Source organism: Clinocottus analis, unplaced genomic scaffold, assembly GCF_023055335.1.
Source record: "Clinocottus analis isolate CAN_PGR_092001 unplaced genomic scaffold, fCliAna1.0.p SCAF_16, whole genome shotgun sequence".
Lineage (NCBI taxonomy): Eukaryota > Metazoa > Chordata > Actinopteri > Perciformes > Cottidae > Clinocottus > Clinocottus analis.
The window spans coordinates 1,150-145,328 of NW_027175887.1; the positions used below are offsets into that span (position 1 = coordinate 1,150).

The 144,179-nt window shown below is 42.2% G+C and overlaps 4 protein-coding genes and 1 pseudogene across 4 annotated transcripts; 4 read left to right on the forward strand and 1 right to left on the reverse strand.

Moving 5' to 3' along the window:
• Positions 1 to 4,269: 4,269 nt before the first annotated feature.
• On the forward strand, positions 4,270 to 28,823 carry abat (4-aminobutyrate aminotransferase). The gene is made up of 18 exons (XM_068578193.1): positions 4,270 to 4,366; positions 4,867 to 4,899; positions 5,472 to 5,522; positions 10,091 to 10,233; positions 12,323 to 12,420; positions 12,536 to 12,565; positions 12,939 to 13,056; positions 16,247 to 16,296; positions 16,695 to 16,775; positions 16,926 to 17,018; positions 17,912 to 17,974; positions 18,711 to 18,774; positions 19,394 to 19,542; positions 20,097 to 20,234; positions 23,131 to 23,298; positions 23,875 to 24,021; positions 25,319 to 25,430; positions 26,793 to 28,823. The coding sequence occupies exons 4-18, from the start codon at positions 10,164 to 10,166 to the stop codon at positions 26,912 to 26,914; spliced, it is 1,503 nt and encodes a 500-aa protein (XP_068434294.1). The 5' UTR covers positions 4,270 to 4,366; positions 4,867 to 4,899; positions 5,472 to 5,522; positions 10,091 to 10,163; the 3' UTR covers positions 26,915 to 28,823.
• A 2,441-nt stretch (positions 28,824 to 31,264) lies between these two features.
• On the forward strand, positions 31,265 to 37,700 carry rcn3 (reticulocalbin 3, EF-hand calcium binding domain). The gene is made up of 8 exons (XM_068578185.1): positions 31,265 to 31,394; positions 32,303 to 32,528; positions 33,286 to 33,479; positions 33,986 to 34,158; positions 34,535 to 34,595; positions 34,739 to 34,830; positions 35,100 to 35,207; positions 36,485 to 37,700. Exons 2-8 carry the CDS (start codon positions 32,308 to 32,310, stop codon positions 36,590 to 36,592), a joined length of 957 nt encoding a protein of 318 aa, XP_068434286.1. The 5' UTR covers positions 31,265 to 31,394; positions 32,303 to 32,307; the 3' UTR covers positions 36,593 to 37,700.
• A 707-nt stretch (positions 37,701 to 38,407) lies between these two features.
• Positions 38,408 to 45,629, reverse strand: nosip (nitric oxide synthase interacting protein). The gene is made up of 10 exons (XM_068578186.1): positions 45,469 to 45,629; positions 45,194 to 45,290; positions 44,517 to 44,622; positions 44,345 to 44,426; positions 43,565 to 43,700; positions 40,919 to 41,070; positions 40,015 to 40,131; positions 39,608 to 39,678; positions 39,408 to 39,516; positions 38,408 to 39,226 (listed from the first exon to the last, which is right to left on the reverse strand). Exons 2-10 carry the CDS (start codon positions 45,261 to 45,263, stop codon positions 39,155 to 39,157), a joined length of 915 nt encoding a protein of 304 aa, XP_068434287.1. The 5' UTR covers positions 45,264 to 45,290; positions 45,469 to 45,629; the 3' UTR covers positions 38,408 to 39,154.
• A 15,156-nt stretch (positions 45,630 to 60,785) lies between these two features.
• bcl2l12 (BCL2 like 12) lies at positions 60,786 to 94,328 on the forward strand. The gene is made up of 8 exons (XM_068579307.1): positions 60,786 to 60,936; positions 64,902 to 65,082; positions 66,009 to 66,207; positions 66,775 to 66,991; positions 67,244 to 67,348; positions 69,761 to 69,837; positions 70,327 to 70,590; positions 93,550 to 94,328. Exons 2-8 carry the CDS (start codon positions 64,904 to 64,906, stop codon positions 93,586 to 93,588), a joined length of 1,080 nt encoding a protein of 359 aa, XP_068435408.1. The 5' UTR covers positions 60,786 to 60,936; positions 64,902 to 64,903; the 3' UTR covers positions 93,589 to 94,328.
• Positions 94,329 to 100,190: 5,862 nt separating this feature from the next.
• Positions 100,191 to 110,000, forward strand: LOC137786404 (piggyBac transposable element-derived protein 4-like; annotated as a pseudogene).
• Positions 110,001 to 144,179: the final 34,179 nt, after the last annotated feature.

Below are 144,179 nucleotides of genomic sequence, written 5' to 3' on the forward strand. Positions count from 1 at the left end.
AAAAGGACCTTAAGTAACGTGAGGCCGGAAGCCTCAGATGCTTGTTGTTCTGACTGCTTTATTCTCTCTGACGAAAAGTCATAGAAATTACTTGGGGCAAGGATCAAATGAAAAGTGACTGAATATATTTAGCAGATGATTAGATCCTCACAATTGAGTAACATGGGCTGCATTTGACTTAAAAACCCAAGCAAAACAGCAGCAGTTAAATCCACCTCTGAACCGCAAAGCAGCCCAGAGACCTTAACATTCCATTATCCAAACCGCTTATTCTATTTAGAGTCGCAGTCAGACGTAAGGCAAAGGCAGAGTACACCCTGGACATGTCGCCAATATATCTCGCTACATGTCTTTATGGACTGTTGGGGGATGCCAGAGGGGTCCACGCTGACACACATTAATGCCCGATAGAGACAGGGAAAACATGCAAACTCCACATAGAAAGACTACCCAGACCGAGCTGGCCCCTTTTGCTGTCAGTTGCCCGCAGTTCTTCCGACCACTCAAAGCGCTTCAACACTACATGACATCATTCACCCATTCACACACTGAAAGGAGAAGCCACATCAGTATTATCAACCATTCATACACATTCACAAAAACAATCACACACAAACACACATATGTACTACTACATGCACTTGTATAACAAGTATAAACTTAAAAAAAAGGTCATATTTGTTGAGCTTCAGGGGGATGACGTCATGGATGACCAATAGCCATTATGGCTCCATCATCATGGCGTGTGCATGATAATGCCCGATAGACAGGCGTACGTACTTCACACATAAATCATTGAATTGTATTGGTGCTTTCTATCACGATAGACTTTTCAACACACTTGTGTCGATCGATCCTCTCCTTTTATCTGCGAAACAGATCTGCAGTAACCTGATGAGCATGTATTTATAGATAATTATGGATTAAGTTTAAGGACGTCGCAGTCACAAGAGCAGAAAGTCCCGACACTGACCAGCGGATTCTGCTGAGTCGGCTGTTTAATTAAGCTCAACACTCATCTTGTTTCAAACCAAACTAATATACAGCTACAAGAGATTTTAGAAAATAAAAACGTGCCTCACCTGCCAAATAACATCGCTGGAAAGCACACGTACACAACAACACACCCCCTCAGGCGCAGAATGTTGAAGTTGAAAATAGGTCTAGTGCACCCTTTAAGTGGTCCGGACTGAAAATTTACAATCATGGCTTCCGTTCCGCCAGAAAAAAACGGTGGAGCTGTCGTTCATAATAATAATAATAATAATAATAATAATAATAATAATAATAATAATAACAATAATAATAACAATAATAATAACAATAATAACAATAATTGAACGAACAAACAAAGAAATACTGATAAAAAAAAATGCTTAGGAATGCTGTTTAGAGAAAAACGAGTACATATTGATAATTTGACAGTGGCCTATGTTGTACTGACAATGTTTTTTTTTATTTTTTTAACTTCACTCCTATGAGGTTTTAACTTCAGCTTTGAGGTACAGATCAGTCTTTGAGGTACAGATCGTGTCCAGCGACACAGAGATGAGTCCAAGTTTAAGGAATAATCTGACTGCACATATGGGTGATTTAAATGTGTCAACAACTCTGGTGGTGAGTTGTGTTTTCTTCCTTGAAAATATATTTATTTTCAACTTAAAAATTGAGCAATGCAATACTCATGATTGTATAGTAAAAACAAATTGCCCACACTAGACAGTATCACACATGCAGCTGGGGAAAGACTTGGCAGAGTCGGGTGGTGCTTTTCTTTTCTCAACAATATATTTGAATTATTTAGGGACTCCTTTTGGATTAGAATAGTTAGAGAAGGGGGAATTTAAGGAAAGATCATTGCATATATGTCTTCCAATGAGTACACTTTACACAGTAAAGCTTTTAATAAAAGACACCGCTCTGTACCCCTCCAAGCTTGTATGAATCTAATAAGGTATGATTGTGGGTTATTTTTCAGGTACTAATGTACCTGAAAAATCCAAGTGATGCCGGTCTGGTTTGTTTTTTTCCCTATTTCTTTGACTTTGGGGACTGCGACAGCTTCCATGGTAGGGGGATGTTTCTTTGAACGTGTCACATGTCTTAAGCAGAAATGTATGCAAATTGTAATACCCAGCATGCCCCAATCCAAGCATGTTCAGGCATAAAGGTTATAACTTTTACATTGTTTAACCGAACAACACAGTTTTTTGACTAAAACTCCTTGGTAACAGGCTACGGCTTTGTTTTATTGTGTGTTTTTTGCTGATTCTGATTCTTTTGATCATTATGTTTACATAGAGGGTTCTTACAACTCTGTAGGTTGTTGTTCAGGCCTTAAATCATAGAGTGGTAAAACCCGTGGGTTACTCGAAAAGGCATTTTAGGGAAATCTTGCTCAGATTATGCTGGGGATGTTCATAGTTATGATCAAAATATGGTATGGTTTATAAAAAAAATAATATTTGAAATTTTTTGACAAATAAATTCTGAAAAAATCATATAAAATAACACAATTATTAGAACTCATGTGGGGTTTATATAACTTGAACAGACCTCGAAGTGCTCTACTTCCCTGGACTCGGGGCTCAATAAGATAACAGAACTGCCGGACAGGGTATGCATTTTTTCTCAATCTTCATTTAATATTGTGTTCTTCTGTTTTAAGTGCATGACTTATTGATTTCACATTTTGTAATATTTGCATAAAAACCCTGTCCTCACACTCAAATAGCTCCTGCTTGCATTCAGATTTCTTCAACCCTTCCCCTCACACTCAGGCTGCTTCTGCACCAGGGAAACGTCTGCTCTCCCAAGTCTCCTCTGTCCTGAAGCAAATTCATTCTAGCATCAGAGATGGGCAAAATTACATCAAAATGTATTTTGATACAAAATACCCCTTAAATAAATGGATCAAAATAAAATACAAAATACTAGTACCAGAAAATGTAACAAAATACAATACATGTATTTTGTATTTAAAATACAGGAAATACTTTTTTATCACAGAGCATTTAGGTTTAGGCTATATGATGTACAAAAAGCTCGGGTGAACCCCACAAAAAAAGTAAGAACAGTCACAGAATGTTGGTGTAACTAAGCAAAGCTTATTAAAAGACAACAGCTTGATTGATTATGTTTTTTTAATTTTTAACTAATGGACATCTACTGTATAGAAATTATCTGCCAGTAATTAATATGGCATTTTGACATTCACATTGAAAAGATACAGCATAACTTGAAATACAGTGATATTACAAGATAGATTAAATGTTTAGACGTCTCTTGAGAAGGTTATCATGAACATACAAGCTCCCAATCTCCCTCTTCTTATAGCTAGCTACTCGACTGGTAAATTAACTTGCTAAACACTTGCTATGCATTCGCCGAGACAGCAAGCTAGCGTCATTAGCATGTTAGCATTGATCGCTAGCTTGCCATCACTGTATAACCATCACCATGTGTAGTGGCCGATCTACGTGTCTGCCACTCTGCTTGGTGCGGGATAAGATCCTGTTTTTCACACACTGATTCAGTAAAAGAGTTCAGCCGTTGGTATATCTTTGGGTGTTATTTCCCGTTTAATTATAAACTGACGGCAGTTACATGTTGTTATTTTGTCTTCTCGATCTCTTTACGAAGCACTTTAGTTTAGCGGTAAAAAACGTCTGATCTCCCCGTCACCCAAGCATCGTCAATCCCTCTTGCTCGTACCGGTGCCCCGGTATTTAAACTATCACAATAAAACACACATTACCACAATAAAATACACACCCGTGACTAATGGCTCCTACACCATGTATATAATACATGATGTATTATATACATGCCTGGGTCTGGCTATGTAACCAGACCCAGACATAAATTATTTATCAAGCTAGTTGACATCTGTCACACTCAGATACATCAGCATGCACAATATTTACCTTGACAGACAATACGTTGTTGTTGTTGTTTTTAAATTATTCCTGGAAAAAGTATTTTGAGTATTTTAAATACAAAATTACTCCACTCTTAAGTATTTTGTTGCAAATTACAATGGTTTTTTTTGTTGGCCCTATAAAATGAAAATTACAGGAATGCTGCCTAGCTTTGTGTAGCATCACTAGCCTAACCAAAGACAGCTTTTAGAAAAGTGTAATGTGTACTCTATTACAAAAGAGTACACGACACAAACTTCGTCACACGTATTTAAAATGCAGCTAGTGCTGTACGACAAGTTTCCCAGCAGAGAACCAATGGGGGCGGGCCAGTAACGTTTGACGCAATCTGCACTTTCTCCAGCTGCTGAACGTGACGTTGTTTTCGTGTCTATACTCCAGCGGTAGGGGCAACAGAGGGAGGCCAGTACATCTCTGATAAGCAGGTAACCTTCTCGACTCCCCTCGGCATTGTTTTTGGATCCCTCCGGTATGTGTTACTCATGACTGTTAAACTATCAGGACACTTTCATCACAATGTGCCGTTTACCACTCAGCCGTGATTATAATTGTCTGACATAAGTGACTATTTGGATGTACGTGTATGTTAATACTTTTAAGCCGGATTCTGCTTCTTGCAGTTGTTGTATTACCACAAAGCCACCGAATGCAAAGAGCTAATGTGAAACTTCATAACGTGTTTATATCACGTGTTTTGTGTCGAAATGCAAATAAAGCTTTGTTGAAAAAAATCCACTAAAGGCCAGCAAGCGAATCAGAATTAAGCCCCTCCTCTTGTAGAGTGAGTGGGGCTGGAGCACCAGACACACACACACACACACACACACCCACACACACACACACACACACACACACACACACACACACACACACACACACACACACACGGTCATTCGCTCACGTTTTCTCTCTTGCCGTCCAACAGTCGTCCCTCGGTGCTGCCGTCTGCGGATCCTCGGTAAGTGTAAGACCTCATCGCACCACGGCTCATGAACCACCGTGTCCGCAGAAAAGACTTGTCCGGATCAAACCGCTGCCGTGTCGCATTGACGCTCAATCATACCCGGCGCAGGTGCTCGTGTTGTTGAACCGTCAGAACGTCGGGATGCGCGCTGTTCGACAGCGTCCATGTCAGGGAAGCAGTGGAAGACGCATCGGCGTTGACATCACAATCGCAAAGTGATGCGACTTTATGACTGTGATGTGAGCTCACTGATAGACTCCATAACTCTGATTAAACATGATGTCTAGAGTGAGCCGGCCGGATCTAGTCGGAACCAGATTTGACAGCAGACCAGATAGGCATCCTTCTAAACAAATGAACTCGTTTGAATGCAAATCATGGGCATTGCTTCTCAAATTCACCACTCAGCATATTTCACCTTCTGCTTAAGAGCAGTGTTTGTTAACTCAACAGTCAGCAGTAATAACCACAGTATATACATATTTATACATAATCAGAAGTGTATTTCTTTTATACTTTATCAGTAAAAGCTGGTTTAAGAGTAGATGTTGTTCTTTTTGTTCCAGGGCCCGTGCAACTCTGTTTTGGACCCCTTGTTGGACAACAGACATCAGCAGGTAAGTTGTTGAATGCTTTCTTTTTACTCCAGCCGACTGGATGATGTTTCAGGTCCTTGACTCTCCCAATATTCTTAAAGCCTCCACATTCTTCTACTACACATATGCACTGCCTACTGGCCAGGTCTGCTTCGTACTTAAGGGTACAGTAACTTGCGCTACGTTTCCCCTGGACACGATACAGCAATTTTGTGATACTCATTAAATAACATTAAACGACAATAATATATGATACATCAGGATATCTGTGTAACTGAAGAATAATACATACCCCATATAAGGAAAAAAAGCATGAATTATTGAATTATGAATTAATTATTTATTTACAGCGTTGGTGTGTCCTTTTCACAGAATATCCCAACAAAGATGATTAACAATGAACAACAGAGTGGTATCCATGAGTGCCCCTATCACCCCGATAAAAGATGGGAAATTTTCATTAATAAAAATACATGACTTGAAGTCATCTTGAAAGAATGGTTTGAATCACCTTGTGGTTTCGAGCCAAAGTGCGACAACTTCAATTAAATACATTTTGTTTAGCCCAAAATCACACATTACAAATTTGCCTCGGAGGGCTTTTCAATCTGCACACATACATTCTGACCCAGGACACATCGGTTCAACTTAAAAAGTTTAAAAAAAAAACTTTTACTGGCAGAAAAAGGGGAGAACCCTCAGAAAGAGTGACAGAGGAGGATCCCTCTATCAGAATGGACAGATGTACAATAGATGTACAGAATGAACAACATAACAGAGATGATTTCTTTGGGATGGGCACGATGGTGGTGGACTTGGAACAGGTGGGCACACAAGATTGTGTTAGTGACAGGTTGTAAATGTAGGCAAGCACATCAGCGAGCTCCGATGAGCAAACTCTGAGGGCACGCCCGGAGACGTTAACTGGGCCAGCTGCCTTCCGTGGGTTGATTTTCCTCAGAACCGTACAAATCTCTGTTATTGTCACAGTGAGTGGTGAGTCCTGTGTGTGCTTCATCGTCAAGAGCCCTCTCTGTGGGTTGGTGTTGAGGGCCTCCAAGCGGGCATATTCACATGAGCATATTCAGCTCATCTGGCAGTGAAGTTTGGCTGGTCGTGACCCCCCTGCTGGTAGCCTGATGTGTTGCAGGCCCTGCCACATACGTAGGGAATCTGCGGTGGACTAGAATCCCTCGAGCTTGCTTGAGGTGTTGTCTGTACGCTGGGTAGTGAAATGCTAGGATGTGATCAGACTGTCATGTAAACAGCCAGTATAAACACGAAATAAATAAATATATTTTGTTCTATTCAGGATTGTATAAAAAAAGCCCCAAACTGATAATATGGGAATGTTGGTGTATGTAAAGCATTTTTAACACAAATTGATTCGGCTCTCTCAATGTTTTAGTAAATATCAATGTGTCAGAAACACAACTCCATCAACACATCAGGCTCGACCCTAACTTGAGAAACTCTAAAGCAGTCTCAGTTAATTCAGTTTGTTCTCAGTTCTCCTCCCATGTTTCTAAACTGTAACCCGGTCTCCTGGGAAAGTCCTTTGTTCTTTGTTCTAGATACATGTCTTTATCTCTATCAGTGTGTCCTAGGAGAAGCATCTGTCACAAGTGATGTTATGTCAATCAAATGCTGGCTGTGGTTTGATAGGGTCACACTGCTGCCGTGGTTACACAACGCTCTTTTTGTCGATGCAATTTCAGGTCACTGGTGGACGGACGGCAGAGTTTACCGTCCCAGACTGGTATCAAGCAGAAAGACAGCAGGCAGGACAGGTTATGTCATGCATTCGGCTTTATTCTTTACTATTAAAGCCTTGTATTCATGCCTATGGGTTTTCCAATTTGAATTATATTCAGTAATGTCCCAGAAAGGATTGATTGCATTTTCCATATTGGATGATTTTGAAAGCCCATGGAACTGTTGACCATGTCCATTTTACCAGGAGGTATAGCTGACATTATTCCTGTCATTATGATTATTTGTTTTTGTTGTTCTCTTTTTTAATTTTCTCTTTTTTTGTCACCCATTAATATTTGAGCATTGTTGAAAGGAAACAGGGAAGCTGAATGAATTGTTTGGCTGTTGATAATTAATCTAGTAGTACAAAGTCAAAGGTGAGAGAAAAGCTGGTCAATCCCCAGCAGCTCTCAGCACTCTCAGTCTGTGTTTGTGTCTATGCATGCATGCGTGCGTGTGTGCGTGTGTGCAATGCCTATGCATTTTTCTTCTCCAGAATGATGTATAGGCTTGTAAAGCCTTGATTTCTAAAAATCCTTTCATTCCAACACACGCACATACTGTATGTGGGATGTGTTTCGATTGTTTCTGTGACGAGGTCTTCTGGGTTAATATATCTATAGTTGTCTGATGTTTTGCCACCGCTTTTTTCTCCGTAGTATAAGGATATTTCATTCTTTCTTTTTAATTTAGGCGAATCATGTGAAACGGAATTTACAGCAAGATAATCAATGATCAGCTAAGTCGGTCAACAGTGCTAGTTGAAGCCCATCAATGTACAGATTGTAAAGCCCTCTGAGGCTAATTGGTAATTTGTGATTTTGGGCTATACAAAATAAATTGAAATAAATCAGTCTGGGTCAGGCTGTCCATGCTGGCGACAGCTATGGTGTTCAGGTCGTCCATCTGTCCGGTGCTGGTTGAGTAACTGAAAAGGCTGTGCAATCCTTTAGTGGTGCTGTTTATCAACTGCAGATGTAAACATCTGACTCTTTTGACTGCAAAATGAAGGGGATGTTGCTTCTGACCTCAGACGTGTGTGTGTGTGTGTGTGTGTGTGTGTGTGTGTGTGTGTGTGTGTGTGTGTGTGTGTGTGTGTGTGTGTGTGTGTGAACACTGTCATCGCACAGTCTGTCCTATGCTGTGGTTAGAGTGGTGAATGGTTCTCTTAATAAGAGTCATCCATTAACAGCTAGAAATCTTTTTACCCGGGGCTGTTTTCATCCGCTGAAGCGCTTCAACTGAACATCTTGCCTGTAGGTTAAACAGCTTTGGAGCAAAGCAGCTTGGCCTTCATACAGACCACCGATCATGGACGATGGCGATCTCTGGGGTTGATGGCTCAGTAATCTGAGCCAACACCTCCCCAACCCATTCTAACTGCATCTTCCAATTTTTGTTACTCCCCGAAACCGACATTCATGTTCACCGACAGTGAAGGTGTGTGGGGGTGAAAACATATGCAGGGTTTGAACGTCTCTCGAGCTCTATCGTTTCATTTTTTACTTAACTGTCTCTGTACTTATTATATGTGCAAATGAGTGCAACACTTTTAAAACCTTCCTGGAGAAACAGCTTGAACTTGTGCCCCTTTATTTTCATATCAAACAGATATTTTCCCTCCACCTTTTAGAATTACTAAACACACTTATATGAAACAATGAAACTTATTAACTAGTTATTTTCTATCATTAGTCAGTATTTAGTGTCAATAGTCAGGTAAGATACATCTTCCCATCGTCACTTTAAATCAGAACTTGAATGATGCATGTTATTCAATTTCATTGGTACTTTAATAATCAATAAGTAAAATCCTGTTCTTCTGAATAAAGTCTTTCTCATGTCAAGGTATCTATGGTTACGACCACTGTATTACAGCAGACATTATTGCTGTTGTCGTCCCTTTGTGCTCCGATTCCAGCTCACCCCAGTTCAAACTCACTGCGTCCCTTCAGCCGTCCTCCATCACTTACTAACCCCCCACCCTCCCCTTTACAGGCATATGAAGATGCAGTCTTGTGTAACTCTCACTCTCCAAACCAGTTTCATCCAGTTCACGAGGTGTTGCCAAGAAACAGCTCCGTGCTTGTGTGCAGGCATGTGTTTGTTTGTGTTTGTTTGTGTGCGTTTGTGTGTTTGTGCGTCCTTGTGAGTGTGTGTGTGTGTGTGTGTGTGTGTGTGTGTGTGTGTGTGTGTGTGTGTGTGTGTGTGTGTGTGCATGGGTGCGTGTATGTGCAGGGTCAGGGTCTCCTTTACTGTGTAAAAGCAGATATCTGGAATGATCCGGTTTCTACTGCCAGTATTGCATAAGAGCTTGGAAAAGGGAGAGCAGACAGACCCTATTTTGCCTGCACTCCGCAAATAATAGTAATTGTTATTAATTAATTAAATGGATTACATATGATTTGTTTTAAGAAAACATTATACTTGCAAGCATAAAGCTTTTATTGTTTTTTATTTTTATTTATTTTACTGATATATTTTTATTGTTTCATCTGTTGTACTGTTTTATCTGTGTTTGAATTTGACCTTAGTTTATCTTACACTGGCCATAAAACTTCATTACCTTACTTTTATGTTTATTTGCTTTGTCTGTCAAAGCCCTTTGAAAACTCTGCTTTGAAAGAGGTTATATAAATATAGTTCTTCACGAACTCACGACCATACTAACGTTGATAGACAATCAGCTGTGATACATTATGACATGACATGAAGACTGAAAAAATCTCCCTAAAAAGGCAAAGTGCTGTATCATTGCTGTTTGTGTCAATTTAAAACCGAGATGAAACAATGAACAACTGTAATCTTTAACACCCCCACCCTTCTCTTCTTAGGTGACCTGGTGAAGATATACCCTGAGAGTTCTCACTGCCTCTCCCTCACACTTCATCACACTTCAGCTTTGTCATGGCGTCCTCCTTGATCAGCCGTCAGTTTGCTCTTTCCCTGCAGAAAAATCTATGGCTCAGTGCTCCAGGTAAATCCAAGACTTTAATTTAAATGAAATCCTTTGGAATGCATTCTGTAAGTACTGTTTCACCAATGTGAAACTTTGCTCTAATGTCGTCTTGTAGCTTTACCTCAATGTGTTCCTAGAGTTGTGTGCATAGCTGTCCATTAATAAATGCTTTGTAGCTTTGCTTCCATTGTAAATAATTTTCTTTTTTCTTTTTTTTTTTTGCTGCTTTAGCCGTTTTTAAGTTTTATATCTTTAAAAAAATGATTTACTCTCAAATGGGCTGTGTCCTTTTGTCCCTGGATTGGTCTTAAAGTCTTAATTTAAAGAGTGTCTGAGAAAACAGATCATCAGTAAATTATACCAATGTTTTTGGTACATACTGTATGCCTCGCTTGAATGTATTCTCGCCCTGCATCCTCTGCATCTCACCGATTTCAAACTTCATTTTTAAATGAATTTAAGTATTTGTCCTTTTTGATAACTTTTACTTGTATATTGTGTGTATATATATATATATATATATATATATATATATATATATATATATATATATATATATATATATATATATATATATATATATATGTTAAAAAAATGTAACTAATTAATCGCATAATTTTTCTGAGATTATTCGCATTATGTACCAAATTCAATAATGAAGTAAAAACTAGTGTATTGCACGCTTTTATTTTAAAGAAATGTTATCAGAACAATATAACAGTACTCTGGAGCAACAGCAAGTTAACATGCATACATGTATAGTTTATGAATCTGTTTCCTTTTTTTTACCAGGTACCAGAAAAAACATTTGTATTTTATCAGGGAACAACAGTGTGTTGAGTAGTAGGGGTCCCTGCTTGGGAGAAACCACTGCTTCTTTTGTTCATGTCCAGCTTGTTGCTTACCTTAAAGATGTATGTTAAAGACCAGAAATTATTTACCTTTTACAAAAGCAATAAGTGCTTTTCATGTTTTCAGTTCAGTTCAGTTTTTCTTCCTTAGTGAGAAAAGTCCAGTCTGTGTTAGCTGGTGCTCTGCCATACTGTATCTGACCGCGGGGTCAGGAGCTTTGCGCATGCGCGATTAACTTTCAATCTGGACTTGGAGCCTGCAAGGCTCCTGAGGGACTGACCGCCTATAAGCGCTTTGTGAGTTGAGAAACTACATAACAATACGTGCGTTCACATCAGACTTAAGTCGTCAACACTGCCTGTCGGTGAGGCTACAGAAGCGCGTGCGCACGTACATAAATCACCTTCACAGTAAAAGCAGCGTTGTTGTATTGCATTTCTGGTGTGCATCTTATTTATTTATTTATTCTTTTTTGACTGACCTCACGCGGGCCGGACTGGGAGAGTCGTAAGACGCCCAGTTCTGAACGTTGCCGTCTGGAAGAGATTTAAAGTGCAGCACCTGTGTGCGGCAATGATTAGCCCCTCCCAATGCAAAAAAATAAAAAATGCAGTTAGCGCATGATCAAATAGTTAGCGCATGATCAAATAGTTAACGCCGTTAGTGGATTGCAGATTAACGCTGCGTTAACGCGTTCATCTGCCTATCCCCAATAAAAATGTTTTTAAAAGCGTGTGTGTGTGTGTGTGTGTGTGTGTGTGTGTGTGTGTGTGTGTGTGTGTGTGTGTGTGTGTGCGTGTGTCGGTGTGTGTGTGTGTGTGTGTGTGTGTGTGTGTTGTGGAGATTATCAGCATGTTGTATTTAGATCAGTGGACTGATTTAGATCAGTGGACTGATCTAAATCCGGAAGCTGTTTTCAATGTTTTGCCAGAACATTGAAAACAGCTTCCAGATTTACCTTTTGAGACGTCATTCAGTCAGCGACCTCTGAGCAGCCAGCTCAGAAATCGCTGGAAAGGTTGAAAGGTTATCTCTCCTGTTAATCATCAATAGACCAAGTTTATGAGACCTAGAGGTTGTAGACGTTGTTCCAACCCTATAAACCAATATATAATAACTTGCGCAAGCACATAACCAAAACCCTGATCATAACTGGGTTAGTGGGATCTTGTACAGTAAACACACTCACTTTCTCCGTCTGTAAGTGTGTGTGCTGAGATGTAGATCAATATTGTTTCTCTGTTTTCCCCACCAGGTTGTCGATATGTCAGTAAGGCAGCACCAAAGACCCAGGTGGAGTTTGACTATGATGGACCCTCCATGAAGACTTCAGTTCCTGGACCACGATCACAGGTAACACACACACACACACACACACACACACACACACACACACACACACACACACACACGTGCAAATCAGCACTCTGTCCTTTCTTCAGGTATAACTGAGTCATTTTTTCTGTAGGCGCTGACGAAGCAGCTGGGAGATATTCAGGTGAGTGTGTTTGTGTGTGTGTGTGTGTGTGTGCGTGTGTGTGTGTGTGTGTGTGTGTGTGTGTGTGTGTGTGTGTGTGTGTGTCTGATCTGCTCCGCTCTGAAAGGCACAATGTCTTGTTTTAACGTATTTCTCTGGAGTTGTTGACTGAGACAACTCAGTCAACAACTCTGTGTCACTCTTTTAGCAAAGCTCAGCAAACCATGATCCTGAAACACAGTTTGTAACATTCTTGAAAATGTTGGTTTGTTTATTCCCATAGTGTGTCCCATGGTAGGTGTATGTGTTTGAGTGTCTGCTGAAAAGTTGAGGAAGAGTGGATGACTGAATTCTTCTGAATAATGTGCTTAACACAGAACATGTCTATTTTCAGAATGTTGCTGCAATCAACTTCTTCTGTAACTATGACGAGAGCAGGGGGAACTACCTGGTGGACGTGGATGGCAACCGCATGCTAGATATTTATACTCAGATCTCCTCCATCCCAATCGGTTAGTAGCAAATGACCTATCTATGGATACAATCTTTTTTACACCACATGTGCCATTTTACTTCACGATATCAATACATATTGTGAATTCGGTACTAGTGTTTGTAGTTTACTTAAAAGTGTTACTTAAAGGCAAGATATTATGAAGGCGAAAGCAGCCAAACTTGAGATGGTGTAGCAGTGCTGGACCGCATTCTGCTAGCAAACATCAGTCCAGTTGTTCTTCTATTTCACCTGGACACAGTAGTGTTGTACATTAAGTTTACCCAACAAACCAATTTCTGAAACCAGTGGATTTTGTTATATTTGCATAGAGAAAGAAGACACATTTTCAAAATGTCTCGGGGCAACGCTAAGGGTCAGTATCAGGCAGTGGCGGCCCATGGGTTTTAGACCTAGGCCTTCAATGAGTGCCGTGTAGTCTACATCGCAGGCAGGCAGGAGAAAAAAGTGTCTCGGGAGTTACTGTTCCAGACCGACCCAGGGAATACACGGCGGGTTCATACAGCGTTCATATATGTGTGTGAACACCCGACCTGCGGAGCCTCTTCACCAGACACGAAAAAAAGGAGACTAAGCCGTTGAGCAATGCGCGGGGCCCGTGGACCGACCCACAAAGCCACTTCATCCACCAGTGGACTCCGCCGTTGAGCAACGCACAATTATGCAGCGCATCTCGGTCGGCTGAGCCCGGTGCCCGCGCGCAAACCCCCAAGCCCTGTCTGGCCCTGATGGCCCTGATGGCCCAGCACTGGTATCTGGCCTAATCCAGGTGTAGCTGCACCTATCTTCATGTGTTTTCTTCACCTCCTGTAGCAGCGCGTCGATCATTTACCATGGCGGATTCTACGTTGCAGCATTGTATGTACATACATTGCTCTATATACAGCACTGTATATAGAAGTGTCACTCAAAGTGACTAAGGTCAAAGAGCAACACATTCAAAGAGCAACACATTTAGCTCCGAGCCGCCAGCTCTGGTGTGCCTAAATTGAAAGGCATTGAGAGGCATTTATTATAAATCTTTAAAAATGTGGCCAAACCGAACAAAAAGCGATCACACACATTGCAAACTTCCAGATGTGGTCTTGCCTGGTCTTGATCCAGGTCAGAGGCAGATGTTAATACAAGCAAGAGATGTTTGATTGTCTTAATTCAGTTGTTCTGTCTATGAAAAGAACTGCCAACCTGGTGGTGGTTGCAGATTCTATCTACTTTACTCATATTTTGGTTGTTGGCTTGGGGCTTTCCTTTTTGTTTTTGGATCATTAACCAGCATATTTTACAGGAAGTCTACAATTGAAATACTGTTGAATAGAAAAAGGGAAGTTCCTATATCTTTACTTATTCTTTCGTGATCAAAAAATTTAAATACAAACTTCCAGATGGTTTGGAATATGCTCTCCTGCTATCATTGAAATGGACCTTTGTCCAAAGACTACTCCAGTTGGGATGCAGTATTCTAGTCTGATTAACATTATTTGTGGTTTCAGCTCCAGGCCTCAGGGGGACAGAAGGGTTTCTGTTTGAGCCAAGAACTCACATACTTAATTAATTCAGTAGTTGAAATGGCCGGACCACAGGAGCTTGTAACAATTGCTTGCATTTTCAGAATACATAGGAATAAGTAGAATTGTTTTAGACATACCAGGTGTAACTAGGATACAATGATTTAAATGGAAGGGGCAATATTAAGAAAGAATGGATGTGTTGGGCCTGTTTGTCACTGGTAAATCTCTGCCATCACGACATGTCCTCTGTCTGTAAAGACAATTTATTTTAGTTTTTGGACTCCATCATTCATAGCGGCCCTTGTTTCCTGTTCCTGTCCGGTGTCCGTCTGGAGCTCAGTGAATGAAGCTGAGGAAAAGATTACTGGCTGTCAAACAGTGTTTGCTTAATTTCAGTAGTCACATTTTTTTATGTGTGCGTTTGAGCTCATAAAGGCAAACTGTGTTTCAGTTCAGCTGACAAGGAATGGTTTGCTGTGATTTTTCTGTGTCTGGAACTGAGCTGGATTCCAATGGATTGAAGGATTTTGAGTTACACAACAAGTCTGAAAGTAATGGGAAATAATTCAGGTTAATCAAATTATAGAGAAAATACAAGGTAGAGACTGAGAACATGCAGAAAGTGGAGCACCTTATTGTGCCTCACTGCACTCTACTGGTTGGAAGTGGAACAGTTTATGTAAGGCAGCCACATTTGTTTAGGTAAGATTCCAGGCTTTGTTGGCACAGAAAACAGGACAGCCTTTAGCACTGATATTCTTTTCTTCATACTAACCGGTGTAACTCAACATGTCATCACTCAAACATGTCACTCAACACAAATGACACTCAAACACTCAAATGTACTGTATTTCTTGGAATGTTAATTGAATTGGTAGTCAGGCAGAAAGAGAATTTAAGTACCACCCAAAAGATCTCCATGCTGATCAGTGCTTACTCGAAATAACTAATCTTTCAAATTTTCTTGCCTTCAAGTTACAACACTTAACAAGATAGTTTATGTTACAATTTGTACAAATGTTTTATTGACTTATAATACTATTATTTCACATCCCGAGGAAGTTTTATAACTATATCAATGACATTTCAATAACCATCTGAAACATCCAAACACTGACAGTCCACCTTTCTGCCATAATTGTAATTATGATATTGCATTAAACATCATAATGGACAGTGATTGGAACCGTCAATGGATCAAACCACCAACTCAGGTAACACACATATTGGTAATCCACTGAAACACTCAAAAAGTTTAATAATTTTGGAAAAAAAATTAAATACTTAGGAAATGTACAAAAAAAATAGACTGACATTGACAACATAAATTACATAAATTATCTTTTAACAAAATGTTTTTATTTAACAGACATTAAATTTCATGCAAGCATGTAGACATCTTCAACTTTAACTAAACACAATGAGTGGTTCTTATTAAAGAGGGTTATGAAATTATCTAATAAATTTCTTCACTACTTTTTAGTATCTTCAAACATGTGATCTTTGTACTTTGTACCTATACTCTATTTTCATGCCAGTGTAAATGTGTCATACCACCTGTTAAAGGCACCAGAATAGAGGAAATTACATCTACTCTGAGCCTCAGACCAGTGTAAGATTGTCCCATCTACATTTCCAAAGCTTCCTACGCCCATGCCCACTCACTCTGTCCTCCCTCAGGTTACAACCACCCCGCTCTCCTCAAACTGATGTCCAATCCCAACAATCTGGTAGGTCCTCCATATTCAAGATCATTTGTATCATCAACTACAGTGAGATTATGAATTGGTGCTGTTGTGTATTGAGTTGTTATAATGTACACTTGTCCAGCTTTTACATTAAGACAACCACAGTTATGACATTCATCTTTTTTTTTTAATTAAGATTTTTGTCATTTCCACTACTGTCGTAGTAAAGATACTACTACTTAAGATGTAGTAAATGATGTCTGTGACCAATGACTGGATTTTACAGTTATTTACCCTACTTAGAATTAGCAACCACGTCAAAGTCATGTTGGCAAGAACAGTCAAATTGAATGGTTTGCTGAATGTCTCTCAATATCTTTCTTGGTTGTGCTTGTTCAGTGTTTTCTGAAATATGTCGGTTATTTGTGTCTGTCTTTCAGAGCACACTTGTAAACCGACCCGCCCTGGGAATCCTGCCGCCGGAGAGCTTTCCAGACAATCTCACTGAAAGTCTTCTCTCAGTAAGTAACATACACAGTCAAAGTTCAACATATTGAACAGTTTAGAGACAATGGTGTTGATATGTAATACACGTGTATATCATTACATGCATATTTTACGAATAAAGATAGTTATACAACAGTACTACAATAACTCTTTCCTCCTGTCAGGTGGCTCCCAGTGGAATGACTCGTGTTCAGACGATGGCCTGCGGCTCTTGCTCCAATGAGAATGCTTACAAAGCAATGTTTATCTGGTACAGGGTGAGTACTAATACTATTAATTCTGTTATTATTAGGGTTTCTAAACTGGGGCAAGACATTGACCACCGAGTTGCTCCTCGGTCGGTTCACTGCTCTAACAAATGCTTAGGTTGGGTTAAAAGGCCATGTTCCATTTATTGACCTGCATGTCAAGTCTCAAGTTACTAATCGTGCTTATCAAAATGATCCTTCGCACAGAACAGGAAGTCTTGGCCTGGGGATCCATTATCTTTTCTCTGGATATCTGGTGGCTTCACCAGAACAACTGGGATAGTGTTTGTTGTTCCCAGAGGCTAAATCACCATCATCAGACAGATGTTAGTGAGATTGTCAACCATCTCAATCTTCCTCTCGTTGGTCACTAAAGAAAAATCATCACGTTGTCTGACAGTTTAGCTTCTCCTCTAGGTCTGAACATGGACAATGAACCAGCCTTTGAATGTGGAGCGAGTTGAGTTTATAAAGAGTACTGGATTCTAACTGTTGTACTGCTGCAGAGCAGGGGCACTGTGTGTGTGAACAAGTTAACAGAGTCTTTTCCACTAACCTCACAGTAAACAGATCAACACGGCATTGCAACCGTATACAAGAAAGATGGTTACAGGCCTCCAGAGTTACAGGCTCGTTGTACTCCCTATGATAAGGAAACAGACTTTTCTGTGAGCAGCTTTAAACACCGACTGAGCTGATGAATTCTTTAAAAAGTGCCGTATAAATTGAATTTGATATTGCTTCAACAAACAAATACATTTTATTTTCCAATTGATTACTTTCATATTGTATACCATTGTATTTCTTAAATATGTTTATTGTTCTGTTCTCAAGATAAGAAGCTGATGAAATAGGAACTTAAATATAATCTCCACAACCAAATGTATGTATGTTTGCTGTAGAACAAGGAGCGGGGCCACAAAGCACCGTCTGCTGAAGACCTCAGCAGCTGTATGGTAAACCAGGTGGGTGAAAAAGAAGTAGCAGTAGTAGAAATTCAACCTGCTAAAGACAACAAGGGTGCACTCCTACACTGCCATCATTGAGTCCATCCTCTGCTCCTCAATCACTGTCTGGCATTCTGCAGCCACTGCCCAGGACAAGCTATGCAACCGCCACACACACACACACACACAAGAAAGAAAGAAAGAGACTGTGATTTACTGATCAGATCGGTTGAAAGCAGGGTGCATCGGGTAATTACCGACGGTAATTATCTCTCACTGGAAATCATCCCGATTTTGTGATAAGCTATCAAACCGTTTTCATTCCTCATCTTAGTTTCCGGTTTTACGCACTCGCTAATTAGTCTGCTCGATCAGAGCGTTATCTGCTCTCTTCTCCCCTTACCCCCATTATTCACAGTCTGCTGCCATTCTCATCATAAGTCATTCCCCCCAAAATATCAATGTTTACATGAAACATGTTTGTTTTTAAATAACAACTAACGGTCGTGCAAAAACAACCTGTTATTTTGAGTGCGCACTGATATGCGTAAATGTAAACGTACAGGACATTATGGCTCAATACACTACACCCATGACTCAAACTCAACCCAATCAGAATGCTTGATTTCATATACCCGTATTATAATAAATGTTATTCACCTCCCGCGAGGACAAATTCCTTGTATGTGAAAACATACATGGGAATAAATGGTTCTGATTTTGATTCTGATTTGCCTTTGTTTTTCCATCTCAGGTGCCAGGTTGTCCAGAACTCAGTATTTTATCTTTCACAGGAGCTTTTCATGGAAGAACCATGGGTATGTTATCGATTGCTTCTATTTAAAATATTTATTTATAAAATAAAATATTTTTAGAATTTCATTTTGACTATTGATTCTGAATATTTATCTTGAATTCAGTATCTGACGTAGCTTTGAAAAAATCTAAACGTTAGGCTTTCTCCAAGTAACAACTACACATTTAGAGAAGAGTGTATACATTTTACATAAAAAATGATGATTCCATTTTTAAAAGTCTGTGTCTGTGCTTGGTGCGACTGTATCACAGCATTGAGTCCAGTTTAACAGGTTAAGTTCAAATTGCCTTAATACCAAAGTAGGAAAACCTTTAGTCACAGGGAGCCAAGTTCTGATCTGATGAATCCGAGCATAACCACGCATAATTAACTTATGTCATACTCACCGTTCTGATAATACTCTTCATGAATGAAAAGTGTTTTCATTCACTTGATTCCAGTCACTTCTTTTTTATTGGTCGTAAACTACTGTCAATACAACACAACACTTCAACCACACTAGATATACACCTGAAGATACCAGAAATACTACATGGTGGACAGCTATTGAACTTTAATGGCTGAGGTATTGTTGCAACATCATAGATTTATGACTAACATAATGTTTTTGCCTTGTTAAGGTTGCTTGTCAACAACACACTCTAAAGCAATCCACAAGCTGGATGTGCCATCATTTGATTGGCCGATTGCTCCGTTTCCCAAACTGCAGTACCCGCTGGAGGAATTTACCAGAGAGAATGCACAGGAGGAGGCTCGCTGTCTGGAGGAGGTAGGCTGTGTGTGTAGAGGAGAAACAAGAAGGAGTGCACTGTGCCTATGTAATTATGTCCAATTGTGTGAAATTCATTTCGCCATTAGTTAAGTGCTGACAGAAACTTGTGTTTGATCAAAGAATTAATTTGTGTGTACTTGTTGATTCAAAAACGTCCATGGTTGTGCCAATTATGATGAAGCTTTGATAGACAGTAAACATAGATTTTGTATTTTATAATCTGTTAATTTTTGAAGCCATAAACAAATAAATGACTATTTCAAGTTCAGAATCCAAAATGATGTATGCCAAGTGTTTGGTTAATCTGGCCACGCAGGAAGTATTGAGAGTGAAAGCGTCCATGACACTCAAAACTCAAATATATTAATACACGGCATATAGGATGTGTATGCTGTGTATTAATATATTTGAGTTTTGAGTGTCTACACATAAGTTATATTCATATTATATTATAGAGGGATGAAAATTGCATGTGTTTGTTTGTGTGTGTGTGTGTGTGTGTGTGTGTGTGTGTTGTGTGTGTGTGTGTGTGTGCGTGTGCATGTGTCCAGGTTGAGGACCTGATTGTGAAATGGAGGCAGAAGGGGAAGCCTGTAGCTGGGATTGTAATTGAACCAATTCAGGCTGAAGGTGGAGATAACCACGCCTCCCCGGACTTCTTCAGAAGTCTCCGCAATGTTGCGCGCAAGGTAAAAAACGTCAACATTGATATTGTAAACATATTGTAGGGTTGATTAATAAATATAGTAATGTGGATATAATGACTAAGTAGGTAAAGACAAATAAAAGAACACCTGGAGCAGTCTGGTAAGCAGTCTGGAAAATTTACAAAATCTATGACGACCATTGTCTTATCTCACAATATCAATTTATTATTAACATATTTGTCAGCTATAGTATACTGGTTCACTATCCTCCAGTGGCGGGCCATCAGGGCCTGCAAAGCCTTCTCTGCTGACCTAAACAGAATAACAAAGTTAGAGCTTTTTTCTAATGTAATTGTTTTTCACAAATACACTACATGTATTAAAATGATTTTTCTCGATTAGCTTATTTTCCCATTGCACAGCTTCCTCTGTTGCTCTGCCTTGAGACTCCTACTTGAAGCAGCCTCCAGCCTGCCTAAAACTGTTGACCTGCAGCGGCTGCCTGGGCCCTGTTCCTTGTATGTGGTTTACTGATATATAGCTGCATAATTTTCAGGATAAGATGACATAGTCTTTTCGGTTCAACAAAGCTAGTTTAGATTAATCATCATAGCCATACATCGAAATCCCCTAACCTGGTTCCGGAGCAGGTTTAGTGAAAGTTCACTGGATAAGCTGGCTACTCCCAGCGGACAAAAAGCAGCTCCCTTCCTCATTGAGCAATATTAGTTTTGTAGGGAGAGAGTTCTCAACAAGGACTCATTTATTTACAAGACTTTCTGGAGCCGTGCATTGAACACCGGCGCAGCCGAGCGTTGTCCGTCTCACATAATGTACAGAATACATATACACTGTCTGGCCAAAAAAAAAGTTGCCACCTGGATTTAACTACTACTGCCTACTGTACTAGCCTGTGGGGGCAGTGCTATGATCTGTGGTTGCTGCAGGTGGTCAGGTCTAGGTTCAGCGACGACCAGGTTCAGCAATGACCAGGTTATTCCATCAATGGATTTTTTCTTGCCTGATGACATTGGCATATTCCAAGATGACAATGCCAGGATTCATCGTGCTCAAATTGTGAAAGAGTGGTTCAGGGAGCATGAGACATCATTTTCACTCATGGAGTCTAGACTTTAACCCCATTGAGAATCTTTGGGATGTACTGGAGAAGCTTTGTGCAGCGGTCAGGCTCTACCATCATCAAAACAAGATCTTGGTGAGAAATTAATGCAACACTGGATGGAAATAAATCTTGTGACATTGCAGAAGCATATCGCAACAATACCGCAGCGAATACGTGCCGTAATCAAAGCTAAAGCCAGTCCAACGAAATATTAGTGTGTGTGACCTTTTTTTTGGTGTCACCTTTTTTTTTGGCCAGGCAGTGAATGACGGTGTCATTAGTACACCATACGTATCAATATTGTCGAATATGATGAAGGTGGACTCATGATAAGAATACTTATCACTGCTTCAATTGATTGAATTTCTGATCATGAATAATGAATACATACTGATCCGCCCATACAAATATTCAAACTCCTAGTTATATGGTAATCTACACACACATAGGTTACATAAATATACACATAGTTCATGATACATACGTGCAAACAGTACATATATCCTCATAAGTGTATATTATTTGTATACTACTGCCAGCAGGCACATTTAAATGAATATTATCTGATTGATTTGGGTGATGAGGCACTTAAAATTAGCCGATACATTTTTTTCAACACTGACACATTTACTTATATTAAACTTATATTTTGCAGTAAGTGTTGTGAATATTCACTATGCTTAAATGTGAACGCACCATTAGATTTTTTGATGATTATGGATTTAAATTCATCGTGTAGTCCTGATCATCTTCTGCTCGTCAGTAGAGAAAAGAGACAGTTTTTCTCTGAGTTTACTTGTCATTTTAGACCACCAGTTATTTTAAACCTAGACTAAACCACAGTTATATTTAAACCACCCCTGGAGGAGTTTATCTTCATTTTATTGACAATATGGCTGCATATCTTCGCTGGATGGGGTTAGAAGATAGAGTTCCTCGCAGGAAAGTTAGAGATCGGCTTAAACCCAATTGAATTCTATGATAACAAGTTTTCACAGCGGTATAGATTCACAATGGAGTCTGACATATACCTTAATGGGAAGGTTGGACCAGCAATCAAGCATCGAAGTAAGACAAATTTTGCTGTGCCAACACTTCTGCAGCACCTAGTAGTTTTGCAATTTTATGCTACAGGGTTAGTTTAGGAGAAAGATGGCATAATTTAGTATTATTTAGTTCCGTATTTGTTAAACATACATTGTGAATTTGTCTACATTTCGTCGGAAGCCATCATGGCGGACATTAAACATAAACTAATCCTGTTTTAACCCTTGGTTAAACTAGTTTAACTAATCCAGGGTTAAAATGAAGATGTGCAACACATCTCTGATTAAATATAAACTAGTGTAAACCTAGATTTACTAACCCTAGATTAACTCTAAACCAGGATTAATTTAATCCTTGTTGGTGCAACCAAGCCTAAGTGACCGAGAAGGTGGTTCCGATTCTTAGTACTCCAGTGGAAAGAAAGTCACACTTGGCTCTTCTCCTTCCCATGCCGGTTTCTTTGTCCCAATGTAATTTTTATACTGTTTGTGAATGTGCATGTGAAATTATATATTTGGACTGTAGTAAAGTCCACCATCGTTGAAACAGGTGGCGTGCATAACTGACATGATGATATAAGTGCACTCTTGTCCTAGATTACTATTCTTCCCTATGAAGGCTTCCAACTTAAGCTTCTTACCCATTGAGTATTCTGTCAATGAGTGACAAACTTCTCATTTCCTTTCGTTTACTCCTACTTTCTTTCATGGTCTCCGCTACCTTGGTTATTTTTCTGTAGCTCATCCTGTTAACACTTTATCTCCCAAGCATGGCGTTGCTTTTCACGTGGATGAAGTCCAGACTGGTGGAGGGAACACTGGAAAGTTGTGGGCTCATGAGCACTGGGGCATGGATGACCCTGCTGACATTGTGTCCTTCAGCAAGAAGCTTCTCACTGGTGGCTACTTCCACAAAGACGAATTACAGGCTGATCAGGTTAGTCATTGTTTAATTGGTCATATTTAATATATCATACTTCAAGTGTTCTATAATGTGTTTCAGATTTGACCAAGACAACATGTCAAAAGAATGTCAAAGTATGTATCTGATGGACAGGGCAAACCCCACACTGAGGATCTAGCTATTCTTAGAAGTTTCTCCAGTATTGGGGCTAAAAATGTCACATTGGTGCTGCTAGAGTCACTGTGTGTGTTGACAATGAAATCATAATTATTCATCATCTAGGGAGCTTAAATCAGTCATGACAGCATTTAGAAGCAGCTAGTCATTATTGTAGTTTCTTAGATCACATCCAAAAGTTTTTAATACTGCCATTAATGCTGACTGTTGATACCTCACTCGTCACTCTTAACCCGGCCCATTTCAATGGTGCAACACTGTGGCAATGACACATACGTATTTACAACTGGGTTTTGACTGGGATTATTATATCGGCAAACATACATAGTAACATCTTTAACATTATTGGAGCTCTTTTCAATGCCATTGGACTGTCACTTTTAGATATTAAAAGATGTTTGGGAGATTACTAGTGTACCTGTCTCTTTTTAGCCGTACCGCATTTTCAACACGTGGATGGGTGATCCAACAAAGAACTTGCTCCTGGTTGAGGTTCTCAACGTGATTCGAAAAGAAAACCTTCTGGAGGAGGTGACTCGATCTGGAAAAGCCCTGCAAAACGGGCTTTATGAACTACAGGTAGTGTGTGTTAACATGGATTTTATTGTCGGAAGTATAGCCAATGTTCTAGTGTCTCTGTCTCTGAGAACGGAATCTTCTTGTAGCTTTCAGGAGAACCACACAAACAATTTCACACTCAACTCCTCAGCAACACACCTGTCATGACATAATGTACTTGCATCACACGTTTGTATATTAAAATTGAAATATATAAAACCATTCTAACTCACTGTATCTTGAAATACATTTAAGTAAATACATTTTTATAAAATCTGTATACTACTTACTGTCTACTTTTACAGAGGAAAACATCGTCATACTACATACACCTGACAAAGAGAAATGTTACACAAAGACCAATTAAAATATGATATTATTCATATTAAAGTATTATTCAGACTATCCTGTATCATACTAGATTTGAAAGCTCTACCTTGAACAGACATTAAGTTAATTTAGTTTGGGATTTTTTGTGTCTTTTTTTGTCTCTGTCACTCTTCACTTGAAGTAAACAGGACTTTGACTGTCTGGCATTACATTTTACGATTAGTAGTTAATAATAGCAACATCCAGCAGCCAAAGTGAACTGCAGTCAATGTGAGGCACAGTAGACAATTGAGTTCAAAAGCGACAACTCAGAGACAGGTGGCAGGCAAAGTTCTTTAGTCATATTCAGGCAGGGCTCAAAACCAGGAGATCAATCAAACAGGCAGACAAATCCAATAAGGGGCAGGCAAAATCCAAGTAGTCACGACAGGCAAAAACTGGGTCAGAACACTAAGGAAACAGTACTGGGATACGCTGGAGAGTTTGGCACAATGGACAAGACAATCTGGCAGAGGACAAGTGCAAGTGAGGAGACCTAAATAATGAGCTAATGAGGGAACGGGCTGCAGGTGAGAAGGGCGTGAGGACCAGGTGATGGTGATGAGGGGTAATCAGAGGTGAGTGGCAAGATCTGGAATGACAGGAGAGTGATTAGAATAGACAGACAGGATGAAAACAGTTAACATGAACGGGAATCCGTGACACAATAAGAAGTATGGATAACAGTATTAGTAGTAGTGTAGATAATATAAATCCTAACCCTAAGACATGTCCATACTACTTATACTGTGGTACTCTAGCTATCCCTTAAAATACATCTGGGTATACTCTGTGGGCTAAATTGTAAATCCTATGATTACAGTTTATTTATAACAATGTAGAATTATTTACTTCTCAATCATAAACAGGCTCAATGTGGTTTATTTGGATCTTGCGGGTGTGAACATGATGTGCGTGTGTGCGTGCGTGTGTGTGTGTGTGTGTGCAGGCTCAGTACCCTGGCATATTGAGTCGAGCTCGAGGACTGGGGACCTTTTGTGCCATTGATATCTGTGATGATGCAACACGCAGCAGCATCCTGCTCAAAGCCAGAGACAAAGGTATGAAGTACACCACGATTTCTCATTTGTTATTTACAGAGTACTTCTGGTTGGAACTCATCTTCCTTGGAGTACCAATTTTGCCAATTGAACTTGGGAGTCCAAACTAGTATACTTCAATTTTAATTTGCAATTGTGACAATGTCATTCTTGCTAGCATCACTGTTTTAGCTGGGCTACAATACATCAATATATCAATCATTCTGGTTTGTTTTCGACCCTCATCTCAGCACATGTCTCTGATTGTGCTGATTGCTTTAAAAACAACAAACTCCACAACGTTTATTAACTTCATTTAAAGTGCTACAATACTATAACCCTTGTAAGAATATACATACGGTTAAAAAAAAAAAAGTAACTGTTAAATTAAGGTACTTAAACTTTGGAACTTGCTGCAGCGACCGTAACATTTCACTAAACTCGTGATAAGTACCCATTAACAAAGTCTAATTTCCCAAACAAACACATCCACGTAACCATAAGGCTTGTGGGAATCTAATAAAGCAACCCATGTCCTTATAAACCCCCTATTAGTACCTGTAAAGTGACAAAACGGCCGCAGCTTCTTCTCTGAAAGGCAGATGTTTCTGCTTCCCGGTCATAGAGCACCAGCAGAAGCTTCTGAACAAACAGAAAACTGAAAACACTTTTTATTTTACTTCCCAATATGTTAAACTTTGTTTTGCAGTGATTTTTTTGTTGTTGTGGATTTGGATTTCTTATGTCCTAAACTTTCCAAAAAGGTGTGTTAATTAGTATGCATGATGTCGTTAAGGCCCTGAACCATGGAGTTGGAGAAACTCAGGGACCGCTCGAGGAGGGATTTTTGGCAAATCTTGCTTATAATCAGGCTGGATGTTATAAATAGGAGAAAAAAAGAAAGCATCCATTTACAAAAAAAAGAAAATCTGAAATCTTTTTAATGAAATAACTACTGCTGTCAAGTGATTAAAATATCTAATCGCATTTATGTCATAGTTAACTTGCGATTATTTGCAATTAATGGCTTTTTTTCATTTTATTGCTCTTAACATGAAAAGGTGGATTGGCTTGCTTTATGCCAATGTTTTATTTTATTGAAAAACAACTTCCAAACGGTTAAAAATAAAATTATTGTTTTAATTAGTCAATGTTTTATTATTATTGTTGCTATTTTGTTATCTGTATGAGTTGTATATTTCTATGTTTTTTTATGCTTTGGCAACGAGAGAGAGAGAGGGAGAGAGAGAGGGAGAGGGAGAGGGAGGGAGTCAGGCTTTGTAGGTCCTGTCGTTGGATGTGATGAGTATTATATCAGCTAGACTGATGATGACAGATTATTGATTGAGCTGTGTGGATTGTAACAGTATTTGTCATCGACAGGTGTCCTCCTGGGAGGGTGTGGTGATCGATCGATCCGTTTCCGTCCATCGCTGGTGTTCAAGGAGTACCATGTTCACATGTTCCTCAACATCTTCAATGAGGTGTTGGCCCAACACAAATAAATGGTGACCCTGAAGGAACCTGACGGACACTGCATGAGCCTGAGTTTATCCAGAACAAAAGGGGGAAACTCCAGACAGACCAAGTCATGATAAGCACAATCCACACAAATACTCACACAGGTAGCTCATACATCTTCTGTTTAAGATCCAATTAGCCAATCTTCATCACTTTAGCCAGATATGATGATGATATTCTCATGCTTTTTATGCCATAAAGCTGTACCCATTCAGATGCAGTAGCTGGGTACTGCTGCAGTAATTGAGAAATTGGCACAGTCTTCATATTTCTTCAAAATAAATCTATGGAAATTGCCCCAAATTCCAGAATCATACTCATGTCTTACATGTAGACTGACTTGACTCTTCATAAAGTCATGCCAGATTGTACATCATGTCAGCAAATCTAACAGATACTGTTTCACACCCTTTACTGCCTGAGATTTACAGGTCTGCAGTCAGGCTAAAACTCTAGGTCTGTTCCAGCATTAGATAAAGTAAATAAGATATGGAAGATCCCAACTCCTAATCAACCTTACTTATTGGCTCAGAACAGAGTCTTATGTACAACTTATTTTAGAGATCATATGCTGGCTTCATCCCACTGCCTATACGTCAATGAGGGGATTCCAGTCAGTCTGTATGTATGTGTGTGTGAAGAAGACAGTCATCCTGGATGCAGAATTCTGTGTCAGCGATGACTCTATGTAGGAACACACAATAAAGCTAAGACCTGCATGTCATTTAATGCCATCCATTAGAAACGTCCTTGTGATGACTCTGTGTTGCTCTTAATAGGAATGACTTTTGAAATGTTGTAACCCAGAGAAAAATGTGAATCTTAAATGGATCATGACTATGTCATAGATTGTTTAGTGCCTGCATGTCACTTAAATGTGCTAATTTTTTCCTTTTCTTTTTTAGTGGCTCGAATGGGAGCAGCCATTGGTAACCTTAGTTGAACTAAAATTCTGAACACATTGACTTAACTCTTGAACAAAAGCTTCATATGTTGCCCTTTTTTCTGAAAACACATTTACTTTTCATTTGTATACCACACTTTTAATTTAATGTTCATCATTTGTCATGTATGACAGTGTTTTTGCATACAGGGAAACTAATTCGTCAATTCAGACTGATTAGAGGTTCAGAGGGCCTCTGAGGGGGTCGTTGATACAGATGTGATCAACCATGACCTGGATGACTGAGAATTTTCTAATTTTTAGTGTCAGGCCATTTAGTGGCTTCATTTGGAACTCTCTCATCCACTGAACCCCCCCCCCCCCCCCCCAGACTACACTTTTTATGTACACTACATACCTAAAGCTTACCTTGGAGTGCAAATCAATAACAAAAGCAGTGTTTGATCACTTGAGGCCCTTACCCGCCGGTTAAGAGTAGTGTGGACTCAGCTGACAATTAATAAATAAATAAAATAGTCTATAAAATGTAATGGACCGATACAGGGATGCACACACTCACACTATATAATACATAATCTTCTGACAGAGAAATAAAGCATAAATATGTCCTTTTTGTTACTTGTGCAAATATGTTTTTACGCCACAAGGGGCAGCAATGAGTCCATTCCACACTTGAAAACAAACTTCAGAAAGCAACAGCAGCTGGCCTGCTAGCAAACTGTAGCTTAACTTAAATGTACACTTTGAGGACAAGTCCATTGAGTAGCAATTAGATTATAGATAATATAAAGATGTAGAGCAGAGCCTTTTCTAAATATTTCTGGATTTTTTTATTTTGTAACTGCCCAAGCTGTTCTACAGATTCTGTAGAACAGTTAAGACTGTCATCAGTGTCTGAATGTTCAATGGAGCTTTTAGGCAAGTGTTTCAAGTGAGTAGCACTTCAGAACAAGTGTTATCATTCATTTACTTCTGATTATGAACTTACTACAGTCATATATATATATATATATATATATATATATATATATATATATATATATATATATATATATATATATAGTCATATATAGTCATATATATATATAGTCATATATATATAGGTATATATATATATATATATAGTCATATATATATATGATGTAATATTTTATATTAATTTTGCAGAAATTATATCCAGAAGGCCTAATGTAAATGTGTTCTACGTGGTTACATGGTTAATGAGCCTTGTATAAAATGTGATTTTAGAGATTTATTGAAGTAAGACCTATGGGCTGCAGGGTGTCCATGTGAGCAATACAATGGGTGATAATGACAACAGTGCTGTTTCCTGGTTGTCAGTTAGTATTCCATGCATCCATGATTACCTTCCTTCATCATTTTTGACATTAACTATTATCACTTGTGATCTGAGATAGATGATTATTGATGTAATTATTTACGATGGCTCTCACTGTTGTCTATAAAACATTTTGTCCATTTACTCTGAGAAATAAATGAAGTTTTGATTAACCTAGTTGAGTTTCTAATTTTTTGAGCATAAAAGCTCATTCAGCTTTGAACAAGCCCTTCATTTCTACATATGACACTTTGGCATATGATCTAAAAACAGTGTTTATTTTAAATAGCCTCATTGCAATATGAATATCAAAGTGTCTCTTTTGCAAGACTGAAGTTTAAAAGGCAAAAAAAAATGTTGTTTGGATGGTCGTTAAAATTACAGCATTGCATTACTACTTAAATCCCAGAAATATCAAGAATTAACTTTTGCATCATTGACAATGCTCTATTACTGTAATTTTTATTCAACGTAGAAATGGCATGTAAATATTTAGCCGGCCCAAAACTTAATTAAGGTAAAATAGAATAAAGAGGGATGCCATTTACAAATGAATGTGCAATACAACAAAGTAGTGCAGTATTAATTATTATGGATTATTAGATAGATAGATGTATATCTACCCAATATATATCTTTATTCCTCAAGAGGAAATTAGTTTGTCACAATAGCAGCAAGTTACATAGAAGACATAAAAAATACATTAAAAAAAACATAATATTCAATACATACAACAAAACAACAGAGCATATTGATTTTGGGGAATAAAAATAAAGAAAGTGCAAAAATGCAAAGCATGTGCAGTGTATATGAAATATAAGATTATTGTGTTACAAATACAAATTTACTTCCATCCTGAAATAAAGAAATTCTGGTTGTGTTGAGATGATTTCTCGAAAGACTTTCTCGTATTTTTGTATGTTACTCAAAGCAGAAGGCGAGGTTGTGAATCAAATACATACTATATGTCAATATGACAAGCAGTTCCATTAGTTGGTATTGTCTCTTCCATGTTGTTTGTTTCAAAAGGTTTAAATTTCAACCGGATTATATATATTTGCATACACATGGATAAAAGATTGTTAATATGTTCTGGATGGATTCCCATCTGTAGGCACTTTAGTTGTTGATTGGTAAGATGCTTTTTCTGGCATGATGTGTGTGTGTGTGTGTGTGTGTGTGTGTGTGTGTGTGTGTGTGTGTGTGCGTGTGTGTGTTTGTGTAATCCGGTCTTGTTAAAACGTGCTCCAACAGCAGCACATCCTGTCAAACTTGTCTTCCCATTGTAGTAAAATAAATGGATTCTCAAATCTAAAATATGGTGCGTTTGGGTCTGTATATTTTTTTAAATGGTCGACAGAAATACTTTTTTCTCTCACTTTGTGGCTTCTCACACTGCCAAACTCTGTTCCAGCTGATACAACTTATCAATATATATCACTCAACTTGCATAAAAATGAAAAAGGACAGAGAGTGGACTTTTTGGGGCCAGAACAAGGTCTGGCGCTTCCTGTCCAGCTCAGGACGCATCCGTGTAAGCCGTAGGTAGCACGGTGTGTGTGTGTGTGTGTGTGTGTGTGTGTGTGTGTGTGTGTGTGTGTGTGTGTGTGTGTGTGTGTGTGTGTGTGTGTGTGTGTGTGTGTGTGTGTGTGTGTGTGTGTGTGTGTGTGTGTGTGTGTGTGTGTGTGTGTGTGTGTGTGTGTGTGTGTGTGTGTGTGTGTGTGTGTGTGTGTGTGTGTGTGTGTGTGTGTGTGTGTGTGTGTGTGCCTTGCAGAATTTAAGAGACATTGTGTAAATAATTATATTTACACGGATACTGCCACGGACAGTGTCCATCGGTCCGAGTACGTTTTAACAAACTGTCAATAAATCAAACTACGTCCGTTGTTGCAACTCCCAGTTCGATTTCGTCAAAAGAGATGCCTTTTATCTTCCCGGCATTAATCGGCTACTCTCGTCTACTTTTGGAGCGAGCAGCAGTGGTCCGCTTTGGCGTGACAACGTGGCGGTTAACAACCAATAAGAATTTGTCCAAAAGTATTTTACTCATGTGTCCTACTTTTTATTGGTTAGAAACCCGTTCAGGGCATTAGTCATTGGGTAGCTGAACAACAAGGCCCGCCTCCCTTATATTCTTATTTAAAAGTGCAGAGTGCCTTCGCGGACTGATTTGCTGCTCAAACTGCAAAGGGAGGTGTCGCAAGAAGCTGTCAAGAAGCTGGTGAGTACCAGTATGTGTATTTGATGAATTGTTACCTGTGAAAAAGAATGTGAGAGAATGTTTTATCTCAGTTTTTAACTTTGTGACACTTCCAGTTATCTTAGGGTTAATGGAGATTGAAATATTTGTTTCTGACCAGAGAGTCACTGTCTGGAATGATCCAGAACTTGTTCTTGTTCCTGTACGAATCTAATTTAATGATTAAAGAGCAGTGGAGTTTTTAGTAGTTTAATATGTCTTTTACCACAAACTGTATGAATGGATTAAGCATCTTTGAGATTAATATGGGTGAACTAACTAAATTATCCTATTTTTGCCACAAGGGTTTTCCTTACAGTTTATAGAAAATATATTGTTGACAACAAAAAAATACCTTTCAATTTATATTTAAAAAAAATGCATGGATCATTTCCTTTCCTCAGTAGGCTTGGTAGCTTAAGAGTGAGTTAGTCCCCCTTGATAGAACGCTCAATGAGAGAATGCTAAAATACCACCTAGCTATTTGGTGCCCTGAGCTACAGGCTTGTGTCATGTTTCATCATAAGGTGATTGATTGACCAACAGAAGAACAGGTAAACCCCAGACGGATCAGAGTGAGCTGTAGACTCGCAGGAGACACCTCTGTGGCTATTTTCCCTTAGTTAAGTCTAACCTGAGGGAGGCACTGAGGGAGGTGCTGAGGCAGGCTCTAGAGGCTATTATTCCAGACATTTAGTTTGGAAATAAAATGGAAAACCACAAAATTGAATATGCCTTTCAGTATTATGCTTGTTTGTGATTAGTGTACTGTGTAAACTTATTATTTTTAGTTTATTTGTTCTATTTTTTTAGGCCAATAATGTGCTTTCCTTTTGCTCCCCCTCCCCCACCATATATCCCTCTCTCACGCACACCCCCTCTCCTCCAAGCATCAATGATGATGCTGCTAAAGTCACTAGCATCCCTCTGCCTCCTGGCGGTTGGTGCCTTTGCTGTCCCTGCTCAGGAGAAGCGCATCCATCACCAGGCTGATCTGAGTGACCACGCCCATGACGATGTTCACGGCTTCCAATATGACCACGAGGCCTTCCTGGGCAAAGAGGAGGCCAAGACCTTTGATCAGCTAACTCCAGAGGAGAGCAAAGACAAATTAGCGTAGGTTTTACTAACGCTCAGTAGATTGATGCCTGTCTATTATTACAGAACCCTAATAGACAAAAAAAATCCCACTGGACCAAAGTTCCATTGTCCTGTTATTGCTCCAAAAATACAAACTCTTGGCACAGCAAACAGAAGCACATGGTTATTATATATTATTTGGAATGGCGTTGCAGTGGAGATAGCTTTTTGGCAAAGGCATGACTCGTCCTCCTCTGTCCTTTCTTACCCTGATATTACCCTAAACCTAACCAACCCAACCAACGAAGAGGCAGAGTAGTGGGTCATGCAGTAGGAAAAGAAATTAAGATACAATAACATCATTCTGTATAATATTTAACCAAGTGCTTTTGTTACAGCAAGAGTGTGTATTTGTTTTTATTTTCGGGAAAACAGGCTGTAGGAGAAATGGGAATATTGGGGATTCAAAATAAGGGTCTGTCCCTGTTAAGTGTAGATGTCTGCCAGGTCTGTCTGCAACAACCACTACTGTAATGTTGGATTGAATGGATACAAGCCAGCCACCATCTAGATTGCAAGAAAATAAAAACATGAGAGCATTTCTTTGGGAGTGTAAACAGCAGGTTTGTACTTGGGTTTTTACAAACTCATCTCTCTTTCTTTGGTTTGTATTTTGCAAACATTATTGCTGTCTGAACTGTGTGTAGTTCAGAATTTGGGGTTCTATTTCTAAAAGCATGGAGGGAGCAGATGATTTTAGTTGCCCTTAACCTTAACCCATCTCTCCACACAGGAAGATTGTGGAACGCATTGACATGGACAAGGATGGCTACGTCAGCCACGCAGAGCTGCACTATTGGATCAAACATCGGCAGAGGATGTACATTGCGGAGAACGTGAACAAACACTGGAAAGACTACGACAAGAACCAAGATGGAAAGATAGGCTGGGAAGAGTACAAAAACACCACCTACGGCTTCTATCTGGGTAATGCTGTCTGTCCGGGAAAGATGACTCCTCCTCCTTTACTTCTTCCATATTTCTTCCTTTACCACCTGATTGTCTTCTCTACCTCCTTTGTAATCTGGAAACTGATTTCAGTGTCCACTAACGCAATAAATGAAGCAGCTTGGAGGAGTTCACTTAAAAGCTGTCGAAGAAAACACAAGAATGTACTTTTAGGCCACATTTTTAACGCTATGGTCAGTATTGAACAGACAGCATGAACCAGCTCTACTCAACTAGTGTTCAATGCAGAATATCCAAAGTAATCAGCAACAGCCAAAGCTGACATTCACATTGATGCACGTGAGAAAAAGTATTACAAAAAATAATCCCACATAAAAGGTCCACTTACATGATTGTCTGGCGCTTTCAACTGTGGTCCTTAGCAAATGGAACAGCTCATTATCTTGAGTTAAGAGCGGTTGTCTTACGGTCTATAAGGGACACCAGAATGCCCATGTGTCTGAAATTTTAAGAGTTCTTTTCAGGCGAAGAGTTTGATGACGTCGATGACAAGGCCACCTATAAGTCCATGCTCACTCGAGACGAGAGGCGCTTCAAGTCAGCCGACCGAGACGGTGACAGTATCGCCACTCGAGAGGAGTTCACTGCATTCCTTCACCCGGAGGAGTTTGATTACATGAGAGATGTGATAGTGCAGGTATACCAACTCTCTAAGAACTTTGGTGATAAGATGATAAGTACTTTTTTTTTTTTTACCATGCTCACAATGTGGCTACAAGGCTGGCAATGCCACGGGTGAGCTCTGTCTCATTCTTTACAAGCATAAATATACATCAATATTGTTTCCCAACAACAACTCACGGGGAGGCACCGTACCTCAGCTCTACAAACCACATATAATTTTAGTGAGAAATTACACATGTATAATTTTTCATGCCTGACAGCTAGGATTGTGTTTGTATACCAGTATGCCCCATCCACCTTATTTCAGAAGCCTTTGAAAAAAGCACTTGTTCAATGCCTTAAGCATCAGGACTGGACCGCTATGAGCACTAAATCCTTTTTGCATGTAGGAAACAATGGACGACATCGATAAAAACGGCGATGGCAAGATCGACATAGCGGAGTACATTGGTGGGTGACTTCAGTTTTCTCTCAGACCAACCACCCCCTCCACTCCTAAACCTAGAAGACATCTGTCCTGTGTGTGTGTGTGTGTGTGTGTGTGTGTGTGTGTGTGTGTGTGTGTGCGTGTGCGTGCTGCTTCGCCTTCACAGGTGACATGTTCGCATCAGAGGATGGGGATGGCGAGCCTGACTGGGTCCTGACAGAGAAGAAACATTTCTCCGAGTTCAGAGATGCCAACAAGGTAAAAGCTTCAGTAAGGCTGCAGTCACAGCCATAACTGTCATATTTAATCAATCACATGTCTTGTTTGTTAAGTAACTAGTAAATCAGTTTAGCTGATTAAAGTAACGGCAGATGGACTAGAAACTAGAAAAATAAACCAGAAAATTCCAGCTTCACCCTTTTTCTGCTGTCATGTGTTGAATGGATTTATCATTCAGATGTCAGTGGGCCTCCTCTGTGCCCATACTTACAGTTGGTTCCTCAGTAAAGCAGTTGTGTGTTGTACAGGATGGCTACCTGGATGCTGGTGAGGTGGCCCACTGGGTTCTACCAGGAGAGGTTGACCATGCTGACAATGAAGCCAAACATCTGATTCACGAGACTGACACTGACAAGGTAGACATGCCGCTGCTTAAAACCTCTGCCGTATACAGTCTACGTGCCTTTGACACACCATAGACACTGCATATTGACTATTTTTCCAATGCTACAATTATTTAGGTTGATTTTAACTTTCCTCCAGACAGACATTAAAGCCCCAGCACATAACTGAAACGGACAGTACTTTATTTATCAAGAGAATACATCAGAATACATGTCAGTGTGTGGTAATGCAGTTGTAAGCAGGGAGTATGGAGAAAACTATCCTTGATAGTGCATTCAAAGATGCTTCAACTTCTAATACATTATCTCTTATGGCTTATCCTGTTCGTCTTCTATCACAAAGCGTAGACCGAGAGACAGACAACTGTTTACGCTCACCTTCTGATTAGGTTATATTGATGAGTCTAAATTGCCTGTAGTCTTTGGACTGTGGGAGGTAGCCGGAGAACCTGGAGAGAACCCACACTGACACAGGAAGAACAAGCAAGCTCCACACAGAGGGGCTGTCAAGCCTGATAATCGAACCAGCCCTGTTACTGTACATATTAAATGTATAAGCTTTGTCCTGGTAAAGTATTTAACCCAGATGACATGGAAAACTAGAGAATTAATATTTTACTTTCCATCTTTTACATTAAACGGTTTGCAGAGGAAAACACTGTACATTTTATATTGAGATCATAACTCAAGAATGCACTTGCTAATTATGACAATTTCACACAAATAGGATCAAATTTTTAAGCAATGACATTTTGAAGAGACATGGATGTATATTGTAACATGATCGGTTGGTGCATGTTAGCTGTGTTGGCTATCGTTCTGCAATGCAGAAGTGTAGCACCCAGCCTCCTGTTCCTCCCTGAGGTAAACGCAGTTAGCTCTGTCACTACTGTTGAGAGATGTTGAGAGACAATAGATATGGCCCAATCTTCTGTAGAGCACCTTTTTAAATGCACTGTGTCTGCAACATGAGTTTCATAGTGATGAAATGAAAGAAAGGTAATCTAGTAACTATAAATAAATATTAACTAAAATGAGGACCTCTCCTCTCTCTAATTTTAATGAGTAGAATACACACGTTAAATACTACAATCTAATGGAGAATGCATGTGTACTACACAAAGCGCTTTACACAATGTCCTTAATGTCAAGAATATAAGTTCACACGGTGCATGTAATTGGGTAATTATGGGTTAATTATTTTCTGTCTGTGTCTTACATTACCTCTTCTCTTTCTGTCAATCTTAAACCAATAAACCAATGCTGGATGGAATCTGGTGATCAAACAGGACCAGAAAATAACCAAGAAGGAGATTCTGGCCAACTGGAACATGTTTGTGGGCAGCCAAGCGACAAATTACGGGGAGGACTTAACAAAGAGACACGATGAACTTTGATGAGCAGTCTGAAGCTCATTGGGAGAATATGGTTACCATGGTTTTGGGATGGGGGGGGTTCTGACTCTGTAGGGTGCAATTATGTACCTTTGGTCACACATGAACATGAACATAGACAGATACACATATCCATTCAAATTCAGCACTCATGTACTGTGTATGTGAATACAGACGCAACACTTTTTTTGCTTAATTTACAAAGTGAATAATTGTAAGGTTTATAACTGAGATGACATATTCCTGTTGTCGGATGACAATGGTGAAGCTCCAATTACCAAATAATGAAACTGTGGATAATGTCCAACATTCACTGGCATCCAGCTGACAGTTCTTGTTCTATGAGCCTGAGAGGTTTAAACGTGGTCCCAACACATGGGGACACATGTAATTGTGTTACAAAGTCCAGCAAACTTTGGGGATACTGAATTTTGATCTGCGTCAGACACATTTACCAGAAGGCATGTGAACAATTGCTCTCCAAAAATAAATGAAATGTGTCTTCTAGAGGTTTGACTATTAAAGTCTTGTATTTTGTTTTTTCTTTACTTTATTTTGCATTTACCACTCTTGAGTATTGAGTTACATAAGTATATTATATTGTGATTATGAGAACTGTGTAGCTGCATGAATAGGAGGGGATTTTCTCCCTACTTGTCTACAATACGACATTTAGTTTGAAAATGCTGAAATTAACCTTACTAAAGCAGATGGATGGCTATTTTATCAACTTTCAGCAGATACATATAGCATGTGGTCCAAAAGAATAATTCCGAGCAGTTATATGTAATTTTATATGTACAAAAAAAGTTTTTTATAACTCATGTAGTGCTTTGAACTTAAGCTTGATTCTTTGTAATTGTGTTTACATTTTCAATATATTTATTGATAACGAAAACTACCACTGAATGAGTTAACTGAGCAGGTATATGTGTCTGTGTTCAAGTCCTAACAGGTAAGGATTCTATTACCAAAGCGCAACACATTGATGTTGTACATCAATAGTAAACCTCAGATATCAACTCACTATTTCAGTCATGAAATGTAATGTACTAGCTATAGGCTACTTGAGTACTTTCTTTAAAATAAAGCTCACAATTGTACATCATAAGTGTTCTCACCGTTTAATGAAACGGACACAAAAAACTAATTTAGGGTCAACCAATCTAAAGGATGTTTAAAAAATGGTGTAAGTAATGTGCTCATTGGGATTTTGTTTGTTTTTACATTTTATGTAGATTTTAAATTTAGAGGTCAGTGTTGGGGACAGCTACTTTCCAATATAAAGTACCCTATAAATGATGATTTTGTATATATTTAGCTTATCAGTTTCTAAAGTAATGACTTGGGTTTAAATAGACCATAACATAGTCTTACTGAATATCTATGTCTGAATACTTAATTGTTTTGTTAGATAGTTTTTCTTGTTGGGGTTCACTGACCAAGGTAAGACAAAGAAATACGTGACTTTTGTTAATTGACTTTGCACGAATTCGGTAAAATTGCCCATATACATATGTACTTATTTCCTATGTCTGTGCTTCCCTTTCCTCTGCTCGTCAGGACGGTCGCCTGACTCTTTCGGAGATGCTTGACAAGACGGACTACATCATGACCAGCACCATTACAGACTACGGAGGTATGAGGGTGGACGGGCATGATGAACTGTGAGAAATTAACCACAGCATCATTATGAGAACACCCCGTCGAGTATGAACTGACCAATAAGAGCAGTTGGGAAATAAAAAGCACTGTAAACCTGCTACGGTGCAAGTTCAGAACATTATCTCTGAAACTACAAACAATAAAAACAGTGAATTGTTGGTTTCAATATGTTTATGTTTTAATGAAAACGAACTTGAAACTCTCTTAAAAGGAATCCTGACCAGCTGAAATTACTTCTATTAACTTTTGTCAAAAATAATGACATTGTGTTGAATAAGTAAAAAAAAATTCAAAACAAACAATGACTAAACTAATATGCAGTTCAATGCCTAAAACAGGAAGTTTTTTTTTTTGTTATGGCCCCGACCAGAACAGAAAACATAAAGAAACTCAATAGGTTACATATATCTTATCATTAAGATGTATCATTGGGAGAAGCTGCAGAATTACCAGCAGCAAATCCTGTGAAACTACTCCTGTGGCTCTAAACATGAAATTGAATGTGTCTTCTTATATCTTTTGGAGTAGATGGTAATGAATCAATGATCAGTAGATCAATTTCTTTGATTCTTATCTTATGAGTCATACATGCAGTCTTTCTGCAAAAATGGGGACGTGTTGAATTGTGGAAAGTCTTGAGGACAGTATTTGACCAACAATCAACTCTGCCCTATAAATGGAATCAACTCTGTCTTACACAGTTATCAAAAGGCAAAGTATTGTTTTTAAAAGGTCAAATGTAATTCAGGAGGGAAGGTTTTTTTACATCTTGAATCTCACCATTTATGACAGTAAAAAAAACAGTTTCCAACAGAAACAAGAAACATATGCCAGTAAATAACGAATGTCCTTAAATTGTCTGAAAGCAGTTAACACGCTAAAAGTCTTTAGTCCTCCGTCTCATACTTGCATCACTGGACGAGCCGATTTGGCACGGAGGTCAACACCAGACGCAGCGAAGCCAGTTCCTCCCTGTAATACATGACACAGCATGAGTTCAGGTTCACATCCAAGCACAATTTAGAGGTATTTGGGAGGGCAAGGACATTAGTTAATCCTCAATTAGTGAGCAGCATACAGCAGTAAAATACTATTTTTAGAAAGCATTAAATAATTCAAAATCCTAGAGGATCTTGTAGAAGTACATATGTACCCTCTGCATTGGTATGATGTCTCTGTCAGTCAGTTTGTCTCCAGAAACAGAATCCATCATGTCCTTCTTGATCAGCTTCTCCACACACTCCTGAGTCACCACCGTCCCCCTGAACACGGAACAGAGAGTCCGTTATCTTGCCAGAGAACACTGAACATGAATGTGGACGTCAGAGTGGAGGAAGACATGTGGACACTCACGAGGGGCGCAGGACAGCGCAGGGGACACTGTTGCCTAGGATGTCTCTGGTTACTGCACATACATACCTGTCCTAAAGAGACAGGACAGGAATATACCAATGAAGTACATCTTTTCACATCACGTAAAAGAGGGCCGTAATGTCACTGCATATTTTCTCAAATATGATCTGCTGTTTCCCATCACCGTATTCAAAACATTTGGTTTGATGGGTTTATAATTTTCACTTCGTTACTGTTTCACTCGTACTAAAATACAAATTATTTGATCTTTGACAATCCTCTGCTTTACACTTCTGGTTACAGGATAAATTACTTGATTTAAGTTTACCACAAATCATCATCAAGTGGGTTTCACGGTTCGCAATCATGTTTGGTGATAGAGGAGGTAAGACCTGAACTAAACTGACCTGGCGGGTGAGCAGGGCCACTCGATCCAGGCTGGAGTCCATAGGGGTGAAGCGCACTGTGATGAGCTCATTCATCTTAATAGGTCGTCCTGACATGGGACATAACACAGCCTTACTCTGACAGGGAATGGGAGAAAAGCAGAATGATTTAACAAAAGTGACATCTGCACATTTAATTTCACATAACTTGTCTGGTCTTGAAGTGTAGTGCTGTGATTGCCAAAGACGGGTTTCCACAGTCAGCCTGCCTTCTACCTTTAAAGTAGTGTGTCAACATCAAACAGACAGATACACAGAATAAACAGAGAGAGGTTATCATGACATTTAAAGTCAACAGGAATCTCTCTCACGCACACATACATACATACATACATACACACCTGCAATTATGATTTTTACTGCTCTGCTGTTTGTCTCACTATATATTTCAATTAGATCTCATGAGTGTGAACAGTAGTAGTTTCTGGGAGATATGGCTCATTTTGGTCACTTTTCGGCCATTGAAGTATGTAAATATTGAAAAGCAGGTTTGCATAATGCACCTCAGAGAATGTTTGCGGCACCTTTAAGATTTGGAATATTTGTCACCCAGACAAGTTTCTGTTAAATTTCCTAAACAAAGCATAATTTAATTATCACATAAAGGATTACTCTCGTGATTTTAATGTAAAAGTGACATGGGTGATTATTACCACAGACTGATATGGTAACACCTGACCAATATGAAGGGCAAAACTTTTACCAACTTCCTGCTAAAGAGACTTGAGAGCTCTCAGTTACAGGATCTTCTCAGATTTAAATCTCCTTTTGTGAACATTGAAAGAGATATTTTTCTCGGACATGAATCAGCATCCAACAATGTTTGTAAAGCCACTGCACTGTCATAATAGAAGAAGAGACTCACTGGTTTCTTGACAAGGGTGGGCTTGGACTGTGGTGTCAGAGAGGGGATCCAGAAACTGGGCAGGCTCTGGCTGGAGGAGGCAACTGAACCAGTATTGGAGAATTCTGCTGAGCTGCTGTCTGTACTGCCCTTATCATCTGCTTTGTTCAGTCCTGAAGGGAAAAGGTTACCGTTTCTACTTAATTATGATGAACATAGGACAAGTACAACTACGTTTCATTGTTCAATCCTGTAACAATAATAAAATGTTAAAGATTCAAAAACAGGATGTCAGGGCTCAAATTACTTTTTTCCTGTGTTTATACATTGATTGCACCAGATTATTTATACCTGCACAAAAAGTATATATATAAGAAGGTGTAAGAACCTAGAAAGGACACATGTCCTTTCTAGGTTCTCACATCATGGCCGGATTGCTAACTTCTATATTCAGCTTGAGTGAGAGAGTAAAATGACTTCAATATTTTGCGTGGTCACAGTCATTCTGAAGAGGACCACTGACATTTTCATTTTTACGATAGTTTGAATAAGAGGGAATACTAAATGATATAATGTATTTTGAGCTAACTTTTTTCTTTAATTTTCTCCTTCACTGGACAGTAAAATACTTCTGATTTGACATGGTCATCGTCAGGGTCATCCCGAAAAAGAGGCAAACCTGTTCAAACCTGTATTTAATTATGAGTAGGGCTGGGCAAGTTAACACGGCAATCCTTTAACAGCGTTAATTATTTGATCACGCGTTAACCGCATTTTTTTTTTTTCACACAGGTGCAGCACTTTAAATAACTGCCAGGCAGTGTAGGTCAGACCTGGGCATCTTACGGCTCTCCCAGTCCGGCCCGCGTGAGGTCAATCAAAAATGAATGAATAAGATGCACGCCATAAATGCAATACAACGACACTGCTTTTACTTTGAAAGCGATTTATGTACGTATGTGTGTGCTTCCGTAGCCTCAGAGACTGGCAGTGTCGACGACGTGCAGACTTGAGCCTGACATCAAAGCAGGTATTGTTATGTAGTTTCTGTCCTCAAGAGCAGCTGGTGCTGCCACGAGACGCTCCGCCTCACAAAGTGCTGGACTCAGGTGCTGAGCCTCAAGTCCAGATTGAAAATAAATCGCAAATGTCTGATCCACTATGGCAGAGCACTAAGTATCACTTCTGGATCTTTACTCTTCTCTCAAAGAGGAGAACTTTCCAGACATCAGAAGATGTTAAGTGCAAAACTGAACTGTTCTGGAAAACATCAAAAGCACTTATTGCTTTTCTATAAAGTTAATCAATTGCTGGTATTTAACATACATCTTTAAGGTAAGCAACAAACTGAAAAGAAGTGATTGTCCCTAACAGGGACCCTTACTACTGAACACACTGTTTATGTTGTTCCCTGATAAAATACAATTCTTCTGGTACCTGTTCAGAAAAAAGAAAAGAAAGCAAATTTATATACAATATATGTATGTCAGTGGCGGGCCGTCAGGGCCTTCTCTGAAGGCCTGAACAGAATAACAAAGTTAGAGCTATTTTATAATTTTATTGATTTTTACAAATAATGTTTTATAATATTTTTTCCCTATTAACTTATTTTCTCATTGCACTGTGCAGCTAAGCCTTCATCTGTTCCTCTGCTCCTTCAGGCCTCTCGTATGGCTTCTTGGGACCTGTTAAACAGCATTTTTTATCAAATCACATTTTACTTCTCTTCATCTATGTAAGATTAGCCTGGTTAAAATACATGAAACCGCCTTCTCAAGAGCCTAGACATGTGATTGGTCAGAGGGCTCGCTTGACCATTAACATGCACTGTGATTGGTCAGTGAAGCTAGCGTTTCACCTAGAACCTAGACTCCCAGGACTTACGACCCCTTTCCCACAGAGGTTTATGTGTGTCTGGTGAGTGAAATGCTGATTATGTTACTGTTTTTTACATTTTCAGTTGTATTTAATCATAAACAACCCACAGCGCTGTAGTTGTTGCTGCACCTGGTGGGGCATAGGTAGAGGCCGTGTGTACCTTAGTGTGGGGAGAGATTGGCGCACAGCTCTGCTGCAATGTCATGTCTGCACTGTGAAGCATGTTAGTGTCTTAGTTTTGTTGGATAGATGATTTAAAGCAGAAACATTAAATGCAAATGACAACAGATTAGCTTCATTAAAACACAATATGTTGACTACAAAGTACAATTCTTTTGCAAGAACATCTTTCTTTTTAACGCTGAATTACATTTTCTTCCCCAGATCCGATCTTTTCGCCTCTTTAAACTTTTATGTTTAAAGGGGCCCTTCGTGTGATTGGATGTAAGCCCTGAAATGGCTTGTATGAAGTCTACTGGTTCGAAAATACACACCTGAGTTAATAGAGTCCAGTGACTCTTTGAACATATTGCTCAATTAAAGAAACCTGTGTTCCCTGTTCCACAAATTCATCTTCAATTCTTATTTGTTGGGGTTAAGCCTTTAAAAAAAAAGTTTTTGTTCAAGAATTGTAGTATTTATTTTTACAATTTTGTACTGTTTTTTAGGCAAGCACTTATTGTTTTGTTATCTGTGTCACATGAGTAAAAAAATAGAATGAGTCTACATTAGCATTTAATGTAAACAGAGCCACATGCAACATACTGAGGACAAACGCTGCACACGTACCTGATGTGAATGGATTGATGGGTTTGGATACAATGCTGTTTTCCCTAGTCTTAAACCTCTCCACTCTCTCTCTTTCCTCTGACTTGGACTCAAGTTGGCTGTTGCTCTTCTGAGCCTGCTTCTGCTTCTCATACGCCTGAAGAATTTGAGGAAAACACATACCAGAGAAATCTTTAAAAAGCAACAGCAAAAATAAAAGAGACTGTACCTTCATAAAACAGGAATTATTTTAATGGCAAAAAAACAACTAAAACTGTAAAGAATTCTGTCAAAACACACATTTCACTAAAAATGTTTCTGGTGATGAACAACATAACCATCAATACAGATAAGTGCGGTTGATAAATGTCAGCTCTTTCTCAACCCAAAAATTGAACTTTTGAGTTTCAGTGGATATGGGGTGAAAGGAGTTTTGGTGAAGAAAAGACATGAGCTTCAAAGTGACGGTGAGGGGATGTGTCAGTAGAGTTAAGGAGCAGCAATGTTCAAACTTTTTCTATGATTAAGCATCCAATCATTGTGATAGCACTCAGCTGTTATGTTCAATTCATCAGACAACCACTTCACCATAAAATAATGCGTTCATCAGCCCGTGTGTTACTCAGTTTTGTAATTTGAAAAAACTGGAAAGAGGGCGAAGAAAATCTTTTCTGTTGTTCAAGTGTCCCACTGGGGAGACACACATTTCTACAAAAAAAAAGACCTTGAACAATAGTGTGGACACAAGTCAAGTTGTTGGACTGTGAGGTCGACAGCAGTGAAGGCTGAATGAACGCTTACCTTCATTTTTTTGGCAATTTCCGTCTTCTGGTGCAAAATATATTCAAGAATGGCTTGTTTCTCATACAAGAATCCATCTGGACTGAGCACAGTGACAGAAACAAGACAACACTGTTTACTTCTGTGATCACGTTAGGCTTATACAGTACATGTGTGTGTTTTGTTAACATACGTCATCACAGGATCCTGACAGGTCTGCAGGGACAGACAGCAGCAGTCAAAGTCTTTGATCGCATCTTTGCCTAGTCGAATGCTCTGAGTCCCATAACCAGACGCCGCTGAGCAGGAGGAGAAGAACACACAGCATGCTTACATGGTAAAATGGAAAATAAAACAGGAAAAGCTGTGCAATAATGAATGAATTAATTGATTTCCTTTGTTCTGGCTGCAGTATGATTACAGTCACTAGCAGTCAAATATGTGTGTGGGATGGGTGTTGTTAAATACATTTACAATGTTATGAATGTTTCATTGTTTAAATGTATGTATCTGAAGATACTAGACTAATAATTTGAATCCAACATGCATGGTTGTGTGTGAAAAGGCTTTCAAACAGTCTCGGACTGAAAAGCCTCATTACGGACAGAGTAAGCAGCATCTTAAACAGTGACGAGTGAATCGACCGAGGAAATCTGAAGTAAAACTGTGTCACACACAATACAATAACCTACTGTCAGTGTCTGTTTCAACGTATCATTGAGAATGATGAGTTTGTGCCTTGAAATATGAGAAAACATAAATCTGTCCTTGCTTTAAATAGATAAAGCCAGCCTGGTTTGACCAAGTCTAAACGACCAACCGCTAAAATGTAGGCGAACAGTTAAGACAAGTAGCTTGACATGTTCTCACCTGTATCTTTCCTTTTCTCGTGGTACGTGTATACAGCTCCGGCCGTACAGTTTTTTCCATGTCGCGTCATTGTACTTCTACTTTATTTCGCTGGTCACTGGGCAAAGAGAAATGTGGTGTTATTGTAGCAGGGAACATCAATGCTAATACGCTAACATTAGCAACTAATTGTGGACATAGAAAAAACACGCACAGATTCTATTTTAAAAACTTTACAAAAAAGACACAAACAATAGTTGTGGCTAAAGAACAGCTTATTTAACGGGGTCATTTACGTTTTTGTGATGCTTGTTTACGAAGCAAGCTGCTACCGCTAAACGTCGTCGATTCTCCTGGTTCCGCTAAGTCAACGTCTTCATTTTAGGTTTTCTGAAGGATGGCAGCCAACAAAAGGTGCATTACCGCCACCTACTGCATTGGAGTGCGGACCAGCGTTATCTATAACGGTGGTCCTCAACTGGTGGGTCGCAGACCCGTTTTTAATGGTCGCGGGCCTTTGCTTGGACAAAAAAAATGAAAGAAATTGAATTATTATTGTAATTATTATTATTATAATTATTATTATTTTAATCTTGTTGTTTTATTTTGAAGGGACTTTTATGCAGCACAGTGTCGTTTTTTTTTCGCAGGTCGTCCCTCCATATTTTCAGCCGGCCGTCCCTGTGACATCGCCGGCCCCGACCATATTCTGCGCTGCACAGAACACGTTAAATTGACTCGAGAACTGGAAGTTCAGAAATCACTGACTCTTGCAGGTTTTTCAGAGCTTTTTGGCGATTTTAGGACATTCTGCCAGATTTGAAACGTACATTTAAGTTTCATTTTTGGGGCAACGTTATCACATGTGTCAAGAGTAAGAAGCACAGACGGATGTATCCGCTCATTTTTCAAAATAAAACCGGCCTTGTTTTTTTTTTTTTTGTTTCTTTTTTTTTCCATTCTTTCTGTGCGGCCTGATACCAAGGGGACGTTGCGTCATTTGCTCACAGACGAAGACGTTTTTGAGCGTGATTTAACAGCATGGCACCAAAATGTAAATCCTTTAAAGGAGTATACTGATATTGTTTTTTATTCCCATGTGACTATTATGCACCTGGGCCGCAGAGTTAGTTTAGGTTCTGTTACTTATCTTATTGTTTTGTTATGCACCTTTAACACCCCGAAACACAAACACAATCACACACCCAGCATGCAACACTACTGTCTCCATACTATCTCAGGTTCAAACTGCACCATCTTTTCATCAAATACATTGGAGATGTTGAGAATGTTCCTCGATTTGGGTCGCGGCTTGTCATTAAGGGTGAAGCCAGACCAGTCGAGAACCACTGATCTATAAGATAAGTTAAAATAAGATAGTCCTTTATTAGTCCCTCAGTGGCGAAATTACGGGATTACAGCAGCCCTTATTCACAGAAATTTAACTACAGATAAGATCAAGTAGTATAAATAAACAGTAGAACAGTAATAACAACACAATTAAAAAATTAAACAGTAAGAAACAAAAATATGAAATATACAGAAGGAATAAAATAAATAGTAAAAAAATGTGTATAAAGTGTAAAAGTATTGCACCAGGTGAGGTTCAAGTGTTCACAGTGTTCAAGTATTCATAGTGGTTCGTGGTCTACTGGGGGCTCAGCTTATTGTGCAGCCTGACAGCAGCGGGGAGAAAGGACTTTCGGTACCTCTCCCTAAGACACCGGGGATGAATCTGCCGGTTGCCGAAGGAGCTGTGCAGCGCGGCCAGTGTCCTGCATGGAGCAGGAGGCGTGGTTCATCAGGGATTAGAGCTTAGTCATCATCCTCCTGTCCCCAACCACCTCCAGAGTATCCAGAGGACACCCCAGCACGCTGCTGGCCTTCTTCACCAGCTTGTTCAGCCTCCTCCTGTCAGCTGCCGAAATGCTGCTGCTCCAGAAAACTTCAGGAGGGCTCCCTGCACCCATAAATACCTCAGTCTCCTCAACAGGAAGAGTCTGTTGTGTCATTTTTTGTAAAGTGTGTTTGCATGGTCTGACCAGTCCAGTTTATTGTTCACATGAACACCCAGGTACTTATAAGACTTCACAATCTCTATGTCCAGTCACTGGATGCTCACCGGTAGCGGAGGAGGGCGTTTACCCCGACGGAAGTCTACCACCAGCTCCTTGGTCTTGCTGGAGTTTATGTGGAGGCAGTTCTGCTTGGACCATCCTAAAAAGTCCTGGTTTAGTTCTCTGTATTCTCTGTCATCATCAGCGGAGATAAGGCTGACGATTGCAGAGTTGTCAGAGAACTTTTGAAGGTGGCAGTTGGCAGAGTTGTGGTCGAAGTCCGAGGTGTGTATGGTGAAGAGAAATGAAGCCAGAACGGTTGCCTGTGGGGCCCCTCTGCTGCAGGACACCTGATCTGACTCACACCCCCGTATCCGCACATGCTGTGGACGGTTGGTGAGGTAGTCCAGTATCCATGCAGTGAGGTGGTGGTCTTCTTTCTCAATTTTGCGTAGGTTTTTGTGTTGTGACCCGGAAGCTATCCGTAGTTGGCGGTGTATTTCATTTGGTGTCAGACATCCATGAGACGCATCGCAACAGAATGTCATTGCACAAATATAGCGTATTCACCCATGCGGCCATGTTGAGGGTCCATGCACGGCATTGTTTTGCTGTGTTTTATGCTGCTAAATGACCATTATATCCTGAAGGAGTCACAATTTCAGTTCGAAACGGCATGTCTTGTGATTATTGTACTGTGCCTTATTGTTGGATGTGTGACTAATGATTCCGAATATGGGTTTATCAGCTCAACAAGACAGGCTTGTACTTCAACTTGTCCAGCTTCTCAAATAATGCATTTAACTTACTTCGGTTTAGCTCGGCGTATGAGCGTTAGGACTGTTCTCATGTGTTTCTGTTGATACACCTGGTTGTGGGCACGTTTCCATTGACATACTCTCATCAATAATCTTCTTTAGCTTTTTCGCCGAGCGAAAAATCGATGTCTTTCACTTGCGCAAAGGGAACTGTGGATGGAAACTTGGGAGAAAGTCATGAACATGGCAACTCCGTCGGGCGATGTCTGCCTTTACTCTGTGATTCATTTAAAGGTAAAATAAAACACTGGCTACATGGGAACAACACTTAGCACAGCCAGCCAAACAGTCACTGCTGGTCCTGAATGAGCGCTGGAAGCAGCTTCATCCAGACACTCGTCCTGGAGCCGTAGACAGCCGTAGACAGCCATGTGCGACTACGGATTTAAGTATGAACCGAGACATGGGGCGCTTAATGTTCCGACATTTGTTTTATTTATGGTATTTACACAACAAGCATAACGTAGAAATAGTTGTTAATGTCCCATGGTCGATAGCGGAAATGAAAACTGTTTTACAGGAACGTGACCGGGCTATGTGATGATGCTAACTAGGGGTAACGGGACTCAAGCTGCGCCGGCTTTCCGCCGCAACTGGTTGCGAAAAAGCGAAAAACGAGTTAACCACATAAAGTATTGAGCAAGTAAAATCAGGAAAACAAGCGTTACGTTTTTGGTGTGAAATCCGCAAAGGTCTGCAGACTTTTGTACACCTTGAAACTTTCCTTTGTGTAAAAACTTGTCTCCAGTACGCAAAATCCATTGCCTCCCACTAGCAGCAGGCTAAATAGGTGGACCCCAAGATGGCGCGATTGAGATGATGACATCACGTGAATACACTCTATATTAGGGGTGTCAAACATACGGCCCGTAGGCCGGATGTGGCCCGCCAGTGGGTCCAGTCTGGCCCGCCAGGGTGTTCAATCCAAAAAAAAATAATTTGTTTTTTAAGACTAAACTTAGCAGAGCTGGGATTCAAACCTCTGATCCTCCGCTCGTAAGACAGACAAGCAAACCATTGATCCACAGTTGCAATTGATGTGAGCACTGATATTATTGTGTTAGAAGTCGTTAAAGATGGATCACGTCATGAAAGTGGTGCCACGAACGTGTGGCACCACATTTCTGAATTTCTGCTATTTATGTTTCTAGGTAATTGTTGAAAGACCTTAAAATAGAGTTTATCATGTAAAAACCTTCACCAATGATTTAAACAGAAACATTGTTGTTAATTATGTGTTATTATGCTGTGATATTACTGGTCCGGCCCACTTGAGATCAAAATGGGCAGCATGTGGCCCCTTCACTAAAATGAGTTTGACACCCCTGTTCTTCATGCAAGTTTTATTTCAGAACACCGAATGAATGGCGTGAATCATTCAAACGAGCGGAAAGAGCCACAAGACACAACATCCGGTTTTCCAAGTAGTGACTGATATGGATGTATTCAGAACACATCCAAACATCTGAACTGTACCAGCACATTTGTGTTTGACAAGGTACAACATTTCTGTATGACCAGTAAAGTTAAGATATTTGGGGTATGTTTTACGTCAGTGTCAGCTGCAGCTGCAGCCGATTTGACCAGGGAGATGATCCGAATGTCTGCTGAGATGATCCGAATGTCTGCTGAGTTCATTGCAGTGGTTCACTGTTACCGGCCCGAACCCCAGTGCGATGCGGGCCGTTACCGGCACCTCCGGCCAACGGTCCCGTTACCAGCCTCACACTGCCCCGTTTTTTTTTCCTCCGCAGAGTTTAGAAATTTAAATATGCTTAAATTTAGCGGGAAAGCAAGAAAGCAAGAACACAAACACATGATTATAAACGTATTTGTAATAAACAATAAAACTAAAACATTTGTATAAGCAATGTATAATCAACGTATTTGCAATATGTCAATCACAGACGTATTTGTAATACTTCAATAACTGACGTATTTGTAATACGACAATCACAAACGTATAATCAACGTAGCTATTTGTGATACGTCAATCACCGTTGCAATCCCATTTGTAACTACAGTAGCCATGGGATTTTTATAAAGCAGCTGGATCAGTTTAATAAAGTTTTTCCCAATCTTTCCAATATTTCCCATAAATAATCCCATTCAACCCTATCAAAGGCTTTTTCTGCATCCAGGCTAAGGACAGCACTAGGGGACACGTTGTGATTGGTCAGTGAAGCTAGAATCTCAAACCTAGAATTTCAGGATTCTAGGTTCTGATGACTCCTTTCCCACAGAGGGTTACACTGCAAAAACTTAAATCTAAGTAAGATGAAATATCTTAAATCAAGGCATTATACGCTTGTTTTTTGATTGACAAGATATTTCTTCTTATCAGGCAGTTTTAATTTTAGAGCATTTCACTTGTTTCAAGAAGTCTTGGCAAGTCAAATTTTCCTGTTCTGCTGGCAGATAATTTGTCTTATTTCAAGTAATATTTCCCTCATTTTCTTACTTTTTTTTTCTTGTTTTTGGAAGCTGAATTTTTGCAGTGATGTGCGTCTGGTGAGTGAAATGCTCGGTGTGTTACAGTTTTCTACATTTACAGTCATATTTATTCATAAACAAGTCTTGTGTGTGTGCACTGTGCAGTGTTTCAGTCAGTGCGTTTAGATGATGGTATCAATTCGAATTTTGCTTTAGTCGGACTATGCTATCTTTCGGGGCAACTGGTATTATCCTAACATACATGGCAGTGAATAAATCGAATCATTGGTCGAAAGCATGTCATATCCGATACGATAGGTGGCGCTGTTTTCATTACAACTAGTGGTGATACAGCGGTCCGTGTATTTTGCGGCCAACAGATTTTTGTTTTGAAATGAGAAAACCAAAATCGGAAAACGAGCGGTTTCCCAATTTCCGTTTAGAAATAGGAAAACAAAAAACGAAAAATGACCTATTTTCCATTTTTCCGGGGGGCGAGAGCGGGAGCGGAGGCGGGGGGGCATACAATTCCTGCATTAAAATAATGCATCGTGACAGTTTGGATTATTTGAAAAGTGTAATTTATTATCACACTACCATTTAATTATCACGGCAAACAATTATGCTGAACTGTAAGTAAAGTACAAAAAATGCAAGGCAAACAAATACTTTCGGTTTCCTCTTCTGAGCCATTTGCGGTCACGTGAAAAGTGATCCAAAGATCCGTACCTAAGACCCAGTCAAAGTGAACGAATCATTTCTGTTTAGCTGGCTGCCAGTGCTGAGCCTATGCCGATTTGTTCATCAGACGAACGAGACGTGGCTGTGTCTTTGGATCAAAGTTTCGTTCTTCTGCCAACCGACTCTTCGGCTCAATGATTCGTTCTTCTGCAGGTTATGAGTCTTCAGCAGAAGAACGAATCATCGATCCAAAGACACGGTCAGAACTCCTTTGGATCAATAATTCGTTCTTCTGCCGGATATGTGTCTCCGGCAGAAGAACGAATCATTGATCCGAAGACTCGGTCAGAACTCCTGACCGTGTCTTCGTGTTTACCTTTCGTTTATCTGCCGCATACGGGTCTTTGGATCCGTTTCCCACATGACCTGCATAGGCTCAGTACTAGGAAACAGAAATGATTCGTTCATTTCCCGACCCGGTCTTTGTATGAGTCTTTGGACCCTTTTTCACCTGACCTGCATTCAACGAATCATTTCTGTTTCCTTGGCTGAGCCTATGCAAGTCCTGATGCGCGGCCATGAGAACATGAACGAATCTTTTTTTGAGAAGACTCATTACTCTTGAGTCCTTGTAAGGATTCAGTCATTTTGAACGAATCGTTCACTAATGACACATCACTAATAGTCGAGCATGCGCAAAGACGCATAGTCCAGTTCCTAATCCGATTCACCGTTTACATGCTGCGATGTCCGGATTTTCAACCAAGTCGGATCGAGTTATCCAGGGGTGTTAATCGGATCGTAGTCGGACCGCAATTATTCGAACAAAGGTGTTTAAATGAAAGGGATAATTTGATTTCACTCCGATTAAGTCAGTGCGTTTACATGATGGTATTAATTCGAATCTTGCTTTAGCCGGACTATGCTCTCTTCCGGGGCAACTGCTATTATCCTAATACACATAGCAGTGAATAAACCGAATCATTGGCCGAAAGCATGTCATATCCGATACAATAGGTAGCGCTGTTTTCATTACATGTAGTGGTGATACAGCCATCTCCGCTTGACCTCTTCACTCTTCATAATGGAGAGAACCCTGCTACCTTTGGTGGTTGTCTGGGAGCTAGCGGAGTGCAAACAGGGAACTAGCAGCAGCGCTAGCTGGCTACAGCAGGGAGCTAGCAGAGACACCTACCAAAGGTAGTATTGTCTTATAACCCGACTTTTACGTTTGTTTCTGCCGGCAGTGACAACTTATCGTCTCTTTCGACTTCCGGGTCACGAGAGTGTCCGAATTATCAACCGAGTCGGATCAAATTATCCAGGGATGTTAATCGGATTGGAGTCGGACCGCAATTATTCGAACAAAGGTGTTTACATGAACGGGATCATTCGATTTCAGTCCAATTAAGCCAGTAATTCGAATGCATGTAACCGCACTTAGTGCTGCGGTTTTGCTGGAGTTGGTGGTTGAGGTGGCGTGTGACTTCCCTCACACGCCATCATCATGGTGGTGCCGTGTGGCGAGTAGGTGTCTGCTATTCACACATGGTGGATTGTATGAACGTGCCGCGTATTGAGTAGGTCGGTCTGTGACAGTAATTAAGAAGACATTTTTTTCCCCCAGTGCGCTGAGGGAGGAGGGGCTGCAATCAGCTTGCGTAGGTACCAAATCCATGACCCGCCACGGGTGTCCCCATATACTGTCCATACTGCGGTGGCGTATAATCCACATCACGGGCGAACTAGGGGGAAAAAGTGTCCCTGGAGTTACTATCAGCAACTACAGCGCTATGGCTTGTTTTTGATTCAATATGACTGCAAATGTAAAAAACAAAAACATGATCAGCATTTCACTTACCAGACACACATAAACCTCTATGGGAAAGGGGTCATCAGTAAGTCCTGAGATTGATTCGAGGTGAGACGCTAGCTTCACTGACCAATCACGACGCATGTTTATGACAAATCACACGTCCAGAGTTTCGAGAAGGCTGTTTCCTGTATTTTAACGAGGCTTATCTTACACAGATAAAAAAGTGAAATGTGATTGGATAAAAAACTTTTAAAGAGGACCCAAGCAGCCATACCAGAGGCCTGAAGGAGCAGAGGAACAGATGAAGTAATGGCTGCACAGTGCAACGAGAAAGTAAGCTAATAGGAACATTTTTATACATTACATTATAAAAAATAGACAATGACAGATAGAACAGAACAAAAACGGGAAGACAAGAGCAAACAAAAACAAACAGAATATTTAAGGTAATGAAGAAATAATGAGAAGTAAACAGAAGAGGCTGCGTGGGGCAGAGCAAAGAGCAGGTGCAGAGGTTTATCAGGTCAAAGCAAGTTGGAAGAGGTGTGTTTTGAGGGCTTGCTTGAATGACGGTAGTATGAGAGCCTGACGGATGTGGACAGGGGGGGTGTTCCAAAGGGGGGGGGGGGGTGCGGCAGCTGAGAAGGCCCTGTCGCCCCAGGTCTGCCGCTTGGTCCTGATGATCTTTAGAGTGGTTGTGCCGGCGGACCTGAGGCAACGGGTTGGGGCGTGGAGGGGGAGGAGGTCAGCAAGGTAGGGAGGGGCCACGTTGTTTAGGGCTTTGTAAGTGATGAGTAGCAGTTTGTAGTCTATCCTGTATTTGACAGGGAGCCAGTGGAGGTTGTGAAGGACCGGGATGATGTGATCATAGCGTCGGATGGAGGTGAGCAGTCGGGCGGCAGAGTTTTGGACATATTGAAGTTTATTGAGGATTTTGGTGGGTGAGCCGTAGAGGATGCTGTTGCAGTAGTCAAGTCTGGATTTTATGAGGGCGTGGATGAGAATTTCGGTTGTCGCAGAGGACAGAGAGGGTCGGAGGCGTGCAATGTTCCTGAGGTGAAAGAAGGCAGTTTTGGTGATGTGGTTGGCGTGGTGGAGGAAAGAGAGGGTGGGGTCAAGGATGATGCCGAGGTTGCGGACCTGGGTGGATGGGGTGACAATGGAGCCGTCAATGTTCAGAGCGAAGGTCTTGGTGGAGCGGGTGAGGGTGTTAGGTCTTTAGGTATTTCAGATTTGTTGGTGTTGAGTTTGAAAAAGTTTTGTTACATCCATAATTTTATTTCATTGAGACAAGTGGTGAGAGTGGAGGTGGTGAACCATGAGAGGAGGTGAACCATGAGAGGGCAGTGCCAGTTATGCCAAGGGAGTGCTGAAGACGGGAGAGGAGGATGGAGTGGTTGATAGTAATGCGCTGCTGTTTCGACGGTATATATGCCAGGCCCGTCCAGAGCGCCAGGTCTAATATTAATAATAATTCCACCCAATAAAAATGTTTTTTTTTTTTTTTTTTTAATAATTAGAATTATAATACATGGCGGGCCAGATTAAAACGCCCAACGGGCTGAGTACGGCCCGTGGGCCGTTACTTGCCCACCACTGGTCTAAACCTTTACCCAACCACCGATGGGGTATGTTCTATAATATGATGGTTTCAACCACTACTATTAACTTATGCTTCTATATTGCAGCATATGAGATAGAAAATAAAGATGAGGTAAAATAAACACATCAAACTGAAAGGAAAAATTCAATTCAATACAAGGGAGAGTAAGAGCAGATCTCAAGTTTCAAATATGCGGTTTATAAAAACTGAATACTGCTTTTTCTCATTCAGTAAGCTGACCTGTCAAAGACCATCTGAGATGTCTGAACTGTTCGGTTCAATAGCAAATCTTCATAACACTACCACCATATCAGATAGTGTAAAACATCTTGGAATCAAAATGTTCATTGGTACCATCTTTTGTGTCTGTGCATCAGGGACATCGGTAAATGATAAACTTTCAGGTTGCTGGTGAGAAAACTATTGTATATCCTGAACCTGCAGTGCCGTTAGCATGGCCTGTGTTTCCCTTACAAGTACTATTTATTTCTGTGTCTGAACAGCAACATTTCCTGTCGATGTTACTGTGGATTTCCTGTTAGCAGAACCCTACACCCACTGCACATTTAACTCCAACTAACAGATGCAAAGAATTAATTGCTGCTAGCATAACTGTAGTTTGCTGCTTGTATGAGACATAATTCATGTGAAAAGGACTGTTGACCTGCATACACTTTTACAGAATTGGAAACTACTAGTCTGGTTCAAGGCGACTGAGTGCCTGCATTGGGTCATCAATTGATGTATGTAAAGGAACAAAAAATCATTAATATATTTCAGAAGCCTGATTTTCTGAGTGTTTTGTTGACGTACATTTTGCAGAAGAAGGACTCTTGACAAACATAATCAGGGGAAAAAAGACAGATAAACTGAACACCCTGTTGACCCTACAATTTAGCAGTAGGTCCAGTACAGACCATATAAGGTCAGATTCAGGTTGTTGGCTTGCTGTGGTTGCATAGTTCATAACGTCTGGAGTGAATGATGTGGTGAGGGTGGTAAAGAATGCAATAGCAGATAATAAGTCGGACAAGACCTCCTCCATAAACAACTATCCCCCATAGACAGCACACCCAGCAATTATCAGAAGCAATTCTCTCTATCTGCACTTTGTTCATGAGCTCGTCGCTATCGCTTCATCAGCACCCTGCCCTTGTTTTCCCATCACTTCCCATCCTAACTCCTGCTGCACATTCTTTCGGCATTCAACACAAATCGGCTTTGTTGGCGTCAATGAATCAAGAAAAGATCAGGAATAGCACATATTTTACTACATTTTTAGAAAATGTGCAAAAGAAAATGTGAATGTATGGGTAAACATTATGTAAATATGTAATTGTTCTTACATATTGAGGAAAGTTACAGTCTCCTTATTGCTCCACACATACTGTTTCTAATATTTTTATTTGAATATTTAAATGTTCTTGGTTATAACACCTGAGGAGAATGAAACAATCTCAAGAACGATCAGTAACGAGATGGGAGTGGCAACCAGCAACCAGTTTCATATACTGACTGACTGATGTATCAGTGAGACTTACCAATAAGCATACAGTACAATTATGTAGATATATGTGAATTACATTTAATAAGTATAAGAAAACTGAGTTTTAATTTTAAAAATTGACAAACAGAGCCTGTAGCCGGCGACATATAGGAACATGCAAACAGGGTGGAAAACAAATTTGACCGTAACTCCACGAATATTTACGGATTCGACGTAATTCCAACCAATTCTGATCGCTAAGAAGCCCTAATGGACCACTTTGCAGTCAGAGATGGGCATTTCTGTTGCTTAAATTTGAAATACGTATTTAAGTTACTTTGAGTATTTTGTAATTTGTATTTGATAGGGCCGTTAAAAAAACAAAGTGGAGTCATTTTGTATTTCAAAAATACTCAAAATACTTTTTCCACGAATAATAAAAAAAAGAAACGTATTGTCTGCCAAGGTAAATATTGTATTTGAGTGTGACAGATGTCAACTAGCTTGATGCATAATTTATGGCTGGGTCTGGCTACATAGCCTATTGTATTATATACATGGTGATGTTTATAATGTCAAGCTAGCAATGCTAACATGCTAATGACGCTAGTTTGCTGTGTAGGCAATGAATAGCCAGTGTTTAGCAAGTTAACTTACCAGTCAAGTAGCTAGCTACAGGAAGAGGGAGATTGGGAGCTTGTATGTTCATTATAACCTATCAAGAGACGTCTAAACATCTAATCTTGCACTGTATTACAAGTTATGCTGTATCTTCTCAATGTGAATGTCATAATGCCAAATCAATTACTGGCAGATAATATAGTTCACAGTTAGCTATGACAGTAGATGTCCATTTGTTAAAAATAAAAAATGGTTTGCATAACCACAGTAAATTCTGATTATCTCCTCAACCATGGCCTATTTGAATATTTTAAACGGTAAAAAAACACAGAAAACACTTTTGAGATTAATTCAGATGTGTACATATAGCAGTATATGTGTTACTGGTTTATTGGTTGTCGTAGAACACAGAAAAATAAGAAAAATATTCCCTTTGCTTAGTTACACTGACATTCTGTGACTGTTCTTTAAAAAAAAAAAGTATTTCCTGTACTTTAAAAACAAAATAGATGTATTGTGTGTTGTTACATCTTCTGGCACCAGTATTTTGTATTTTATTTTGATACATTTATTTGAGGGGTATTTTGTATCAAAATACATTTTGATGTATTTTTGCCCATCTCTGTTTGCGGTCCATTATGATAATAGTGATTTGAAGAAGAAAAAAAACGGCATCGTGCATGTCTGTGGGGGAGGGGTGGAGCACAGCAGAGCAGCTGCAGAAAGCAGTGGAGAAATTTTGACTGGCTTTTCACTGCCTTTCACTGGCCTTTTGAGCAGAGTTTTCTTCGGAAATAATATGTTTGGGGTTGTAAACAATTGTATTAGTATAGTTTCTGAGAGTTCAGCCACTTCTGGCCCACCTAAACCCCCACTAAAGACCACTTTCCTATCCCTCAAAACACAAAGAAGGACACTGGGAAAAGAACATTCAGAAGGCTATTTTACCATCTGTCTGTAAAAGCTGCCCGGATGTGTGACTAGTGCAATAATGGGTTATGTCTTCAGCGGGACAGGAACTGCTTCTGGGAGATAAACAAATCTCTAAAATGCCTGGACATATATATATATATATATATATATATATATATATATATATATATATATATATATATATATATATATATATATATATATATATAAAATAACATGGACAATGAATGTTCTATGCAAACAAAACTGTTTGAGGAGATGTAAAATAGGTTAAATTTCATTTCCGTAATCTCAAAAGCTTTTGTCATGTTCGTGTTCAATTGTTTAAAAAAGAAATATGATTAAAAAAAAGTCAAATAAGGTTGTTTTTTTACTTTTTAGTTTTTACAGTGTTTTAAGCCTTTATATCATATAATAATGACAACTACTTGCCAGATTTTGAAAGCAAAACAATTTTACCAAAGGGACATTTTTTGACAAGTAAGACAAAAAGGACCAGGCGGACTGTCATCATTACAGATCTAAAAGGCACCATTTTGACCTTCTCCTGACCTCTAGAATTCGACTTAGAGTCATCTGCATTTGTTTATTTATCCCTCATTCACCCCCCCCCCCCCTCCCTCCCCTTTCTGTTCGTGGTTTCTGGGTGTTTGTTGTTAGTTTCCTGTCACAGAGGAAGTGCCTCACCCTGCCGCCTGGCTCCCCATTGGCCCCAGATGAACAGCGATTTTTGGGGGCAAGAGAGTAAGGAGGGGTCGGGGCAGCACAGGAGGATAGAAAGGGGGAGCGGGAAATGGACCGGGAGACACTGGCACAAGTTGGGGCTGAGGACAGAATCCGGTCGATGAGTGCATAGAAAGCTCCAAACATAGATGAATGTGAGTTAGAGAGAGCAGTCACTTCACTGCAAAGAGGAAATGGCTTTGTGTTGGAGGAGGTATGTATGAAAACAACAACGCAACAGAGAACTAAACTAACTTTTTACTCAAGGAAAAACTCATTTCTTTTCCTTTTTTTTTTTATTTACCTGATGTTTAACGTTAATTCTTCATTAATTAAGAAACAAACATGTTAACTAGTCATTTTGCTTATTACTGAGTTCCAAATATTTTGAAAGTAACTTGTAATTTTCTAGAATTTAGTGTAATTTGTTTTCACTGTAATGTATGTATACATATTTATCGTATTCTGCTATATTTGAAGCACTGCCACTATTTTGTTTTACTAGTTTTAACGAACCATATGATTTAAGGATTGAGGAACAGATTTGATGATTTGTTTTGGTGTAAATCTTATACTTCTCATGTACTGCTGGTCCTCTTTCTCTTGGTCTGGTCACTCCCAATCCTTGTACCAGTGTCTATGACAGTGACGCTGGACAGGTTTGGGGGGGGCTGTGCTAAGGACTACAGGTGCTGTGTGAACCATTATCTGCTGATGTGTCTTTGTAATAACTTGTGTGCATTTCGAAATACTATTCAGAAATGTATAATTTCAGTTCGTGCTCTTTGAATGTTTGTACAAACATTAACCGTATTAATAAAGTTGAAGGATGGCGTGAAGGATGATGGATGTCGCGCTCCCTCTACGTCTTACTATCACCATAATATGGTGGGAAAAGTAAATTGAACTATTACCATTAATGTAGAGAAAATATCCGGAATGCAATCAATAAATTTATAAAACAAAACTTCCCTCCTTGTTTTTTATTGGAGAGTTTCACATCAAACACTCAGCTAATCTGCTAAATGAGGACTCTATGGGTGTGGGTGATCGGCAAAAGTAAATTGATCCACATGTTCTTGAGTGTAGTCTAATTATGACACATTTTATACCACTTGTTTCTGCAAATAGTTTAGAACACGTGATGTAATGAACAGATAAGACATACACTTTTAAATGCACCTGATTTCCCATTTGTAACAACTGCAGTCATAATTATGTGAAATTCTGTCAAAACGGTGGAAAGTGAAATATTGTTAGCTTTGCAATATTTATGTTATGTATTGTCTAAAACATTTGCGTTTAAAACATACACTTGATGTGTTACTTAGTTTACATTATAATATGCTGTAACCCTGTTACATTATTAATTCTGTATACATGACATCTATTGCTGTCCCTCCGGTTTCTTCCCTTTTTTCCCTGTAAAAGGGTTTTTACTATCTTTATTTGGGGGAGTTTTTCCTGATCCAATGTGAAGTCCCGGAACAGGGATTTTATATGTGTACAGTTTGTACAGATTGTAAAGCAAAAGCTGTGATTTGGGGCTGTACAAAATAAACTGAATTGAATTAAATTGGATTATGTTGTGAAAAGAACCTCCATAAAGAGTCCCCACTCTCTCATACTCCTGTACCCACATGAGCAAGTGCACTTTGATTTATTTTTCTCCACGCTTCATTTGTCTTTTTTTATTTAGCGTGGGCATATGACATTGTTTCTTGATTGGTAATTTTGTGATCTAATAATCTGACTGTAAATCTTTATAATAAAAAAATACACTAAAGGGCAACTGGCAGCAGGCCGCTAATACATAATACTCTGAAATGGTTCAAGATAAACGTTCTGTATATGTAATAAAGGCAAATTTTTTAGACACATGTACAGTATAAAGCAGTGCTACACCAGGTTATGTTTTACAGATATCACTCTTTGCGAAAAGTGTGCAAGTGCCACTTCACAGACGTGCACTTTGTTTAGCTAAGGTGGTTAATGTTACCTGAGAATGGCAGAACACAGAAAAGCCTGGAGGATCATCTAGTGGAGATTTATTTCCACTACAACTGGATCAGCCGATCCCAATGAAGTCCATTCACTATAGCCACAATGTGTAAATTGCATGTTAGTTTTTTTTTTACACTGATTTTGTTCATCATATTCAGAGCATAGCGTTTTATTAATTTATAATAATAATATGTTATTGTTATTCTTCTCAGAATGGTCCTACTCTCTTAACACTACACTAACTCATGAATCATATGTTCGGTTAGGTATCAGTGTGACGCCCCGCCCCGTGCTCAGGAACGTGGAGCTACGCACACAGACTGGACACACGACAGCGGCAGTCTGGTCAAAACTTTTGTTCATCATATTCAGAGCATAGCGTTTTATTAATTTATAATAATAATATGTTATTGTTCTTCTTCTCAGAATGGTCCTACTCTCTTAACACTACACTAACTCATGAATCATATGTTCGGTTAGGTATCAGTGTGACGCCCCGCCCCGTGCTCAGGAACGTGGAGCTACGCACACAGACTGGACACAAGACAGCGGCAGTCTGGTCAAAACTCGCCGAAACACACAAACAGAGGTACGAAGAAGTCTCAGTTGAGTTGAGCTCCGTCTGTCTTTTATTGGACCAGCTCATTAAAATCGCGTAAAAGTGTTTGTGAACTTTAACTCTTTCCGTGAAGGTTGAAGTGCGTTTTCTTCCCGCAGAAATCCCTCCGGAGATTCATTGTAGCCGTCGTCTGGTTTGGTTTATTAGTTAGTGCTGTGTAAGATACTGTTTACATGAGTTATGAAAGGCAACTATATAAAAGATAGTTATATTAAAGAAAACGCAGTCATGTTTGTATTTCCTGGTGGTTGTGGCGGGTTCTCGCCGACCGGTTCCCGTACCGGTCCCGTAACCTCTTCCTCCTTCTTCTTGGCCGGTTGGATGTGTCCCTTTTATTATGACGCATAATTACGATTTTGACAAGTGTTTCCTGTCTTAATATACTCATTATTACCTTCCCTTTGTATTTCCTGCCCACTCCATTTTGAACTGAATGTGACTATGTCATCTCCTTATCATCTGATCCCAGTGCTGCCTGCTGCCACTCTTTTTGTGGTTCTCTTCCACATAAGCCCTGTTTTCTTTTTTAATAGTTTGTTTGTCAGGTTTACCCTCTCCCTCCTTACCCGGAATTATATGCAGGAAAGCAAATTGAATGTGATACCCGTGCAATGTGTTGGCACTCTTTAATGAACTGGATGCACCTGAGATAAGTGTACAGAGCAGATATTGATTTAAAAAGCAAAAATTCTTTTCATACATAATTTTTCTGACTCACACCACACTTGCAGAAATGCACAGGGCTTTGTGGTTAAAGTTGAGAAATGATTGGTATGGTTTAAGTAACAAAACTTCTTAGTTAAGGTTAGAAAAAGATCATAGTTTGGGTTCAAATAGTAACGTACCAATGCAACATAACAATTGAACTATCGTAACAACGCAACTTCCTTAAATACATAACAACAACAGGACTTAAGTAACACTGGAACAAAACATCACGAGCAAGCTCAGATTTGTTAGAGCAGTCTGATAATAAGGAATTGCAGTATTCTAGTCGAGAAGTAACAAATGTGTGAACCGGTTTTTATGCATGGCTCTGAGAGAAGATGTGCCTGATTTTGGAAGTGTAACGTAGGTAAAAAAGGCAGTCCTACAGATTTGTTTTTACGTGGGAGTTAAAGGACAAATCCTGAACAAAGATAACTCTGAGAGTGCTGGAAGTCAGAGCAATCCCATCAGGAGAAACCAGCAGTAGATCATTGATGTCCTCGGTGTTCTGGGCCCATTAAAATAACTTCAGTTTGTTCTGAGTTTAACATGAGGAGGTTGCAGGACATGCTTGGAGTTTAGCAAACTGGTTGGTTCCGTCTGGCTTGATCGATAGATATAATAGAGTATCATTTGCATAACAATGAAGGTTTAGCAAGTGTTTTCTGATAATATTGCCGAAAGGAAGCATATGTAAGGTGAATAAAATTGGTCCAAGTAAAGAACCTTGTGGAACTCCATGATTAACAATGTTGTTCATTGTTCACATATACAAATTGACATTGATCTGATGAATAGGATTTAAACTCTCTCTCTCTCTCTCTCTCTCTCTCTCTCTCCCTCTCTCTCTCTCTCTCTCTCTCTCTCTCTCTCTCTCTCTCTCTCTCTCTCTCTCTCTCTCTCTCTCTCTCTGTGTGTGTGTGTCTGCATGTGCGTGAGTGTGCATGTGTGTGAGTTTGTGTGCATGTCTGTGTGTGTGTTTGCATGTCTGTGAGTGTGTGTATGTGTCTGTGCAGGTGTGTGAGTTTGTGTGTCTGCATGTGTGCACATCTGTGAGTGTAGAGAACAATGTTCTGACCAATCCTGTTAAGTTTTCTGATTTGTATTTGTTTTTTATAAATTCTTTATTGTTAACATTTGTTGCTCGATTTGTACTGTTATTTCTGTTTTTGTAATAAAAGGTTGCAAATTAATGCTTTAAAATTATAAAAAAAATTTATCCGATGAATCGAAAAAATAATCGACCGATTAATCGATTATTAAAATAATCGTTAGTTGCAGCCCTAGTGCAGTCCGTAAGTTATCCATTGATGCATTGAGTGCTTACTTCTGGAATAGCATCTCTTGTTCTCTAAGTTCTGTGTGTGTAGGTCTGTGAGTATGTGTGTGTTTGTGAGTGTGCGCGTATGTCTGAGTGTGTATGTCTGTGAGTGTGTGTGTCTGTGAGTCTGCATGTATGTGTACGTGTGTGTGTGTGTGTGTGTCTGTACATGTGTGTGAGTGTATGTCTGTGAGTGTCTGTGTCTGCATGTGTGTGAGTGTGCATGTCTGTGAGTGTGCGTGTCTGTGAGTACAAGTTCTGACAAATCCTGTTAAGTTTTCTGATTTGTATTTCTTTATTTTTTATAAATTCTTTATTGTTAAGATTTGTTGCATTGTGAATTTGCACTGTTAGTTCTGTTTTTGTAATAAAAGGTTGCAAATTAATGCTTTAAAATTATTTTTTTATCCGATTAATCAAAAAAATAATCGACCGATTAATCGATTATTAAAATAATCGTTAGTTGCAGCCCTACTCTGGAGTGGTATGTCATGGAGAAGGTCGTTAGATGCCTGAAGTCTGGATTTGAGAAGGTTTCCATTGGAAGAGAGCTCCTGGTTTAGGCTCTCCTATATATTTTCTAACTCATTAGTTTTTACTCCTTTTTTTTCAAAACACATCTGTAGTTGAGCAAAGAACAAGCTGGTTTCTCTAATAAGAAACAATTGTATCATTTCTTGTTTCTCAGCTCGCAGATGGTTCAAAGCTACAACACAGTCAATACTTTAAAAAAAAGGCTTCAATCATATTTTGGTCTTTTCACATTTGTGTCTGAAAAGAACATTAAAATCTGAAATAATCCATAAACTATGAAATCTAAAACTAAGCCCTAAGTTTCTTAAAGTGTTCTTGGTGATTTTATTTACTGGATGGGTGGTATCACTAACACACACTTTTAAGAATGTCGACAATTGAAAGGGAATGTTGACGAACTAGATTGTCCAGGTGTGTTTGTTTGTCTTTGTTTTACTTTCACTTTTTCGTGGACAGAATGTTTCATGAAGCTTGATTGGAGAAAAACCGAAGAAGAGGTGCAGAGAAATGTTGGTGGTGAAAAAGGAAAGATGTTAATAAAGAAGTTGGCGGCTTAGCTGACGAACAATCATGTTATTATTTTATAAGTACGACACAGTATAGGTGCAAAAAGAATTCTCGGTTACACCAGTAAAAGAATCACATGTAATTTAAACCATAAATATTTTTATATTCATTTCAAACTTTTCAAAATTTGAAAAATAAAAACATTTTATTTATTTATGAATGACCTTGCGGCCCACCAGCAGTACGGCCCACACTTTGGGAATCGCTGCTTTTAGGGCATCTACCAGAACCATAGATACCTTGTTTTTTCTAGTTTTTTGTCTGCTAAATGAAAACCCCACAGTCTACTACGAGTCAAGCCGGTCCTATCTCAGGGTGATGGGAGACAGTGACACCCGACGCGTGTTTTTTATGTCATGTCTACTCCGTATCTTAAACCTTTAGTCCAGTCTACAGCGTATTTTCAACCCACTTCACAAAGACAGGATTTTTAAATGTTAGAGCTTTTTGGTGATTTTAGGATATTCTGCCTTAATTTGAATTCAGAACACATTGAATTATATTTTTAAGTTTCATCTTTGGGGTAAAGAGCCTAAGACGCACAGACGGGTATATCCGGTAATTTTTCAAAATAAAACATCTTTCTGAACTTGATTTTTTTTCCCAAAGATATATTTCATTCATTCTTTCTGTGCGACCCACAGACCTGTACTGAGCCGTGGCCCGGCAGTTGGGGGCCGCTGACATAGAACACAAAACATTACTTGTTTTTTTCAAAACTATTGCTAGAACACACCCATATTCTGTATTTTGAGGATTTAAATAACTAGATAATAAAAGTGCATTTTGTTTCACCTTGTGTTAGTGATGTCAGAGTCTGCAGGCCGCTCTTCCTCTGTCTCCTCTGTCTCTTCCATCTCACTGGTGGAGATCAAGGCTGAGACTCACCTAGTGATCAAAGCTTTCCTCCATCGAGCCCTCTCCACCCCCCTAACAGAGAGGCCCGGCACAGTTGGAGGGGCCTACAAAGAGCACAACAAGTACAGGTAATCTTTGTTTGTGTGTCACTGTTCTCAACAAAACACTCATCTCATTTGACCTCAGACACTAGTCTAAAATTATCAAAATTAAGCAACATGTATATTGTATTACCTCCTACATTATGTGAACATATATGTTTTCGATTTGTTTGGCGGGCTGCACGGTGGTGTAGTGACTAGCACTGACGCCTCACAGCAAGAGGGTCTGTGGTTCGGATCCCGGGCGGGGTTCGGATACTGGTCTGGCAGGTCCTTCTGTGTGGAGTTTGCATGTTCTCCCCGTGGCAGCGTGGGTTCTCTCCGGGTTCTCCGGCTTCCTCCCACAGTCCAAAGACATGCTGCATAGGTTAATTGGACTCTAAATTGCCCGTAGGTGTGAATGTGAGCGTGAATGGTTGTCTGTCTATATGTCTGCCCTGTGACGCACTGGCGACTTGTCCAGGGTGTACCCTGCCTTCGCCCCTTGACAGCTGGGATCGGCTCCAGCGCCCCGCGACCCTAATGAGGATAAGCGGTTAAGATAATGGATGGATGGATGGATTTGTTTGGCAGTTTCACACCAAGTGCTGAGAGCTGGAGGTGTCGACACTGTTTACACTAAACTAAATAGTCTTGTATGCTGTGTACATTAAACATAATAGTATTGTATGCTGTGGAAATTAAATGTAATAGTCTTGTATGTTGTGTACATTAAACCTAACATTCTTGTTTCCAGTGCAATATAATCTTAACTGACTATGACTTGTTTCAAGAGTTTATCGTCAATCAAATTGAATACTTCAATGACTGGAGAAGTCTTTTTAGCAAAAAAAGTAACAGTAAATCAGAACCTGACATCCATTAAGATGCATCGTGGTTCATTTTGTAGCACCCTGTATGAAAACTATCTTCTACCAGCCCTGTTTACCAGAATCTCAACCTTTTTATGCTAGCTTAAAGCCACAAGCAAAGGATGGCTGGGATTCTCAAGCCGAAGATGTAAATTCAGCAGATAAGAAGCAGACTGGATTCAAGGACTTGATCAAGCAGCTGCCCCATCAGAACAACATACGTCGTTCTCCCCAAGACCCTAAAGGCTCATTGGACAGAGACAGTAAGACAAGAGTGTCACACCTCAGAGATCAAACAGAAGTAAGGAATTGTTCCTTTTACTAGGCACTATACCACTAAATAGTAACATTGACCTTGTTTAGGTGAGACTGAAGACCTCAACTCAAACTTGGGCCATCTGTCTGTCCAACTTGTCTCTAAAGACAGATTTTTGTCAACAACTGACCAGGTGTCCTTGTTTTTTTGGTATACCAATAGTTTTATTAAAACCCATACTTTGCACTTTTTGCATGCATTTTTACTTCTATACAAAGCGGTGGCATTCTCATCAAGGTTTATTTAAACATGTTACCGTGATATTTGCAACTGGATACATATTTTACACTCTTGAACATTTCAAACTATTCTCACAAGTCACAAATCTCTCTATCAGTATTTTATTCATATCTCATTGACCTTATGTAGTCCATTTAATAGATGGACTTGCATCTTATACTTGCAGTATATTTCTTATATGACTTCAGTGTGATATTAAATGTCTTTTCCAATAACTGGGATTAGTTTTACCATTTGTAGGCAAAATATTCGTACCAGACCGACATCAGAATCACCAGTGTTGATATTGAGTAGAATAACCTGTTTCCACAGGATGGTGTCACACTACCCTCCTCTACATCGGAAGAAGATGATAGCGAGAAGAAACAGCATAAGAAGGCAAAGCACAAGAAGTTAAGAAAAAAGCTCTCTAGGTTCTTCAGGGGAAGGTTAGAGAAACAGGAGCAAGAGGGACGTGACACTCCTCAGAGGCCTTCTTCATTGCCAATCAACAAAGACGTAGAGCCCACCCCAGCCATCATCTCTCCGAGTAAGCTCCTTCTTTACAATACACCAAGCAGATTCAACTTGAGCTATAGTTAATTTATTTGCTGCTAAGCCTAAATGAAAATGTAAATGTTTTTTGAATCCACACTATAATTAGGTGTACCTCCAAACCTGTCTATTAATGTATGTATGAAGCTGACCCTAACAGACCCACAGCATGGTTATTGGTGTGGATATAGCAGAGAGGAGTAGTACATGTTCACTGTTTAATGTAGACTTAAAATGGTTGCTGTAGACCACCCTCCTGAGTTCTACAATGAAGTAGCAGAGAAGCTGGAGAAGATTGCCCAGAGGTCTACCAGTACAAAGAAACTGAGTCCCACAGCCCAGCCTTCACCAGGTAGACACACACACATGGGCACACGCTCTTGCATACCCACACAAACATAAAGAATTGTTGTGTTTTTTCAACCAAATCAGGAAAGTCCTAGTTGTCATCAGTGGCGGACTGGCCATAAGGGATACCGGGGAAATTCCTGGTGGGCCGATGAGTTGGGGCCAGCCCACCTCCATCACCAGCCGGATGTTTCTTGCAGGTTTTCAGAGCTTTCTGGCAATTTAAGGACATTCTGCTTTGATTTTAATCCAGAACACCGGCATTCCGGCAGACTTGAAACATACATTTAAGTTTAATTTTTGGGGTAACGTTCTCACATAGCATCTTCACATGTGTCAAGAGTAAAAGGCTCAGACGCACAGACGGATGTATCCGGTCCGTTTTCAAAATAAAACCAGCCTTGATTTTTTTTTTCTTCTTTTTTTTCATTCTTCCTGTGCGGCCCGATGCCAAGGGGATGTTGCATCACAAGCTCGCAGACGAAGCCATTTTTTAGTGTGATTCAATAACATGGCACCAACATCTAAATCCTTAAAAGGAGTATACTAATATTGTTTTTTATTCCCATGTTACTATAATGCACTTAGGCTGCAGAGTTAGTTCAGGTTCTGTTACTTAACTTATTGTTTTGTTATGCACCTTCAACGCCACACACACCTCGTTGTCAGTGCAGAGCCTGTGTTCACTTATTTTACTGATACAGACCAAAATTAAAAGACTCCATAAATCAAAGGGATGGGAACAGATAAAGGACAAGATGAGGAGACTGAGGGAATATAAGAAGAAGGTGATGGAGGTGAGAGAGGAAGGGTAGGTACTGCCCAGCATATAACATTAGCAGTGTCACTGTACTGTTCAAAACCTCACCAGATCCAATTCAAACTACACCATTAGTCTACCACAGAGGTCTGTAGCATGCTCTTTTGTTTTAACAGTGGAACCTAAAGGCTTGATTAAACTGTAACACAAACATCCAGCAGTGTAATAGTATAGTAATATTGTACAACACACATTTTGCTTTCGTCTATGTAATGTTTGAGACACATTTATATAATTCAAATCCAAAAGGATGTATGCATAAACTTCCTAGTACAGTACATTTTTATGATTGATAATAGCAGAGCATGGATGTTGGCTATAGTCCGTCTAAGAATGAGATATGAGGTATAGTAAGCCAATATATTTGTTGTTGGTTATCCATCTCAAATGCTTATATTTTGATATAAATATATCAAATATATTTATATCAAAATAGTTATGTTATGTTATATATATATATATATATATATATATATATATATATATATATATATATATATATATATATATATATATATATATATATTAAACACTGTAATGGTGTGTAGTGTCAGTTGCAAGCCACAATACTGCATTTGATTGGACCGCTCAAAAAATGGGCAGGGATAGGGTTTAGCTTCACACACACCTTCCTCACCTGTTGTTAGATCAGGAGGACGAGGGAGAGGTGAAAGGAAAGCTCTGCTCTGCACTACATGCAGCCAAGCAGAGCCCAAGCTCTCTGCACCCTGATTGGATTATTTTTAGCGCCTGAGTGCAGGCTAAGTCATCCAACATTAGAAACTGTTACAGAAGTTAAAGACTGTCTGATTTTCTACTACCCCTTCATAGCTCAGACAGCAATCACCACAGCATCGAGGTTTGAAGGACTTTATTGGAAAATTTCAGTGTACATACAGATTAAAAAAAAATAAAGATATAAATGAGGTCACTAAATAAACGCATAATACGCAACAACATCACCAAAGACATTATTTTTTTAGCATGTATTTTTATGAGGTGTATGTATTTGTTTGTTATGGGACGTGTGCAATACTGCAATTGTTGTTTGGCTGGGGATATATTGTGTGTTTTTATGTAACTTACGGCATTTGTGACGCACCGCAGAGAGTCCAAGACAAATTTCCCGAGTGGGACAATAAAGTTTATTGTATTGTATTGTATTTAAACATTTAGTGTAAAACATGTTGGAAAAAACATCCTCTTCAAAATAACTACATATATGTATGTTTTTAGAGAGATTATGCATTGGCAATAACAACACAGTGTATGGATGTGGATAAACATGTGTTCCTTGCACTTTTGTAAAGCTTAGTTTATAGTGAATTACATACCAGTAAGGGGCAGTGTTTCCATCTAAATAACTCCTATGGCCAGAATACTCTCATTGATCTATTATCCAAACCAGACTACCAGGTTTGTATTTTGTCTTCTAAATGGTCCCTGTAGCCGCAGGCTGATTTCTGAGTGTTTTTTCTTTTTTTTTATTTTCTGAACTAGTCTATGGTCCAAATGCTAGTTCAGATTTTAAAAATATACAAACTGAGAGTCTCAGGAACTACTTTGCCTGTAAAGGTGTTGTATCTTTTCTTTTAGCAGTGTGTGATAAAGAGACAGTGGTGCAACAGCTTGCTGAGGTGCTGTCTTTGGAGGGAGATTCTATCAACGTTAAGGTAGGATGTGGTTTGTCATAAAGTGTTTAAAGCTGCATTATTATCCACTTTTAAAATATTGGCAGCCCTTTGTGTTAAGATTAGTCTTTACATTTAGAGGATTTTGTACCCATTAATTCTGTGAAGTAACATCGGTAAACTTGTGGACATAGTTGGGTTTTGTTGCTCAGGAGTTATACTTTGCCAGCGAGCATGATGAAATAAACGTGCCTAATATTCGATAGAAACAACAACAAGCCATGAAGATCGAGGACTATACGACTGAGTTTCCTCGCATGCATGTCCATCTGCTCGCATGTGTAAACTGTGCAACTGTGGGTCAGTGGTGAGCAAGGTCATCCTTCAATCAGAGGACACTTAAGCCCAAATTGCTCCTGTAGCTGTACCTACGGTGTATGAATATGTAAGAATATTACTTAGTTCTGATAGCGCCATACAGGTACAGATTCATGTATCATAAACTGGCACTCCTTGATGCTCTTTTGACAGATCGAGTCGGACCCCTTCCTACGCTCCAGCTTGGCCAGACTTTCCTATGCATCGTTTTCAAAACTTCTAGACACTTTCAGCAGCAGCCTGGTATCCGGAACACCTGCCCAGCTGCCAACGGCTAGTCCAACGCTGCGCCGCATGGCTGTCACTATGGAGGTGTCACGGCGCATAGTTACAGCCACAGGAGCCCAGCGCATGCAAGGCTATGCCGAGTGCTATATGGAGAGCTTTGCCCCCTGGGTCAAGAGCCATGGAGGATGGGTGAGTGATCTTTTTTTCCTTCTTTCTTTACTTCCAACTTATCTCATGAAGAGTCTAGTCTTCACTTAAGGTCCAAGTATCAAATAATTGCCCAAACCTGCATGAAAAATACTCAGGGTGGGATGTTTAAAGTCTAAAACTGCACAGCCTGGCCTTACAAGATTATAAAAGCCTATTTTGCATTTTTATAACACAGTTCAACCATATATACATAGGACCATAAATATGCCTCGAAGACTCGAAAGTGACTCGAGAGAGCTCGCCAAGTAATGGAAATATTATATATATATATATATATATATATATATATATATATATATATATATATATATATATATATATATATTGTTGTTAGAGTAGCACCCAATAATATTAATAATAATAATATATATACATATATGTACATATATATGTACATATATATATATATGTACATATATATATATATATATATATATATATATATATATGTACATATATATGTACATATATGTATATATATATATATGTACATATATATATGTATATATATATGTACATATATATATGTACATATATGTATATGTACATATATATATATATATATATATATATATATATATATATTAATTATTAATATTATTGGGTGCTACTCTAACAACAAATTTCCCCTTGGGGATATATAAAGTATAAATATACACTGCCAAAAAACGTCACCTCCAAAAACAAGGTTACACACTAATATTTTGTTGGACCGCCTTTAGCTTTGATTATGGCACGCATTTGCTGTGGCATTGTTTCAATAAGTTTTGCAATATCACAAGATTTATTTCCATCTATTGTTGCATTCATTTCTCACCAAGATCTTGTATTGATGATGGTAGAGTCTGACCGCTGCGCAAAGCCTTCTCCGGCACATCCCAAAGATTCTCATTGGGGTTAAGGTCTGGACTCCATGTGTGAAAATGATTTATCATGCTCCCTGAACCACTCTTTCACAATTTGAGCCCAATGAATCCTGGCATTGTCATCTTGGAATATGTCCGTGTCATCAGGGAAGAAAAAATCCATTGCTGGAATAACCTGATCATTGCTGAACCTGGTCGTTGCTGAAAATAGACCTGACCAACTGCAGCAACCATAGATCATAGCACTGCCCCCACAGGCTAGTACAGTAGGCAGTAGTAGTTAAATCCAGGTGGCGACTTTTTTTTTGGCCGGGCAATGTATATCTATCTCTCTATCTATATCAATTTTCATATCCCTAGCTTGACGCCACACATGATTAGCGTACCCTTCCGGAAAGCTTACCACCTACAGAATCCGCCAATACTGCCAAATCCCTTGTCAGGCAAAGCCTCAGTAAGATATAAACCACATTGCATTTTTTCCAGCCAGAAAACTCAGGTTTTTACTTAATTATAGATGAAACGATATTCCAAAACTTGCTTGGTCTGTAACGGTGCATCTGCTTGAGCAGAGGCCCTCTGTTGTGGAACCAGATGCATTCAAGGTCGAGGGAGAAAGTAAGGGCATTTTGACTCACAGCAGTTCACAAAATGTGCACCAAAATAAATTCTAACAATATTGAACTTCACTTAATTAAAGTCAAACTTTGCAGAGATACTGTTAACATATTGAGATATTTTATAAGATAAAAACAATTGGTTACATGCATCATTTGAAGGAGGAAATTCATCCTAGAATTCCTATTTCTTTTTAAATTGTGTGAAGCACTGTGTCAGTCTTGTTCAAGGACACTTCAACATAAAACTATGGGTAGACCAGGGATGAACCGCTGATGAACCTTGTGGTTTCAGAACGGCACTCTCCCCATGAACAGGATAACTTTACATTGTACAAAAGTACAAAGGCATAAAATGTCATTAATGAATACATGGCAAAATGCCTGTACTTTATGTTACGTCGTTAACAGGTTACGCTTGCACATACGCGACTCGACGATTCTTGGCATTTTGCTAAAAGCCTCGTGGGGTCTTTTCTGCTGTTGCGTCTCTCAAAACAGAATACAGATCTAAGCTCAACATTGAGCATGAATTGAGGGTGGCCATATCAAATCTACAACCCTCTTTTTAAAAATATTTGTAGAGGAAAGCAGTTCACTGCAGCCACTAATAGCCACTAAACTGATTCAACGTGATGCCTACATATCTGCACTCAATTTGTTTTGCACAGGGTGAACGTTATTTTATATTATCTTGAAAATATATTCATTGCAAACTAGGTTATTTGCAGCCACAAAATAAGTATTTCTTTTGCCAAGTATTATTTTTTGCACAAGGTGCACTGTAAAAGCCGATAAGTTAACCATACTCAAAAAAAGCTTGCATACCGATTGCCTTAAAAAAAATCCAGTAAAGGAACTCGTTACAGGCAAGTAAGTTGACGATGTATTATAGGTTGTACTAACATGTTTATTTAGTGTAGTATACTTACACTTTAGTTTAAGTAACTAACAATAATAAGTGAGGAGTACTTAAAACTTTACTCAAGATGTACTTTTGACGAGTATAGCTTACTTAAAATTACTATCTCGAACAACTAAATTACTTTAAGTGAAATATAGTATGTATTCCAAATAACACATTTATTTATGTTGGACTAACTGCAAACCGATTGCCTTCAAAATATCAAGTAAATGAACTTGTTATAAGCAAGTAAAATTGACTATGTATGTTGTACTAACACTCCGGTGACCAGATTTGAGTTTGTGAAAAAGAGGACGCCTCGTCCTCTTTTTCAGTAAATATGTCTCTTAACATGCACTGCACATTTCAACACAACCTGGTTTAACGTCACTTTTGCAGGAAGCTAGGTCATGGGGCGTTCATTTGTAACTCAGAATTTCCCGGTGCTATATGTCGCACACTCTGCGATCAAAATGCGTTTGTCAACGTTCATTATGTGACAATTAAATGAGTTTTCAAGTGACTTGACTAGCTCAGGGGGATGAGTTGTTGTCCTATAACCATGGGGTAGCCTGTTCGATCCCTGGTATCCCATTAGTTCACATGTTGAACTGTATGGAGGACAGAAAATGATTTGAGTATGAATAAATGCATGAATAAATACAGGAATGAATAAAAGCTTGAATAAATAAATAGTACACAAATGTATGAATAGAAGTTATTCCTAAACAAGACATCATTAAATACATCTATTTCTACATTTCTGTATTTTTTAATTTATTTATGTCTGTATTAATGTGTCCATATGGATTTCTTCATTTATTTATGCCTGTATTTCTGTGTTCTTATATATAAATGAGCTGGGGCGGTCCGAACCTCATTGTTAAACACGATTGGTCAAGGAGGGGAGGAAGACAGAAGCAACTGATCCCTAAGACATGGCCCCTGTAGATGAAGTCAAAAAGCTGTCTTGGCGAGCTGATAAGCTAATGAGTGGCTCCTCACGGGGGTGACGTGCTTGATTCCTCCATCCTGAGGGCAGTGCGACCAGGTCATGTTTGCGCGCTGCGGCACATTAAATAGCGTGGAGTTTTTTTTCAGCGTGAGAAATACAATGTGTGCCGGGAAGTGTTGACTAAAAGTCCAGCTTTGAAAAATGTCTTAGTTTAAAAAACAAATTTTCCATTTTTAGGGCGAGAAATGACAGCTGTCAGCTACACTCTAGTGTCTCATTTCTTGTTGTGGTCGTGGAGTTGTTTTTTTTTCTTTTACACACTTTTAGAGTTCAGATCAATAAGACATAAATATAACACACATACGTGAAATAAATTACCATCATCGAAATTAAGACGTATAATAAAAGTGTCCTCAACCATCATATTGGAAACATACACAGAAATGGGAACAGGCACGCGTCATTTGAATGCGCTCAATCCAGTTTGTGAGTGATTGCGTAATCTGGAGGGAGGCTCTGCTTGTCTGTGCCTCACCTCTCATCTCTGATGTATTTGAACAGGAAATACAGAATTTCTCACTCAGAGTGAGTAGACAGCGTCACCGTGTTTAACCAGCGGAGAGAGAGAAGACAAACGGAAAAAAAGAGCCATAGTGAAAGACAAAGGTGAGATGTGATTGGTCAAAGAGCGCTAAGGGTCCGTGTACGTTTTGTTTGTTTGTTTTATTGTTCATTCGAAAACACGGAAACCTAGGATGGAAAAAGGTCCGTTAATTTAGCGGCCAACGGATTTTCGTTTTGAAATGAGAAAATCAAAGTCAGGAAACAGCTCGTTTCCCGATTTCCGTTTAGAAATATGAAAACAAAAAATGGGAAATAATCCATTTTCCGTTTTTTTTGTTTTGATAATAGAAAACAGAAAACGACCCGTTATAGAATTTCTTTGTTGTGCTTAAACATGGACATCGAGAATTAAAATACTGCGTGGAAATCTTGTTTCTCAATTTTGCGTAGGTTTTTGTGTTGTGACCCAGAAGCTATCAGTAGTTTACGGTGTATTTCATTTGATGTCAGACATCCATGAGACGCACCTCAAGAGAATAGCATTGCACAAATATGCAGGTTTTATTTCAGAACACCAAATGAATGGCATGAAACATATTCAAACGAGCGGAAAGAGCTACGGGACACAACATCCGGTTTGAAAGTAGTGACTGATATGGATTTGTTCAGAACATTTCTGACCACAAATAAACATCTAAACTGTACCAACACATTTGTGTTTGACATATTACAACATTTCTGTATGGCCAGTACAGTTAAGATGGAATATGTTTCACGTCAGTGTCAGATGCAGCTGATTTGACCAGGGAGATGATCCGAGTGTCTGCTGAGTTCACTGCAGTGGTTTACTGCACAAGATCGAGTTCAATCACCCACTTTGGGCTGCTGCATTCACAAACAGAGAAGACCGGACCCGACGCAGCGCGACGGGGCCGTTACCGGCACCTCCGGCCAAGAGGTCTTCAGACCGGCCCATTACCAGCCTTACGTCCCTTTTTTTCTCCAGAGTTATATATGCTTAAATTCAGCGGGAAAGAAAGAAAACAATAACACAAACACACGATTATAAACGTATTTGTAAAAAAACAATACAACTAAAATATGTGTATAAGCAACATATACGCGTATCATCAACGTATTTGTAATATCTGAAGCTCAGACTTAATCAGGGAGAAAATATGTGTCTAGTCAACGTAATTGAAGATGCGTTTTAGTTCTTGGGGAACATAACTTGTCGGAGACAGGGTTGCAGCATCACCTCCGCACATTCCTCTCTGAAAAACCCTGTGTCGTCGCAAACTTGGTACATAACACAGTGGTGATATCACCACAAGATATGCCATTCATTCGGTGTTCTGAAATAAAAACATGCATATTCGTGCAATGCCATTCTATTGAGGTGCGACTCATGGATGTCTGACACCAAATTAAATACACCGCCAACTACGGATAGCTTTCGGGTCACAACACAAAACCTACGCAGCGCGCCCTCTGCTGACGTGAATGTGACTGTCAAGCTTGTGTGAGCAACTTCCGGGTCACAACACAAAAACCTACGAGAAATTGAGAATGAAGATTTACACGCAGTATTTTAATTCCCGATTATCATGTTTAAGCACCATCCATCCATCCATTTTCCGCCGCTTATCTGGGGTCGGGTCGCGGTGGCAGCACACCCAGCAGACAGACCCAGGCTTCCCTCTCACCCACAACATTTTCCAGCTCGTTCTGGGGGACCCCGAGACGTTCCCAGGCCAGCTGGGAGATATAATCCCTCCAGCGTGTCCTGGGTCTTCCCTGGGGCCTCATCCCAGTTGGATGTGCCTGGAAAACCTCTAATGGGAGGCGTCCAGGAGGCATCCGATTAGATGCCCGAACCACCTCAGCTGACTTCTTTCGATACGAAGGAGTAGCGGCTCGACTCCAAGCTCCCTCCTGATGTCCGAGCTCCTTACCCTATCTCTAAGGCTGAGCCCGGCCACCCTACGGAGGAAGCTCATTTCGGCCGCTTGTATCCGCGACCTCGTTCTTTCGGTCACAACCCAGAGTTCGTGACCATAGGTGGGGGTTGGAACGTAGAGCGACCAGTAAATGGAGAGCTTCACCTTCCGACTCAGCTCCCTCTTCACCAAGACGGACCGGTACAGCGCCTGTTTTACTGCTGCAGCCGCACCGATCCGCCTGTCGATCTCCCGCTCCACCTTACCCTCACTCGTGAACAAGACCCAGAGGTACTTGAACTCCTTCGCTTGGGGCAGGCATTTTGTCCCCACCTTGAGGGAGCAATCCACTGGTTTCCAGCAGAGAACCATGGCCTCGGATTTGGAGGCGCTAACTCTCATCCCTGCCGCTTCACACTCGGCTGCAAAACGCCCCAGCGAATGCTGGAGGTCACGGTCCGAGGAAGCAAACAGGACCACATCATTTGCAAACAGCAGAGAGGCAATCTCGAGGCCCCCGAACCGGATTTCCTTCCCCCCCCCCCCCCCTCCCCCCCGGCTGCGCCTAGATATCCTGTCCGTGAAAGTCACCAACAGGACCGGTGATAAAGAGCAGCCCTGGCGGAGGCCAACACCCACCGGGAACGTGTCCGACTTAATACCAAGGCTACGGACACAACTCCTACTGCAGGCGTACAGAGACCGGATAGCCCGTGCCAACGGATCCGGCACCCCATACTCCCGCAGCACCCCCCACAGAACCCCCCGAGGGCCCTGGTCGAAAGCTTTCTCCAAATCCACAAAGCACATGTAGACTGGTTGGGCAAACTCCCAAGACCCCTCCAGTAGTCCCGCAAGGGTAAAGAGCTGGTCCACTGTTCCACGACCGGGACGGAATCCACACTGCTCCTCTTGAATCCGAGGTTCGACAAGCGGTCGGAGCCTCCTTTTCAGCACCCTGGCATAAGCTTTTCCCGGGAGGCTGAGCAGTGTGATACCACGATAGTTCGAGCACACTCTCCGGTCCCCCTTCTTGAAGATGGGAACCACCACCCCAGTCTGCCAGTCCATGGGCACTGTTCCCGACCCCCATGCGACACTGAAAAGGCGTGTCAGCCAAGACAGCCCAGCAATGTCCAGCGCTTTCAGCATCTCCGGGCGGATTTCATCCACCCCCGGCGCCTTGCCACCAAGGAGCTCTTTAACTACCTTAGTGACCTCTGCCAGGGATATGGGTGCACCCACCCCAAGGTCTTCAGGCGCTGCCACCTCCCCCGTGGACATGTTGGCCGGGTCTAGGAGGTCCTCAAAGTGCTCTTTCCACCGTCCGACGATGTCCCCAGTCCGAGTCAGCAGTTCCCCTCCCCCTGCTGAGAACAGCCTGGGGTAGGCCCTGGGGTAGGCCCTGCTTTCCCTTTCTGATCCACCGGATGGTTTGCCAGAACCTCTTTGAGGCCAACCGAAAGTCCTTCCTCATGGCCTCGCCGAACTCTTCCCATGCCCGAGTTTTAGCATCCGCAACCGCCGCAGCTGCAGCCCTCTTAGCCTGCCGGTACCCGTCAGCTGCTTCAGGAGACCCCTGGGCCAACCAGGCCCGAAAGGCCTCCTTCAGCTTGACGGCTTCCCTCACCCCCGGTGACCACCACCGGGTTCTCGGGTTACCGCCGCGACAGGCACCAACGACCTTCCGACCACAACTCCTGGCGGCCGCTTCCACAATAGAGGCTTTGAACAAGGTCCACTCGGATTCCATGTCCCCAACCTCCCTCGGGATTCGTGAAAAGTTCTTCCGGAGGTGTGAGTTGAAGACCTTCCGGACACGATCCTCAGCCAGACGTTCCCAGTTCACCCTCACAACACGTTTGGGCTTGCCAGGTCTTTCCAGCCGTCTCCCCCGCCATCTGATCCAACTCACCACCAGGTGGTGATCAGTTGACAGCTCTGCTCCTCTCTTCACCTGAGTGTCTAAGACATACGGCCGCAGATCAGATGATACGATTACAAAGTCGATCATTGATCTTTGGCCTAAGGTGTTCTGATACCAAGTACACTTATGAACCACCTTATGCTCGAACATAGTGTTTGTGATGGCCAAACCGTGGCTAGCACAGAAGTCCAACAGCAGAACACCGTTCGGGTTCAAATCGGGCAAGCCGTTCCTCCCAATCACCACCCGCCAAGTTTCACTGTCATTACCCACGTGACCGTTGAAGTCTCCCAGGAGAACTATAGAGTCAGCAGGAGGCGCCCTCTCCAGGACCCCTCCAACCGACTCCAAGAAGGCCGGATACTCCGAGCTGCTGTTCGGTGCACAAACAACAGTCAGAGCCTTACTCCCCGCAACCCGCAGGCGCAGGGAGGCGACCCTCTCGCTCACTGGAAAAAACTCCAACATAGCGGCGCTCAGCCGGGGGCTCGTGAGTATCCCCACTCCCGCCTGGCGCCTCTCACCCTGAGCAACTCCAGAAAAGGACAAAGTCCAACCCTTCTCCAGGAGCTTGGTTCCAGAGCCCTTGCTGTGCGTGGAAGTGAGCCCAACTATATCGAGCTTGTACCGCTCCACCTCCTACACCAGCTCCGGCTCTTTCCCCGCTAGCGAGGTGACTTTCCACGTCCCTAGAGCTAGTCCATGCTGCCAGCGATCGGCTCGCCCAGGTCTTCCACCTGGTCTGCCGCCCGGGCTGCACTGCACCCGACCACGATGATGGTGAGTCCACGGAGTGATGATTAAGCACATCAAAGAAAATCAGATAATGAGTAGTTTTTCGTTTTCCGTTTTCTCTTATCAAAACAAAAAAACAGAAAATGGGTAATTTTCCATTTTTTGTTTTCCTATTTCTAAACGGAAATCGGGAAACAGCTCGTTTCCCAATTTTGTTTTTCTCATTTCAAAACGAAAATCCGTTGGCCGCAAAGTACACGGACCGAAAAAACACTGTTTCTTCGTTTTCCGTTTCAAACCAAAAACTGGAAAACCACTTCCGTTTTCCGTTTTTGGCGTCTGAAACCAAAAACCAGAAAAGAGAGACGATTATTTTCATGTCAAAATAAAAGCCAGTGATAGATATTATTATTTACAGTCTTTTAATTCCTATTTACAGTGTTATATGATGTAAACACATGACATAATAACATTAGAAGAACATTAATTAATAAATATAAATAAATAAACCTTAATAAGTTAGCAAGAATCAGGGGAGACACTTTGACTGGCATTTCACTTCTTTGGAAATAATATGTTGGCATTGTAAATAATAGTATTATAGTTCATGAGAGTTCTGCCACTTGCTGGCCCACCAAAACCCCCTAATAAAGGCCACTGTCCTGTCCCCACAAACACACAGAAGGACAGTTAAAATTGACAGAGCAGAAAGTCATTCTGGGAGGAAACTGTGTGCCTTTCTGGATATGTGAAGAGTACTGTTATGTAGCGCCCTCTTTGCTCGTATCACTAGTAATGACTGACATGACACAGTGATTCCGTTAAACGTACATTCCTCTTTACTTAGTATGGCTTCGGACATAAATACCCAGCATGCAAGTCGGGTCAACAGTGGGGCACTACGGATGCCCCGAAGGGAACACATATACAATACACAATAGGAGAACAATACACAACATTCCTCCCCCTTTACTTTTAAATCTCCATAAGTAAAAGTAATATTCACTGTACTGATTATTATTATTTATTTATTTATTTTAAAATTTTTATTTATTTTTAACCGCCCCCTTTACTTAAACAATGTCAAAAAATACCTTTAACTATTTAACACAGTAACCATTTCTGAACTAGGGAAAGAGGGTAGACTGCCTCAATTCCCAGACTTAACCCTGGGGTGTATTCTGCCCCGCTGCTGGAGGTTAGTCTCTAGACTACAGGTTCAACCTTTTAGGGGGTCGTCGTTCTCTTGTGGGGTAATGACGACCTACTGACAAGTCTACAGTCCCACTGTCTCTGAGTCGGAGTGGTGATGGGGTATGCCCAGACGGGGGTGTCTCAGTACCCTGAGTAGGCACACCCACAGGTTCCGGTGAGTCGGGGACCCCTGCCCTGTTTTCCGGTTGCTGCAGCAATGATGGCTCAAACCCCTGGCATGGCTCCAGAAGCTGTTCTGTGTTTGCCATTTGGTCGGAATCATCACTGAGGTTGGTTCCTGGCAACAGTTGATCCACGTGTCTCCTCCAGACGATGTCCTCCGATGTTAACACTGTGTAGGACACAGGGCCTGTTTGTGCGACAACTGTGGCCTGTATCCACTTTGGACCTTTACAGTAGTTTCGAGCAAGAACTCTCTCTCCAGGTCTGAAGCTCCTGTCTTTTGCTTTGCTCCGTCTCTCTACCTGTGCTCTTTGCTGTGTCTGTACAATCTGCTTAGTCTTCCGTGGTCTCAGAAGGTCGAGTCGTGTGAGCAACTGTCTTTTCATCATGGCTGACGCTGGGGCCACTTTGGTTGTAGCATGAGGGGTGTTTCTGTAGGTCAGCAAGAAAGCGCTTAGGCGCTTGTTTAGCGATCCGTTTCCTTGTGATGATTTGAGAGCTTGCTTCATTGTCTGCACAAATCTTTCCGCGAGGCCGTTCGTGGCGGGATGATAGGGAGCTGACTTGATGTGCTGGATTCCATTTGCTTCCATGAATGACTGGAACTCTTCAGACACTAGTTGCGGGCCGTTATCGCTAACTAGTTGCATGGGCAATCCAAAACGACTGAAGATGGATCGTAGCTCTTCGATGGTTCTTTCTGATGAAGTGCTCTTCATTATGGCGACCTCTGGCCATTTGCTGTGTGCGTCAACTACGACCAAGAACATACGATCCTCCAGTGGACCTGCAAAGTCCCACGGGTGTAGTGGCGCTAGCTGAGGCATGTTTCTCATCTTTTGACATGCAGAACATGACTTGGCCTTGTCTTCGATAGCTGCGTCTAAGCCTGGCCACCAAAAGTAGCTGCGCGCAATCTCTTTCATTCGCACCATGCCACAGTGCCCTGAATGGAGTTCCTCGAGCACCTGTTCCTCAGTGGCGGCGGAATGATGACCCGAAAACCCCATAACAAACATCAAGCCTGAACCGTGAGCTCGTTCCTCCTCACCAGGTAAGGCTTTAGGCTGTCTGACAGCTCTCCTACTCTCCCATGAGTGACAATGTCCATGACCTCTAACGGGTGCGGGTGAACTTCTTCACATGGGCTGAGGTAACTGGGGCGTTACTCACATCCTTGAAGTAGAAGATTTTTGCCTCTGAGTGCTTTGTGTGCAGGACAGGTAAGGGAATCCTTGAGAGGTCGTCTGCATTACAGTGCTGCTCCGCTCTTCTGTACTTGATGTCATACTGGTGTGCAGACAACAGTAAAGCCCATCGCTGCATGCGATTGGCGGCGAGCGATGGAATTCCTGTGTGTGGACCAAAAATGGAAGTGAGGGGTCTGTGGTCTGTCAGCAGTGTAAATCATTTTCCGAACAGAAACTGATGGAATCTCTTTACTCCGAAGATTATAGAGAGTGCTTCTCGCTCTATCTGTGCATAACTGCTCTCTGCCTTGCTCAAAGTCCTTGATGCGAAAGCAATGGCCCTCTCTTCACCTGATGGCATTATGTGTGAGATCACAGCACCAACACCATAAGGTGATGCGTCACACGCTAACTGCAATGGTAAGTCAGGGTTGAAGTGGGTGAGGGCTTCGGAATGGACTAAGGCTCTTTGAGCTTTCTTAAAAGCTTCCTCACAGCTATCTGACCACTTCCACTGTGTGGTTTTGTTCAAAAGTTCATGCAGTGGCTTTAGCATGTTCGATAGATTCGGCACAAACTTTGCGTAGTACGTCAGTAGTCCCAAGAATGATCGCAGCTGACTCACATTTTGTGGGGGTGGAGCTTCCTCAACAGCTTTTACCTTCGATGGTGCCTTGTGTAGTCCAGCACCGTCGATAATGTGGCCCAGGTACTCAACTGAAGACTGGAAAAACTCACATTTGTCCGTTCGGACCCGCAGTCCGTACTCCTCCAGTCTTTGTAGTGCGGCGTCAAGGTTTCTCAGGTGCTCCTGTTCGTCTTTTCCTGTGATGAGAAGGTCATCAAGGTAACACTGGACACCAGTGAGCCCACTCAGTATCTGGTCCATAGCCCTCTGGAACAGGGCCGGGGCTGAGGTGATCCCAAAAGGAAGCCTCCGGTACCTGAACAGTCCTTTGTGAGTCACTATGGTTAACAGTTCTTGTGACTCTTTATCAACATGCATCTGAAGATAAGCCTGACATAAGTCTATCTTACTGAATTTCTGTCCTCCAGCTAAACCAGCAAACAGATCGTCAATGAGGGGCAATGGATATTGTTCAGCTGTCAAGACAGGGTTTACAGTGACTTTGAAGTCGCCGCAAAGTCTGACGGATCCGTCTTTCTTCATCACTGGAACAACTGGGGTAGCCCATTCACTAACACTTACTGGGTCCAGTACTTCACTCTTAACTAGTTTATCCAGTTCGGCTTCAACTTTCGGCTTTATGGCGTATGGAACAGGCCTGGCCTTAAAGCATTTTGGCTTGCTGTTCGGTTTCACTGTCAATTTAACTGTAATGTCCTTCATACTACCAAGTTCCCCCTTGAACACTTCAGCATGTTTTGTCAATATTCCTTGTAGGTTTATGTCCTTAACTTTTGCCACCATATGAATTTCCTGCCAGTTTAATTTGATCTTTTGCAGCCATGTGCGTCCTAACAACGCTGGCTGACTGCCCTCCACAATGAAGAGTGGTAGCTTTACCTTCTGTTTGTTTAGCTTCACCATTACAGTCACGACTCCTCTCACTGGTATCGGCTCACCAGTGTACGTTCTCAGCTTGATCTTCGTGGGCCGTGGTGTGAGGTGATTTAGTTTCTCCCTGTATACAACCTCAGACACCAAGGATACAGTTGCTCCTGTGTCCACTTGCATCCGTACTGCCTTTCCGTCCAGTAGCGGTGTGCCCCAGTATCCCTGCCCATCATCTGAAAAGGACAAAACATGCACAGATTCTTCCCCCTCCGATGGGGTGTCACTTTGATCCTCGGTGTATTCCAGTTTGTGTACGTCCTTTTTGTACTTCCTGAAGTCACTTTTCCTGTGTCCAGTATTTTTGGTTGACTGTCCCTTCTTGCTTCTACATACACGCTTAATGTGCCCCTTTTTGACACAACTTCTGCAGTCTAAGTCTTTGCACCAACACTCCTCTGCTTGGTGCCCTGGATTCCGACAGCGATAGCATGGCTTGCCACCTACGGTTTTCTATCTGCTATCTGTAGACACCTTATGCACTTGGGTTGATGTACTTAGCTGCTGTGCATCTTTGTTTGCCATTTCCATTGAAGTACTCACTTCTATTGCTTTCTGCAATGTTAAGTTACTCTCTGTCAAAAGGCGTTTCTGAATTGTCCCACTGCGCATGCCACACACAAACCTATCACGTATAGTGTCACTTTGAGAACGTCCAAATTCACAGTGTTCCGATAACTGTTTCAGTACCGCCACAAACTGTGAGATTGACTCCCCCTCCTCTTGATTTCTCTTGTGGAATCTGAATCTCTCAGCAATGATCAGTGGTTTGGGAGAATAATGTGCTTTTAAAGTAGCCACTATATCATCATAACATCTGTCGCCAGGCTTTTCAGGTGTTACTAGGCTGCCCAGAAGACTGAACGTTTTGCCTCCCATAACCGTCAAAAAGGTTGGCACAATCACCTCTGTCTTGATGTCATTAGCCAACACAAAGTACTCAAAACGTTCTGTGTACGAACTCCAGTGTTCCACAGATTCATCAAATGGTCCTATATTTCCAATCAGCGCAGCCATTGTCTCCCTTTTTCTCACTGTCCTTTTTACTCACAAATACTTTTGTTTTCTTCTTCTTTTCCTTTTTCCCGCGGCGAACTTCAGTCCTTGTTGACGCGCCGTTGGAAGCTAGCTTCACTCATCGCGAGCTACCTTGATGATTTCTTCGCGTCTCTTTCCCCGCAGAGAAATAATCACAACAACGTGAGAACGTTTCTTCCTCGTCGCCAGTTTTGTTATGTAGCGCCCTCTTTGCTAGTATCACTAGTAATGACTGACATGACACAGTGATTCCGTTAAACGTACATTCCTCTTTACTTAGTATGGCTTCGGACATAAATACCCAGCATGCAAGTCGGGTCAACAGTGGGGCACTACGGATGCCCCGAAGGGAACACATATACAATACACAATAGGAGAACAATACAAAACAAGTACAATAATGGGTTATGTTTTCAGCTGGATGAAAACTGCTTCGGGAAGATAAACAAATTTCTAAAACGCCTGGACATGGACACATATAAAAGCCTATATGACATGGACACTCAATGGCAAACAAAACTGTTTGAGAAGATGTGAAATAGGTTATATGTCATTCCTGTAATCTCAAAAGCTTTGCTCATGTTCATTTTCAATTGTTTAGAAGAGAAATATTATGGAAAGTTAACTATATAATTTACCTACCTCATTGATTGATTTATTACAAATAAAAATCCTGCATTGAATGGTACAGAAGAGGTCAAAGGGCCAAGATGAGAATATATATATATATATATATATATATATATATATATATATATATATATATATATATATATATATATATATAGTTGGTCAAAGGCTGCGGTCCAAATGCCATTGAGATACAAGTTTGACAAAATCTCACAAGAGCACTAACCAGATGAATTGGCTCTATGTACTTCTACCATGTTACCTGTCTTGTGACCCCTCAGAGTGACCTCTGGAGCTGTGGGGATGCAGACCGTCAGGCTGTTACGGTTACTGTCATCATCAACATATAACCTGATCTCTTTTGACTCTGCTGTCAGTGTCTTAGCCCCACTGGCTAAACCACATCATCTTAACGTAGCACTTTGGCCTCCAGAAGGATTTAGCTGTGTGTTGTGTGTGAACACTGTTTGAAAAGTTGGCTATATGACTTTTGTTATCAGACTGAAACATGGAGAGCACAGCTACTCTCACATTTCTAAGATGTCACACATAGTTTAGTAGTCAAATGATTCTTAGACGTTGTTGCCTGTTTTTAGCCGTATGTATATATCTCTGCATGTACATTTAGATAAGTCATATTTATTGAATGTGTACACACCTAAAGCTGATTATGATTATATAAATAACAATATACTAATTGAGGTAGTTTGCTGTTCCTGTAAAACTGAGCAACAGAGCCATTGGGTTCCCCAAGTTACATTTCGGTTACTAAAACATTTACATCAGCAGGTCATGACTTTGTTTAGCTCAGAGCAACAGGTCATGGCCTTCTTTAGCTCAGAGCAGCAGATCATGGCCTTGTTTAGCTCAGAGCAGCAGGTCATGGCCTTGCTTAGCTCAGAGCAACAGGTCATGGTCTTGTTCAGCTCAGAGCAACAGGTCATGGCCTTGTTTAGCTTAGAGCAACAGGTCATGGCCTTGTTTAGCTCAGAGCAACAGCTCATGGCCTTGTTTAGCTCAGAGCAACAGGTCATGGCCTTGTTTAGCTCAGAGCAACAGGTCATGGCCTTGTTTAGCTCAGAGCAACAGGTCATGGTCTTGTTCAGCTCAGAGCAACAGGTCATGGCCTTGTTTAGCTTAGAGCAACAGGTCATGGCCTTGTTTAGCTCAGAGCAACAGCTCATGGCCTTGTTTAGCTCAGAGCAACAGGTCATGGCCTTGTTTAGCTCAGAGCAACAGGTCATGGCCTTGTTTAGCTCAGAGCAACAGGTCATGGCCTTGTTTAGCTCAGAGCAGCAGGTCATGGCCTTGTTTAGCTCAGAGCAAAAGGTCATGGCCTTGTTTAGCTCAGAGCAACAGGTCATGGCCTTGTTTAGCTCAGAGCAACAGGTCATGGCCTTGTTTAGCTCAGAGCAACAGGTCATGGCCTTGTTTAGCTCAGAGCAGCAGGTCATGGCCTTGTTTAGCTCAGAGCAAAAGGTCATGGCCTTGTTTAGCTCAGAGCAACAGGTCATGACTTTGTTTAGCTCAGAGCAACAGGTTGACATGTACTTCACATGTACTTGTAGCTGATCCAATGACATCTGCACACTTCTAGATCAGCAAAGAAAGACAATCTTTGATATTTTTCTAATTCTGTATGTCAAACACAGGTTAAATACAGTACTAATTAGTGCAGTAATTAGTGGTGGCTTTGCAATTACATTCCTGTAATTGACTTGTATTGCTGTATCTCAATTCTTTTGATTCTTCCGTCCAGTGTTATTGGATGGGAACTTCATTTTTATGAGACAGTGACATGCTGGTTGGTCCAACATGCAAAAGAGGTAATCTGTTGCATTGGTTCCCAACCCAAGTTCAGCCTGACGGTCTGCATCCCTACAGCTGTCCATTTCAACTGTCTTTCTGTGTGTTTGTGGGGACAGGAAAGTGGCCTTCATTCAAGGATTTAGGTCGGCCAGCAAGTGGTAGAACTCTCATAAACTATAATAGTATTATTTACAATGCCAACATATTATTTCCAAAGAAATGAAATGCCAGTCAAAGTGTCTCCCCTGATTCTCTGCAGCTGCTCACTTCCACACCTCCCCCAGAGACAACAAGCTCCATACTAACAAGGTTAAATTGGCTGAAAACATCCTAAAATGACATTGTGTGACTCAACAACAGTAGTATTCAGAGGTCAACTTTCAGTTGAGAGTTTTCTCATTAAGTACAGAGAAGATTGCATATAAGAAGTAAATACATGAAATACCGACACCTACTGGTGGAAAGGTATACCCTTTACTTTGGTCTCATACAGGCTCTGCTCTGTGTTCACTCAAGAAACGGCACAATACGATGGAAAAATAAATATGATCAACTCTACACACACAGATTACTTGATGAAACTATATTACGAACTTTGTTGCATTAAAAAATGCAGAAATTAATTGAACAGTTAATTCTTGCTGTGTACATATATACATGCATATTAAACTGTCTGTAGTCTCTACTGTTGCTAACTTAACCAGGTTTTTTTATTTATATTTAATAATTAATGTTCTTCTATCGTTACCCTGCGATGTGTTTGCATCATATAAGACTGTAAATAATAATATCTATCATTGGCTTTTATTTTGACATAAATAAAATAATTGTCTCTCGTTTTTGGTTTCAGACGCCAAAAACGAGAAAATGGAAGTGGTTTTCCAATTTCCCGTTTTTGGTTTGAAACGGGAAACGGAGAAACGATGTTTTTTCCGTATTTTCGAATGAACGATAAAACAAACTAGAAAATTTCGCAAGAAATTTTGAAAGTGTGGCTACTACTGCCGTAAGACGTCGCAATATATAGCTTTTGTTTCTGACGCCCGTCTCTCCTCCAAAGCACTTGAGTTGGTTTGTGTGTTAAACTGATTGGCTGATATGAAGCACCTGTGTGCTGCCGTCGTCATGGTGACCAAGTTAGCGCCAGCAGACTGATTAGAGGCAGACTGGACTGTGGACTTAAGGAAATAAACTACTGAACGTCCTGAACACACACAAACGTATATGAAATATCATATGACCTTATTAATGATCACAGTGTTGACAACTACACAATATAAAACACACGTAAAGGTCTTTGTGTGTGTGTGTTTGTGTGTGTGTCTGTTTGTGTGTGTTTGTGTATGTGTTTGTTTGTTTGTGTGTGTGTATGTGTGTCTGTGCGTCTGTGTGTGTGAGACAAACAGACAGAGAGACAGAAGTCATCTGTGTTGTGTGTGCGTGTGTAAGTGTCTGCGTGTCTGTTAAACTGCCCTAACGAGAACACCTGTGGGTCGCTAGATCAAAGGTTGCCATGGTGATGACTTCAAAGGGACTTCCTTACGCTGAGCTTAATAGACCTAAATACTGTGGAACTCCTTTCAAACTATTTAAAAAAAATGGTACTTTAAAAGCCACTATTGCTTCGATATCGCATATTGAGCGTTAGGAAGACCTGATGAACAGATACTGTGACTGGCGAGTCTGTACGATAAAACATGTGTCTGTACGGGCGATTTACAAATCAGGTACGAGCTTCAGGGGAGACGTGGTTTTGGAGGGAGATTTAACATGGCGGCGGATGGCAGAGCGAGGTGGACTTTCTCTCACATTCAGTCCGATTTCAAGACGTCTGAGTCTGTTGGATTCCTATCGACCGCAGTTTATGACAGAAGACAATATTTCCAACGTTTCTATCCAACAATGGTGTATGAAGAGTGAACATTGTGGGAGTAAAGACAAAATACGTTTTATTTTTTTAACAGTTTCTGTCGCTTCTTCTCACTCTGTTAATTGGTGCTCCACCCTCTACGAACGTTTCGTGAAATTTTTTTTATGTTTTTTGCATTTTTCGGGAAAACGTACGGGCGAATCTCTTAGAAAAGTCATACCTCACGATTCCCGCGCAAACCGCACGTTTCGATGTAATTTTTGCGCATGTGCTGGCAACGCTCTGGGAGGAGTAGTGGTTTGACTATAAGAAGAATAATAATAACTAGAAAGAGCATTTCCTGCTGAAAATGCGTTGGAATGCAAAAAGCTGAAGCTTATAGCTGAAATATTTGAAAGAAATAGCTGAATATAGCGGAACATAGTGGAATATAGCTTAAATTAGCTAAATATAGCTAAATATATTTGAAAATGAAAGAATAGCTGAATATATGTAAAAATAGCTGAATATATTAATATAGCTGAAAATAGCGGAATAGATGAATATATAAATAAATAGCAAATCATTATTGAAAATATAGAAAAGGCAAAATACCTACTGAAACATTTTACAGTTCAAAGTCATTTAATTGAACTGTTGAAAATTCTTGTCGTTTAAATTTATAATTGGAAAAGTTGAAAGGAAAACTGCATCATCTAAATCAGGGGTGTCAAACATACGACCCGGCCCGCCACAGTGTCCAGTCCAACAGAAGAAAAAAAAAAGTTTTTTTGAAAAATTAAAATCTGTGATAGGTGGGGTTTGAACCACTGACCCTTTGCTCCTAAGGCGGAGTTGCTAACCACTGATCTACAGGTGCAGTTGGTGAGAGACCTGATATTACTGAGTGTCTACAAAACCATCCGTCAAACCTCAACGTGAACGTCAGTGACGCTGTTAATCCTGACGTTTATAACCAAAGTGACCTGCACACACGCGCGCGCACACACACACACGAACGTGCACGCGACCATAATAACACGTTCACGCGCGAGCACGGCCGTTCATGTGCGCCACCCGTTCGCGTGTGCGGCCGCTTACGTGCCTGCTGCCTGTAGATGCACAGACCAAAGGGCTGCTGCTGGGGACGGACCGGCTCTCCCATTCAGTCGGACCTCAACACGTCTTATCTGTTGGATTCCTATCGACCGCAGTTTACGGCAGAAGACAAGATTTCCAACGTTTTGAGCTATAAATTATGTCCAAAGAGTATACGGTTTGGAGTAGAGAGCAAGTTTAAAATATGTGTATCGCCAAGTGCCCTCGCTCTGGAGTATTACGTCACTGCTCTGAGCTGCCCAACACACAATAATGAGAAAGGCAGAAAAGGTGCGGAAAAACTATAAAACGAAAACGCCGACAGTTAAAACAATATAGGATATATCGAAAAGATGAGTAATACAATAACAGCAAAAACGTTTTGTCAACATTTTAAAGGTGGAATGGTGTCTCTAGCTGGAGGCATGACAGAGCCTTTCCCTTTTGAAGTTGAAGAGTTGAAAGCGGATTTGAAGATGTTCTTCATTGGAAACCATTCATTTTTTTTTTATAAAAAGCTGAATAATTTTAAAATTTGAGAAAATATGAAAAATGTAAAAGCGTAGATTAATAGCTAAAGGTTTTGTCAACATTTGGAATTTTAAATATTGTCTCAAGCTCAATGTATGAAGAAACTGTAAACGTTTGAAGTTGAAGATGATTTGAAGATTTCCCCATTGGGTCCCATTATAAAAAAAATCATAAAAAGCTTAATAATTCAAAGATTTGAAAAGTCAGAAATATGAAAGGTCTTAGCCATCGTGTCCTTAGGTAACTGAATATTTTTATAATTGAACTTTTTTCTGTAGCTGAAAATATGAAAGAGTTGAAGAGGTCCAAAATACGGATGGAAGAAATAGAATAATAATAACTAGAAAGAGCATTTCCTGCTGAAAATGCGTTGGAATGCAAAAAGCTGAAGCTTATAGCTGAAATATTTGAAAGAAATAGCTGAATATAGCTGAACATAGTGGAATATAGCTTAAATTAGCTAAATATAGCTAAATACATTTGAAAATGAAAGAATAGCTGAATATATGTAAAAATAGCTGAATATATTAATATAGCTGAAAATAGCGGAATAGATGAATATATAAATAAATAGCAAATCATTATTGAAAATATAGAAAAGGCAAAATACCTGCTAAAATTTTACAGTTCAAAGTCATTTAATTGAACTGTTGAAAATTCTTGTCGTTTAAATGTATAATTGGAAAAGTTGAAAGGAAAACTGCATCATCTAAATCAGGGGTGTCAAACATACGACCCGGCCCGCCACAGTGTCCAGTCCAACAGAAGAAAAAAAAAAGTTTTTTTGAAAAATTAAAATCTGCCATAGGTGGGGTTTGAACCACTGACCCTTTGCTCCTAAGGCGGAGTTGCTAACCACTGATCTACAGGTGCAGTTGGTGAGAGACCTGATATCACTGAGTGTCTACAAAACCATCCGTCAAACCTCAGAACGTGAACGTCAGTGACGCTGTTAATCCTGACGTCTATAACCAAAGTGACCTGCACACACGCGCGCACACACACGAACGTGCACGCGACCATAATAACACGTTTACGCGCGAGCACGGCCGTTCATGTGCGCGACCCGTTCGCGTGTGCGGCCGCTTACGTGCCTGCTGCCTGTAGATGCACAGACCAAAGGGCTGCTGCTGGGGACGGACCGGCTCTCCCATTCAGTCGGACCTCAACACGTCTTATCTGTTGGATTCCTATCGACCGCAGTTTACGGCAGAAGACAAGATTTCCAACGTTTTGAGCTATAAATTATGTCCAAAGAGTATACGGTTTGGAGTAGAGAGCAAGTTTAAAATATGTGTATCGCCAAGTGCCCTCGCTCTGGAGTATGACGTCACCGCTGTGAGCTGCCCAACACACAATAATGAGAAAGGCAGAAAAGGTGCGGAAAAAACATAAAACGAAAACGCCGACAGTTAAAACAATATAGGATATATCAAAAAAGATGAGTAATACAATAACAGCTAAACGTTTTGTCAACATTTTAAAGGTGGAATGGTGTCTCTAGTTGAAGGCATGACAGAGCCTTTCCCTTTTGAAGTTGAAGAGTTGAAAGCGGATTTGAAGATGTTCTTCATTGGAAACCATTCATTTTTTTTTTATAAAAAGCTGAATAATTTTAAAATTTGAGAAAATATGAAAAATGTAAAAGCGTAGATTAATAGCTAAAGGTTTTGTCAACATTTGGAATTTTAAATATTGTCTCAAGCTCAATGTATGAAGAAACTGTAAACGTTTGAAGTTGAAGATGATTTGAAGATTTCCCCATTGGGTCCCATTATAAAAAAAATCATAAAAAGCTTAATAATTCAAAGATTTGAAAAGTCAGAAATATGAAAGGTCTTAGCCATCGTGTCCTTAGGTAACTGAATATTTTTATAATTGAACTTTTTTCTGTAGCTGAAAATATGAAAGAGTTGAAGAGGTCCAAAATACGGATGGAAGAAATAGAATAATAATAATAAAAAGTTTAATAAAGATTTGAAGAACAATAGTTGGAATGCTTGCAGCATTCCAACTAATAAAAAGTTTAATAAAGATTTGAAGAACAATAGTTGGAATGCTTGCAGCATTCCAACTAATAATAATAATAAGCCCGCAGGAGAACATGAAGTGTGCTTCCAGCATGGGGTCTATGACCCCATGCGGCTGAAGCCACACTTAATGAACAAAACGTACACAGACCGTTAAGAAGCGCGCGTGCCAAGCTGGCCAGCGACCTGGCTGCAGAAACAGAAAGCAAGGCAGCAGGAGCACAGACAGGAGCTGGAGCATGAGAACACGATCTAATAGTGAAAAAATAGATAGAATACATGTTGTGTAGTTGTGTGAAACAATTACCTTATGAAATAGATATAACTTAAAAATAAAAAAATCTAAAACGTTTTTTTTTTTTTTACTTTGTGATTCTGTTTAGGCCAGCAGAGAAAGCCTTGCTGGCCCTTATGGCCCACTACTAGTGTATTGCACACTTTTATTTTGAAGTAATGTTATCAGAACAATATAACAGCACTCTGGAGCAACAGCAAGTTAACATACATACATATATAGTTTATGAATCTGTTTCCTTTTTTTCCTTACTACTGTTCAGTAGTAAGGGTCCCTGTGAGGGATAAGTCACTCCTTCTTTTGTCCGTGTTCAGTTTGTTGCTTATCTTAAAGATGTATGTTATAGACCAGCAACTGATTAACTTTATACAAAAAGCATTTTCACACATGGAGTCCAGACCTTAACCCCATTGAGAATCTTTGGGATGTGCTGGAGAAGGCTTTGCACAGCGGTCAGACTCTACCATCATCGATAGAAGATCTTGGTGAGAAATTACTGCAACACTGGATGGAAATAAATCTTTTGACATTGCAGAAGCTTATCGAAACAATGCCCCATTGAATGCGTGCCGTAATCAAACCTAAAGGCGGTCCAACCAAATGTTAGTGTGTGTGACCTTTCTTTTGGTGGCGACTTTTTCTTTGGCCAGGCAGTTTAATTTGATTGTAATGATGGAGATCATAAGTACCTCAACAATAAAAAATAAACATTGGGCTGTTGTCTGAATCTTTGCTCTTTTTGTTTTTAGTTTATTGTAGAACAACCTTACAATAGGGATTATTGTCCAAAAACCTTCACCAATGATTTAAACATTGAGAAATATTGTCATTATGTATGCGCTGATGCTATGACTTCACTCGTCCGGCCCACTCAAGATCACAATGGGCAGCTTGTGGGCCTTAACTAAAATGAGTTTGACATGCCTGATGTAAGTAGGCAAAAGTATATTTGGAGCTTCATTTTACTTTGTTTATGCTTATCACACAACCTTTTGTTTCATCTTCAGGAGAATGTGGTACATTTGGAAGAGCTAGAGTACGACTGAGACAGATTCCAGGTGTATTTTTGTTCCAACCAAGCACTGGTCAACACTGAGCTCTGGATGACATCAAAGTGAAGAGAGGCGAATGGACCTTACCACAGAGTCTCATCTGGACTGTAAAGAGATTCTAGAAGCCGCTTTGATTCTTGTCAATCTGGGATATGGGCATCAGAAAGCACTTTCACCAAGAGTTATTGTTCTTACATGGTTAGAAGAAGAAGCTGCGTAAATTATTTTATTAAAAGTCCTGATGATCAGGTTTTTTTTACTTTTGGTCGTGGGCCATTTACCTCTGGGTCAGGCCTTTCAAACTGTTATTTTGATCTAAATCTGGTAGAGAATTATAAGTAATCTCAGTGAGATAGTTCCACTTAGAGTTACATGTTTCCTTAATGCAGATTGCTTTGGGAATTCACATCTTCACTGACAGGGTGTGATGCTCTCAGAGGTTCGATACTGCCTCAAAGCACTTGGATCCATCAGTTGGAGATGCTAAAGCAGTGATGAAAACAAGATCCTGCAGTTGATTCCCTCAGATGTTTATTTTTTATTGTTGAGGTACTCATGATCTCAATCATTTGATCACGATCAAATTAATTGACAGGTCTTTTGCTGTACGGATGAACATTTGTTGCATGTTGTTTTCTATTGTTTACATCATCAGGGTTTGATCTTAAAGATAAGCAATGTTAGAAAACTGAAAAGTTTTGTATTGTCCAAAATAAAAACAGATTTTGCATTTATGGTATGTATGTTTTGTGTGTTTTATTTTTGCTCTCTGTCAGAGGACATTCTCATCGGGATGATATTAGATAAAGCACAAAAGAGTGAGACAGTCTTGTCATAGTGTGATGGAGTTGGCATTTGGACCCCTTTTTTGGATTCTGGCTGAATACAAGTTAAATTCAGACCATTGCTAGGTTCCATGAGACCTGGGCCCTATTTTCGCACGTGGTTCGACAAAGTAAATTAAATGTCCTATTATCCAGCTTTAATTACCGAGATGATTGACATCATGCTTACTCGGTTTTTCAAAGGTTGACCCGCCCACAAACGGTCTCGTTAATTCTAGTCGGACGTCAGTCCTTAGCATAATTGTGCGTGCATGCTCCTCTTCAGAAGGGAGAAAAGTCGAACACCAAATTCATGACATTGTCTTGCAACAATGGCAAATAAGATCAAAGAAACAGCGTCTCTTTTCTCCGCTGACAAGCAGAAGATGATCATGACTACATTTGATTAATTTAAGCCTATAATGATGGCAAAGTCTAATGGTGGAAAATGTATCGGCTAATTTTAAGTGCCTCATCACCCATATCAATCAGATTATATTTATTTAAATGTGCCTGCTGGCAGTAGTATACAAATTAATATATATTTATGAGGATATATGTACTGTATGTTTCATGTACTATATATGTTCTTTTTCATGTATGTGTGTGTAAATTACCATACTACTAGGAGTTTGAATATGTGTATGGGCGGGTCAGTGTGTTTTATTCATAATGGTGATTTTTCTAAATTTGCTTCGAAAAACAGAAAAGCCTGGCATGCGTTTCTTATCCTTAAAATTATCCAGCTAAAGCCTAGTTCGTGCTTCTGTGTCAGGTCGACGGCGTACTTACGAGGCTGAATTATACTTCTGCAACTACAACTGCGGCTGGCCATGCAGTCAGATTGATGGACTCGTTTTGGTTTATAGTTCCCGTGCGTTTTTCATCCTTAAGAACAGCAGGTGGCGCAACGACCGTTTAAAGGCGACCTGCACACTGACGTTCACCGATATTTCCATCCAGGAATTAACCTCCATCTGCGTGTGCTTACACTCTGTCAGACGGGTTTTATAAATGCTCATATTTGCGGACCTCTTCAGCCAAACGTTCTTCAACGGAATCCATTGTTTGTGTTTCTGCTATGGCTTTTAAAAACAGAGGTATTATGTTATAAAACCGGAAATGTGAGACGTTTATCAGTGAGCTCCTGGCCTCGTCCTCGGGTCGAAATGACCCACGTTTATCACCGAGCTCCTGGCCTTGTCCTTGGGTTCAAATGACCCTCGAATTTTTCACCGAGCCCTCGCAGTCGTCCCCGGGGTCGAAATGATCTGCGTTTATCAGTAAGCTCCTGGCCTCGTCCCTGGGTCTAAATGACCCTCGAGTTTGAGCGAGCCCTCGGCCTCGTCCCTGGGGTCGAAATGACCCTTGAGTTTGAGCGATCCCTCGCCGTCGTCCCCGGGGTCAAAATGACCCGCATTTATCAGTGAGCTCCTGGCCTCGTCCTAGGGTCGATGATCTTTGATTTTTTCACAGAGACCTCGCCGTCGTCCCTAAGGGTCGAAATGACCTTCGAGTTTTTCACCGAGCTCCTGGCCTCGTCCCTGGGGTCGAAATGACCCTAGAGTTTGAACGAGCCCTCGCTGTCGTCCCTGGGGTCAAAATGACCCGCGTTTATCAGTGAGCTACTGGCCTCGTACCTGGGGTCAAAATGACCCGCGTTTTTCACTGAGCCCTTGCCGTCGTCACTGGGGTCGAAATGACCCTCGAGTTTGAGCAAGCTCTCGACCTCGTCCATGGGGTCGAAATAACCCTCGAGTTTTTCACCAAGCCCTCGCCACCGTCATCGGGGTCAAAATGACCCGCGTTTATCAGTGAGCTCCTGGACTCGTCCTAGGGTTGAAATGAGTCTTCATCAGCGAGCACCTGGCCTCTTCCTTGGGTCAAAATGACCCTCGAGTTTTTCACCGAGCTCTCGCCGTCGTCCCTGGGGTCGAAATGACCCTTGAGTTTGAGCGATCCCTCGCCGTCGTCCCTGGGGTCAAACTGACCCACGTTTATCAGTGAGCTCCTGGCCTCGTCCTCTGGTCGAAATGACCCGCATTCATCACCGAGCTCCTGGCCTCGTCCCTGGGGTCGAAATGACCCTAGAGTTTGAACGAGCCCTTGCCGTCGTCCCTGGTGTCGAAATGACCCTCGAGTTTAAGCGAGCCCTCGGCCTCGTCCCTGGGTCAAAATGACCCACGTTTTTCACCGAGCCCTTGCCGTCGTCCTTAGGGTCGAAATGACCCTCGAGTTTGAGCGAGCCCTCGACCTTGTCCCTGGGGTCGAAATGAACCTCGAGTTTTTCACCAAGCCCTCGCCGTCGTCATCGGGGTCAAAATGACCCGCGTTTATCAGTGAGCTCCTTGCCTCGTCCTAGGGTCGAAATGATCTTTGAGTTTTTCACAGAGACCTTGCTTCGTCTCTTGGGTCAAAATGACCCTAGAGTTTGAACGAGCCCTCGGCCTCGTCCCTGGGTCAAAATGACCCTCGAGTTTGAGCGAGCCCTCGACCTCGTCCCTGGGGTCAAAATGACCCTCGAGTTTGAGTGAGCCCTCGCTGTCGTCCCTGGGGTCAAAATGACCCGCGTTTATCAGTGAGCTCCTGGCCTCGTCCTTGTGTCGAAATGACCCTCGAGCTTGAGCGAGCCCTCGGCCTCGTCCCCGGGGTCGAAATGACCCTCGAGTTTTTCGCCGAACCCTCACCGTCGTCCCTGGGGTCAAAATGACCCTTGAGTTTGAGCGAGCCCTCGGCCTCGTCCCTGGGGTCAAAATGACCCTCGAGTTTGAGTGAGCCCTCGGCCTCGTCCCTGTGGTCAAAATGACCCTCGAGTTTGAGCAAGCCCTCGGCCTCGTCCCTGGGGTCAAAATGACCCTCGAATTTGAGCGAGCCCTCGACCTCGTCCTCAGGTCGAAATGATCCTTGAGTTTTTCACCGAGACCTCGCCATCATCCCTTGAGTCGAAATGACCCTTGAGTTTTTCACCGAGCTCTCGCCGTCGTCCCTGGGGTCGAAATGACCCTCGAGTTTGAGCGAGCCCTCGGCCTCGTCCCTGGGTTCAAAATGACCCTCGAGTTTGAGCGAGCCCTCGCCGTCGTCGCTGGGGTCGAAATGACCCTCGAGTTTGAGCGAGTCCTCGGCCTCGTCCCTGGGTCAAAATGACCCGCGTTTTTCACGGAGCCTTGCCAATGTCCCTGGAGTCGAAATGACCCTCGAATTTGAGCGAGCCCTCGACCTCGTCCTCAGGTCGAAATGATCCTTGAGTTTTTCACCGAGACCTCGCCATCATCCCTTGAGTCGAAATGACCCTTGAGTTTTTCACCGAGCTCTCGCCGTCGTCCCTGGGGTCGAAATGACCCTCGAGTTTGAGCGAGCCCTCGGCCTCGTCCCTGGGGTCGAAATGACCCTCGAGTTTTTGACCGAGCCATCGCCGTCGTCCTGGGGTCAAAATGACGTGCTTTTCTCAGTGACCTCCTGGCCTCGTCCTCGATACGAAATGACCCGCGTACATCACCGAGCTCCTGGCCTCGTCCTTGGGTCAAAATGACCCTCGAGTTTGAGCGAGCCCTCGCCGTCGTCCCTGGGGTCAAAATGACCCTTCAGTTTGAGCGAGCCCTCGGCCTCGTCCCTGGGTCAAAATGACCCGCGTTTTTCACGGAGCCTTGCCGATGTCCCTGGAGTCGAAATGACCATCGAATTTGAGCGAGCCCTCGACCTCGTCCTCGGGTCGAAATTACCCTCGAGTTTTTCACCGAGCCCTCGCCGTTGTCCCCAGGGTCAAAATGACCCTCAAGTTTGAGCGAGCCCTCGTCGTCGTCCCCGGGGTCAAAATGACCCGCGTTTATCAGTGTGGTCTTGGTCTTGGCCTCGTCCTCGGGTCTAAATGACCCACGTTCATCAGCGATCTCCTGGCCTCTTCCTTGGGTTAAAATGACCCTCGAGTTTTTCACTGAGCCCTCGCCGTCGTCTCCTGGGTCAAAATGACCCGCGTTTATCACCAATCTCCTGGCCTCGTCCTTGGGTCGAAATGACCCTTGAGTTTTTCACCGAGCTCTCGCCGTCGTCCATGGGGTCGAAATGACCCTCGAGTTTGAGTGGGCCCTCGGCTTCTTCCCTGGGGTCGAAATGACCCTTGAGTTTTTCACCGAGCTCTCGCCGTCATCCCTTGGGTCGAAATGATCCTTGAGTTTTTCACCGAGCTCTCGCCGTCGTCCATGGGGTCGAAATGACCCTCGAGTTTGAGCAAGCCCTCGGCCTCATCTCTAGGGTCGAAATGACCCTTGAGTTTGAGCAAGCCCTCGCCCTCGTCGTGGCGGTCAAAATGACCCGCGTTTATCACCGAGCTCCTGGCCTCGTCCTTTGGGAGAGAGCGGTACCGGAGGGGGGAGGGGGGGATTGGTAAGGGAAGATAAATGTCGACATTGAGCATACGTTGTATTACAAGTATCACGTATGCCAAATGTAAAAAATAAAAATGAAAAAAATGACAAGTCGCATTGTATTGTTTTGTTCGTTTTTTTTTTAATTTTTACTTCGTCATCACCTCCAGTATTACAAGCAACAACACAGAACACGCACACACACACGCACACACATTTTCCGACACAGTATCATGGTTTGAAATGCAGACTACCGACATAGCGTTTGAGCTCCCCTGTGAGCTCTATCATTCTCCGGTAGAATGACCCGCGTTTATCAGTAAGCAAGCTGTGGTTCGGGGCCGAGCGCCCGCACACATAACACCACGGACATGCTTCCAGCGTCACGTATATCCCGTCCGGCAGCGTTGGCGTAGCGAGATCCCAAGGGGCCGGCGCCGGGGCTGCGACGAAGTTCTAGTGCGTGACGAACACTCTAAGCACCAGTGAGCGTCTCTCGGCCCCGAGTGATCCACGGAGCCCGGCTCGCCCAAACGGTCGAACCGATGTTCGGATTCGGTCGCAGCAGCGCCCGCCCCTCGGGCAAACGCGGAATCATCAAAGGCCTTATCCCCCTGATCGACACCGTCGAACGCGACTCTCCACGCTCTCAGCAGCGGCGGCGACGCTTGGTCTGCCCTCTGAGAAAACATCACCCGTTGCCTAGCTTCTCGAGCGGGCGCGGAATCGTCCCAGGCCGGCACGGTCGTGTCCAGAGCCCATTCGATCGGCCTGGACAGGGTCGCTTTCCAGCCGTTCGATCCGGCCCAAAGCTTCCACGGTCGGACTCCAGCGTGTCCTGGGTCTTCCCCGGGGCCTCTTCCCAGTTGGACGTGCCTGGAAAACCTCGAGGCGTCCAGGAGGCATCCGGTTTAGATGCACGAACCAACTCAGCTGACTCCTTTCGATACGGAGGAGTAGCGGCTCAACTCCTAATGACCCAGCATCTTTCCCTATCTCTAAGGCTGAGCCCGGCTTTCTCGGCTTTACGGAGAAAGTTCATTTCAGCCACTTATATCCGCGACCTCGTTCTTTTGGTCACAACTCAGAGTTTGTGACCATAGGTGAGGGTTGGAACGTAGACCAACCAGTAAATGGAGAGCTTTGCCTTCCGACTCAGCTCCCTCTTCACCAAGACGGACCGGTACAGCGCCTGTATTACTGCTGCAGCCGCACCGATCCGCCTGTCGATCTCTCACTCCACCTTACCCTCACTCGTGAACAAGACCCTGAGGTACTTGAACCCCTTTGCTTGGGGCAGGCATGTTGTCCCCACCTGGAGGGAGCAATCCACCGGTTTCCGGCAGAGAACCATGGCCTCAGATTTGGAGGCGCTAACTCTCATCCCTGTCGCTTCACACTCGGCTGCAAAATGCCCCAGCGAATGCTGGAGGTCACGGTCCAATCAGGCAAACAGGACCACATCATCTACAAACAGCAAAGAGGCGATCCCGAGGCCCCCGAATCTGATTTCCTCCGCCCCCGGCTGCGCCTAGAAATCCTGTCCGTGAAAGTCACGAACAGGGTCACTTGTAGCAGTCTCATGAAATGTCCGCCGTGAGCCACCGTAGGGCCGACGGTCCTGGTTTGTAATTAGTCTAGACCGGTACATAAGCAACCACCATGGGATGCCTCCTTTCTCTCTCTCGCTCCCAGGCTTTGGTAAGGTTGGACTTAGGATCACTAAATTGAGGCCCATTTGCTATAGCGTTCACCTTGTGCTCTCTCTTTGACTCCCAGGTTTCGATCCAACTACAGGGATTCCTGGTTCCTCGAAAAGCTTGCATGGCTGTTGACTCGTGCTGCCGCTGCTGTTTTGTTTGATTTATTTTATTTATTTATATTCATGGTTTTGTTATGTTTGCTTTTGTTTGCATTATTTTGTGCTGCATGGTTTTGTTTTATTTTGCATTGTGGTGTGCTGTTTTGTTTTGCACGTTTAGTTCTTAGTTCTTGGTTGGCTGCCTACAAGGATATTAAGACATATACCTTTGGTTGTTTTTTTTAGATGTGTTGGGATGTCCCGTGTTTTTATGATCTGTTTAAGTGCTGCAATAAATGTTATATTCTTTGAACTGTTCCTTTCGTGTCTTGAAGCCACCCACTGCCACATGGATCTTCAGGGCCCGGTTTTCGGCCCGTGGTTACATTTTGGCGTTGTTGGCAGGGTCCAGTGGTGGTTTTGGTGGGCTTACGAGATAAGGATTTGATTTTGTTTTTCTATTCATAACTAGTTTGTTGATTTTTTATTTTTGTTTGAACAAAACAGCAGTGTGCACATTGAGGGACTGGCTGAATGATTCCTGCTGCCCTGCCTTGGGTTCTCCTGACTAAGTTAAAGTGCTTCTATTGACGGTGCCTTTGCTGATTTACCTTTATTTTAGCCATAGCCAGTGAGCAGAATTGACAGACTTGGTTCAGCAGCTGCGACCTGAAAAGGAGCAGCTGCTGCAGGAGCTAGCAGGAGCCCATTCACCCGAGCCAGATCCCGATAGTCCCGTAAGTTCACAACACCATGTTCCCAACGATCGTTTCCCTGTTGAACGTTTGCTGTATATCCCTAGGGAGCGAAAAATGTCCAACCTTTAGGGGAACGTCTGGAATTCTAGTAGAGGATTGGATTGAAGAGATAAGGGCTACTTTCAGGACCAGGCAGCTACCACCAGTTGATCAAGCTTATTTTATAGATGATCATCTAGACGGGGAAGCAAAAGATGAGATTAGGTACCGGCCTAGAGCAAATAGGGAGGACCCCAGGAAAATCTATACTATTCTCCAAGATTTGTATGGTTGTGCCAAATCTTATGTTGCTTTGCAGCACAGTTGTTTTGCTAGGAAACAGCAGGAAGGGGAATCATTGCAAGAATTTTCCCATGCTTTGTACTGTCTCATGGAAAAGGTTGAACGTTATGCTCCAAGAGGAATGAGCAGTGCCCCCACTCTCCTTAGAGATCAGTTTGTGGAACATGTTATTGATGCTGATCTTCGCAGGGAGTTAAAACGAGCCATACGGCAACACCCTGGTTACACTCTTTTGGATATCAGGGCAGAGGCAATTCGTTGGGAACGGAAGGGTCGACCTGAGGAGCCTAGTGATAGGAGTTATTCAGTCCCTTCCCTTAGTGCCATGCAATGTTCAGAGGTTAAGGCACCTACTAGCTTTGGTAACGCAGAAATGGCGGAGTTAAGGCACATGCTACAGAAACAACAAGAACAGCTAAACCAATTGACATAGGGCCTGGTAGCACTACAGGTGGCCTCCAGGCCCCACGCTAAACCAACACGCCCAAATACAGTGATATGTAGGCGGTGCCAAAAACCAGGCCACTATGCCAGGGTGAACGTATTGACTCCCAGGTTCAACAGTCCAGGCCCTCTCATCCCACAGCAGTGACATTTGCTGCTCAGGAGGCGGGAAACTTCTTCCCCCTGATGTGAAGAGTCAAACATCAGGAGGGGAGGACACTGGCTCAGATGCACAGAGACCAGCTGCCCAGACTGTGACCCCTAATTTGGTCGCGCCTTTTCCTAAGGTAACAGTCTAGGAGACTATATGCAAATCTTTTTTATCGGTTAACCTACTACTAGATACAGGTTCTATGGTGACAACTATTGTTGAAGGTTTCTTCCTTCAGCATTTCCAGACCGCTCCTAAGTCCTGCCAATGGGTTAGAAATTCCCTATGTGGGCTATTTAAAATTGAATGATACAGTTGTCGGCAAGATCGTACCACAGCGAGGTATTCTGGTCATCAAGGATCCCCCAGGCCAAAATGCCCCCGCAGCCACTTCCGGTGTCCTAGGCATGAATGTAATTAGGGAGTGCTATCGACAATTGTTCAGTCAACATGGCCCTGACCTCTTTGACCTCCCCATAGTGCAACAGGCCCTCCTTTGTGGCAGCAGGCGTTACAACATTGCCATCATGCTCAGTCTCACCTAACTCCCGCAAAGACAGGATTGGCCCGAGTGAGAGGTAGGCGTCCCATTACGATACTTAAAGGTTCAGTTAAGTGGGTTACTGCTACATGTTCTTCTCACTTTAGTGAGACGCAGGCGCCACATTGATTGAGCCTCTTGAAGATGGCCGGTCCCTCCCTGAGTGTGTGCTGATCTCTGCAGCAATGGTCACAGTGACTAAAGGTACAGTGTATGTGCCGGTAATAAATATTGGTGAGACGGATGTCCTTCTATATGTGCGTCGCCCCATAGGGCATTTGAGTCAGGCTCAGATTGTAAGTTTGCGAGAGGGGATCTCAATGTGGAGCATGAGTCGGGTGGGGTTATGGCTACGCTTTCCAGTCAAGAAATTCAGGTCAGCCCCGTCAGAGCGCAACTCGAAGCTATGGATTTGTCTGCACTTTCCGAGCTAGACCAGAGAAAGGTTAGATCTTTGCTCCTTGAATGTGAGACTGTGTTCGCAGCCTCTGACCTGGACCTTGGTTGCACTAATCTCGAGACGCATGACATCCCCTTACTTGACTGTGTTCCAATCAGGCAGAGGTACAGGCGACTCCCCCCCTCTGACTATAACGAGGTTAGGGCCCACATACGTCAATTGTTAGACAGTCGGGCTATCCGGGAAAGCTGTAGCCCCTACGCCTCTCCTATTGTCCTGGTGAGGGAGAAGGATGGTAGCCTAAGACTATGCGTGGACTACAGACTGTTAAATGGCAAAAGACGGAAGGACGCCTTTCCCCTACCACGGATTGAGGAGTCCTTGGACGCCCTGTCTGGAGCCAAATGGTTCTCTACCATTGACTTGGCTCGTGGCTACCATCAGGTTCCAGTCACGAAGCGGGACTAGATGAAAACAGCTTTTGTCACCCCCTTTGGACTATTTGAGTTCCAAAAAATGCCATTTGGCTTATGCAATGCTCCCAGTACATTTCAGCGGCTGATGGAGAGGATGTTTGGCGACCAACACTGCCGTTCTCTGCTGCTGTACCTCAATGATGTTGTTGGGTTTTCCTCCACAGTAGATGAGCACCTCAGTCGCCTCGACCTAGTTTTGGGGTCGATTCCAGAGGGGTGTGGGGGTTAAAAGCTAAACTTGAGAAGTGCCATTTCTTTCAACAAGAGATACAATACTTGGGGCATGTAGTGTCTTCTGCCGGTGTCTCTACAGATCCCAGAAAGATTGCTGTGGTGGCTGACTGGGCGACCCCCAGGTACTGTCCCGGAACTCTGGTCATTCCTGGGCTTTGCCAGCTACTATAGACGTTTCGTCGAGGGGTTTGCCAAGCTGGCTTCACCCCTCCACAAAGTGGTTGCTGATCTGACAGGAAAGAAAAACCGCCGAGGCCAGGGAGTTGCCCTGAGGGATGCCTGGACCCCCCAGTGTGAAGACCGCTGCAGAGAGCTAAAGGCAAGGATGGTGTCTTCACCTGTATTGGCTTATGCTAACTTTCACCTTCCTTTTATTTTAGAAGTGGACGCCAGTCATGATGGTCTGGGGGCAATACTTTCTCAGGAGCAGGAGGGCAATGTTAGACCCATTGCCTATGCTAGCCGGAGCCTTCACCCGGCAGAGAAAAATTACAGCTCCATGAAACTCGAGTTTCTGGCCATAAAGTGGACAATGACACAGAAGTTCCGTGAGTATTTGCTGGGCCACAAGTGTACGGTATGGACTGATAACAACCCACTTAGTCATATAAGCACAGCTAAATTGGGGGCTACAGAACAGCGCTGGGTGGCCGGGCTGGCAGTCTTTGACTACACCGTGCGGTACCGCCCGGGACGTAGCAACCAAAATGCAGATGCCCTGTCTAGGAAACAGCCGTCTCATGACGAAGCAGCCGCCATCCCGGTCCGCCCCGGGATCTCTGTGCCAGGCACCATACAAGGAACTGTTGTGACTGTGGCGGAAATTGCCCAATATGCTATCTCTGCTGTTCCAGAGCGATCGACCGATGACCTGAGGGCACTGCAAGGAGCTGACCCGGCCATTAGCGCTGTTCTGTTTTTTTTATACCAGCAATAGCGGACGCTAGGCCTGAAGAAAGACACAGACTCCATCCTGCAACGCTGGGGTTGCTGCGCCAGTGGGACCGTCCGTCTCAACATGAGAAGTGGACTTCTGTACAGGACTTACTAGTGGCCTGAAGGGGGAGAGTGTGTCCACCAGCTGTTGCTTCCAGAGAGCCTGAGGGAAGAAGTGTTCCAGCAGCTGCACAGCCACGATGGTCACCAAGGTATCGAGCGCACCACAGAGCTCATTTGACAAAGGTGCTATTGGCCGGGAATGGGGAAAATGATCAAAGACTGGTGCCAAACATGTGGGAGATGCAGTGTTGCGAAGAAGACACAACCACATGTTCAAGCTCCTATGGGCCATTTGCTAGCCTCCAGACCTAATGAAATCCTGGCCATTGATTTCTCATTGCTGGAGTCTGCCAGAGATGGGAGGGAACAAGTGTTGGTGTTGACTGATGTTTTCTCCAAGTTTACCCAGGTTGTCCCAACCAGAGATCAACGAGCCTCTACAGTGGCAGATGTACTAACTAAGGAGTGATTCTACAAATTCGGGGTCCCAGCTCGACTGCATTCCGACCAGGGGCGCAGTTTCGAAAGCACAATAGTTCAACAATTGTGTGAGTTGTACGGCATTAAGAAGTCTAGGACCACCCCCTATCACCCACATGGTAATGGCCAGTGGGAGCATTTTAACAGGACCCTACATGACCTCCTTCGCACCTTGTCGGCTGAACAGAAGCACAGATGGCCGGAGTATCTCCAACAGGTCTTGTTCAGCTACAATACCACACCCCACCAAACTACAGGTCAGTCCCCCTTCCTGTTAATGTTTGGACGTGAACCTCAGCTGCCCATTGATTTCCTGCTGGGCCACGTGGAAGAGCCAACAGCGGGTGAAGTCTGCAACTGGGTCCAGGAACATTAGCGACGACTGCAGGTGGCAGTGGAGAGTGCCCGGGAAAGGATGAGGCAGGCTGCAGCCCAGCGAAAAGCGAGGGCAGACCAAAGGGCTCAGGAGGAAGCGTTGCAAGCAGGATAACCCATCTACCTTCGGGACTACTCGCATAGAGGAAGGAACAAAATCCAGGATGCCTAGAACCCTGAAGTGTTTCAGGTGGTGAGATCCCCCAAGAAAGGAGGTGCAGTGTATGCTGTTGCCCCACAACATAGGCTGACAGAGGTATGTCACGTGCATCGTTCTATGCTCAAACCTGTGTTGATCCCTGGTTGTCACCCTGTTCCCATAGTTGAACCTGACCCGGCTACGACAAGCCTGGACACAGGCGAGCGTGACCAGTGGATGGCAGTCGGATGTGCAACCGGACCAAAGGACCCCCGGCCTGTCACAGTACAAGCCCCACCTGAAGTCGACTTGGTATTTCATTCTGTAGCGCCTCCGGCAGTTTCGCCTGAGGCTTCTACTAGTTCCTGTCCACCCCTCTGTCCTGCGGTGGGAAGAAAGTCTACTCATAAGACAGCTGGTAAACACTCAAATCCTCACCATTTGCCAGTGACGGTAGAGGGAAGTGTGCTGACGGGGCTACACATTCCCAGATACTTGGCTCTAGTATGTCTACTCGGGTTTTTTTTAGAAGTTGGTATATTGTCGGGCCACCAATTTAAAAAAAACCTGGGACAGAATGTAGCAGGCTCATGAAATGTCCGTCGTGAGCCACCGTAGGACCGAGTAAGCCCTAGCCCCTCCCACTTCCCGGTTTGTAATTAGTCTAGGCCAGTACATAAGGAACCACCATGAGATGCCTCCTTTCTGTCTCTGGCTCCCAGGCTTCAGTAAGGTTGGACTTAGGATCACTAAATTGAGGCCCATTTGTTATAGTGTTCACCTTGTGCTTTCTCTTTGACTCCCAGGTTTCGGTCCAACGACAGGGATTCCTGGTTCCTCGAAAAGCTTGCATGGCTGTTGACTCTCGCTGCCGCTGCTGTTTTGTTTGAGTTATTTTATTTCTTTATATTCATGGTTTTGTTTTGTTTGCTTTTGTTTGCATTATTTTGTGCTGCATGGTTTTGTTTTATTTTGCTTTTGTTTTGCATTGTGTTGTGCTGTTTGGCTTTTGTTTTGGACGTTTAGTTCTTATATTGGCGGTCTTCAAGGATATTAACACATATACCTTTGGTTGTTTTTTTTTTAGATGTGTTGGGACGTCCCGTGTTTTTATGATCTGTTTAAATGCTGCAATAAATGTTATATTCTTTGAACTGTTCCTTTCGTGTCTTGAAGCCACCCACTGCCACATGGATCTTTAGGGCCCGGTTTTCGGTCAGTTGTTACACAATGATAAAGGGCAGCCCTGGCAGAGGCCAACACCCACGTGTCTGACTTAATACCGAGGATATGAACGCAACTCCTACTGCAGGCGCTTTCTTGAAGAAAATAATTTAAAAAAATGATTTTTTGGGAAAATCTAGTTTTAACACTTTGTTTGATAGAAATAAAAAATAAAAAATCTTTAAGAAAATCTAGTTTTCAACTCTGTTCAGCCTGAAACGCCGCTAAGAGCATAAAAATGAGGAAATAAAGCTTTCAGGCAGTAGAGTGATAAAAAATATAGTATTGATGGGAAGATAATACAACTTGTACTGAACTTTTAACTGGGGTGTTCTGAAACAATTTTCTTGATGAAAATAATAACAAAAAAAATATTCTTTAGGAAAATCTAGTTTTGAGCTCTGTTCAGCCTGATCATACAACTTGTAACCTAGGTGTTCTGTGACAATTTCTTGTTCAAAATTTTTTAAAAATTGATTCTTTAGAAAAATCTAGTTTTGATCTCTGTTCAGCATGAAACGTCTTTTAAGAGCATAAATATGAGGAAATAAAGCTGTCAGGCAGTAGAGTGATAAAAACATCAGGTATTCATGGGAATATACAACATGTATTGAACTTGTAACTCGGGTGTTCTGAGACACTTTCTTGATGAAAATTAAAAAGAAATTGATTCTTTAGGAAAATCTAGTTTTGATCTCTGTTCAGACTGAAAAGCTGTTAAGAGCATAACAATCAAGCAATAAAGCTTTCAGGCAGTAGAGTGATAAAAAATATAGTATTGATGGGAAGATAATACAACTTGTACTGAACTTTGAACTCGGGTATTCTGAAATACTTTCTTGATGAAAATAATAATTTTAAAAAGATTTTTTTAAGAAAATCTAGTTTTGAAACGCCTTAAACATCTTTTAAGAGCATAAAAATGAGGAAATAAAGCTTTCAGGCAGTAGAGTCCCTGGGGTCATAATGACCCGCGTTTATCGCCGATGTCCTGGCCTCGTCCCTGGGGGTCATAATGACACGCGTTCATCATGGAGCTCCCGGCCTCGTCCCTGGGGTCTAAATGACCCGCGTTTATCACCGAGCTCCTAGCCCCGTCCCTGGGGTCAGAATGACACGCGTTCATCACGGAGCTCCCGGCCCCATCCCTGGGGTCAGAATGACCTGCGTTTATCGCCGAGCTCCTGGCCTCGTCCCTGGGGTCTAAATGACCCGCGTTCATCACCGAGTCCTCCCCTTGCCATGGTCCCCGGTGTCATAATGACCCACGTTTATCGCCGATCTCCTGGCTCCATCCCTGAGATCTAAATGACCCGCGTTCATCACCGAGCCCTCCCCTCGCCGCTGTCGTCCCTGGGGTCAGAATGACCCGCGTTTATCGACAAGCTCCTGGCCCCGTCCCCGGTGTCAGAATGACCCTCAAGTTTTAGCGAGCCCTGGGCCTCGTCCTCGGGTCAAAATGACCCGCGTTTTACATTGTATTAAAAGTCAAATCCCGTATGCCAAATGTAAAAAAATAAAAAAAATAAAAATAAAGAAATGACAAGACAGTTGCATTGTATTGTTTTTTTAAATTTTATTTAGTCATCACCTCCAGTGTTACAAGCAACAACGCAGAACACACACACACACACACACGCACACACACACACACACAAATGTGTCCGACAGACGATCACGGTTTGAAATGCAGACGACCGAAGTAGCGTTCGAGCTCCCCCGCGAGCTCTTTCATTCTCCAGTAGCACTGCAAGCTGTGGTTCTGGGGCGTGCGCCCGCACACGTAACACCACGGACGCGCTTCTAGCGTCACGTATATCCCGTCCGTCGGCGTCGTCGTAGCGAGATTCTCGTCTCCTCTCATCGCCGCCGCTCTCCTCTCTGCGCTATCGTCTCCTCTCGTCTCCTCTCGTCACCTCTGCGCTATCCTCTCGTCTCCTTTCTGCCCAAACAACAGGCCGCTGTCCTTTCCGCCAGTACATGCCCAGCAAGCCCGCAAAGTACGGGATCAAATCCTGGGTCGCCTGCGACGCCAAATCCAGCTACGCTTGGAAGCTGCAAGTCTACACGGGAAAGCCGAGCGGCGGCGGACGCCCGGAGAAGGACCTGGGACTGCGGGTCGCCCTCGACGTGACCGAGGGACTGACGGGCGCAACGTCACGTGCGACAATTTCTTCACCTCCTACGAATTCGGACGGCGGCTCCTGCTCCGGGAAGACACCGTGGTGGGCATGGTTAGAAAAAACAGGCGAGAACTCCCAGCCGAGCTGCTTGCGACCCAGTGGAGAGCCGTCCCGTCGTCGAGGTTCGCCTTCGCGCCCGCCGCCACGCTCGTCTCCTAACTCCCGAAGAAGGGCAGGAGCGTGCTGCTCCTGAGCACGCGACACGCGCGGGGAGACGTCAGCGATCGCCCGGACGCCAAGCCCGTCATCGTCCTCGACTACAAACGCAACAAGGGCGGCGTGGACAACCTCGACAAGGTGACCGGGACGTACAGCTGCCGGAGGATGACCGCGCACTGGCCCCTGGTCATCTTCCACAACGTCCTCGACGTGTCCGCCTACAACGCCTTTGTCGTGTGGAGAGAGCTCAACCCCGGCTTGCGGCAAGCGGAACAAGAGGAGGGTGTTTCTCGAGCGGCTGGGAAGGGCTCTCGTGGCTCCGTTCATGGAGAGACGGGAGCATCCGCCCCGCATGGAGGCATCCGCCGCCATCTTGAAAGCCGTGCGGAGTGAGGGGGCCGGGGCCAGCGACGGGCCTGAGGACGCCGCCGCCACGCGGGGCTGCGAGTAAGCGAAAGAGGTGTGAGATCTGCCCGCCCAAGAAGGACTGTAAAACTTACACCGTGTGCAACGGGTGCAACAAGTACATCTGCAAGGGCTGCTCGCTGACGTACTGCCCGACGTGTGCGAAATAAACCGGCCTTTGGGGAACATCTATTCTAATCGAGACGTGTCTCGATGCTCCCGGCCACAGATTCTCCCTTCCCTGCGAGTTAGGCTAAATTTGTGATGAGAGTAACGAATAAAGACATACGAAAGTAATGTTTGTTCACTGTTTTTTTATTGATGTGAAGTACATACAGCGATAGATAAACATCAGCTTAGGAACAACACATTGAGACTTACAATCTCAATGAGGCTTCTCGAGCCCACGGTGCCTCACACTCCCCTAACGAAAGTTATCGAGTCCACGGTGGCGCACGACTCCCCTGATGAAAGTTGTCGAGTCCACGGTGGCTCACGCTCCCCTGATGACAGGCCTCGAGTCCGCGGTGGCTCACGACTCCCCGATGAAAGTTCTCGAGCGCGTGATGGCACCGGGACTCAGCCTGGTGCCCGTTCGCACGGCGGCGTCCCCTCTGTCGGCGGCGCGTCTCCTCCGTCTTGCAGCAAGCGTCCTTCAGTCATAAGGGCGTTTGCAAGACGGACGAGACGCGATGCCGACGGAACGACGCCGCTGGGCATCCCCGATAAAAGTTCTCGAGTGTGTCCTCTGTCTAGTAGCTGTGTCCTCCTCTCTGCCTGTTCACTGAGCCTGGTGCCTGTTCACTGAGCCTGTGCCTGGGCACTGAGCCTAAGCCTTGGAAAAAGAAAGAAAAAAAAACTTGGAAAAAAAAAAACATGGTGGAGCCCACGGTGGCTCACGACTTCCTGATAAAAGTTCTCAGTGTTTAGTTAGAGTTTGAGGACCAGGAGGTGACAACCACAGAGCCCCTGCACACACGCACACACACAAACTCACACACACACACACCAAGGTTCAAACAGGAAAGGGGGGTTTATCAGAGGCTGAAAAGCTGAAAGTTTGAAGCTAAAGTAATTGAAAAGACAGAGAGAGAGAATAAAGAGAGAGAGTAAAGAGAGACGGAGAGAGAAAGAGAGAGCATGAGAGAGCGAGAAAAAGAGAGAGAGAGAGAGAGAGAGAGAGAGAGAGAGAGAGAGAGAGAGAGAGAGAGAGAGACTGTAAAAAGTCTTATTTTTCATGTACTCACCCTTGATAGAAGCATTGGACATCTGGTCAGACCTGAAGAAAAGAGACTTCTGTCTCCACAAGCTTGAACAACATACTTGCAACCCCTCCCTTCATCTGGTTATCACCTCTTCCAGTGCATCCATCTTCCTCTCTGTCCGAGCTCAATCGCTCTCACTGTCCTCCTCTCTCTCTCTCTCTCTCTCTCTCTCTCTCTCTCTCTCTCTGTCTCACTCTAGTTTGCTCAGCAGGACTCAATAACAGGCGACTCGACCGTTGGACGTCTTGTGTGTGTGTGCACATATCTTCGTCAGACGCAAATTCTTGAATTGGGCCGTCATCTCAGTTCTTTCCAAACTGGTCAAGAAGGCTACCGCGCTGTCGTCTCAGTTCTCTCCAAACTGGTCAAGAAGGCTACCGCGCCGTCTACTCAGTTCTATACAAACTTGCCAAGAAGGCGTCCCCTCCCCACGTGTCACACAGTGACACGTTCTATCCAAGCGTCCTCTGTTGCCGATTCGACTTCTGGTCGCCCGTGTTCTTCCTCACCGACCAAGTCAACGGGGCCTTCCCTCTTTCAGACACACACACACTCACACTCTATGCAAAGGCTGCTATTTCTTGAGCGATGAACCGAGCAGAGTTATCCAAAAGTTTTTGTAACGTGAAATAATATGTCTCAAACGTCATTGAGTGAAAATAAAAAACAAAGTCTCAGGGTGGAGTCATGTAATTTATTGTACAAAGGTTACAAAATGTCATGGCAATGGTAGCACAGCCACTGAATCCAGGTTCCTCTACGACACTACAGCGCTCTCTCCCTCTACTCCTCTCTCTCTCTCTCTCTCTCTCTCTCTCTCTCTCTCTCTAGTTTGTGAAGCAGGACATGACACCAGACGACTTGAACCTTGAACAGGTTGTGTGTGTGGGTGTGTACATATGTTACTTTTTCTGTAACTGTCAAGGTTGTGCAAATGTCTTACTCTAGACTCGTGGTTTTGTTTTACGCAGACACAAGACTCGCACATAAAAATCTACGAGGCAAACATCTAACCCCCCCCAGACAAACACCGCTCCCACACATGCTCTTTCAAACCAACAGTCAATGGGGGCTGGACCCCCGGTGACACGTTCTATCCAAGTATCCTCTGCTCCTACTTCTAGCCCGTGTTCACCAACCATATTAAGGGGGGCTGCCCCCCCCTCCCGCCCCCATTCCTCACTCAGACACACACATCCACACAGGCTCTTGCAACCCTGCTGACAGGACTTTTCCAAAATGATAGTTTTTAAAACTTATTCAAAGGCTCAAAACTCCTCATAAAACAACCAAAGTGCTTGAAATGTAAACATTCCATAACATTGATGCATTGAATTAGGTCCTGTAAGCACAAGTCTGCAGACCCTTTCGAAAAAATATCTGCTGCGTTAGCAGCATGCCAAATTGCTAAGATGGCCAGAATTGTGCACTATTCCCAGTTGCGTTACCAGGTCAGTTGGCCTCAGGATAACCAGACCCACCAATGGGAGAATGAATGACATTGCGCTTTCTTCCTCTCTCTCTCTTTTTCTTCATCTCTCTCTGTCCTCTTTCTCCTCCCCTCTCTTTCTCTCTCATTTCCCCCCCTCCTCTTCTCTCTCTGTCCTCCTCGTCGTCTCTCTCTCACACTTTTGGAGCAGGATATTACACCAGGCGACTTGGACAAGCTCAAGGTGGCCACAACGATGAGGCGCCCGGAGTGCACAGTGGCTCACACTTGCCTGATGAAAGTTACCAAGTTTTTCCTGAGTAAATTCAACGACAACAAAAGTTGTGTGTAGTTTGGGTTTTGGACCACAGGCAAAAACGACTCCCCCGTTGAGCGACACGTGTCAAGATATGAAATGTGAAAGCTTCGCACACAAGTCACACAAAGCATCGCCGGCCTCCTAATGATCACAGGACACAGACAGTAGTATGTTGTTTTATTTTGTATAGTTATCACCCCAAGTGTTACAAGCAATGACACACACACACACACTTCTCCGACCCTGGGTCACGGTTTCATGTAATTCCACATGCTCCCCTTGTCCTCAGATCAAAGTGTATCTTTTGGTCCTACAAGCTAGGGGATGGTACCGTTTGAATCGCAACGGCCATATTAGTGGGAGGTAGGGTTGCAAAGGGGCGGAAACTTTCCGGAAACTTTCCACGGGAATTTTGGCTCAGGAATTTTGGGAATTTTGAAAAAAAAAATGTGCCTACGTTTTTTTGCAAAAGCATTTAACAGGGAACTTAAATGTCGTTGAGAACAAGACTATGTACGCCGAGCTCAGCTGGAAACTGAATGCAGCTGGTTGGGAACATTGTTTGCCAGAAACTAAACGTAAACATAAAACTATCTGTTGTTTTTGAACGTTTTTGTCATCAGTGTTGCGTCTGAACGTCTGAAACGTCGTTTAAGAGCATAAAAATGAGTAAATGCAGCTTATGGGCAGTATAGGTATTCATGAAAACGTCATACAATTTGTAGTTCCGATGTTCTGAGACACTTTATTTTGCATTTTGCACATAGCACTCAGTTTACATTTAATTTAAATCAACCCCCTGAATACACTGCATTTAATTTAATTTCAGTTTGCATTTAATTTAATCTCCAAATACACTGCTGTGTTTGCTTGTTGTGTATGTTTTGCACATGTGTATGTGTGTATGTGTATATGTATGCATGTGTGTATATGTGTGTGTATATATGTATGTGTACATGTATGTATGTATGTATGTATGTGTGTGTATATATATATATATATATATATATATATATATATATATATATGTATATATATATATATATATATATATATATATATATATATATGTATATATGTATATGTGTGTGTATATATATATATGTATATATGTGTATATGTATGTGTGTGGGCCACGGGTAGGTGTGTATGTGTATGTATGTGTGTATGTGTATATGTTATATATATATATATATATATATATATATATATATATATATATATATATATATATATATATGTATATATGTATGTGTATATGTATGTATGTATTTGTGTATATATATATATGTAGATATGTATGTATGTGTGTATGTATATGTGTACGTATGTGTGTATGTATATGTGTATATATATGTATGTATTCTTTTCGCTTGCTTGCATGTATATATATATTTATACTTATTTCTTACTTATGTATATATCTGTTACCCCTGTTCCTGTTATTGTTTATTTTATTTTATCTGTGTGTTTAGCTTAGCTTATTGCATTGGGATGCTGCTAGTATGACAAAAAAAATTCTCCTTGGAGATTAATAAAGTACTTTTCATTCATTTCATTTCTTGATGGAAAAGTAAAAAATCTAGTTTTCAACTCTATTCAGTCTGAAACGTCGTTTTAGAGCATAAAAATTAATAAATTTAGCGTAGGGGAAGTATAGTGATGAAAGCTTCAGGTATTCATGAAAACGTCATACAGTTCGGAGTTCCCATGTTCTGAGACACTTTCTTGATGGAAAAGTAAAAAAAAAAGAATTCCTTATGAAAATCTAGTTTTCAACTCTGTTCAGTCTGAAATGTCGTTTTAGAGCATAAAAATGAGTAAATTTAACGTATGGGCAGTATAGTGATGAAAGCTTCAGGTATTCATGAAAGTGTCATAGAATTTGTAGTGCCGATGTTCTGAGACATTTTCTTGATGGAAATGTATAAAAAAAGAATTCCTTATGAAAATCTAGTTTTCCATTCTGTTCAGTCTGAAATGTCGTTTTAGAACATAAAAATGAGTAAATTTAGCGTACAGGCAGTATAGTGATGAAATCTTCAGGTATTCATGAAAACGTCATACAATTTGTAGTTCCGATGTTCTGAGACACTTTCTTGAAGAAAAAGTTTAAAAAAAGAATTCATTATGAAAATCTAGTTTTCAACTCTGTTCAGTCTGAATCGTCGTTTAAGAGCATAAAAATGAATAAATTCAGCTTACGGGCAGTATAGTGATGAAAGCTTCAGGTATTCATGAAAATCATAATACAATTTGAAGTTCCGATGTTCCGAATCACTTTCTTGATTGAAAATTTAAAAAAATGAATTCTTCAAGAAAATCTAGTTTTCAACTATGTTCAGTGTGAAACGTTGTTTAAGAGCAGACAAATGAGTAAATGCAGCATAAGGGCAGAAAAGTGATGAAAGCTTCAGGTATTCATGAAAACGTCATACAATTTGTAGTTCCAATGTTCTGAGACACTTTCTTGAAGGAAAAGTTAAAAAAAAAAAAAAAGAATTCATTATTAAAATTTAGTTTTCAACTCTGTTCAGTCTGAATCGTCGTTTAAGAGCATAAAAATGAATAAATGCAGCTTACGGGCAGTAGAGTGATTTAAGCTTCAGGTATTCATGAAAATCATAATACAATTTGAAGTTCCGATGTTCCGAATCACTTTCTTGATTGAAAATTTAAAAAAATGAATTCTTCAAGAAAATCTAGTTTTCAACTCTATTCAGTGTTAAACGTTAATAGCATACAAATCAGTAAATGCAGCATAAGGGCAATATAGTAATCAAAGCTTCAGGTATTCATGAAAACGTCATACAATTTGTAGTTCCGATGTTCCGAGACACTTTCTTGATGGAAAATTTAAAAAAATGAATTCTTTGAGAAAATTTAGTTTTCAACTCTGTTCAGTGTGAAACGTGGTTTAAGAGCATAAAAATTAGTAAATACAGTTTACGGGCAGTATAGTGATGAAAGCTTCAGGTAATCATGAAAATATCATACAATTTGAAGTTCCGATGTTCTGAGACACTTTCTTGATGGAAAAGTTAAAAAAAAAAAAAAAAAAGAAAAAAGAATTCATTATAAAAATCTAGTTTTCAAATCTGTTCAGTCTGAAACGTCGTTTGAGAGCATAACAATGAGTAAATGCAGTTTACGGGCAGTATAGCAATGAAAGCTTCAGGTATTCATGAAAAAAGTCATACAATTTGTAGTTCCGATGTTCTGAGACACTTTCTTGAAGGAAAAGTTAAAAAAAAAAAAAAAAAAAGAATTCATAATGATAATCTAGTTTTCAAATCTGTTCAATCTGAATCGTCGTTTAACAGCATAAAAATGAATAAATGCAGCTTACGGGCAGTATAGTGATGAAAGCTTCAGGTATTCATGAAAACGTCATACAATTTGTATTTCCGATGTTCTGAGAAACTTTCTTGATGGAAAAGTAAAAAAAAAAAAAAAGAATTCCTGATGTAAATCTAGTTTTCAACTCTGTTCGGTCTGAATCGTCATTTAAGAGCATAAAAATGAATAAATGCAGCTTACGGGCAGTATAGTGATGAAAGCTTCAGGTATTCATGAAAACGTCATACAATTTGTATTTCCGATGTTCTGAGACACTTTCTTGATGGAAAAGTTTAAAAAAAAGAATTCCTTATGAAAATCTAGTTTTCAACTCTATTCAGTCTGAATCGTCGTTTAAGAGCATAAAAATGAATAAATGCAGCTTACGGGCAGTATAGTGATGAAAGCTTCAGGTATTCATGAAAACGTCATACAATTTGTATTTCCGATGTTCTGAGACATTTATTGATGGAAAAGTAATAAAAAAAAGAATTCCTTATGAAAATCTAGTTTTCAACTCTGTTCAGTCTGAATCGTCGTTTAAGAGCATAAAAATGAGTAAATGCAGCTTACGGCCAGTATAGTGATGAAAGCTTCAGGTATTCATGAAAAAGTCATAGACTTTGTAGTTCCGATCTTCTGAGACATTTCTTGATGGAAAAGTAATAAAAAAAAGAATTCCTTATGAAAATCTAGTTTTCAACTCTGTTCAGTCTGAAACGTCGTTTAACCCTCCTGTTGCATTCTGGGTCAAAAACACCCACGTTCGAGTGTTTATTTATTTGTTTGTATTGCGGTCTCAGGGTCACAAAATGACCCACTACCAGTGTATACGTATGCAAGCATGCATGCATGTACGTATGAATCCCTAAAGCCCGTCGTCCTCGGGTCAAAACGACCCGCGTCTTTCCACCGAGCCCTCGCCGTCGCCCTGGGGTCTGTTCGACCCTCGAGTTTGAGCGAGACCTCGGCCTCGTACCTCGGGTCAAAATGACCCGCGTTCTTCGCCGAGCCCTCCCCTCGCTGTCGTCCCCCGGGTCTGACTGAACCGTGTTTATCGCCGAGCTCCCGGCCCCTGTCCCCGGGGTCAGAATGACCCGCGTATATTGCCGAGCTCCCGGCCCTCGTGCCCGGGGTCAGAATGACCCGCGTTTATCGCTAGACCCTACCATCGCCGTCGTCCCCCGGGGTCAGACGGACCCGCGTATATCGCCGAGCTCCCGGCCTCGTCCCCCGGGGTCACAATGACCCACGTTTATTACCGAACTCCTGGCCCCGTCTCTGGGGTCTAAATGACCCGCATTCATCGCCGAGCTCCCGGCCCCCGTCCCCGAGGTCAGAATGACCCTCGTTTATAGCCAAGCTCCCGGCCTCGCCGTCGTCCCCGGGATCAGAATGACCCGCGAGCCCTCGGTCTCGTCCACGGGTCGAAACGACCCGAGTTTTACGTTGTAGTCATCCCGTATGTCATCCCGTATGCTAAAATGTAAACAATAAATAAATAAATGATACAAATAAAGACATGACAAGACAGTTGCATTGTATTGTTTTTTTCTTACATTTATTTAGTCATCACCAGTGTTACAAGCAACGACACAGAACACACACACGCACGCACGCACGCACGCACGCACACACACACACACACACACACACACACAGACACACACACACACACGCGCGCGCACAAATGTGTCCGCCACAGGTTCGAAACGCAGACGACCGACGTAGCGTTCGAGCTCCCCCGCGACCTCTTTCGTTCTCCGGTAGCACTGCGAGCTGTGGTTCTGGGGCGCGCGCCCGCACACGTAACACCGCGGAATCGTCCCATGCCGGCACGGTCGCGCCAAGAGCCCATTCGATCGGCCTGGACGGGATCGCGTTCCAGCCGTTCGACCCGCCCCGCGCTTCTCGTTCTATGAAAGGGATGTACTTATACGCTGTATTTATACACAATTTATTCACATCTGCGTAATCCCGCGGTCGGCTTTGTTGATGCGCTCGCGCTGATCGAAGGCTCTTTAGCCAAGACGCGTGACGTCATTTCGTACGTGTCCAGATTGTAAAGCCCTCTGAGAAGTTTACAAAAAAAAAAGAAAATAATAATAATGTGTATTTGTTATTCTGAGCTATTCAAAATAAACTTAATTGATTCAAATTGAAATTAGGTGTCACAAGTTGTTATGTGCGAATAAGGACACTATGAAAGGGGTGTACTTATACGCTGTATTTATACACAATTTATTCACATCTGTGTAATCCCGCGGGCGGCCTCGTTGTTGTACTCGCGCTGATCGAAGGCTCTTTAGCAAAGACAGACTGACCCCGCGGGACACGGGGTGTGCGAGGAATGAGTGAGGACAACACGAGGGTTAAGAAACTCTAGTTTTGAACTCTGTTCAGTGTAAAACGTCGTTTAAGAGCAAACAAATGAGTAAATGCAGCTTACGGGCAGTATAGTGATGAAAGCTTCAGTTATTCATGAAAACGTCATACAATTTGTAGTTCGGATATTCTGAGACACTTTCTTGAAGGAAAAGTTAAAAAAAAAAAAGAATTCATTATTAAAATCTCGTTTTCAACTCTGTTCAGTCTGAATCGTCGTTTAAGAGCAGAAAAATGAGTAAATGTAGCTTACGGGCAGTATAGTGATGACAGCTTCAGGTATTCATGAAAATAATCATACAATTTGAAGTTCCGATGTTCTGAGACACTTTCTTGAAGGAAGAGTAAAAATAAAAGAATTCATTATAAAATTCTAGTTTTCAACTCTGTTCAGTCTGAATCGTCTTTTAAGAGCATAAAAATGACTAAATGCAGCTTACGGCCAGTATGGTGATGAAAGCTTCAGGTATTCATGAAAACGTCATACAATTTGTAGTTCAGATGTTCTGAGACACTTTCTTGAAGAAAAAGTTTTAAAAAAAGAATTCATTATGAAAATCTAGTTTTCAACTCTGTTCAGTCTGAATCGTCGTTTTACGTAGTATTACAAGTCATCCCGTATGCTAAATGTAAAAAATAAAGAAATAAATGATACAAAGTAAGACATGACAAGACAGTTGCATTGTATTGTTTTTTTCTTACATTAATTTAGTCATCACAAGTGTTACAAGCAACGACAGAGAACACACACACACACACACACACACACACACACACACACACACAAACGACCCGAGTTTTACGTAGTATTACAAGTCACCCCGTATGCTAAACGGAACCTCTCTCGTCCGATCTCGATCTTCAGACGCTCCGCGGTGTACGTCGCCTTCGGGTAGGTGCGCCAATAGTAAGCGTGCCGATCCAGAAACGTGTCGCCGGGCGGGGGGGAGGGGGGGCGCACCCGGCTCGAGACGCTCGGGGTCGCGCTCGGCGACCCCGAGCGTCTTATAAAATTCTAGTTTTGAACTCTGTTCAGTCTGAATCGTCGTTTAAGAGCGTACAAATGAGTAAATGCAGCTTACGGGCAGCATAGTGATGAAAGCTTCAGTTATTCATGAAAACGTCATACAATTTGTAGTTCGGATATTCTGAGACACTTTCTTGAAGGAAAAGTTTTTTTTTTAAAAGAATTCATTATGAAAAATTAGTTTTCAACTCTGTTCAGTGTGAAACGTCGTTTAAGAGCATACTAATGAATAAATGCAAATTACGGGCAGTAAAGTGATGAAAGCTTCAGGGATTCATAAAAACGTCATATAATTTGTAGTTCCCATGTTCTGAGACACTTTCTTGATGGAAAAGTAAAAAGAAAAAAAAAGAATTCCTTATGAAAATCTAGTTTTCGACTCCGTTCAGTCTGAAACGTCGTTTAAAGGCATAAAATAAGTAAATGCAGCTTACGGGCAGTATAGTGATGAAAGCTTCAGGTATTCATGAAGAAGTAATACAATTTGTAGTTCCCATATTCTGAGACACTTTCTTGATGTAAAAGTAAAAAAAAAAAAGAATTCCTTATGAAAATCCAGTTTTCGACTCTGTTCAGTCTGAAACGTCGTTTAAGGGCATAAAATGAAGTAAATGCAGCTTACGGGCAGTATAGTGATGAAAGCTTCAGGTATTCATGAAAACGTCATATAATTTGTAGTTCCCATATTCTGAGACACTTTCTTGATGGAAAAGTTAAAAAAAAGAATTCCTTATGAAAATCTAGTTTTCGACTCTGTTCAGTCTGAAACGTCGTTTAAGAGCATAAAAATGAGTAAATGCAGCTTACCGGCAGTATAGTGATGAAAGCTTCACGTATTCATGAAAAAGTCATATAATATGTAGTTCCCATGTTCTGAGACACTTTCTTGATGGATTAATCATTTTTAAAAAAAAGAATTCCTTATGAAAATCTAGTTTTTGACTCTGTTCAGTCTGAAACGACGTTTAAGAGCATAAAAATGAGTAAATGCAGCTTACGGGCAGTATTGTGATGAAAGCTTCAGGTATTCATGAAAAAGTCATAGACTTTGTTGTTCCGATCTTCTGAGACATTTCTTGATGGAAAAGTAAAAAAGAAAGAATTCCTTATGAAAATCTAGTTTTCGACTACGTTCAGTCTGAAACGTCGTTTAAAGGCATAAAAATAAGTAAATGCAGCTTACGGGCAGTATAGTGATGAAAGCTTCAGGTATTCATGAAAAAGTCATATAATATGTAGTTCCCATGTTCTGAGACACTTTCTTGATGGATTAATTATTTTAAAAAAAGAATTCCTTATGAAAATCTAGTTTTCGACTCCGTTCAGTCTGAAACGTCGTTTAAAGGCATAAAAATAAGTAAATGCAGCTTACGGGCAGTATACTGATGAAGGCTTCAGGTTTTCATAAAAACGTCATATAATTTGTAGTTCCCATGTTCTGAGACACTTTCTTGATGGAAAAGTAAAAAGAAAAAAAAGAATTCCTTATGAAAATCTAGTTTTCAACTCTGTTCAGTCTGAATCGTCTTTTAAAAGCATAAAAATGAGTAAATGTAGCTTACAGGCAGTATAGTGATGAAAGCTTCAGGTATTCATAAAAACGTCATATAATATGTAGTTCCCATGTTCTGAGACACTTTCTTGATGGATTAATTATATATAAAAAAAGAATTCCTTATGAAAATCTAGTTTTCGACTCTGTTCAGTCTGAAACGACGTTTAAGAGCATAAAAATGAGTAAATGCAGCTTACGGGCAGTATAGTGACGAAAGCTTCAGGTATTCCTGAAGAAGTAATACAATTTGTAGTTCCCATATTCTGAGACACTTTCTTGATGGAAAAGTAAAAAAAAAAAAGAATTCCTTATGAAAGTCTAGTTTTCGACTCTGTTCAGTCTGAAACGTCGTTTAAGGGCATAAAAATAAGTAAATGCAGCTTACGGGCAGTATAGTGATGAAAGCTTCAGTTATTCATGAAAACGTCATATAATTTGTAGTTCCCATATTCTGAGACACTTTCTTGATGGAAAAGTTAAAAAAAAGAATTCCTTATGAAAATCTAGTTTTCGACTCTGTTTAGTCTGAAACGTCGTTTAAGGGCATAAAAATGAGTAAATGCAGCTTACGGGCAGTATAGTGATGAAAGCTTCACGTATTCATGAAAGAGTCATATAATATGTAGTTCCCATGTTCTGAGACACTTTCTTGATGGATTAATCATTTTAAGAAAAAGAATTCCTTATGAAAATCTAGTTTTCGACTCTGTTCAGTCTGAAACGACGTTTAAGAGCATAAAAATAAGTAAATGCAGCTGACTGGCAGTATAGTGATGAAAGCTTCAGGTATTCATGAAAAAGCAATACAATTTGTAGTTCCCATATTCTGAGACACTTTCTTGATGGAAAAGTATAAATAAAAAAAAGAATGCCTTATGAAAATCTAGTTTTCGACTCTGTTCAGTCTGAAACGTCGTTTAAGGGCATAAAAATAAGTAAATGCAGCTTACGGGCAGTATAGTGATGAAAGCGTCAGGTATTCATGAAGAAGTAATACAATTTGTAGTTCCCATGTTCTGAGACACTTTCTTGATGGAAAAGTAAAAAAAAAAAAGAATTCCTTATGAAAATCTAGTTTTCGACTCCGTTCAGTCTGAAACGTCGTTTAAAGGCATAAAAATAAGTAAATGCAGCTTACGGGCAGTATAGTGATGAAAGCTTCAGGTATTCATGAAGAAGTAATACAATTTGTAGTTCCCATATTCTGAGACACTTTCTTGATGGAAAAGTTTAAAAAAAAAAAAGAATTCCTTATGAAAATCCAGTTTTCGACTCTGTTCAGTCTGAAACGTCGTTTAAGGGCATAAAAATATGTAAATGCAGCTTACGGGCAGTATAGTAATGAAAGCTTCAGGTATTCATAAAAACGTCATATAATTTGTAGTTCCCATGTTCTGAGACACTTTCTTGATGGATTAGTTATAAAAAAAAGAATTCCTTATGAAAATCTAGTTTTCGACTCTGTTCAGTCTGAAACGTCGTTTAAGAGCATAAAAATGAGAAATGCATATTATGGGCAGAATAGTGATGAAAGCTTCTGGTTTTCATAAAAACGTCATATAATTTGAAGTTCCCATATTCTGAGACACTTTCTTGATGGAAAAGTTAAAAAAAAAAAGAATTCCTTATGAAAATCTAGTTTTCGACTCTGTTCAGTCTGATACGACGTTTAAGAGCATAAAAATGAGTAAATGCAGCTTACGGGCAGTATAGTGATGAAAGCTTCAGATATTCATGAAAAAGTCATACAATTTCTAGTTCCGATGCTCTGACACACTTTCTTGTTGGAAAAGTAAAAAAAAAAAAGAATTCCTTATGAAAATCTAGTTTTCGACTCCGTTCAGTCTGATACGTCGTTTAATAAAAACGTCATATAATTTGTAGTTCCCATGTTCTGAGACACTTTCTTGATGGATTAGTTATTAAAAAAAAAAGAATTCCTTATGAAAATCTAGTTTTCGACTCCGTTCAGTCTGATACGTCGTTTAATAAAAACGTCATATAATTTGTAGTTCCCATGTTCTGAGACACTTTCTTGATGGAAAAGTTAAAAAAAAAGACTTCCTTATGAAAATCTAGTTTTCGACTGCGTTCAGTCTGATACGTCGTTTAAAGGTATAAAAATAAGTAAATGCAGCTTACGGGCAGTATAGTGATGAAAGCTTCAGGTATTCATGAAGCAGTAATACAATTTGTAGTTCCCATATTCTGAGACACTTTCTTGATGGAAAAGTAAAAAAAAAAAAAAGAATTCCTTATGAAAATCTAGTTTTCGACTCTGTTCAGTCTGAAACGTCGTTTAAGGGCATAAAAATAAGTAAATGCAGCTTACGGGCAGTATAGTGATGAAAGCTTCAGGTATTCATAAAAACGTCATATAATTTGTAGTTCCCATGTTCTGAGACACTTTCTTGATGGATTAGTTATAAAAAAAAAAGAATTCCTCATGAAAACCTAGTTTTCGACTCTGTTCAGTCTGATACGACGTTTAAGAGCATAAAAATGAGTAAATGCATCTTATGGGCAGTATAGTGATGAAAGCTTCTGGTTTTCATAAAAACGTCATATAATTTGTAGTTCCCATATTCTGAGACACTTTCTTGATGGAAAAGTTTAAAAAAAAAGAATTCCTTATGAAAATCTAGTTTTCGACTTTGTTCAGTCTGAAACGTCGTTTAAGAGCATAAAAATCAGTAAATGCAGCTTACGGGCAGTATAGTGATGAAAGCTTCAGGTATTCATGAAAAAGTCATACAATTTCTAGTTCCGATGTTCTGAGACACTTTCTTGATGGAAAACTAAAAAAAAAAAAAAGAATTCCTTATGAGATTTTTCAACTCTGTTCAGTCTGAAACGTCGTTTAAAGGCATAAAAATAAGTAAATGCAGCTTACGGGCAGTATACTGATGAAGGCTTCAGGTTTTCATAAAAACGTCATATAATTTGTAGTTCCCATGTTCTGAGACACTTTCTTGATGGAAAAGTTAAAAAAAAAAAGAATTCCTTATCTCTCGTGTGGCCTCACCGATCCGTACACACCCCGTGTCCTGCGGGTCAAACTGTCCAATGTCCTTTCATCTGGCGCCATCGATGAGTGGGCGCTCACACCACTTGCATATGATACACTCGGGTCATTTTGACCCAAGGACAACAGCATGGGCTCGGTGACACACAAGGGTCATTTAGACCCAAGGACAACGGCAGAGTGTTGATGATATACAAGGGTCATTTCGACCCAAGGACAACGGCAAGGGCTTGGTGATAATCAAGTGTCATTTTTACCCAAGGACAACGGCAGAGGCTTGGTGATAATCAAGTGTCATTTTGACCCAAGGACAACGGCAGAGCGGCTCCAACTGTAGCACCCCCTAGCACAAAGGACCTTGGGAAGGAACTTCTCTGAATCAGTTCGGGGAGACTTGAAAGTTTGCTGCAACCCAACTAATTCCGATGGTCCTATCCTCGAGCTCGCGGGACTTCGGGAAGGCACTTTTCTAAATTGGCCATTTTGTTTTCGCTTCTTCGGCTCGTGCAGCTGTCACACAAAATCGGAAGCACTCGAGTTTGCTGCGCTCCCACTAATACGGCCGTCGCGGTTCCGACGATCCCGTCGCCGAGCTGGCGGGACCTCGGGAAGGAACTTTTCTAATTCGGCCATTTTGTTTTCGCGTCTTCGGCTCGTGCAGCTTTCATCCAAAGTCGGAAGCACTCGGGTTTGCTGCGCTCCCACTAATACTGCCGTCGGGGTTCCGACGATCCCGTCGCCGAGCTCGCGGTATCTCGGGAAGGCATTTTTCTAAATCGGCCATTTTGTTTTCGCTTCTTCGGCGGGTGCAGCTGTCACCCAACTTCGGAAGCACTCGAGTTTACTGCACTCCCACTATTATGGCCATCGCGGTTCCGACAATCGCGTCGCCGAGCTCGCGTGACCCCGGGAAGGCACTTTTCTAAATCGGCCATTTTGTTTTCGCTTCTTCGGCTCGTGCAGCGTTCACCCAAAGTCGGAAGCACTCGAGTTTGCTGCGCTCCCACTAATACTGCCGTCGCGGTTCCGACGATCCCGTCGCCGAGCTGGCGGGACCTCGGGAAGGCACTTTTCTAATTCGGCCATTTTGTTTTCGCTTCTTCAGCTCGTGCAGCGTTCATCCAAAGTCGGAAGCACTCGAGTTTGCTGCGCTCCCACTAATACTGCCGTCGCGGTTCCGACGATCCCGTCGATCCCGTCGCCGAGCTCGCAGGACCTCGGGAAGGCACTTTTCTCATTAGGCCATTTTGTTTTCGCTTTTTCAGCTCGTGCAGCGTTCATCCAAAGTCGGAAGCACTCGAGTTTGCTGCGCTCCCACTAATACTGCCGTCGCGGTTCCGACGATCGCGTCGCCGAGCTCGCGGAACCTCGGGAAGGCACTTTTCTAAATCGGCCATTTTGTTTTCGCTTCTTTTGCTCGTGCAGCGTTCATCCAAAGTCGGAAGCACTCGAGTTTGCTGCGCTCCCACTAATACTGCCGTAGCGGTTCCGACGATCCCGTCGCCGAGTTCGCGGGACCTCGGGAAGGCACTTTTCTAATTCGGCCATTTTGTTTTTGCTTCTTCGGCTCGTGCAGCGTTCATCCAAAGTCGGAAGCACTCGAGTTTGCTGCGCTCCCACTAATACTGCCGTCGCGGTTCCGACGATCCTGTCACTGAGCTCGCAGGACCTCGGGAAGGCACTTTTCTAATTCGGCCATTTTGTTTTCGCTTCTTCAGCTCGTGCAGCGTTCATCCAATGTCGGAAGCACTCGAGTTTGCTGCGCTCCCACTAATACTGCGGTCGCGGTTCCGACGTCGCCTAGCTCGGTACCTCGGGAAGGCACTTTTATAAATCGGCCATTTGTTTTTCGCTTCTTCGGCTCAGGCAGCAAAGTCGGAAGCACTCGAGTTTGCTGCGCTCCCACCAATACTGCCATCCCGGTTCCGACGATCCCGTCGCCGAGCTAGCGGGACCTCGGGAAGGCACTTTTCTTATTCGGCCATTTTGTTTTCGCTTCTTCGGCTCGTGCAGCGTTCATCCAAAGTCGGAAGCGGGCGGAACGGGCGGAACGGGCGGAACGGGCGAACCGACGTTCGGATTCGATCGCGGCCCGCCCCTCGCGCAAACGCGGAATCGTCACATGCCCGGTCCCGGTCGCAGTCCCTCCCTCGATCGACGCTGTCGGACGCGACTCTCCACGCTCTCAGCAGAGGCGGCGGCGCTTGGTCCGCCCTCTGCGGAAACATCACCCGTCGCCTGGCTTCTCGAGCAGGAGCGGAATCGTCCCAGGCCGGCACGGTCGCGGCCAGAGCCCATTCGGTCGGCCTGGACGGGATCGCGTTCCAGCCGTTCGACCCGCCCCGCGCTTCTCGTTCTATGAAAGGGATGTACTTATTCGCTGTATTTATACACAATTTATTCACATCTGCGTAATCCCGCGGTCGGCTTTGTTGGTGCGCTCGCGCTGATGGAAGGCTCTTTAGCCAAGACGCATGACGTCATTTCGTACGTGTCCAGATTGTAAAGCCCTCTGAGAAGTTTACAAAAAAAAAGAAAATAATAATAATGTGTATTTGTTATTCTGAGCTATTCAAAATAAACTTAATTGATTCAAATTGAAATTAGGTGTCACAAGTTGTTATGTGCGAATAAGGACACTATGAAAGGGGTGTACTTATACGCTGTATTTATACACAATTTATTCACATCTGCGTAATCCCGCGGTCGGCTTTGTTGGTGCGCTCGCGCTGATCGAAGGCTCTTTAGCCAAGACGCATGACGTCATTTCGTACGTGTCCAGATTGTAAAGCCCTCTGAGAAGTTTACAAAAAAAATGAAAATAATAATAATGTGTATTTGTTATTCTGAGCTATTCAAAATAAACTTAATTGATTCAAATTGAAATTAGGTGTCACAAGTTGTTATGTGCGAATAAGGACACTATGAAAGGGGTGTACTTATACGCTGTATTTATACACAATTTATTCACATCTGTGTAATCCCGCGGGCGGCCTCGTTGTTGTACTCGCGCTGATCGAAGGCTCTTTAGCAAAGACAGACTGACCCCGCGGGACACGGGGTGTGCGAGGAATGAGTGAGGACAACACGAGGGTTAAGAAACTCTAGTTTTGAACTCTGTTCAGTGTAAAACGTCGTTTAAGAGCAAACAAATGAGTAAATGCAGTTTACGGGCAGTATAGTGATGAAAGCTTCAGTTATTCATGAAAACGTCATACAATTTGTAGTTCCCATATTCTGAGACACTTTCTTGAAGGAAAAGTTAAAAAAAAAAGAATTCATTATTAAAATCTAGTTTTCAACTCTGTTCAGTCTGAATCGTCGTTTAAGAGCATAAAAATGAGTAAATGTAGCTTACGGGCAGTATAGTGATGAAAGCTTCAGGTATTCATGAAAATAATCATACAATTTGAAGTTCCGATGTTCTGAGACACTTTCTTGAAGGAAGAGTAAAAATAAAAGAATTCATTATAAAATTCTAGTTTTCAACTCTGTTCAGTCTGAATCGTCTTTTAAGAGCATAAAAATGACTAAATGCAGCTTACGGCCAGTATAGTGATGAAAGCTTCAGGTATTCATGAAAACGTCATACAATTTGTAGTTCAGATGTTCTGAGACACTTTCTTGAAGAAAAAAGTTTTTAAAAAAAGAATTCATTATGAAAATCTAGTTTTCAACTCGGTTCAGTCTGAATCGTCGTTTTACGTAGTATTACAAGTCATCCCGTATGCTAAATGTAAAAAATAAAGAAATAAATGATACAAAGTAAGATATGACAAGACAGTTGCATTGTATTGTTTTTTTCTTACATTAATTTAGTCATCACCAGTGTTACAAGCAACGACAGAGAACACACACACACACACACACACACACACACACACACACACACACACACACACACACACACACACACACACACACACACAAACGACCCGAGTTTTACGTAGTATTACAAGTCATCCCGTATGCTAAATGTAAAAAATAAAGAAATAAATGATACAAAGTAAGACATGACAAGACAGTTGCATTGTATTGTTTTTTTCTTACATTTATTTAGTCATCACCAGTGTTACAAGCAACGACAGAGAACACACACACACACACACACACACACACACACACACACACACACACACACACACACACACACACACACACAAACGACCCGAGTTTTACGTAGTATTACAAGTCATCCCGTATGCTAAACGGAACCTCTCTCGTCCGATCTCGATCTTCAGACGCTCCGCGGTGTACGTCGCCTTCGGGTAGGTGCGCCAATAGTAAGCGTGCCGATCCAGAAACGTGTCGCCGGGCGGGGAGGAGGGGGGGCGCACCCGGCTCGAGACGCTCAGGGTCGCGCTCGGCGCACCGGCGAGCGTCCCCCGGCCTCGTGCGATCCACGGAACGGAGCCCGGCTCGCCCGCCAAACGGGCGAACCGACGTTCGGATTCGATCGCTGCGGCGGCGGCCCGCCCCTCGCGCAAACGCGGAATCGTCAAAGGCCCGGTCCCGGTCCCGGTCTTAGTCACTCCCTCGATCGACGCTGTCGGACGCGACTCTCCACGCTCTCAGCAGCGGCGGCGGCGGCGCTTGGTCCGCCCTCTGCGGAAACATCACCCGTCGCCTGGCTTCTCGAGCGGGAGCGGAATCGTCCCAGGCCGGCACGGTCGCGGCCAGAGCCCATTCGATCGGCCTGGACGGGATCGCGTTCCAGCCGTTCGACCCGCCCCGCGCTTCTCGTTCTATGAAAGTGATGTACTTATACATAATTTATTCACATCTGCGTAATCCCGCGGTCGGCTTCGTTGGTGCACTCGCGCTGATCGAAGGCTCTTTAGCCAAGACGCGTGACGTCATTTCGTACGTGTCCAAAAAAAAAAGAAAATAATAATAATGTGTATTTGTTATTCTGAGCTATTCAAAATAAACTGAATTGATTCAAATTGAAATTAGGTGTCACAAGTTGTTATGTGCGAATAAGGATACTATGAAAGGGGTGTACTTATACATTGTATTTATACACAATTTATTCACATCTGTGTAATCCCGCGGGCGGCCTCGTTGTTGTGCTCGCGCTGATCGAAGGCTCTTTAGCAAAGACAGACTGACCCCGCGGGACACGGGGTGTGCGAGGAATGAGTGAGGACAACACGAGGGTTAAGAAACTCTAGTTTTGAACTCTGTTCAGTGTAAAACGTTGTTTAAGAGCAAACAAATGAGTAAATGCAGCTTACGGGCAGCATAGTGATGAAAGCTTCAGTTATTCATGAAAACGTCATACAATTTGTAGTTCGGATATTTTGAGAAACTTTCTTGAAGGAAAAGTTTTTTTTTTTAAAGAATTCATTATGAAAAATTAGTTTTCAACTCTGTTCAGTGTGAAACGTCGTTTAAGAGCATACTAATGAGTAAATGCAGCTTACGGGCAGTAAAGTGATGAAAGCTTCAGGGATTCATAAAAACGTCATATAATTTGTAGTTCCCATGTTCTTAGACACTTTCTTGATGGATTAGTTATAATAAAAAAAAATTCCTTATGAAAATCTAGTTTTCGACTCTGTTCAGTCTGAAACGTCGTTTAAGGGCATAAAAATAAGTAAATGCAGCTTACGGGCAGTATAGTGATGAAAGCTTCAGGTATTCATGAAGAAGTAATACAATTTGTAGTTCCCATATTCTGAGACACTTTCTTGATGGAAAAGTAAAAAAAAAAGAATTCCTTATGAAAATCTAGTTTTCGACTCTGTTCAGTCTGATACGACATTTAAGAGCATAAAAATGAGTAAATGCAGCTTACGGGCAGTATAGTGATGAAACCTTCAGATATTCATGAAAAAGTCATACAATTTCTAGTTCCGATGTTCTGAGACACTTTCTTGATGGAAAAGTAAAAAAACAAAAGAATTCCTTATGAAAATCTAGTTTTCGACTCTGTTCAGTGTGAAACGTCGTTTAAGAGCATACTAATGAGTAAATGCAGCTTACGGGCAGTAAAGTGATGAAAGCTTCAGGGATTCATAAAAAGTCATACAATTTGTAGTTCCCATATTCTGAGACACTTTCTTGATGGAAAAGTAAAAAAAAAAAGAATTCCTTATGAAAATCTAGTTTTCGACTCCGTTCAGTCTGATACGTCGTTTAATGTAAAACGTCATATAATTTGTAGTTCCCATGTTCTGAGACACTTTCTTGATGGAAAAGTAAAAAAAAAAAAAGAATTCCTTATGAAAATCTAGTTTTCGACTCTGTTCAGTCTGAAACGTCGTTTAAGGGCATAAAAATAAGTAAATGCAGCTTACGGGCAGTATAGTGATGAAAGCTTCAGGTATTCATAAAAACGTCATATAATTTGTAGTTCCCATGTTCTGAGACACTTTCTTGATGGATTAGTTATAAAAAAAAAAAGAATTCCTTATGAAAATCTAGTTTTAGACTCTGTTCAGTCTGATACGACGTTTAAGAGCATAAAAATGAGTAAATGCATATTATGGGCAGTATAGTGATGAAAGCTTCTGGTTTTCATAAAAACGTCATATAATTTGTAGTTCCCATATTCTGAGACACTTTCTTGATGGAAAAGTTAAAAAAAAAGAATTCCTTATGAAAATCTAGTTTTCGACTCTGTTCAGTCTGAAACGTCGTTTAAGAGCATAAAAATCAGTAAATGTAGCTTACGGGCAGTATAGTGATGAAAGCTTCAGGTATTCATGAAAAAGTCATACAATTCCTAGTTCCGATGTTCTGAGACACTTTCTGATGGAAAACTAAAAAAAAAGAAAAGAATTCCTTATGAGATTTTTCAACTCTGTTCAGTCTGAAACGTCGTTTAAAGGCATAAAAATAAGTAAATGCAGCTTACGGGCAGTATAGTGATGAAGGCTTCAGGTTTTCATAAAAACGTCATATAATTTGTAGTTCCCATGTTCTGAGACACTTTCTTGATGGAAAAGTTAAAAAAAAAAAAGAATTCCTTATCTCTCGTGTGGCCTCACCGATCCGTACACACCCCGTGTCCTGCGGGTCAAACTGTCCAATGTCCTTTCATCTGGCGCCATCGATGAGTGGGCGCTCACACCACTTGCATATGATACACTCGGGTCATTTTGACCCAAGGACAACAGCATGGGCTCGGTGACACACAAGGGTCATTTAGACCCAAGGACAACGGCAGAGTGTTGATGATATACAAGGGTCATTTCGACCCAAGGACAACGGCAAGGGCTTGGTGATAATCAAGTGTCATTTTTACCCAAGGACGGCTCCAACTGTAGCACCCCCTAGCACAAAGGACCTTGGGAAGGAACTTCTCTGAATCAGTTCGGGGAGACTTGAAAGTTTGCTGCAACCCAACTAATTCCGATGGTCCTATCCTCGAGCTCGCGAGACTTCGGGAAGGCACTTTTCTAAATTGGCCATTTTGTTTTCGCTTCTTCGGCTCGTGCAGCGTTCACCCAAAGTCGGAAGCACTCGAGTTTGCTGCGCTCCCACTAATACTGCCGTCGCGGTTCCGACGATCCCGTCGCCGAGCTGGCGGGACCTAGGGAAGGCACTTTTCTCATTAGGCCATTTTGTTTTCGCTTTTTCAGCTCGTGCAGCGTTCATCCAAAGTCGGAAGCACTCGAGTTTGCTGCGCTCCCACTAATACTGCCGTCGCGGTTCCGACGATCCCGTCGCCGAGCTCGCAGGACCTCGGAAAGGCACTTTTCTAATTCGGCCATTTTGTTTTCGCTTCTTCGGCTCGTGCAGCAGTCACCCAAAGTCGGAAGCACTCGAGTTTACTGCACTCCCACTAATACGGCCATCGCGGTTCCGACGATCGCGTCGCCGAGCTCGCGGAACCTCGGGAAGGCACTTTTCTAAATCGGCCATTTTGTTTTCGCTTCTTCGGCTCGTGCAGCTTTCACACAAAATCGGAAGCACTCGAGTTTGCTGCGCTCCCACTAATACGGCCGTCGCGGTTCCGACGATCCTGTCGCCGAGCTGGCGGGACCTCGGGAAGGCACTTTTCCAATTCGGCCATTTTGTTTTTGCTTCTTCAGCTCGTGCAGCGTTCATCCAATGTCGGAAGCACTCGAGTTTGCTGCGCTCCCACTAATACTGCCGTCGCGGTTCCGACGATCCCGTCGCCGAGCTCGCGGTATCTCGGGAAGGCACTTTTCTAAATCGGCCATTTTGTTTTCGCTTCTTCGGCTCGTGCAGCTGTCACCCAACTTCGGAAGCACTCGAGTTTACTGCACTCCCACTATTACGGCCATCGCGGTTCCGACAATCGCGTCGCCGAGCTCGCGTGACCCCGGGAAGGCACTTTTCTAAATCGGCCATTTTGTTTTCGCTTCTTCGGCTCGTGCAGCGTTCACCCAAAGTCGGAAGCACTCGAGTTTGCTGCGCTCCCACTAATACTGCCGTCGCGGTTCCGACGATCCCGTCGCCGAGCTGGCGGGACCTCGGGAAGGCACTTTTCTAATTCGGCCATTTTGTTTTCGCTTCTTCAGCTCGTGCAGCGTTCATCCAAAGTCGGAAGCACTCGAGTTTGCTGCGCTCCCACTAATACTGCCGTCGCGGTTCTGACGATCCCGTCGATCCCGTCGCCGAGCTCGCAGGACCTCGGGAAGGCACTTTTCTAAATCGGCCATTTTGTTTTCGCTTCTTTTGCTCGTGCAGCGTTCATCCAAAGTCGGAAGCACTCGAGTTTGCTGGGCTCCCACTAATACGGCCATCGCGGTTCCGACGATCGCGTCGCCGAGCTCGCGGAACCTCGGGAAGGAACTTTTCTAAATCGGCCATTTTGTTTTCGCTTCTTTTGCTCGTGCAGCGTTCATCCAAAGTCGGAAGCACTCGAGTTTGCTGCGCTCCCACTAATACTGCCGTCGCGGTTCCGACGATCCCGTCGCCGAGTTCGCGGGACCTCGGGAAGGCACTTTTCTAATTCTGCCATTTTGTTTTCGCTTCTTCGGCTCGTGCAGCGTTCATCCAAACTCGGAAGCACTCGAGTTTGCTGCGCTCCCACTAATACTGCCGTCGCGGTTCCGACGATCCTGTCACCGAGCTCGCAGGACCTCGGGAAGGCACTTTTCTAATTCGGCCATTTTGTTTTCGCTTCTTCAGCTCGTGCAGCGTCGGAAGCACTCGAGTTTGCTGCGCTCCCACTAATACTGCAGTCGCGGTTCCGACGACCCCGTCGCCGAGCTCGGTACCTCGGGAAGGCACTTTTATAAATCGGCCATTTGTTTTTCGCTTCTTCGGCTCAGGCAGCAAAGTCGGAAGCACTCGAGTTTGCTGCGCTCCCACCAATACTGCCATCCCGGTTCCGACGATCCCGTCGCCGAGCTGGCGGGACCTCGGGAAGGCACTTTTCTTATTCGGCCATTTTGTTTTCGCTTCTTCGGCTCGTGCAGAGTTCATCCAAAGTCGGAAGCGGGCGGAACGGGCGGAACGGGCGAACCGACGTTCGGATTCGATCGCGGCCCGCCCCTCGCGCAAACGCGGAATCGTCACATGCCCGGTCCCGGTCGCAGTCCCTCCCTCGATCGACGCTGTCGGACGCGACTCTCCACGCTCTCAGCAGAGGCGGCGGCGCTTGGTCCGCCCTCTGCGGAAACATCACCCGTCGCCTGGCTTCTCGAGCAGGAGCGGAATCGTCCCAGGCCGGCACGGTCGCGGCCAGAGCCCATTCGGTCGGCCTGGACGGGATCGCGTTCCAGCCGTTCGACCCGCCCCGCGCTTCTCGTTCTATGAAAGGGATGTACTTATTCGCTGTATTTATACACAATTTATTCACATCTGCGTAATCCCGCGGTCGGCTTTGTTGGTGAGCTCGCGCTGATGGAAGGCTCTTTAGCCAAGACGCATGACGTCATTTCGTACGTGTCCAGATTGTAAAGCCCTCTGAGAAGTTTACAAAAAAAAAGAAAATAATAATAATGTGTATTTGTTATTCTGAGCTATTCAAAATAAACGTAATTGATTCAAATTGAAATTAGGTGTCACAAGTTGTTATGTGCGAATAAGGACACTATGAAAGGGGTGTACTTATACGCTGTATTTATACACAATTTATTCACATCTGCGTAATCCCGCGGTCGGCTTTGTTGGTGCGCTCGCGCTGATCGAAGGCTCTTTAGCCAAGACGCATGACGTCATTTCGTACGTGTCCAGATTGTAAAGCCCTCTGAGAAGTTTACAAAAAAAAGAAAATAATAATAATGTGTATTTGTTATTCTGAGCTATTCAAAATAAACTTAATTGATTCAAATTGAAATTAGGTGTCACAAGTTGTTATGTGCGAATAAGGACACTATGAAAGGGGTGTACTTATACGCTGTATTTATACACAATTTATTCACATCTGTGTAATCCCGCGGGCGGCCTCGTTGTTGTACTCGCGCTGATCGAAGGCTCTTTAGCAAAGACAGACTGACCCCGCGGGACACGGGGTGTGCGAGGAATGAGTGAGGACAACACGAGGGTTAAGAAACTCTAGTTTTGAACTCTGTTCAGTGTAAAACGTTGTTTAAGAGCAAACAAATGAGTAAATGCATCTTACGGGCAGTATAGTGATGAAAGCTTCAGTTATTCATGAAAACGTCATACAATTTGTAGTTCGGATATTCTGAGACACTTTCTTGAAGGAAAAGTTTAAAAAAAAGAATTCATTATTAAAATCTAGTTTTCAACTCTGTTCAGTCTGAATCGTCGTTTAAGAGCATAAAAATGAGTAAATGTAGCTTACGGGCAGTATAGTGATGAAAGCTTCAGGTATTCATGAAAATAATCATACAATTTGAAGTTCCGATGTTCTGAGACACTTTCTTGAAGGAAGAGTAAAAATAAAAGAATTCATTAGAAAAATTCTAGTTTTCAACTCTGTTCAGTCTGAATCGTCTTTTAAGAGCATAAAAATGACTAAATGCAGCTTACGGCCAGTATAGTGATGAAAGCTTCAGGTATTCATGAAAACGTCATACAATTTGTAGTTCAGATGTTCTGAGACACTTTCTTGAAGAAAAAGTTTTAAAAAAAAGAATTCATTATGAAAATCTAGTTTTCAACTCGGTTCAGTCTGAATCGTCGTTTTACGTAGTATTACAAGTCATCCCGTATGCTAAATGTAAAAAATAAAGAAATAAATGATACAAAGTAAGATATGACAAGACAGTTGCATTGTATTGTTTTTTTCTTACATTAATTTAGTCATCACCAGTGTTACAAGCAACGACAGAGAACACACACACACACACACACACACACACACACACACACACACACACACACACACACACACACACAAACGACCCGAGTTTTACGTAGTATTACAAGTCATCCCGTATGCTAAATGTAAAAAATAAAGAAATAAATGATACAAAGTAAGATATGACAAGACAGTTGCATTGTATTGTTTTTTTCTTACATTAATTTAGTCATCACCAGTGTTACAAGCAACGACAGAGAACACACACACACACACACACACACACACACACACACACACACACACACACACACACACACACACACACACACACACACACACAAACGACCCGAGTTTTACGTAGTATTACAAGTCATCCCGTATGCTAAACGGAACCTCTCTCGTCCGATCTCGATCTTCAGACGCTCCGCGGTGTACGTCGCCTTCGGGTAGGTGCGCCAATAGTAAGCGTGCCGATCCAGAAACGTGTCGCCGGGCGGGGAGGAGGGGGGGCGCACCCGACTCGAGACGCTCAGGGTCGCGCTCGGCGCACCGGCGAGCGTCCCCCGGCCTCGTGCGATCCACGGAACGGAGCCCGGCTCGCCCGCCAAACGGGCGAACCGACGTTCGGATTCGATCGCTGCGGCGGCGGCCCGCCCCTCGCGCAAACGCGGAATCGTCAAAGGCCCGGTCCCGGTCCCGGTCTTAGTCACTCCCTCGATCGACGCTGTCGGACGCGACTCTCCACGCTCTCAGCAGCGGCGGCGGCGGCGCTTGGTCCGCCCTCTGCGGAAACATCACCCGTCGCCTGGCTTCTCGAGCGGGAGCGGAATCGTCCCAGGCCGGCACGGTCGCGGCCAGAGCCCATTCGATCGGCCTGGACGGGATCGCGTTCCAGCCGTTCGACCCGCCCCGCGCTTCTCGTTCTATGAAAGGGATGTACTTATACATAATTTATTCACATCTGCGTAATCCCGCGGTCGGCTTCGTTGGTGCACTCGCGCTGATCGAAGGCTCTTTAGCCAAGACGCGTGACGTCATTTCGTACGTGTCCAAAAAAAAAGAAAATAATAATAATGTGTATTTGTTATTCTGAGCTATTCAAAATAAACTGAATTGATTCAAATTGAAATTAGGTGTCACAAGTTGTTATGTGCGAATAAGGATACTATGAAAGGGGTGTACTTATACATTGTATTTATACACAATTTATTCACATCTGTGTAATCCCGCGGGCGGCCTCGTTGTTGTGCTCGCGCTGATCGAAGGCTCTTTAGCAAAGACAGACTGACCCCGCGGGACACGGGGTGTGCGAGGAATGAGTGAGGACAACACGAGGGTTAAGAAAATCTAGTTTTGAACTCTGTTCAGTCTGAATCGTCGTTTAAGAGCGTACAAATGAGTAAATGCAGTTTACGGGCAGCATAGTGATGAACGCTTCAGTTATTCATGAAAACGTCATACAATTTGTAGTTCGGATATTTTGAGACACTTTCTTGAAGGAAAAGTTTTTTAAAAAAAAGAATTCATTATGAAAAATTAGTTTTCAACTCTGTTCAGTGTGAAACGTCGTTTAAGAGCATACTAATGAGTAAATGCAGCTTACGGGCAGTAAAGTGATGAAAGCTTCAGTTATTCATGAAAACGTCATATAATTTGTAGTTCCCATATTCTGAGACACTTTCTTGATGGAAAAGTTAAAAAAAAATAATCCCTTATGAAAATCTAGTTTTCGACTGTGTTCAGTCTGAAACGTCGTTTAAGAGCATAAAAAAGAGTAAATGCAGCTTACGGGCAGTAAAGTGATGAAAGCTTCAGGTATTCATGAAAAAGTCATACAATTTCTAATTCCAATGTTCTGAGACACATTCTTGAAGGAAAAGTTTAAAAAAAAAGAATTCCTTGTGAAAATCTAGTTTTCGACTCTGTTCAGTCTGAAACGTCGTTTAAGGGCATAAAAATAAGTAAATGCCGCTTCCGGGCAGTATAGTGATGAAAGCTTCAGGTATTCATAAAAACGTCATATAATTTGTAGTTCCCATGTTCTGAGACACTTTCTTGATGGATTAGCTATGAAAAAAAAAGAATTCCTTATGAAAATCTAGTTTTCGACTCTGTTCAGTCTGATACGACGTTTAAGAGCATAAATATGAGTAAATGCAGCTTACGGGCAGTATAGTGATGAAAGCTTCAGGTATTCATGAAAAAGTAATACAATTTGTAGTTCCCATATTCTGAGACACTTTCTTGATGGAAAAGTAAAAAAAAGAAGAATTCCTTATGAAAATCTAGTTTTCGACTCCGTTCAGTCTGAAACGTCGTTTAAAGGCATAAAAATCAGTAAATGCAGCTTACGGGCAGTATAGTGATGAAAGCTTCAGGTATTCATGAAAACGTCATATAATTTGTAGTTCCCATATTCTGAGACACTTTCTTGATGGAAAAGTAAAAAATAAAGAATTCCTTATGAAAATCTAGTTTTCGACGCTGTTCAGTCTGAAACGTCGATTAAGGGCATAAAAATAAGTAAATGCAGCTTACGGGCAGTATAGTGATGAAAGCTTCAAGTATTCATAAAAACGTCATATAATTTGTAGTTCCCATGTTCTGAGACACTTTCTTGATGGAAAAGTTTAAAAAAAAAGAATTCCTTATGAAAATCTAGTTTTCGACTCTGTTCAGTATGATACGACGTTTAAGAGCATAAAAATGAGTAAATGCAGCTTACGGGCAGTATAGTGATGAAAGCTTCAGATATTCATGAAAAAGTCATACAATTTCTAGTTCCGATGTTCTGAGACACTTTCTTGATGGAAAAGTTAAAAAAAAAAAGAATTCCTTATGAAAATCTAGTTTTCGACTCCGTTCAGTCTGAAACGTCGTTTAAAGGCATAAAAATAAGTAAATGCAGCTTACGGGCAGTATAGTGATGAAAGCTTCAGGTATTCATGAAGAAGTAATACAATTTGTAGTCCCCATATTCTGAGACACTTTCTTGATGGAAAAGTAAAAAAAAAAAGAATTCCTTATGAAAATCTAGTTTTCGACTCCGTTCAGTCTGATACGTCGTTTAATGAAAAACGTCATATAATTTGTAGTTCCCATGTTCTGAGACACTTTCTTGATGGAAAAGTAAAAAAAAAAAAAGAATTCCTTATGAAAATCTAGTTTTCGACTCTGTTCAGTCTGAAACGTCGTTTAAGGGCATAAAAATGAGTAAATGCATATTATGGGCAGTATAGTGATGAAAGCTTCTGGTTTTCATAAAAACGTCATATAATTTGTAGTTCCCATATTCTGAGACACTTTCTTGATGGAAAAGTTTAAAAAAAAGAATTCCTTATGAAAATCTAGTTTTCGACTCTGTTCAGTCTGAAACGTCGTTTAAGAGCATAAAAATCAGTAAATGCAGCTTACGGGCAGTATAGTGATGAAAGCTTCAGGTATTCATGAAAAAGTCATACAATTTCTTGTTCCGATGTTCTGAGACACATTCTGATGGAAAACTAAAAAAAAAAAAAAGAATTCCTTATGAGATTTTTCAACTCTGTTCAGTCTGAAACGTCGTTTAAAGGCATAAAAATAAGTAAATGCAGCTTACGGGCAGTATAGTGATGAAGGCTTCAGGTTTTCATAAAAACGTCATATAATTTGTAGTTCCCATGTTCTGAGACACTTTCTTGATGGAAAAGTTAAAAAAAAAAAGAATTCCTTATCTCTCGTGTGGCCTCACCGATCCGTACACACCCCGTGTCCTGCGGGTCAAACTGTCCAATGTCCTTTCATCTGGCGCCATCGATGAGTGGGCGCTCACACCACTTGCATATGATACACTCGGGTCATTTTGACCCAAGGACAACAGCATGGGCTCGGTGACACACAAGGGTCATTTAGACCCAAGGACAACGGCAGAGTGTTGATGATATACAAGGGTCATTTCGACCCAAGGACAACGGCAAGGGCTTGGTGATAATCAAGTGTCATTTTTACCCAAGGACGGCTCCAACTGTAGCACCCCCTAGCACAAAGGACCTTGGGAAGGAACTTCTCTGAATCAGTTCGGGGAGACTTGAAAGTTTGCTGCAACCCAACTAATTCCGATGGTCCTATCCTCGAGCTCGCGGGACTTCGGGAAGGCACTTTTCTAAATTGGCCATTTTGTTTTCGCTTCTTCGGCTCGTGCAGCGTTCACCCAAAGTCGGAAGCACTCGAGTTTGCTGCGCTCCCACTAATACTGCCGTCGCGGTTCCGACGATCCCGTCGCCGAGCTGGCGGGACCTCGGGAAGGCACTTTTCTCATTAGGCCATTTTGTTTTCGCTTTTTCAGCTCGTGCAGCGTTCATCCAAAGTCGGAAGCACTCGAGTTTGCTGCGCTCCCACTAATACTGCCGTCGCGGTTCCGACGATCCCGTCGCCGAGCTCGCAGGACCTCGGAAAGGCACTTTTCTAATTCGGCCATTTTGTTTTCGCTTCTTCAGCTCGTGCAGCGTTCATCCAAAGTCGGGAGCACTCGAGTTTGCTGCGCTCCCACTAATACTGCAGTCGCGGTTCCGACGATCCCGTCGCCGAGCTCGCGGTACCTCGGGAAGGCACTTTTCTAATTCGGCCATTTTGTTTTCGCTTCTTCGGCTCGTGCAGCAGTCACCCAAAGTCGGAAGCACTCGAGTTTACTGCACTCCCACTAATACGGCCATCGCGGTTCCGACGATCGCGTCGCCGAGCTCTCGGAACCTCGGGAAGGCACTTTTCTAAATCGGCCATTTTGTTTTCGCTTCTTCGGCTCGTGCAGCTTTCACACAAAATCGGAAGCACTCGAGTTTGCTGCGCTCCCACTAATACGGCCGTCGCGGTTCCGACGATCACGTCGCTGAGCTGGCGGGACCTCGGGAAGGCACTTTTCTAATTCGGCCATTTTGTTTTCGCTTCTTCGGCTCGTGCAGCGTTCATCCAAAGTCGGTAGCACTCGAGTTTGCTGCGCTCCCACTAATACTGCCGTCGCGGTTCCAACGATCCCGTCGCCGAGCTCACAGGACCTCGGGAAGGCACTTTTCCAATTCGGCCATTTTGTTTTCGCTTCTTCAGCTCGTGCAGCGTTCATCCAATGTCGGAAGCACTCGAGTTTGCTGCGCTCCCACTAATACTGCCGTCGCGGTTCCGACGATCCCGTCGCCGAGCTCGCGGTATCTCGGGAAGGCACTTTTCTAAATCGGCCATTTTGTTTTCGCTTCTTCGGCTCGTGCAGCTGTCACCCAACTTCGGAAGCACTCCAGTTTACTGCACTCCCACTATTACGGCCATCGCGGTTCCGACAATCGCGTCGCCGAGCTCGCGTGACCCCGGGAAGGCACTTTTCTAAATCGGCCATTTTGTTTTCGCTTCTTCGGCTCGTGCAGCGTTCACCCAAAGTCGGAAGCACTCGAGTTTGCTGCGCTCCCACTAATACTGCCGTCGCGGTTCCGACGATCCCGTCGCCGAGCTCGCAGGACCTCGGAAAGGCACTTTTCTAATTCGGCCATTTTGTTTTCGCTTCTTCAGCTCGTGCAGCGTTCATCCAAAGTCGGGAGCACTCGAGTTTGCTGCGCTCCCACTAATACTGCCGTCGCGGTTCCGACGATCCCGTCGCCGAGCTCGCGGTACCTCGGGAAGGCACTTTTCTAATTCGGCCATTTTGTTTTCGCTTCTTCGGCTCGTGCAGCAGTCACCCAAAGTCGGAAGCACTCGAGTTTACTGCACTCCCACTAATACGGCCATCGCGGTTCCGACGATCGCGTCGCCGAGCTCGCGGAACCTCGGGAAGGCACTTTTCTAAATCGGCCATTTTGTTTTCGCTTCTTCGGCTCGTGCAGCTTTCACACAAAATCGGAAGCACTCGAGTTTGCCGCGCTCCCACTAATACGGCCGTCGCGGTTCCGACAATCCCGTCGCCGAGCTGGCGGGACCTCGGGAAGGCACTTTTCTAATTCGGCCATTTTGTTTTCGCTTCTTCGGCTCGTGCAGCGTTCATCCAAAGTCGCAAGCACTCGAGTTTGCTGCGCTCCCACTAATACTGCCGTCGCGGTTCCAACGATCCCGTCGCCGAGCTCACAGGACCTCGGGAAGGCACTTTTCCAATTCGGCCATTTTGTTTTCGCTTCTTCAGCTCGTGCAGCGTTCATCCAATGTCGGAAGCACTCGAGTTTGCTGCGCTCCCACTAATACTGCCGTCGCGGTTCCGACGATCCCGTCGCCGAGCTCGTGGTATCTCGGGAAGGCACTTTTCTAAATCGGCCATTTTGTTTTCGCTTCTTCGGCTCGTGCAGCTGTCACCCAACTTCGGAAGCACTCGAGTTTACTGCACTCCCACTATTACGGCCATCACGGTTCCGACAATCGCGGCGCCGAGCTCGCGTGACCCCGGGAAGGCACTTTTCTAAATCGGCCATTTTGTTTTCGCTTCTTCGGCTCGTGCAGCGTTCACCCAAAGTCGGAAGCACTCGAGTTTGCTGCGCTCCCACTAATACTGCCGTCGCGGTTCTGACGATCCCGTCGATCCCGTCGCCGAGCTCGCAGGACCTCGGGAAGGCACTTTTCTAATTCGGCCATTTTGTTTTCGCTTCTTCAGCTCGTGCAGCGTTCATCCAATGTCGGAAGCACTCGAGTTTGCTGCGCTCCCACTAATACTGCCGTCGCGGTTCCGACGACCCCGTCGCCGAGCTCGGTACCTCGGGAAGGCACTTTTATAAATCGGCCATTTGTTTTTCGCTTCTTCGGCTCAGGCAGCAAAGTCGGAAGCACTCGAGTTTGCTGCGCTCCCACCAATACTGCCATCCCGGTTCCGACGATCCCGTCGCCGAGCTGGCGGGACCTCGGGAAGGCACTTTTCTTATTCGGCCATTTTGTTTTCGCTTCTTCGGCTCGTGCAGAGTTCATCCAAAGTCGGAAGCGGGCGGAACGGGCGGAACGGGCGAACCGACGTTCGGATTCGATCGCGGCCCGCCCCTCGCGCAAACGCGGAATCGTCACATGCCCGGTCCCGGTCGCAGTCCCTCCCTCGATCGACGCTGTCGGACGCGACTCTCCACGCTCTCAGCAGAGGCGGCGGCGCTTGGTCCGCCCTCTGCGGAAACATCACCCGTCGCCTGGCTTCTCGAGCAGGAGCGGAATCGTCCCAGGCCGGCACGGTCGCGGCCAGAGCCCATTCGGTCGGCCTGGACGGGATCGCGTTCCAGCCGTTCGACCCGCCCCGCGCTTCTCGTTCTATGAAAGGGATGTACTTATTCGCTGTATTTATACACAATTTATTCACATCTGCGTAATCCCGCGGTCGGCTTTGTTGGTGAGCTCGCGCTGATGGAAGGCTCTTTAGCCAAGACGCATGACGTCATTTCGTACGTGTCCAGATTGTAAAGCCCTCTGAGAAGTTTACAAAAAAAAAGAAAATAATAATAATGTGTATTTGTTATTCTGAGCTATTCAAAATAAACGTAATTGATTCAAATTGAAATTAGGTGTCACAAGTTGTTATGTGCGAATAAGGACACTATGAAAGGGGTGTACTTATACGCTGTATTTATACACAATTTATTCACATCTGCGTAATCCCGCGGTCGGCTTTGTTGGTGCGCTCGCGCTGATCGAAGGCTCTTTAGCCAAGACGCATGACGTCATTTCGTACGTGTCCAGATTGTAAAGCCCTCTGAGAAGTTTACAAAAAAAAGAAAATAATAATAATGTGTATTTGTTATTCTGAGCTATTCAAAATAAACTTAATTGATTCAAATTGAAATCAGGTGTCACAAGTTGTTATGTGCGAATAAGGACACTATGAAAGGGGTGTACTTATACGCTGTATTTATACACAATTTATTCACATCTGTGTAATCCCGCGGGCGGCCTCGTTGTTGTACTCGCGCTGATCGAAGGCTCTTTAGCAAAGACAGACTGACCCCGCGGGACACGGGGTGTGCGAGGAATGAGTGAGGACAACACGAGGGTTAAGAAACTCTAGTTTTGAACTCTGTTCAGTGTAAAACGTTGTTTAAGAGCAAACAAATGAGTAAATGCATCTTACGGGCAGTATAGTGATGAAAGCTTCAGTTATTCATGAAAACGTCATACAATTTGTAGTTCGGATATTCTGAGACACTTTCTTGAAGGAAAAGTTTAAAAAAAAGAATTCATTATTAAAATCTAGTTTTCAACTCTGTTCAGTCTGAATCGTCGTTTAAGAGCATAAAAATGAGTAAATGTTGCTTACGGGCAGTAGAGTGATGAAAGCTTCAGGTATTCATGAAAATAATCATACAATTTGAAGTTCCGATGTTCTGAGACACTTTCTTGAAGGAAGAGTAAAAATAAAAGAATTCATTAGAAAAATTCTAGTTTTCAACTCTGTTCAGTCTGAATCGTCTTTTAAGAGCATAAAAATGACTAAATGCAGCTTACGGCCAGTATAGTGATGAAAGCTTCAGGTATTCATGAAAACGTCATACAATTTGTAGTTCAGATGTTCTGAGACACTTTCTTGAAGAAAAAGTTTTAAAAAAAAGAATTCATTATGAAAATCTAGTTTTAAACTCGGTTCAGTCTTAATCGTCGTTTTACGTAGAATTACAAGTCATCCCGTATGCTAAATGTAAAAAATAAAGAAATAAATGATACAAAGTAAGATATGACAAGACAGTTGCATTGTATTGTTTTTTTCTTACATTAATTTAGTCATCACCAGTGTTACAAGCAACGACAGAGAACACACACACACACACACACACACACACACACACACACACACACACACACACACACACACACACACACACACAAACGACCCGAGTT

Bases quoted from the DNA above. Each gene is read 5' to 3' on its own strand.
- bcl2l12 (XM_068579307.1), top strand. From the start codon at position 64,904: ATGTCAGAGTCTGCAGGCCGCTCTTCCTCTGTCTCCTCTGTCTCTTCC. The intron at 66,992-67,243 runs GTAAGCTCCTTC...TGGTTGCTGTAG, and splicing joins CCCAGCCATCATCTCTCCGA to ACCACCCTCCTGAGTTCTAC. The intron at 67,349-69,760 runs GTAGACACACAC...CTTTTCTTTTAG, and splicing joins CACAGCCCAGCCTTCACCAG to CAGTGTGTGATAAAGAGACA.
- abat (XM_068578193.1), top strand. From the start codon at position 10,164: ATGGCGTCCTCCTTGATCAGCCGTCAGTTTGCTCTTTCCCTGCAGAAA. The intron at 12,566-12,938 runs GTGAGTGTGTTT...GTCTATTTTCAG, and splicing joins AGCAGCTGGGAGATATTCAG to AATGTTGCTGCAATCAACTT. The intron at 19,543-20,096 runs GTAGGCTGTGTG...GCATGTGTCCAG, and splicing joins AGGCTCGCTGTCTGGAGGAG to GTTGAGGACCTGATTGTGAA.
- rcn3 (XM_068578185.1), top strand. From the start codon at position 32,308: ATGATGATGCTGCTAAAGTCACTAGCATCCCTCTGCCTCCTGGCGGTT. The intron at 33,480-33,985 runs GTAATGCTGTCT...AGTTCTTTTCAG, and splicing joins CACCTACGGCTTCTATCTGG to GCGAAGAGTTTGATGACGTC. The intron at 34,159-34,534 runs GTATACCAACTC...TTTTGCATGTAG, and splicing joins TGAGAGATGTGATAGTGCAG to GAAACAATGGACGACATCGA.
- nosip (XM_068578186.1), bottom strand. From the start codon at position 45,263: ATGACGCGACATGGAAAAAACTGTACGGCCGGAGCTGTATACACGTAC. The intron at 44,427-44,516 runs GTATGTTAACAA...CACTGTGCTCAG, and splicing joins TGTCAGGATCCTGTGATGAC to TCCAGATGGATTCTTGTATG. The intron at 39,679-40,014 runs GTCAGTTTAGTT...CTGTCTCTTTAG, and splicing joins TGGCCCTGCTCACCCGCCAG to GACAGGTATGTATGTGCAGT.